The sequence below is a fragment of the Pristiophorus japonicus genome, chromosome 5, assembly GCF_044704955.1.
Source record: "Pristiophorus japonicus isolate sPriJap1 chromosome 5, sPriJap1.hap1, whole genome shotgun sequence".
Classification (NCBI taxonomy): Eukaryota; Metazoa; Chordata; class Chondrichthyes; family Pristiophoridae; genus Pristiophorus; species Pristiophorus japonicus.
In genome coordinates this window covers 187171457-187315635 of record NC_091981.1, presented here as the reverse complement: position 1 = coordinate 187315635, position 144179 = coordinate 187171457, and the positions used below count along the sequence as shown (strand labels likewise).

General features: G+C 47.9%; 1 protein-coding gene, 1 non-coding gene and 1 pseudogene across 2 annotated transcripts; 1 reads left to right on the top strand and 2 right to left on the bottom strand.

The window, feature by feature from the left end:
- Positions 1–31862: 31862 nt before the first annotated feature.
- Positions 31863–41563, top strand: LOC139264126 (stathmin domain-containing protein 1-like; annotated as a pseudogene).
- A 5322-nt stretch (positions 41564–46885) lies between these two features.
- hus1 (HUS1 checkpoint clamp component) lies at positions 46886–111291 on the bottom strand. The gene is made up of 8 exons (XM_070880027.1): positions 111212–111291; positions 105363–105490; positions 88831–89007; positions 83440–83547; positions 71655–71729; positions 56193–56292; positions 50794–50925; positions 46886–47654 (listed from the first exon to the last, which is right to left on the bottom strand). Exons 1-8 carry the CDS (start codon positions 111261–111263, stop codon positions 47572–47574), a joined length of 855 nt encoding a protein of 284 aa, XP_070736128.1. The 5' UTR covers positions 111264–111291; the 3' UTR covers positions 46886–47571.
- trnav-uac (transfer RNA valine (anticodon UAC)) lies at positions 97443–97513 on the bottom strand. Its single transcript has one exon. It is a non-coding gene; the product is annotated as a tRNA-Val (tRNA).
- Positions 111292–144179: the final 32888 nt, after the last annotated feature.

The following is a 144179-nucleotide window of genomic DNA, read 5'->3' as shown; positions in this document are numbered from 1 at the left end:
AAAAAGTGCAACATCCCCACCGACGCCTTGGAATCCCTGTCCCAAGACCGCTCACAGTGGAGGAGAAGCAACTGGGAAGGTGTTGAACACCTCAAGTCTCTTCGCCGGGAGCAAGCGGAAGCCAAGCGCAAAGAGCGGAAGGAGCGCACGACAACCCAAGCACCCCACCCACCCGTCCCTTCAACAACTGTCTGCCCCACTTGCGACAGAGACTGTAGGTCCCGCATTGGACTCATCAGTCACCTGAGAACTCATATTATTGTGGAAGCAAGTCATCCTCGACTCCGAGGGATTGCCTAAGAAGAGAAGAAGAGCATAACAGCAAAGAACTTATGCTAAACCTTTATAAATCACAGGTTAGGCCGCAGTTGGAGTATCATGTCTAACTTTGGGCGCCACACCTTAGGAAGGATGTCAAGGCCTTGGAGAGAGTACAGAGCAGATTTACTAGAATGGTACTGCAGAGTTGATGATTTCAATTACGTGGAGAGATTAGAGAAGCTGGGGTTGTTTCCTCAGAGCAGAGAAGGTTAAGGGGAGATTTAATAGAAATGTTCAAAATCATGAAGGATTTTGATACAGTAAATAAGGAGAAACTGTTTTCAGTGACAGAAAGGTTGGTAACCAGAGGATAGGGGTTTAAGATAATTGGCAAACGAACCAGAGGCAGGATGAGGAGAATTGTTTTACGCAATGAGTTATTATGATCTGGAATGCACTGCCTGAAAACATAGAATGTAGAAACCATAGAAAATAGATGCAGGAGTAGACCCTTCGAGCCTGCACCACCATTCAATAAGATCATGGTTGATCATTCACCTCAGTACCCCTTTCCTGCTTTCTCTCCATACCGCTTTAGCCGTAAGGGCCATACCTAACTCCATCTTAAATATATCCAATGAACTGGCATCAACAACTCTCTGCAATAGGGAATTCCACAGGTTGACAACTCTCTGAGTGAAGAAGTTTCTCCTCATCTCAGTCCTAAATGGCTTACCCTTATCCTTAGACTATGTCCCCTCGTTCTAGACTTCCCCAACATCGGGAACATTCTTCCTGCATCTAACCTGTCCAGTTCCGTCAGAATTTTATATGTTTCTATGAGATCCCCCCTCATCTTTCTAAACTCCAGTGAATACAGGCCCAGTCGATCCAGTCTCTCCTCACATGTCAGTCCTACCATCCCGGGAATCAGTCTGGTGAATCTTCGCTGCACTCCCTCAATAGCAAGAACATCCTTCCTCATATTAGGAGAAAAACACTGAACACAATATTCCAGATGAGGCCTCACTAAGGCCGTGTACAACTGCAGTAAGACCTCCCTGCTCCTATACTCAAATCCCCTAGTTATGAAGGCCAACATACCATTTGCCTTCTTCACCGCCTGCTGAACCTGCATGCCAACTTTCAATGACTGATGTAGCATGACACCCAGGTCTTGCTGCACCTCCCCTTTTCCTAATCTGCCACCATTCAGATAATTTTCTGCCTTCGGGTTTTTGCCCCCAAAGTGGATAACCTCACATTTATCCACATTATACTGCATCTGCCATGTGTTTGCCCACTCACCTAACCTGTTCAAGTCACCCTGCAGCCTTTTAGCATCCGCCACCTAGCTAAGTGTCATCTGCAAACTTGGCGATATTACACTCAATTCCCTCATTCAAATCATTAATGTATATTGTAAATAGCTGGGGTCCCAGCACTGAGCCCTGCGGCACCCCACTATCCACTGCCTGCCATTCTGAAAAGGACCCGTTTATCCCGACTCTCTGCTTCCTGTCTGCCAACTAGTTCTCTATCCACGTCAGTACATTACCCCCAATACAATGTGCTTTAATTTTGCACACCAATCTCTTGTGTGGGACCTTGTCAAAAGCCTTTTGAAAGTCCAAATACACCACATCCATTGGTTCTCCCTTGTCCACTCTGCCAGTTACATCCTCAAAAAATTCTAGAAAATTTGTCAAGCATGATTTCCCTTTCATAAATCCATACTGACTTGGACCGATCCCGTCACTGCTTTCCAAATGTGCTGCTATTTCATCTTTAATAATTGATTCCAACATTTTCCCCACTACTGATGTCAGGCTAACTGGTCTATAATTACCTGTTTTCTCTCTCCCTCCTTTCTTAAAAATTGGTGTTACATTAGCTACCCTCCAGTCCATAGGGATCGATCCAGAGTCGATAGACTATTGGAAAATGATCACCAATGCATACACTATTTCTCGGGCTACTTCCTTAAGTACTCTGGGATGCAGACTATCAGGCCCCGGGGATTTATCGGCCTTCAATCCCATCAATTTCCCGAACACAATTTCCCGCCGAATAAGGATTTCCCTCAGTTCTGCCTTCTCACAAGACCCTCGGTCCCCTAGTATTTCTGGAATGATATTTGTGTCTTCCTTCGTGAAGATAGAACCAAAGTATTTATTTAACTGGTCCACCATTTCTTTGTTCCCCATTATAAATTCACCTGAATCTGACTGCAAGGGACCCACGTTTGTTTTCACTAATCTTTTTCTCTTCACATATCTATAGAAGCTTTTGCAGTCAGTTTTTATGTTCCCAACAAACTTCCTCTCATACTCTATTTTCCCCCTCCTAATTAAACCCTTTGTCCTCCTCTGCTCTATTACAAAATTCTCGCAGACCTCAGATTTGCTGCTTTTTCTGGCCAATTTATACGCCTCTTCCTTGGATTTAACACTATCTTTAATTTCCCTTGTTAGCCACAGTTGAGCCACCTTCCCCGTTTTATTTTTACTCCAGACAGGGATGTACAATTGTTGAAGTTCATCCATGTGATCTTTAAATGTTTGCCATTGCCCATTGCCTATCCACCGTCAACCCTTTAAGTATCACTCGCTAGTCTATTCTAGCCAATTCATACCATCGAAGTTACCTTTCCTTAAGTTCAAGACCCTAGTCTCTGAATTAACTGTGTCACTCTCCATCTTAATAAAGAATTCTACCATATTATGGTCACTCTTCCCCAAAGGGCTTCGCACAACAAGATTGCTAATTAGTCCTTTCTCATTACACATCACCCAGTCTAGGATGGCCAGCCCTCTAGTTGGTTCCTCGACCTATTGGTCTAGAAAACCATCCCTAATACACTCCAGGAAATCCTCCTCCACCGCATTGCTACCTGTTTGGTTAGCCCAGTCAATATGTAGATTAAAGTCACCCATGATAACAGCTGTACCTTTATTGCACGCATCCCTAATTTCTTGTTTGATGCTGTCCCCAACCTCACTACTACAGTTTGTTGGTCTGTACACAATTCCCTTTGGTATTCCGTAGCTCCACCCATACCGATTCCACATCATCCAAGCTAATGTCCTTCCTTACTATTGCATTAATTTCCTCTTTAACCAGCAACGCCACCCCACCTCCTTTTCCTTTCTGTCTATCCTTCCTAAATGTTGAATACCCCTGGATGTTGAGTTCCCAACCTTGGTCACCCTGGAGCCATGTCTCCGTGATGCCAGTTACATCATATCCGAAAGGATGGCAGAAGCAGATTCAATAACAACTTTCAAAAGGGAATTGGATAAATAGGTGAAAAGGAAAAAATTGCAGGGCTATGGGGAAAGGGCTGGGGTGTAGGACTAATTGGAAAGCTCTTTCAAAGAGCCGGCACAGGCACAATGGGCCGAATGGCCTCATTCTGTGCTGCATCATTCTATGATTGTAAAATCTTTCTTTACAACACGTCTGCTATACAAGTTTGACATTGTGTGGAAAAAGTATATCCCAGGATAGTTTCTTTTACTGTGAAGAATTATTATGCATCCTTCTTTGGTATGTAACTCATTTTAATTTTTGCATGATCCTGAAACCAAACACCAATGTGACATTCTCAAATCCTCCTCTGTGTCTTCTCTTTCTTTTGTGTATTCCAATATTTCTTCAGGGATCTGTTTGTTACATGTTCCTTTAACAATGTACTCATTTTTTTGTCAGTTTTCTTTTATAGAGTATGCAGGAAGATGGTGATGAGATTACTGCATGGGAGATGCTGAAATAGCCAACAGTAAGAAAGTAGAGGCTGCAAGTTCAGGCTGGGAGGGGTGGTAGGTACCAGTTGAAGAGAGTGAGGTCTGGAGTGTTAGAGTACACATGGGATGGATTCGGGGAGAGCTTTGACTTGCAATCACTTGAGTAGTGAGGTTGGACCCTCGGAGCTCTGGAAGGATAAGGTCCAGGAAACTCTCAGCAGGATACAAAGGAAAAGGGTCTGGGACCTATGAGCACTTGGGAGAGCTGGAATTTGGGAGCACTGTGGGTCTAATGGAACATTAAGGGAACATTGCAGGAGCTCAGCCCCAGGAGCATTCAAGGCAATATGGAGGCTGGCAGTGCTTGGGTGGCTGGTGTTTGGGAGTCCCTAGGGATCTATAGCTGAGACTAATTTTGGGGGTTGAGAGAACTCAGAGACGTGGATTTGGGAATATTCGAGGTGGGTGATATCGGGTATAGAAAGACTTGTGGGAGAAGGGGTGCAAGGCACACCCAATCCATTGGGAGAAGAGAGAACAGCTAGGACACTAGAAAAAGGGTGTGGGAGCACTTAGCAGTCACACAGGCCATGGCCAACAGGAGCATAGACAGAGTGCATAGCCAAGAGGTCTGCAGACAGAGATGATGGCTACCTGGTGAAAACAGAGCTGTCTGTGACTAGTTAAAAGAGTTTAGAAATCCTGGTGAAGGTATCTATGTATCATGTTATCAGGTCACTGATGCCTTTTTAACCCTTTTTTACAATATTTATATAGCGAGGGAGAAATTGAAGGCTTTAGCACCGGCCGCTACTGCCATGAAATGGTGAAAGGACGGCAGCCGACACTCTTCCGCCAGCTGGTGGCAGATCCATCAGCCATTTTGGAACTGCTGGTAACACTGTCGGTAAACGCTAGCACCAGGGACATTTAAATTAAAGAGATTGTGTCATCAGTGAGTGTGTCACACTCACTTGATGCCCGATCTCCAATATTGTATTCACCCATTGTACTTACTATCAATGCAGAACAACGACAGGGAGAACTGTCATCTACCAGCAGGAAGCAGGCTGTAGCAGCGATATTTAAAGGCACCATCCACAATCAGTTGCATCTAACATGGTTCAGCAGTTTCATTGGCTGTTTGCAATTTCCTGCAACTGAAACTGTTATGTATGTAAACCTGTAATTACCATGTCTAACCACCAGAGGGCTTATCCCCTGGAGTCCCAAGGGATCCCACAATCCCTTGGGAGCACCCGTATATAAGGAGGCCTCACAGGCTGGAGAGGTACTCTGAGATCTGTAATAAAGGACTATGGTCACACTTACTTTGAGCTTGCAGTATCTAGTCTAACTCTTTATCCAATACATAACAACTAGATATGAGATACAGATGACGAACCTCAACGCAACAATGCAGAGAACTGTGGGCATCCTGGAGAAATTTTCAGAGGGAGATGATTGGGAAACCTTTGTGGAGTGACTTGACCAATACTTCGTGGCCAACGAGCTGCAAGGAGAAGGGAACGCTGCCAAACGAAGGGTGATCCTCCTCACCGTTTGCGGGGCATCAATTTATGGCCTCATGAAAAACCTGCTCACTCCAGCAAAACCCACAGACAAGTCGTACAATGAGTTGTGCACACTGGTCCGGAAGCATCTAAACCCGAAGGAAAACACTCTGATGGCAAGGTAGCGGTTCTACACGTACAAGAGGTCTGAAGGCCAGGAAGTGGCGAGCTACGTTGCCGAGCTAAGGCACCTTGCAGGACATTGCAAATTTGAAGGACACCTGGAGCATATGCTCAGGGACTTCTTTGTACTTGTCATTGGCCATGAAGTAATACTTCGTAAACTTTTGACTGTAGAGACCCCAACTTTGAGTAAAGCCATAGCGATAGCCCAGTCACAAAACGAAACAAATTTCCCAGCGCACTAGTGCTGCTGCAAGTACTGTGAACAAAGTAACATTGTTTGTGAATTGAAATGTACATGGCAGGACTTACACACCTGTAGCTGCATGTCCGCAGATGACTCAGAGTCCGCCATCAAGGGTGGTGAATACAAGGCAATTCACATCTTGTTGGCGCTTCGGAGTGATCATCGATTCCATTCATGCCGCTTCAAAGGATACGTTTGCAAGGGCTGTGGAACAATGGGACACCTCCAACGTATGTGTAGGCGAGCTGCAAACCCTGCTAATCCTGCAAACCACCATGTTGCAGAGGAGGACAAGATCCATGGTGGATCATGACGAACCAGAGCCTCAGACTGAGGAGGCAGAGGTATATGGGGTGCACACATTTACCACAAAGTGTCCCTTGATAATGCTGAAGATTGAATTAAATGGACTCCCAGTGTCCATGGAGCTGGACATGGGCGCGAGCCAGTCCATAATGAGTAAAAAGACTTTCGATAAGTTGTGGTTCAACAAGGCTTCAAGGCCAGTCCTGACTTCCATTCGTACCAAATTTAGAATGTACACAAAGGAACTGATTCCCATAATTGGCAGTGCTACCGTAAAGGTCTCCTACGATGGAGCCGTGCATGATTTACCACTCTGGATGGTACCGGGCAATGGCCCCATGCTGTTCGGCAGGAGCTGGCTGGAAAAGATACGCTGGAACTGGGACGACGTCTGAGTGCTTTTATCCGTCGACGACACCTCGTATGCCCAGATCCTAAGCAAGTTCCCCTCGCTGTTCGAGCCAGGCATCGGGAAGTTCCAAGGAGCAAAAGTGCAGATCCATTTTATTCCGGGGGCGCGACCCATCCATCACAAAGCGAGAGCGGTACCTTACATGATGAGATCGAGTTGGACAGGCTGCAACGAGAGGGCATCATTTCGCTGATCGAATTCAATGAGTGGGCCAGTCCTATTGTTCCAGTCCTCAAGGGAGACAGCACCGTCAGAATCTGTGGTGATTACAAAGTAACTAAGAATCGTTTCTCGCTGCAGGATCAATACCCATGACCAAAGGCAGACGATCTATTTGCGACGCTGGCGGGAGGGAAAACGTTCATGAATTTGGACTTGACCTTGGTCTACAAGACGCAGGAGCTGGAGGAATCTTCGAATGGCCTCACCTGCATCAACACGCACAAAGGTCTTTTCGTTTACAACAGATGCCCGTTTGGGATTCGATTGGCTGCGGCGATATTCCAGAGGAACATGGAAAGTTTACTGAAGTCGGTCCCGCACACCGTGGTCTTCCAGGACGACATCTTGGTTACAGGTCGGGACACTGTCGAGCAACTGCAGAACCTGGAGGAAGTTCTTAGTCGGCTTAATCATGTGGGGCTCAGGCTAAAACGCTCGAAGTGCGTTTTCCTGGCGCCTGAAGTGGAGTTCCTGGGGAGAAGAATCGCGGCGGACGGTATCAGGCCCACCGATTCGAAGACGGAGGCAATCAAAAATGCACCAAGACCACAGAACGTGACGGAGCTGCAGTCGTTTCTAGGACTCCTGAACTATTTTGGTAACTTCTTACCAGGTCTTCGCACATTGTTAGAACCCCTGCAATCTTTACTGCGTAAGGGAGATGAATGGGTATGGGGTAAAAGCCAAGAAAATGCCTTTGAGAAAGCTAGGAAGCTGTTATGTTCAAACAAATTGCTTGTGTTGTACGATCCATGTAAACGTTTGGTACTAGCATGTGATGCGTCGTCGTACAGGATCGGGTGCGTATTGCAACAAGCTAATGAATCTGGGAAATTGCAACTGGTTGCTTATGCATCCAGAAGTCTGTCTAAGGGTGAGAGGGCCTACAGTATGATCGAAAAAGAAGCGATAGCGTGTGTTTCTGGGATAAAGAAAATGCATCAATATCTGTTTGGGCTCAAATTTGAATTGGAAACCGACCATAAGCCGCTTATATCCCTCTTTTCTGAAAATAAGTGGATAAATACGAATGCATTGGCCCGCATCCAGAGATGGGCGCTCTCGTTGTTCGCATACAACTATGTCATCCGCCACAGGCCAGGCACAGAAAATTGTGCCGATGCTCTCAGTAGGCTACCATTGCCCACCACCGAGGTGGAGATGGCACAGCCTGCAGATTTAGTTATGGTAATGGAAGCATTCGAGAGTTACTGCCCGACAGATTAGAACCTGGACGAGCCAGAACCCCTTACTGTCATTAAATTGTGTGCTCCACGGGAGTTGGTCGAGTGTCCCATTAGAGATGCAGGAAGAAATAAAGCCGTACCAGCGGCGCAAAGATGAACTGTCTATACAGGCAGATTGCCTTCTATGGGGTGTTTGGGTAGTTGTGCCAAAAAATGGCAGGGACACTTTCATTAGTGATCTCCACAGTACCCAGGCATTGTAATGATGAAAGCGATAGCCAGATCCCACGTGTGGTGACCCGGTATCGATGCAGACTTAGAGTCCTGTGTGCACAAATGTAATACATGTTCCCAGTTAAGAAAAGCATCCAGGGAGGCGCCACTATGTTTATGGTCTTGGCCCTACAAACCGTGGTCTCGGGTTCATGTCGACTATGCAAGCCCATTCTTGGGAAAAATGTTTTTCGTGGTTGTAGATGCATACTCCAAGTGGATTGAAAGTGTGATAATGTCGGCAAGCACATCCGCTGCCACCATTGAAAGCCTACGGGCCATGTTTGCCACGCACGGCCTGCCTGATGTCCTTGTAAGTGACAATGAGCCATGCTTTACCAGTGCCGAATTCAAGGAATTCATGATCCACAATGGGGTCAAACATGTCACGTCTGCCCCGTTTAAGCCAGCGTCCAACGGTCAGGCAGAACGAGCAGTTCAAACAATCAAGCAGAGCTTGAAAAGGGTAACTGAAGGCTCACTGCAGACTCGCTTATCCCATGTCCTGCTTAGTTACTGCACAAGACCCCACTCGCTCACCGGGGTCCCTCCCACTGAACTGCTCATGAAAAGGGCACTTAAGATAAGGCTCTCGTTAGTCCACCCTGATCTACACGAACAGGGAGAGAGCAGGCGGCTTCAACAGAATACATATCATGATCGTGCAAATGTGTCACGCGAAATTGAAGTAAATGATCATGTATTTGTGTTGAACTATGGACAAGGTCCCAAGTGGATTGCTGGCACTGTTTTGGCCAAAGAGAGGAGTAGGATGTTTGTGGTCAAACTCGCAAATTGTAAAGGAAATAAATTCCACACCAAGTCCGAGTATGGTGAAGGAAAACGTCACAGATTATTCGTGCAGAGCGCTCTGGGAGAAGTGGGGAAACTCCGCAGCTTCGCCACACTTTCTCCTCGAGCGGGGTTTTCAGGTCACAATTATACCTCTGGGGGTGGCCCTGCCCCCTTACATCATCATCCAATTATTTAACATTTAGGCATAGTATTAGCCTATATGGTAGTGCTGTGGCAGTCTTACATTGTGGCAAGTCAAAGGTTAACTAGCAGGCGCAGACACGAGTGGGGATGGTTCCCCGCATCAGCAGAAAAACAAGGAACTATCTTCCTGTTATTAGTACAAGCAGTATACATCTGTTTGCCTCTCCAACCGCCCATTGTCTTACTTCCCCTATCTCCATGACTCAGGGTCAACGGACATCGGAGACTACACATGCCTTCTGCTTAAGTATACATTTCTTACTTGACCACTCCCCCTGTCCCATAATTCGTCAGAGAAATACAGGAGAGCTGGCTACACATTATAAAACTTACAAAGGTTATAGGTGACAAAATTTTCTCCCAACACAAATGGACTCACTTGCAGAAAACACTTGGACCAAACCAAACTCAGATTTATGGACTATCCAGAACAACCCACAATAGACTCTACCTTTTTGACCCTCCAACACACACACAAGTGGCAACTGACCCAGCGGTTGACCACGAAGCAGAACTCATCACCCGCAGCAGCCCAACAAGACTCACCACCCCTAGCAGTCCAGCAAGGCCAGCTGCGCAGCAGCCCAGCGAAGGCCCAACAAATGACTCACCAACACCAGCATTTGCACCGAGACAATCAACCAGGGAAAGAAAGGCCCCAGATCGACTCACATTGTAAATAGTTACACTATTGACTTTGGCGGGGGAGTGTTGTTATGCATAAAAACATGTAATTACCATGTCTGACCACCAGAGGGCTTATACCCTGGAGTCCCAAGGGATCCCACAATCCCTTGGGAGCACCTGTATATAAGGAGGCCTCACAGGCTGGAGAGGCACTCTGCGATCTGTAATAAAGGACTACGGTCACACCTTACTTTGAGCATGCAGTATCTAGTCTAACTCTTTATCCAAGGTATGACAGAAACAGCTTTCTTTAGTTATTTCAAGGTTTTTTGGTAACAGGGAGTGTTGATTCAAGTGCAGAAGTCCCTCATTATTTTTTGAAGGCTTCTGCTCACAACACTTGCTCAAAGTCATAGGCAGTCGACCTCGTGCTTCAGGATCTACGGCAGAGGGAGTGGAGGCAGCGAGGAAGACGGGAACCTGTGTGCAGAGTCAGAAGGAGGGCCATGAGGGCTCTCAACAGGAGGCCTTACCTACCGAGGGTCTTCCAACAGCACATCTCCTACTTTCAATTAAGTGAGGAGCAGAGTCTTAGGAGGCTACATATCAGCTAGGAGATGCTCACAGAATTCAGCCACCTCGTGCAACCAGACCTGCAGCCTGAGAGCAGAGCGAACGTGGCTCAAGGTTACCGATGCACCCCACATCCCCATCATACCATCCCTGTGTCACGGAATATCACATCGCTCTCCTGGGCACAAAGCTGAAATGGACACACCACAAAAGATTCCAAACACAATTATTAAATTTATCAATAATAACAAGACACATATTTACAATTGTACTATTAACTAATCATCCTGGTGCAATCGCCTAGTGTCTGTCTTCGTGTGGCTTTTCCTATTCTAATGCTCATATGAAGTGCTCCCCCAGTGGCATTAATGTACCTTCCCTTTAAGCCTGTGGCAATCATGACTGTGAATTAGACCGTCCCCAATATTGATCCACCTGTTCGGTGCAACGCCAATAGGCAGCAGTTTAAGCATTGAAGTCATGACTAAAATCATGTTAATGAAGAGGGAGGGCAAATTTTGCATCTTAACTAGACCATTTCCAGATGGCATAGCTGAACCACATTTAGTTTCAACACTGCCACTTTCTTGGCTATATCCAATTTTTATCCCAGTGCCTCCCTATCTCTGTAATCTCCTCCAGCCCCAAGATGTCTGCGCTCCTCTAATTCTGCTCTCCTGAGCATGCCTGATTATAATCACTCAACCATTGGTGGCTGTGCCTTCTATCACCTCGGCCCCAAACTCTGGAACACCCTGCCTAAACCTCTCTGCCTCTCGACCTCTCTTTCCTCCTTCACGATGCTCCTTAAAATATACCTCTTTGACCAAGCTTTTGATCACCTGTGCTAATTTCTACTTATGCGGCCCGGTGTCAAATCTTTAGCATAATACTCCTGTGAAGTGCCTTGGGATGTTTCACTACGTTAAAGGTGCTCTATAAATATAAGTTGTTGTTGTTGTTGTAAATCATCCCAAGGTGCTTCACAGAAGCGTCATCAAACAAAATTTGACACCGAGCCACATAAGGATATATTAGGACAGGCTTGGTCAAAGAGGTAGGTTTCAATGAGCGTCTTAAAGGAGGAGCGAGAGATAGAGCAGCAGAGAGGGAGGGAATTGTCGAGCTTAGGGCCTCGGCAGCTGAAGGCATGGCCGCCAGTGGTTGAGCGATTAAAATCATGGATGTGCAAGAGGCCAGAATTGGAGGAGCGCAGAGGTCTCGGAGGGTTGTAGGGCTGGAGGATGTTACAAACATGCTTGTATCTGTAACAATTTCAAACTTTCAATTGTATGAGTGATGGGGGAAGTTGATATTTATGCAAAGACAAGAAAAATACAGACATAAATGCCTAATCAATTAAATAGAGCGAACTGTTTCCAAACCATATCAATGAGGCTTCTATTTTATGTGACTTAATAAATCAAATTAAATTTTTAATTACATGAGATTCTGAAATGTTTATACTATTTAGGAGATCAAGTACCACAATTCTGTCTTTCTATATTTAGGTCCATTGGTTTAATGTCAAATTCTGATTTTCTTTCACGTGATTGTAGAATTTTTACTGACAGTTTGGATAAATACTCTGTGGTTCTGTTCATTTTATATGTGGAATCTACAAACTAGTGCAATGATCTATCAATTAGCTTTCACCTGAGCATAAAGTGGCCTCTTAGCCTGCAGGAATCACATCCATATGAAATGTTATACTCTTTAGATAATATCTTAGTAAATTTACAAATATAATTTTACAAGAACTCAAAAATCTCAATTATGTATCAATCATGTACAAATATTGAAGGTGAGAACAATGGTAAACATTTTATTACACACTTGATCTTAATTTTATTTGGAAAATGGAAACATTTTTTCTCTTCTCTAGCTCAGGGAAATATTTCCTATTTTTCAAATAAAATGTTAGTGTCAGTGAAATAATGCAATAACAGTCATTTTGGAGCTATGGTGAACTGAAAAACAGCATATTACCAGCTTGCTATGAGTTTCTTGCTCATCAACTTCAAGTCCAAACCCTAGTCCTTAACAATTTTGGAGTCTTTGATAAATTATGCATTGTGGTCTCATTGAGAAGCTGATCTCTTGTGGTTTATCTGGAGAGTTGTTGAACTAGTTGGACAATTTCTTTATGGGAAGCAAATAATTTTGTTAATGGGCACTTGTGTTATTTTAATACCTGCGAAGGAATTCCTCAGCGAGGTGTTTCGAGGCTCCATTCTGATTCTTGTCTTCAATAACCTGGTGGATCTCATCAAAAGTGCTGATGTTCTTTGTTGATGACACATTCTCTAAGAAGTGATTAACTCCCTTCTGAAAGACAACCTATTAGTGAATTCCTGCAGATAGATAGATATAGAATTAGATAAAAGTGATATTACCCTAGCAGTAGTGATTGGCAGTGATGCTCGCCATTCATCTCTGCTTTATAGAATACCAAACTTTCTTTGTTTAAAACATTCTGCTCCTTGGCTTAGTGCTCTATGATGTGGCATTAAGTGGCATATAAAAGAAAAGTAATGAAGAACTTGCAATTCTACAGCATCTTTCATCACCCCAAAGTCCTTTAGAGCCAATGAAGTACTTTTGAAATGTAGTCACTGTTGTAATGTAGGAAAACATGGCAATCAATTAGCACACAGCAAGGCCCCACAAACAACAATGAAATAAATGACCAGAAAATCTGATTTAGTTACGTTGGTTGAGGCAGAGATATTGGCCAGGACACCAGGGAGATTTCCCCATCTCGTCTTCGAATTGTGCAATTGGAGTAAAACCTCTCAGGATTGGCTTCAGGCACTGACTGAGTTACTGGAAGCAATATTTAAATATCTTACCTTGATGAGTGCAGCTGCAACAACAGTCTAGAAGTTCAACACCATGCAGGACAAAGCAGTCCACTTGATTGCTACCTAATCCATTAGCCTAAACATCCACACCTCCATCCACGGTGTACGGTGACAGTAGTGTGCATTAACTACAGGATGCACTCCAGCAACTTGCCAAGACCTCTTCGGTAGCACCTCCCAAACCTGCAACCACCACCACATAGAAGGACAAGATATGCAGATGTGTGGAAACACCATCACCTCCAACTTCCCCTCCTAATCATAAACCATCCTGACTTAAACATGTGTCACCTTCATTGATGCTGGGTCAAAATCTGTAAAAATACCTGCCTAACAGCATTGTGAGAGCACCTTCACCATATGGACTGCATTAGTTTAAGAATACCCTGGGTCTGAAATTTACGCATTCGCTCTGCGCTCACCATCTACCCCACCTCCACTTGAAACCCACTATGGATCAAAAATCAACTCCTTTTCTTCTAACAATTTGTTTATGTGTCCGATTCAAATTTAAAGGTCCTTTAGCTCGACCTCACCACCACTTCTCTCGACCCCTCTATGGTCTCTAAATTATCAGATTGCTTGTCCGACATCCAGTTCTCGACGAGCAGAGATTTTCTCCAATTAAATATTGGGAAGACTGAAGCCATTATTTTCAGTCACTGCCATAAACTCCGTTCCCGAGTCACTCACTCCATTCATCTCCATAACCTTTGTCTGAGGCTGAACCACACTGTTCGCAACCTTGGTGTCATATTTGATCCTGAAATGAGCTTCTGACCACATATCCACTGCATATGTGCTAATGAGTACAAGAATAGAAGGATAGAGAGGATGAATATGTGGCTGGAGAGTTGGTTTAGGAGGGAGGGTTTTAAATTCTTGAGGTATTGGGACCCCTTCTGGGGGAGATGGGACCTGTACAAACCGGACGGGTTGCACCTGAACAGCGCCAGGACCAATATCCTCGCGGGGAGTTTTGCTGTGCCGTTGGGGAGAGTTTAAACGAGCTTGGCAGGGGGATGGGAACCTGAGAACAAATTCAATAGGGAAAGAAGTAAAGCAGAAATTGGATAGCAAGAATTTAGAAAGCGAACCTGTAAGATAGAGGAAATAAGGGTGAGTAACATAGAAACATAGAAAATAGGTGCAGGAGTAGGCCATTTGGCTCTTCGAGCCTGCATCGCCATTCAATGAGTTCATGGCTGAACATGCAACTTCAGTACCCCATTCCTGCTTTCTCGCCATACCCCTTGATCCCCCTAGTAGTAAGGACCACATCTAACTCCTTTTTGAATATATTTAGTGAATTGATAGGTTAGTCCCACCATCCCGGGAATCAGTCTGGTGAATCTTCGCTGCACTCCCTCAATAGCAAGAATGTCCTTCCTCAAGTTAGGAGACCAAAACTGTACACAATACTCCAGGTGTGGCCTCACCAAGGCCCTATACAACTGTAGCAACACCTCCCTGCCTCTGTACTCAATTTCCCCAACACAATTTCCCAACTAATAAGGATTTCCCTCAGTTCCTCCTCCTTACTGGACCCTCTGACCCCTTTTATATCCGGAAGGTTGTTTGTGTCCTCCTTAGTGAATACCGAACCAAAGTACTTGTTCAATTGGTCTGCCATTTCTTTGTTCCCCGTTATGACTTTCCCTGATTCTGACTACAGGGGACCTACGTTTGTCTTTACTAACCTTTTTCTCTTTACATATCTATAGAAGAATTTGCAGTCCGTCTTAATGTTCCCTGCAAGCTTTCTCTCGTACTCTATTTTCCCTGCCCTAATCAAACCCTTTGTCCTTTTCTGCTGAGTTCTAAATTTCTCCCAGTCCCCGGGTTCGCTGCTATTTCTGGCCAATTTGTATGTCACTTCCTTGGCTTTAATATTATCCCTGATTTCCCTTGATAGCCACAGTTGAGCCACCTTCCTTTTTTTATTTTTACGCCAGACAGGGAGTAGTAAGTAGTAATCAGGGAAGTCTTCGTGTGCTAAATGCAAGGAGTATCGCAAATAAGGCGGATGAGCTAAGAACACAGGTAGATACTTTGGAGTATGACATTATAACCATTATAGAAATATGGCTGAAAGAGGGGCAGATTTGGCAGATCAATATTCTTGGTTACAGGATTTTTCGACAAGACAGAGAGGGGATAAAAATGGGGGGACATTGCAGTACTGATTAAAGAAGCTATTACAGTGGTGAGGAGGGATGATATGTTAGAGGGATCATCAAATGAGGCGATATGGGTCGAATTGAAAAATAAAAAAGGGGTGAGCACACTGCTGGACATGTATTATAGACTTTCAAACAGTGGAAGGAAGATAGAGGAGCAAATATGTAGGTAAATTGCAGTGAAGTCCAAAAACCATCGAGTAGTAATAGTAGGGGATTTTAACTATCCAAATATTGATTAGGACAAATATTGTGTGAAGGGTGTAGAGGGTGCGGAATTCTTAAAATGCATTCAAGAGAACTTTTTTAGTCAGTACGTAGCAAGCCCAACACGAGAGGGGGCGGTTTTGGATTTAGTTTTGGGGAATGAAGCTGGGCAGGTTGAAGGAGTTTAGTGGGGGAGCACTTGGGTGCCAGTGACCATAACTCAGTCCGATTCAAGGTAGTTATCGATAAGGACAAGGATAGGTCTGGAATAAATGTCTCAAATTGGGGAAAAGCTAATTTTGCTAAGTTAAGGAGTGATTTGGCTACAGTGGACTGGAAACAGCTACTTGTGGGTAAATCAGTGTCGGAACAGTGGGAGGCATTCAAGGTGGAGATCTGGAAGGCTCAGGCCAAACATGTGCCCTTAAAGAAAAAGGGCAGGAATAACAATTCTAGAGCGCCCTGGATGTCTAGGGACTTACAGGGGAGGATAAAGAAAAAAAGGGAAGCTTATGTCATGTACCGACCGCTAAATACTATAGAATCCTTGGCGAACTATTGGCAAAATTAAAAAGGATATTAGGAATGCTAAGAGAGAGTATGAAAAATTCTTGGCTCACAAAATTGAGGAAAACTCAAAGATGTTCTATAAATATATTAAGAGTAAGAGGGTAACCAAAGAAAGGGTAGGGCCTATTAGAGACCATGAGGGTAATCTTTGAGTGGAGGCGGAAGATGTTAATAAGGTTCTTAATGAATACTTTTCACCTGTTTTCACAAAGGAAAGGGACAATGCAAATACTGCTATTGAGGAGGAGTGTGATATTCTGGATGAAATAAATATAGTGAGAGAGGAAGTATTAAGGGGTTTAGCAGCTTTGAAAGTAGATAAGTCACCAGGCCCGGATGAAATGCATCCCAGGCTGTTGAGCGAATAAAAGAGGAAATAGCAGAGGCTTTGACCATTATTTTACAGTCCTCTTTGGACCTGGGCATGGTGCCGGAGGATTGGAGGATTGCTAATGTAGTACCCTTGTTTAAGAAGGCAGAAAGGGAGAAGCCGAGTAATTACAGGCCTGTCAGCCTAACCTCAGTGATGGGAAAATTATTGGAAAAAATCCTGAAAGACAGGATAAATCTACATTTGGAGAGGCAAGCATTAATTAGGGACAGTCAACACGGATTTGTTAAGGGAAGATCGTGTTTGACGAACCTGATTGAATTATTTGAGAGGTAACCAAGAGGGTTGATGAGGGTAGTGCATACGATGTAGTGTATATAGACTTTAGCAGAACTTTTGATAAGGTCCCACATGGTAGACTGGTCACGAAGAATAAAGCCCATGGGATCCAGGGCAAAGTGACAAGTTGGAAGCAAAGGGTAATGGTTGATGGATGTTTTTGTGACCGTGCCTTCTGTTGCCTAAGCCCTAAGCTCTGGAATTCCCTCCCTGAACCTGTCGGCCTCTCTTCCTCCCTTTCCTCCTTTAAGACGCTACTCAAAACCTACCTCTTTGACTAAGCTTTTGGTTACCTGCCCTAATTTCTCTTTATGTGGCTCGGTGTCATTTTTTTGTCTCATAATACTCCTGTGAAGCATCTTGGGACGTTTTACTATGTTAAAGGCGCAATATAAATGCAAGTTGTTGTTGTTGTTGCCTCGCCCATCCGCTGTTGAAACCCTCAGCCATGCCTTTGTTACCTCCAGACTTGACTATTCCAATGCACTCCTGGCTGGCCTCCCACGTTCTACCCTACCTAAACTTGAGGTAATCCAAAACTCGGCTGCCCGTGTTCTAACTGACACCATGGGCTAGATTTTACACTTTTGGACAGATTGCCCAAAAATGGGCGTTATTTCCGGCGTGGGCGGTAAAAATGGGTTTTCAGATCACCGGCTTTTCGCCCATTCTTAAAGCTCCTAGTCTCCATTTTTGAAATTGGTCATTATCGCGAGCGATATGAAATGGGCGTTAGCATTAAATCTCTCTGACCTTCTGCCGTAAAGTGTCACCGTCCTTAGCAACGGCATGGCAACGCTCGATTCCCGTGATTCAGGAGGTCAAGAGTCATCATGACATGCGCATAAGAGGAGACAGAGAGAGAGGGAGCTGAAAGGGAGTGAAGGCATGTGTGGGTGCTTTGGGAGGAAGGAGGGAGAGTTTCGAGCTTTATAGCAAATTGGGAAAAAAAAAATTAGCTGTTGCCAGCCAGATATTTCCCCGAATTTGGTGCCTATAATGGAGGGAGAGGAGGAGGCGACACAGCATGCTGTGGAGACTGATGATGGCAAGAGCAGTGAAATGGGAGAGGAGCATATTGGAGGGCGCAAAAGAGAGAGGAGGTTCTTGGATGAGGCAAATGCCTCCCTCCTGCAGGAGATCGATTTACGCTGGGGTGATTTGACACAGGAAGGGCGTGGGAATCCCACCCCAAAGGCCTACCAGAAGATATGGGCCGAGATAGCAGAGGTGGTCTCGTCGGCAACCAACCAATGCCGCAAGCGATGGAACGACCTTGTCAGATCCGCAAGAGTAAGTACTACATTTATTGACATGTACTTATGTATTTATATAATTTGATTTGTAAGAGTCATGAGTGACTATCATCAGATGTAAGGTCTTTTACTTTTACCGGGAATGTTGTACTCAAAGCCTGCGGTCACGGTGTACTTCTTTTGGTAAAGAATGACAATTTTCATAATAACCATGATTACATCTGTCTGTGACAGTACCGAGCAACGATTTCATGCAATGATCTCATGCCATGTCATTCTGTTACCTTTTACAGAAGAAGCTATCGATGATTAGGTCTGCGCAGAGGCGAACGGGTGGGGGGCCACCAGTCACCAGCGACATCACTGACATCGAGGAGCGGGTGCTCACACTCATGGGGAGGCACCCCCGGACGGCCACGCAAACAGCTGCAGACCCTGAAGTGATGCCACATTGCATGATGTAAAGTCAATTGATGCCACACCCACTCATATCCGAATAATAATATATGATAGATGGTTTCTAAAATTGTGCTATAAATAATGCTGTATAATGAAAATCATTGCAATGCACAATGTGTTGATGGGCATGACATCAACATGTCTGTGATGATTTTGATGTCTGTGATGATTTTGATAGCGGTGGTGTTTTTGTTGTGCATATGTTGTGTGTAGCGCTAGACTCACTTTGTGACCCTAGCACCCCCTTCTCCTCCAATAACCTCATTTGTGTTTTGCAGCTTAGCCAGCAGCACGTCCCAAGGCAAGACCACAGAGGTCAGAAGCTGGGGGCGCGGGGCCGAACTCGTCGGACGATCCTACACCTGGTGCTGAGGAGGTCCAATTCTTGACCGTCAATCAGCTGGGTCTGTTCTCCATGGATGAGAGCGCGACTTTGAGGAATTTGCATCGCCAGGCTCCAGAAGGCATTCCACCCCAAGGCCATCTAGTGCTCCTCCGGCCATTCCTGCCTCCACTCTGGAGGTACTGGGCCCAAGCACCTTGCCACAGGGCACCCCATTTGTCCCCAGGACGGCGCCGACCCCACGGAGGTTTTGTGGATGGGGCAGGTCTGGTCCACGAGCGGCAGATGAGAGCGGAGAAATGGTAAAGTTGTCCAGGAGAACTGTAGACGTAGGTGGCCAGATCCTCAATGCATTGGGGGGCATTTCCCAACAGCTGGCCACCATCTCCGGCACCATGACTGAGTATGTAGCGCAGATGGTGGAGGCCCTGGAGGCGATAGCCAGGAACACTGCAGGCACAGGCCTCCCAGTGGTCCCGGAGTGCGGCATTCCACCCCTAGGTTCTGCACCACCACTGCCAACGACAGATGAGAGGCAGGACCAAGATCCTGCTTCTGATCCAAAAATGTTCCCACCTCGGCACCCCCCACTCCCGTACCTGTGTAACCACCGGCTCTGCCTTCAACACCCCCAATGAGACACCGTCCGAGGAGCTCCTCAGCCAGGTGGCATGGAGCAAGGAGGGGAAGGGGTAGAGGTGGTGAGAAGAAGGGGAGGGGGGAAGGAAAGTGAGGTGCATGTCTGCAGGTGATGGCTTTGTTATATCTGTTATACTCATAATAAATGGACAGACCGAGTACTGTGTGTAATGAGCAAGTGTGACCTTAGCTCCTTTATTGTAGTTCCAGAGTGCAGGTACCTCGTGGGCGGCCTGCTTATATACCATGCTCCCAATGGATGCTGGGATCCCTTGGAACTCCAACAGATAGGGCCTCTGGTGGACAGCTGTGATGCAGGTTACAAGGTTACAAGGGGTTGAATACATAACATCACTCCCCCGTGAAGTCAACAATACACTTATTTACAAGGTGAGACGATCTGGGGCTTTGCGCTCCCTTGTCGACCGTCTCGGTTCAAATGTTGGTGTGGTTGGGTTGGTCAGTTCTTCATTGGGCTGTTGGGCAGCTGGCCTTGACGGGCTGCTGGGGATGATGAGTTCTGTTTCATGGTCAACTGTGATGTCAGTTGCCTCTTGTGTGTGTGTTGGAAGGTCAAAGTTGGTGGTGTCCTTTTCAGGTTGTACGTAGCTGTTGGTGAACCGCAGTTTAATTTGGTCCAAGTGTTTTCTGTGCATTTGTCCATTGAAACATCCTGCTCCCCTCTTTGGCTGTGACCATGCCAGTGAGCCATTTGGGACCGTGTCCATAATTGAGCACAAACACAGGATCATTGATCTCAATATCGCATGACAAGTAGACACTCTGTTGATGCCGCTTGTCCTCCACGTGACCATGTAGATCAGGGTGGACCAGAGAGAGCCTTGTTTTAAGCGCCCTTTTCATGAACAGTTCGAATGGAGGAATTCCTGTGAGTGAGTGGGGTCTGGTGCGGTAGCTGAGCAGTACTCGGGACAACCGGGTCTGCAGGGAGCCTTCCGACACGCGCTTCAAGCTTTGCTTGATGGTCTGAACGGCCCGTTTGCCTGGTCATTGGATGTGGGCTTGAACGGCGCAGATGTGACAAATTTGATCCTGTTGCGGGTCATGAACTCTTTGAATTCGGCACTGGTGAAGCACGGCCCATTATCGCTGACTAGGACATCGAGCAAGCCGTGTGTGGCAAACATAGTTCGTAAACTTTCAATGATGGCCGTGGATGTGCTTACACACATTATCGTATATTCAATCCATTTTGAGTAAGTATCCATGACAATCAAAAACATTTTGCCTTGGAATGGGCCTGCATAGTCTACGTGGATCCTCGACCACGGTTTGAATGGCCAGGACCATAAACTTAGCGGTACCTCTCTGGGTGCATTGCTCAACAGAGAGCAAGTGTTGCACTGGCGTACACATGACTCTAAATCTGAGTCAATGCCGGGCCACCACACATGGGATCTGGCTATGGCTTTCATCATCATGATGCCTGGGTGGGTGCTGTGCAGTTCACAAATAAATGTGTCTCTGCCTTTCTTGGGCAAGACCACACAATTGCCCCACAAGAGACAGTCCGCCTGCAGGGACAGCTCATCTTTGCGTCTGTGGAATGGCTTAATCGCTTCCTGCATCTCCACTGGGACACCGGACCAGCTCCCATGGAGGACACAGCTTTTTACCAGGGACAGTAAAGGATCCTGGCTGGTCCAGGTCCTGATCTGGCGGGCCGTAACGGGGGATTTCTCGTTCTCACATGCATCCATGACCATAAGCAAGTCCACTGGCTGTGCCATTTCCACCCCGGTGGTGGGCAATGGTAGCCGACTGAGAGCATCTGCGTAGTTCTCTGTGCCTGGTCTGTGGCGGATTACATAGTTGTATGCAGACAGCATGACCGCCCATCTTTGGATGCGGGCAGAGGCATTGGTGTTAATCCCTTTGCTCGCCGAGAAAAGCGATATGAGCGGCTTGTGGTCAGTTTCAAGCTTGAACTTGAGGCCAAACAAGTACTGGTGCATTTTTTTTACCCTGTAAACGCACGCCAGAGCCTCTTTTTCAACCATGCTGTAGGCCCTTTCGGCCTTGGACAAACTCCTGGATTCATACACAACAGGTTGCAATATTCCTGATTCATTAGCCTGTTGTAACACACACCCGACCCCATATGACGACGCATCGCAAGCTAACACTAGTTGTTTACATGAATTACACAGAACAAGCAGTTTGTTAGAACACAGTAAATTTCTGGCTTTCTTAAAGGCAGCCTCTTGTGAATTCCCCCATACCCAGTCGTCTCCCTTGCGCAGTAGCGCATGCAGGGTTTCTAGCAGGGTGCTTAACCCAGGTAGGAAATTAGCGAAGTAGTTAAGGAGTCCCAGAAACGACCGCAGCTCCATCACGTTCCGTGGTTCTTGATGGCGTCCGTCTTGGCGTCATTGGGTCTGATGCCGTCTGCTGCGATCCTCCTTCCTAAAAATTCAATGTCCTGTGCCAGGAAAAAACACTTCGAGTGTTTCAACCTGAGCCCCACGCGATCCAACCGACTAAGAACCTGTACCAGGTTCTTCAAGTGCTCCATGGTGTCCCGACCTGTAACCAATATGTTGTCCTGGAAGACCACTGTACAAGGAAGTGACTTTAGCAGGCTTTCCATGTTTCGCTGGAAGATCGCTGCAGCCGACCGAATCCCGAACAGGCACCGGTTGCAGATGATCAGACCTTTGTGCGTGTTGGGGCCTTTCAAAGACTCCTCCAGCTCCTGTGTCATGTAGGCTGAGGTCAGGTCCAACTTGGTGAATGTCTTTCCTCCAGCCAGGGTCGCAAATAAGTCGTCTGCCTTGGGTAGCGGGTACTGGTCCTGCAGAGAAAAAAAGTTGATTGTTACTTTCTAGTCACCACAAATTCTAACTGTACCATCCTCCTTGAGTACTGGAACAATCGGACTGGCCCAGTTGTTGAACTCCACCGGCGCAATGATGCCTTCACGTTGCAGCCTGTCCAGTTCGATTTCCACTTTTTCATGCATCATGTATGGTACCGCCCGAGCCTTGTGGTGGATGGGTCGCATACTGGGAACCAAATTGATCTGCACTTTCATCCCTGAGAAACTTCCAATGCCTGGCTCGGATAACGATGGGAACTTGTTTAGAACCTGGGTACATGTCGTCCCAGTTCCAGCGGATTTTCCCCAGTCAGCTTCTGCCAAATAACGTGGGGCCATCCCCTGGCACAATCCACAGCAGGAGTTCGTGTACTGCTCCATCATAGGAGACTTTGACTTCAGCACTGCCAATTACAGGGATTAGTTCCTTTGTGTAAGTCCTTAGTTTGGTGTGAATGGGGCTGAGCTTAGACCTGTGTGCCTTCTTCTCCCTCACCCTGTCGAAGGCCATTACTCATTATGGACTGACTTGCCCCTGTGTCCAGCTCCATCAACATTGGAATACTGTTCAGTTCAACTTTCAACATTATTGGTGGGCATTTCGTCGTAAACGTGTGTACCCCATAAACCTCTGCCTCCTCCGTACGAGATTCCAATTCTGTCTGATCCACTGTGGACCAATCTTCCTCTGCAACGTGGTGGTTTGCAGGGTTTGTAGGGTTTGCAGCTTGCCTGCACATTTGTTGGAGGTGTCCCATTGTTCTGCAGCCATTGCATGCATAGTGCTTAAAGTGGCATTGATGGGGCCGATGATCACCCCAGCAATGCCAACAGGGTGTTAACTGCCTCGCATTAACAGATGATGGCGGGATCTGGGTCAATTGAGGTCGGGCCACAGCAGCCGGTGTGTACATTCTGCCCTGTAGATTTCTGCTCAAAACTGTCGTTACTTTATGCAAAGTACTGGCCGAAACTTCTTTGTTCCGCAAAATCTGCTTGGTGTTGTCACTGATGGACATAAATGCCTGGGCTATTCATTGTGGCTTTACTCAGATTCGGAGTTTCTACAGTTAACAATTTACGAAGGATTGTCTCATGTCCGATGCTCAGTGCAAAAAAGTCTCTGAGCATTTGTTCTAGGAATCCCTCAAACTCACAAAGTCCTGCAAGGTACCTTAGTTCAGCGACGTAGCTCGCCACTTCCTGGCCCTCCGATCGTTGACACATGTAGAACCAATATCTTGCAATCAAAACTCCTTCGTTAGGATTTAAGTGCTCCCGGACCAGCGTACACAGTTCTCTGTAGGATTTCTCTGTTGGTTTAGCCGGGGCCAGGAGATTCTTCATGAGGTAGTGGCCCCACAGACAGTTAGGAGGATCGCCCTTCCTTTGGTCGCGTTCTCGTCCCCTTCCAGCTTGTTGGCTACGAAGTATTGGTCGAGTCTCTCCACGAAGGCCTCCCAATCATCCCCCTCCGAGAACTTCTCCAGAATGTCAACTGTTCTTTGCATTTTCACACGATTCGTTACCTCGTCGCCAATTGTTACACTCATAATAAATGGAGAGACCAAGTATTGTGGCCCAACCGGCTGTTGTGGCCCGACCTCAATTGACCCAGATTCCACCATTATCTGTTAATGCGGGGCAGTTATCACCCTGTTGACGCTGCGGGGGTGATCATCGGCCCCCATCAATGCCGCTTTAAGCACTATGCATACAATGGCTGTAGAGCAATGGGACACCTCCAACGAATGTGCAGGCGAGCTGCAAACCCTGCAAACTCTGCAAACCACCACGTTGCAGAGGAAGATTGGTCCACAGTGGATCAGACAGAATTGAAAACCTGTACGGAGGATGCAGAGGTTTACGGGGTACACACGTTTACGACGAAATGCGTGTAATGAGCAAGTGTCTCCTTAGCTCCTTTATTGTAGTTCCAGAGTGCAGGTACCTCATGGGTGGCCTGCTTATATACTGTGCTCCCAAGGGATCCCAGCATCCCTTGGGACTCGAACAGGTAGGCCTCTGGTGGACAGGTGTGATGCAGGTTATAAGGTTACAAGGGGTTAAACACATCTGGGTGTATGCATTTTGTTGTAATGTAGGAGGGAGGGGGCCACCCTCCTGCTTTGCATTTGTGTTCTATGTTGCTGGACATGTTAACCATTTGATTGATGCCAATGGTCGAAAAGTGGGGTGGAGGTTGGATGTTTTTGCTTGTGATACTTATGATTTCAGACCAATGGTCATATTAAATGTTTTTTATTCAACATAACCTTGTTGCGCATTGTCTCAGATAGCTGGACCGTTACACACTGGTGATTCCTCAACATGAAAGGGTAAAATTAAACTTCACTTGAATCAACTTAAACTTTAACTGGCACCAAGGTGATGCCCACCATTGATGTCTGAGCTGCACACACACAGCAGTATGTCAGCTTTGTCAATTACAGCAACGTTCTTTCAGGCAAATTGCTCATTTATGAGCTCCTGATGTAAGAGTCTTCCAGCTATGTAGCCACCATGGGCCCTTTTCTGCGTTCTGGAGGGGGGGCGTGGGCACGGTTGCATAGTCAGCCTGATTGTCTTGCACGAGCTCAGCGTACAGCCCCTCGTCCTCCTCTTCCTCTCTCTCCTGAGGTGGACCATCAGTCCCTTATGGCAATTCTTATTACCTCCTGATAGCCAGGTTGTGCAGCATGGAGCACATGACCATGAATTGAGCGACTTGCTCAGGGTTGTATTGTAGCTCCCCTCGTGAGTGCTTCAGGCATCTAAAGCGCTGCTTAAGCACACTAATTGTTTTCTGGACCACATTGTGTGTGGCTCTGTGGCTCTCATTGTATCGCTTCTCGGCCTCAGTGTGGGTGTCATGCAGGGGGTCATCAGCCAGGTGGTTAGGCCATATCAGTTGTCACCAAGCATCCAGCATTGTCCTCATGGCTGACTGTTAAACATGTCCGAGACAGCGCACTCACGCAGGATGTGAGCCTCATCGAAGCTGCCCAGACATTTGGCATTCGCTGCCATAATTATCTGGTTGTGGTCGACAACTAGTTGGACCTTCAGGGAGTGAAATCCTTTTCTGTTGCGAAAAAGCTCTGGGTCCTGAGAAGGTGCCCACATGGCGATGTGAGTACACTGTATTGCTCCCTACACCTTGTGAAACTTAGTTATGCGGTTGAATGCTCCAACCCTGTCAGTCTGAGCCTCCGTGGTCATGGGGAAGCTGATAAAGTCCAAACTTTGTGCGTAAAGGGCCTTCATGACAATGCAGCAATGCATAGCATGGTGAGATAGAGGGGAAATGTTGAGCGCAGAGGCCCGAAAGGAACCGAACGCGTAGAATGACAGTGCCGCGGTGACCTTGACCTCGACGGACAGTGATATCCTGAAGGTACTGGCAGGCTGCCGATGTGCCCTGATGAGGTGGCCTATTTCAGTGATCACCACTTTGTGAAAGCGCAGTCTCCGAAGGCATGTGTTCTCGGACATGTCGAGTTAAGATGTCTTCTACCTGTAAGTGCGGGGTATGTATGGTCTGGACCTCCTCCTCATTCTGGCACATCTTAGATTGAGTACATAATGGTGTGCATTAGACGTTGTGCCATTTGCACTCTGCAGCATCTGCGTATTAATTGATGCAGGCAGAGAAATGGTTGGCCCCATTCCAATGAAAGTATAATACCGATTGATCAGAAGCAATAATTTCAACATTAAAAAACGCCTACAGTAAAACCCAATCATCCACACTCTGAAAATATGTCTGTTGAGATGGTCACGTCACCTGAGAAGAACTCCAGAGTCAATCCAAACTCTCCCGAAGATGAAGCAGCCTTTTCAATGAAGCGACTTGCGATTTGAAAAATGCTGTCCACACGGCTGTGATTCATTCAGAACAGTTCCACTTTTTCAGAGCGATGTTTTGGGTGAGCGATATTGTGGGCAAGATGTGTGCAAGGTGGTGAAAGTGATGCTGGGCGATATACTGGCCATTAGTTTTGGCAAATTTGATCTTTACGACCAAAAAAAGTGGGTGGTCGGTATTATTGAATCTCGGCGTTAATTACGTGCCGAAAGTCACGCTGGGCGATATTATGGGCGTTGGTTTCGCCCATTCTGATGATTTCACCCCAAAAAAGTGGGCAGGCGGTATTATTTTTTCCCGGCATTACGTACATGCCGAAAGTAACACTCGGCGATAAGCGTCTGAAAAATGTGCGCCAGTTTCCATTTTATGATTAAATGGGCGATATCTGGACGTTACACCTCATTTCAGTGGTAAAATGGACATTAAGTGGGCGTTATGCATACAAAAATAATGGAAAATCTAGCCTATAGTTCATTCTCGGGTTGGCAATCAGTAACCAGTGGGGTGCCGCAAGGATCAGTGCTGGGACCCCAACTATTTACAATCTATATTAACGACTGGGAGGAAGGTACTGAGTGTAATGTAGCCAAGTTTGCCGATGATACAAAGATGGGAGGAAAAGCAATGTGTGAGGAGAACACAAAAAATCTGCAAAAGGACATAGACAGGCTAAGTGAGTGGGCAAAAATTTAGCAGATGGAGTATAATGTTGGAAAGTGTGAGGCCATGCACTTTGGCAGGAAAAATCAAAGAGCAAGTTATTATTCAAATGGAGAAAGATTGCAAAGTGCTGCAGTACAGCGGGACCTGGGGGTACTTATGCATGAAACACAAAAGGATAACATGCAGGTACAGCAAGTGATCAGGATGGCCAATGGAATCTTGGCCTTTATTGCAAAGAGGATGGAGTATAAAAGCAGGGAATTTTTGCGACAGTTGTACAGGGTATTGGTGAGGCCACACCTAGAATACTGCGTGCAATTTTGGTTTCCATATTTACGAAAGGATATACTTGATGTGGAGGTAGTTCAGAGAAGGTTCACAACGTTGATTCCAGAGATGAGGGGGTTGACTTATGGGGAAAGGTTGAGTAGGTTGGGCCTCTACTCATTGGAGTTCAGAAGAATGAGAGGTGATCTTATCGAAATATTATGAGGGGGCTTGACAAGGTGGATGCAGAGAGGATGTTTCCACTGATAGGGGAGACTAGAACTAGAAGGCACAATCTTAAAACTGAGATGAGGAGAAATTTCTTCTCTCAGAGGGTTGTAGATCTTTGGAATTCGCTGTCCCAGAGAGCTGTGGAAGCTGAGACATTGAATAAATTTAAGACAGAAATAGACAGTTTCTTAAACGATAAGGGAATAAGGGGTTATGGAGAACGGGCAGGGAAGTGAACCTGAGTCCATGATCGGATCAGCCATGATCGTATTAAATGGCGGAGCAGGCTCGAAGGGCCGTATGGCCTACTCCTGCTCCTATTTCTTATGTTCTTGTGTTCTTATAGTCCTGTTCACCCATCATCCCTGTGCTCACTGACCTACATTGGCTCCCGGTCAAGCAACGCCTCAATTTCAAAATTCTCATCCTTGTTTCAAATCCGTCCATGGCCTTGCCCTTTCCTATCTCTGTAATCTCCTCCAGCCCCAAAATCCCATCCTCCATCCCCGAGATATCTGCACTCCTTTAATTCTGCCCTCTTGACCATCCCTCAACCTTTGGTGGTCGTGCCTTCTGTTGCCTAGGCCCTAAGCTTTGAAATTCCCTCCCTAAACCTCTCCGCCTCTCTACCTCTCTTTCCTCCTTTAAGACACCCCTTAAAACCTACCTCTTTGATTAAGCATTGGTCATCTGCCCTAATTTCTCCTTATTTGGTTCGGTGTCAATTTTTTTGTCTTATAATACTCTTGTGAAGAGTCTTGGGATGTTTAACTACGTTAAAGGCGCTATTTAAATAAAAGTTGTTGTTTTTGTTGATGTTCATATGTTCCTTATGTGTTTGTTTTTTATGACCATTTCAGGTTTCTTTTTAAATTGCTTGGTCGCTCGTGTGAGGTCACAACTTTTCTTTTATGTGGCCCAGTAACTAATATAATGTGGCACCCCATAATTCATATTACATTTACTGGTGCAGTACCTTTAGAATCTAGAAACCACTCACCAGTTTTAAAAGGTAATTGTGGGAAATTTTATTCATTAACAACCTTATCCTGGACTGAAATAATTCTATATTTATATGAATCGTCTTCAGGTTCCTGCTTGTACAAGCATTACCTTGCACTCCTTATGGTTCTACTTTCCTTCTGAAGTACAAAAAGCTTGCTGACTGGCAGGTTCACTGTGCTTAATTGTACAATCGCAAGTGAAATGAGGTCAAGAAATTTGCATATGAGGATGTGTCCCAGTGGGTGGCTAAAGGACAACATCAAAAGGGATTGTGGCTGGGCTGAGATGAAAGTGGGAACTTCAGGGTTTCTCACTAGGGAATCTTTTGTATTATGTTAATGTACCTACAATTGCTTCTGCATATCAGTGCCAGGAAAAAATAGTTAAACGTTACTTTACTTGCGGTTAGGAGATTATTTTGTATACCTAAATTACATTTTCACTCACCAAACACTATTACTTCAAATTGACTCAGAGGCAATTAATAAATTGGCACAGATGAGAAGCCAGTTAGTGCAGTAAAGGAAGAGTTCTAATAAGCTACAAAGAATTGGAATAAGAAAATGGAAATGGGAACAACAATGGTGGTGGAGACAGTGGCATAAATATGCACTTTTTGTTTCTTGTAATGCCGTTTTAAACAAAAGTTCTCATTTGGTTTCTGTACTGCTTACAAATCTCAAAAGTTAATCAGCTTACTTTCCCATCAGTTCTTTTCCAAATTTAAAAAAAAATCACTGACAGTCAAAAACTGATGAGCACTCTTGTGCATGTATTTAATTATGCCAGTAACAAACTTGCATTGAACTACATTGCTTTGTGCAGAACACCTCTATGCCTTATTACAGCACTATTGTAGGAATCGGAAAAAAAATGTTCAAATAGGTTTTGTTTACAATATAGCTTGTGTAAATGGAAAAGATTTTTTGGTTGAATTACTTTACACCCTCTAATTTCTGCAGCACATTCTTAATCCCCTGCCTGAAGAACAAGGAAAACCTGTTAGGGTAACATAGAAACATAGAAACATTGAAAATAGGTGCAGGAGTAGGCCATTTGGCCCTTCTAGCCTGCACCGCCATTCAATGAGTTCATGGCTGAACATGCAACTTCAGTACCCCATTCCTGCTTTCTCACCATACCCCTTGATTCCCCTAGTAGTAAGGACTTCATCTAACTCCTTTTTGAATATATTTAGTGAATTGGCCTCAACAACTTTCTGTGGTAGAGAATTCCACAGGTTCACCACTCTCTGGGTGAAGAAATTCCTCCTCATCTCGGTCCTAAATGGCTTCCCCCTTATCCTTAGACTGTGTCCCCTGGTTCTGGACTTCCCCAACATTGGGAACATTCTTCCTGCATCTAACCTGTCTAACCCCAGCTCTTGTGCCCAGTATATATAATTTTGCTCAACACTCCTGAGTGATTGAAGAGGTTTCCCTCTTCGTGCATTGGTTGTACTATTTTGCTGTACAAATTGTATGTGGTGAGATGCAGTGTTAGGGATAATTAAAATCAGTTTGTACACTTTTCTACTGCTAGACTCCTATTTGCGAATGATGATTCCGTTAAAAAACAAACTTCCTCTTGAATTTGAGACCCTCAAAACCTTTATTTTCTTTCCAAAAATCAGTTCACACCCCCAAAGCATTATTTACTAAAAGAAAGATTGTATATGTTCATAGCTTACAAAATTTGTATTTACCCAATATCAGAGTCAAGGTCAAGAACGAACCAAGCGCTTTATGACACCTCAGAGAGAAAACAAAAAGAAAGACAGAAAGAAAAACTTTGATTTATAAAGCTCCTTTCACGACCACCAGATGGCTCAAAGCGCTTTACAACCAATGGAGGGTAGTCACTGTTTTAATGTAGGAAATGCGGCAGCCAATTTGCGCACAAGCAAGCTCCCACAAACAACAATGTGATAATGACCAGATAATTTGTTTTTGTTTTGTTGATTGAGGGATAAATATTGGCCAGCACACCGGGGATAACTCCCCTGCTCTACTTCGAAATAGTGCCTTGGGATCTTTTACGTCCACTTGAGAGAGCAGGCGAGGACTCGGTTTAATGTCTCATCCGAAAGACAGCACCTCCTACAGTGCAGCGCTCCCTCAGCACTGCACTGGAGTGTCAGCCTAGATTTTTATGCTCAAGTCCCTGGAGTGAGACTTGAGCCCACAACCTTCTGACTCAGAGGCGAGAGTGCTACCCACTTTTTAAAAATATATAATTTATTCAACATAAAAAACATTCACAACATCGTGATCATTCCATTGTACTGTATCATACAAATTCTTTCTGCCACTCTGCACAGCCATTCCTCCAACACATATTAACATCAAAACCTGAAGTTTAATTTGTCTCCCATAACAAATATTAATCTATTGCACTTTAAAAATTGATCAGAACCAAACCTTTTGCACTCTTTCTAGTATATCCTCATCCCATAAGGTTTTGTGCAGACACAACAGGTCAGTACCTTTAAAACACTGCAAAAACTGCTGCAATTTCTTCTCCCCGCTCATCCATTCACACTAATCGAAACCAATGTATTCATGGCTCCGAATAAAGGAAGTGTCATATATGTATGCTTGGAGTTACTAGCCACCAGGTGGCGCCACTATTGGAGGTCATTGGGCTGTACGCACATGTGTGTGGCCCAGGTATAAAAGGCAAGCCATCATGTAATGTAATCACTTTGTGCCCTAATAAAGCAGAGCCAGGTTTGTACCTGTGTTAGTTTACAGTATTCAGTTTATTGAGTTATTACATACATAACATTTGGCGACGAGGTAACTTAAGAACCTTCGCATGCAAAAATGAGCACAATTGGAATTCTGGGGAGATTCATGGAGGGAGAGGAATGGGCAGATTTTGTAGCTCACCTGGACCAGTATTTTGTGGCCAACAAAATGGAGGAACCCACTGACGCAGTTAGGCGCAGGGCGGTCTTCCTCACGGTTTGCGGTCCGAAAATCTATGGATTCATAAAGAATATTCTCTCGCCTGCAAGTCCAATGGACAAGGACTATGAAGAATTGTGTGCTCTGATACATGACCATCTCAAACCAGAAGAAGGCATCATCATCTCACGATATCGATTCGACAAGTACGTTCGTTCTGAGGGCCAGGATGTGTTGGAATTCGTTGCCGACCTAAGGCGTCTAGCTGGATCATGTAAGTTTGAAAACGCGTTGGGAGACATGCTGCGGGACTTCTTTGTAATCGACATCAACCACTAGATGATTCTGCGTAAGCCACTGGCGGTGGAGACGCTGGATTTGAGCAAGGCCATCACGATTGCCCAGGCATGCATGACGACGGACAAAAACTTCAAGCAGATATCGAAAAATTGGAACTCGGCAAGTACTGTAAACAAGATTGTATCGTCGTTTGGCAGAGCTGCATATGGCAGGGCCGACTCGACTGCATATGCAAAATCTGTGGCTGCCCAAAGTCTGTCAATAGAGGCATGTGAAAAGGAACGGCAGTAATCATGGGGGATTTTAACCTACATATCGATTGGTCAAATCAAATCGCACGGGGTAGCCTTGAGGAGGAATTTATAGAATGCATACAGGATTGTTTCTTAGAACAGTATGTTACAGAACCTACAAGGGAGCAAGCTGTCTTAGATCTGGTCATGTATAATGAGACAGGAATAATAAACGATCTCCTACTATAAGATCCTCTCGGAATGAGTGATCACAGTATGGTTGAATTTGTAATACAGATTGAGGGTGAGGAAGTAATGTCTCAAATGAGTGTACTATGCTTAAACAAAGGGGACTACAGTGGGATGAGGGCAGAGTTCGCTAAAGTAGACTGGGAACACAGACTAAACGTTGGCACAATTGAGGAACAGTGGAGGATTCTTAAGGTGCTCTTTCATAGTGCTCAACAAAAATATATTCCAGTGAAAAAGAAGGGCAGTAAGTGAAGGGATAACCAGCCGTGGATAACCAAGGAAATAAAGGAGAGTATCAAATTAAAAACCAATGCGTATAAGGTGGCCAAGGCTAGTGGGAAACTAGAAGATTGGGAAAATTTTAAACGACAGCAAAGAATGACTAAGAAAGCAATAAAGAAAGGAAAGATAGATTACGAAAGTAAACTTGCACAAAACATAAAAACGGATAGTAAAAGCTTTTACCGATATATAAAACGGAAGAGAGTGACTAAAGTAAATGTTGGTCCCTTAGAAGATGAGAAGGGGGATTTAATAATGGGAAATGTGAAAATGGCTGAGACCTTAAACAAGTATTTTGCTTCGGTCTTCACAGTGGAAGACATAAAAACCATGCCAAAAATTGCTGGTCACAGGAATGTGGGAAGCGAGGACCTTGAGACAATCACTATCACTAGGGGGGTAGTGCTGGACAGGCTAATGGGACTCAAGGTAGACAAGTCCCCTGGTCCTGGTGAAATACATCCCAGGGTATTAAAAGAGATGGCGGAAGTTATAGCAGATTCATTCGTTATAATCTACCAAAATTCTCTGGACTCTGGGGAGGTGCCATCGGATTGGAAAGCAGCTAATGTAACGCCTCTGTTTAAAAAAGGGGGAAGACAAAAGGCAGGTAACTATAGGCCAGTTAGTTCAGCATCTGTAGTGGGGAAAATGCTTGAAGCTATCATTAAGGAAGAAATAGCGGGACATCTAAATAGGAATAGTGCAATCAAGCAGACGCAACATGGATTCATGAAGGGGAAATCATGTTTAACTAATTTACTGGAATTCTTTGAGGATATAACGAGCATGGTGGATAGAGATGTACCGATGGATGTGGTGTATTTAGATTTCCAAAAGGCATTCGATAAGGTGCCACACAAAAGGTTACTGCAGAAGATAAAGGTATGCGGAGTCAGAGGAAATGTATTAGCATGGATCGAGAATTGGCTGGCGAACAGAAAGCAGAGAGTCGGGATAAATGGGTCTTTTTCGGGTTGGAAATCGATAGTTAGTGGTGTGCCACAGGGATCGGTGCTGGGACCACAACTGTTTGCAATATACATAGATGACCTGGAAGAGGGGACAGAGTGTAGTGTAACAAAATTAGGAGATGACACAAAGATTAGTGGGAAAGCAGGTTGTGTAGAAGACACAGAGAGGCTGTAAAGAGATTTAGATAGGTTAAGCGAATGGGCTAAGATTTGGCAGATGGAATACAATGTCGGAAAATGTGAGGTCATCCACCTTGAGAAAAAAAACAGTAAAAGGGAATATTATTTGAATGGGGAGAAATTACAACATGCTGCGGTGCAGAGGGACCTGGGGGTCCTTGTGCATGAATCCCAAAAAGTTAGTTTGCAGGTGCAGCAGGTAATCAGGAAGGCGAATGGAATGTTGGCCTTCATTGCAAGAAGGATGGAGTACAAAAGCAGGGAGGTCGTGCTGCAACTGTACAGTGTATTGGTGAGGCCGCACCTGGAGTACTGCGTGCAGTTTTGGTCACCTTACTTAAGGAAGGATATACTAGCTTTGGAAGGGGTACAGAGACGATTCACTAGGCTGATTCCGGAGATGAGGGCGTTACCTTATGATGATAGATTGAGTAGACTGGGTCTTTACTCGTTGGAGTTCAGCAGGATGAGGGGTGATCTTGTAGAAACATTTAAAATAATGAAGGGGATAGACAGGATAGAGGCAGAGAGTTTGTTTCCACTGGTTGGGGAGACTAGAACAAGGGGGCACAGCCTCAAAATACGGGGGAGCCAATTTAAAACCGAGTTGAGAAGGAATTTCTTCTCCCAGAGGGTTGTGAATCTGTGGAATTCTCTGCCCAAGGAAGAAGTTGAGGCTAGCTCATTGAATATATTCAAATCACAGATAGATAGATTTTTAACCAATAAGGGAATTAAGGGTTATGGGGAGCGGGCGGGTAAGTGGAGCTGAGTCCACGGCCACATCAGCCGTGATTTTTTGAGTGGCGGAGCAGGCTCGAGGGGCTAGATGGCCTACTCCTGTCCCTAATTCTTATGTTCTTATGTTCTTATTAATGTTGGGGAAGTCCAGAACCAGGGGTCACAGTCTAAGGATAAGGGGTAAGCCATTTAGGACCGAGATGAGGAGAAACTTCTTCACCCAGAGAGTGGTGAACCTGTGGAATTCTCTACCACAGGAAGTTGTTGAGGCCAATTCACTAAATATATTCAAAAAGGAATTAGATGTAGTACTTACTACTAGGGGGATCAAGGGGTATGGCGAGAAAGCAGGAATGGGGTACTGAAGTTGCATATTCAGCCATGAACTCATTGAATGGCGGTGCAGGCTCGAAGGGCCGAATGGCCTACTCCTGCATCTATTTTCTATGTTTCTATGTTTCTATGTATTCGTTCCTAACAAAGAGCCAACAGATAGTGATTAGTGTGAAACTTAACGGTGTGCCGGTACTGATGGAATTGAACACGGGTGCGAGTCAATCAATAATGAGCCAGAGGACATTCGACAAGCTGTGGGATACTAAGGCTGTGAGGCCTAAACTGAGTCCAGTCAATGCCAAGTTGCGTACGTACACTAAAGAACTCATAACGGTGATTGTCAGTGCAGTAGTCAAGGTGTCATATGATGGTGCGGCTCATGATTTACCATTATGGATTGTTCCAGGCAATGGCCCAACGCTGTTCGTCAGGAATTGGCTAGAAAAAATCAAATGGATTTGGAATGATATCAAAGCGTTGTCGTCGGAGGATGATACTCCATATGCTCAAGTGCTGAGCAAGTTCCCCTCGCTGTTTGAACCAGGCATCGGCAATTTCATGGGAGCCAAGGTGCAGAGCCACGTGGACTCGGATGCATCATAAAGCTCGGGCGGTTCCATACATGATGAGGGAGAAGGTCGAAATCTAACTGGACAGACTCCAGTGTGAAGGGGTCATATTACCGGTTGAATTTAACGAATGGGCCAGCCCCATTATTCCTGTGTTGAAGAGTGATGGCACTGTCAGGATTTGTGGAGACTGCAAGGTTACCATCAACCGAGTTTCGAAAAAGGATCAATACCCATTACCGAAAGCTGATGACCTGTTTGCAATGCTAACCGGGGGGGAAGTCGTTCACTAAACTGGATCTGACATCGGTCTACATGACACAGGAGCTGGTCAAGACGTCGAAGAAACTTACGTGCATCAACACTCATAAAAGACTGTTTATCTACAACAGGTATCCTTTTGAAATTCGCTCGGCTGCAGCCATATTTCAGAGGAACATGGAGAGTCTACTGAAGTCCATCCCTAGAACCATCATGTTCCAAGATGACATCCTGGTCATAGGTCGTGACACCACTAAACATCTGAACAACCTGGAAGAGGTTCTACATCATCTGGACAAAGTGGGACTCAGACTGAAACGTTCAAAGTGCGTCTTCATGGCACCCGAGGTCAAATTCCTGGGGAGGAAAATTGCTGCTGACGGCATCAGGTCTACGGACTCGAAAACCAAGGCCATCAAAAATGCACCCAAGCCTCAGAATGTGACAAAGCTGCGTTCATTCCTTGGTCTACTCAACTACTTCAGTAATTTCCTACCTAGATTGAGCACTAGATTAGAGCCATTGCACATGCTGCTAAGAAAAGGGGTCAACTGGGTTTGGGGTGCTTCTCAAGATAGAACTTTTGAAAAAGCTACTAATCTGCTTTGCTGTAACAAACTGCTGGTACATTATGATCCGTGTAAGCGTCTAGTATTGGCCTGTGATGCTTCGTCATATGGAGTTGGTTGCATGCTCCAACAAGCTAATGAGTCGGGTAAACTACAACCTATTGCGTATGCTTCTAAAAGTTTGTCAAAGGCGTAAAAAGCCTACAGCATGGTTGAAAAAGAAGCATTAACCTGTGTGTATGGGGTTAAAAAGATGCATCGGTACCTGTTTGGTCTTCGGTTTGAACTGGAAACAGATCACAGACCACTCATTTCACTGTTTTCGGAAAACAAAGGTATAAATACCAATGCATCGTCCCGCATCCAGAGATGGGCGCTGACATTATCTGCCTATGATTATGTCATTCGCCATCGACCTGGCACCAAGAATTGTGCCGATGCATTGAGCCGTCTGCCGTTGCCCACACTGGAGGTGGAGACGCCACAGCCTGCAGACCAACTGTTAGTTATGGATGCTTTTGAAAGTGAAGGAACCCCTGTCATGGTTCAACAAGTAAAGACCTGCACCAGCCAGGACTCGATATTATCGGTTGTGAAACGTTGTGTCCTTAGTGGTGATTGGTCTGCCATACCCAAGCAAATGGGAGATGAGACCAAACCTTACAACTGTTGCAAAGACGAACTATCCATTCAGTCAGATTGTTTACTGTGGGGTAATCGTGTTGTTATGCGTAAGAAAAGCAGAGAGAAATTTGGACATGATCTACATAGCACTCATCCCGGTATTGTCATGATGAAAGCCATTGCCAGGTCTCATGTATGGAATTGACTCTGATCTGGAATCATGTGTGCCTCAGTGCAACACTTGCATGCAGCTAAGTAAAGCACCAGTGGAATTGCCGCTGAGTCTGTGGTCGTGGCCATCTAAACCATGGTCCAGGACCCACATCGACTTTACAGGTCCCTTCCTGGGAAAGATGTTTTTAGTTGTGGTGGATGCATATTCCAAGTGGATAGAGTGTATAATCATGTCATCCAGTACATCCACAGCTACCATTAAGAGCGTTCGTGTCATGTTTGCCACTCATGGTCTGCCCGACATCGTTGTAAGCAACAACGGACATTGCTTCGCAAGTCTGGAGTTTCTAGAGTTCATGAAACTCAATGGTATCAAACATGTGAGGTCAGCACCATTCAAACCCGCATCTAATGGTCAAGCAGAGCGTGCTGTCCAAACCATCAAGCATAGTATGAAACGTGTAACTCAAGGTTCACTGCAGACTCGCTTGTCACGCATATTGCTTAGTTACAGGAGAAGACCCCACACGCTTACCGGGTCCCCCCTGCTGAACTATTGATGAAGAGAGATCTCAAGACCAAGCTCTCTCTTGTCCACCCTGACTTGAACGATCATGTTGAATACAGATGTCAAAGTCAGCAGTGGTATGATCGCGCTGCTGTGTCATGTGACATTCTGTTAATGATCCTGTATATGTACTAAATTATAGTCAAGGTCCCAAGTGGATCACCGGTATTGTTACGGCCAAGGAAGGTAACAGAGTGTTTATCATCAAGCTCAAGAATGGGCAGACATGCAGGAAACATGTTGATCAGATAAAGCTGCGGCACACGGATGAACCGGAACAGTCTGAGGAAGACACAATCAGTGACCAACCAACCTACCCTCAGTCATCAGAGGACTCTACTGTCATCAATGAATCTAGATTTTCAATCCCTGACATGGTCAATGAATCTAGACTTTCAATCCCTGACGTGGTCATTGCCATTCCCATCAGATCGGCTACCCAGCCCCCAGTCATAACAGACTCAGAACGCTCGCCCAAGGCTGGAGTTGAACTGAGACGATCAACTCGGGAGCGGAAAGCCCCGGACCGTCTCAATTTGTAAAAAGACTGTTACTAATATCTTAAAGGGGGATATTGTCATGTATGTATGCTTGCAGTTACTAGCCACCAGGTGGCGCCATAGTTGGAGGTCAATGAGCTGTACGCACGTGTGTGTGGCCCAGGTATAAAAGGCAAGCCATCCTGTAATGTAATCACTTTGGACCTTAATAAAGCAGAGCCAGGTTTGTACCTGTATTAGTTTACAGTATTCAGTCTATCGAGTTATTACATATGTAACAGGAAGTGTGCCTGATAACCTACACCCCCGCCCCCCAACTTCATTTAACCTCCAGCTCTTCCCTCTTCTCATGCTTTTTCACAACTTTTTGGGCAACTGTTGCTTTCTCCTGCAGCCACCGGCTTTTTCACCTCCTATTTGAACTTTCCCTGCTGTTTCAGCCTCTTCCTTACATTAGGTTTAGGCCAAGGAGCTGCCCCTTCTCCCTCTTTCTGGCCCTCACTAACCTTTCCCTGTCCACATAATGCCACCTGTAAGAATCGGCGGAAACATGGACAGCATCAGCGTAAACATTTTGGACTTTAAGTTTTGGACATTGCGTTTCCATATTTTCTGTTACTGCAGGAGAACAGACAGCGGACTGGGGTAGGTCCAGACATGTTCCACAGGAATACACATCAGGTGGGCAGGGATGGGTCAATGGCTGAAATCGCAATAAGATGGCTGATGGAGGACCCTTTGTCATATAATGGGAACTCATCAGTGAGAGATCAGGTAAACTGGTCGGTGCTCAAGCCATCGAAATGACTGAGAGCCCCGGAGCGCGGGAATCTCAGGACAAAAGAAGCCATTTGACCATGCAGACTCGTTGGAGCCTTTATCCCCAGGAACAGCCCAGTAACAAAGGCACAGGATTCATTCTGTCGGTTGGACTGCCTCAGGCAAAGGACTGGTTTTTGGTGCGAGAATTCAGAAGCATTTTCAGGTATAAGAGAAACGGCAGTTTGCAGCCATCTCTCTCTCTCCTCTTCTATGCTTGCTTGCTTCATTCATCACACACAAGGACCGAGCAATCCATCTGGTACGGAGAGAAGAAACCACCATCTACAAGCAAAGAGAGCCTCGCTCATCGGGAGAAGCAGCGAGTAAGCCAGAGGGGTAACTGGTGAGCATTATCCCAGCCCACACATCCTTACAACCACCACATAGTGTGAAGGGGTGTCGTGTGCCCCGACCAAGCCTTAGGGGTTTAGTGGGGAGGTTTCTGCACAGATCATAGGTGTACGCACAATCTGTTGGACAGATTTGGTGGTGCCCTATTGAGCCAAGTGTTTTAGTCGTGGGTACTTCACGATAGGGGCCTGTTCAGACGGGCCAGTGTTGTGTGCGTGCTATGTTTTTTTGTTTCATACCACCAGGGTGTGTTTTACTGGATACAGGTATGTGCTTAACTTGAATAAAAGCATTGTGATGGTTGAGACCAAAAGATCTGTCTATAACTTCACCACTATAATTTCCGGGTCTAGAACTGTTGTAAGGGGGGGGTGATTCAACACCACCAAGGGCAAAACCACTTACACACCCTACTGCCATGTCTCCATCCCCCTCTGACTCTTCACTCTTGAGTCCTTCTGTAATCTCCAGACCCTGCTCCTTGTCAGATACATAATCTCCCTTAGAGAGTCTTCCTGCTATCATGGTTTCTTCAACAGTGCCGCTCCCTTTGGCCTCATCTCCACCACTGATCCTTGGTCCCCGTTTCTTCTCTCTCTGAGACAATGGTGCGTCTTCACCTATCTTGCTCCCTTTTGGCTTCTGTGTCCCTCTGCTCCCATCCTGCTGCCCCTTTAAGGCTCCTGCCTCTTGCACCCTCTCCTTGTCTTGCCCTCCTCCTGCTCCCCAAGATGGCTCGACTCTGTCCTTGACCCATGCTTGACTCCGCTGTCTTTGTCCTTTTCCACCGTACTTGGTGTGTTTTCCACCATCTCCATCCTGTTCTCTGCTCCTCAACTTTCTGCCTCTTCTTGACCTCTTTTCGCATTCCATTCGCCGGCTGTGTCCTCCTCCTGCTCTGCCGGCCACTCCACTCACAACTCCTGTTCTTTCTCCTCGTCGCTCAAGGGGCTTCCGTCTGCCTCATATTCACAGCGGGTGGGGCCTTTGTGACACACCCACAGCTGTCTGTCTTGCAGCTCTGAGCGATGTGTCCAGATTCGCCGCAGTTACAACACTATAGGTATGGACAGCTTCTTACAAGATGGTCAAATCCAAGACAGTACAGGTTGAACCTGCCTTATCCAGAACTCCCTTATCCGGAACCATCCCTCGTCCAGAACCATTCCCGGCCACCAGGTGGCATATGAGCAGAACTCCGACATGAACAAATTGAAGTCCATCCTCACTGCCAACTCCCGCAATTGCTGGCCTGACCACCGACCCCGCCCCCCCCAGTTCAAGCATAACCAGTGAGGTTATGCTTGAACTATAGACAACACTCGTTAGGCCACAGCTAGAGTACTGCTTACAGTTCTGGTCACGTTACAGGAAAGATGTGATTGCACTAGAGAGGGTACAGAAGAGATTTCAGGGCTGGAGAATTTTAGCTATGAGGAAAGATTAGATCGGCTGGGGTTATTTTCTTTGGAGCAGAGATGGCTGAGGGGAGACTTAATTGAGGTGTATAAAGTTGAGGGGCTTGATGGAGTGAATAGGAAGCACCGGTTTTCCCCAACAGAGGTCAAAATCTAAAGTGTCAGAGGAGGATTTAATAACATTGCCGGGAGCAGCACAACTACCCTTGCCACCTTTAAGGAAACCAAATGGGACGTTAACTACAAAATGGATTTAACGATAATTTAGCACTTACTGCAAGCAGCTTGCTGAAAAAGAATGGACCAATACAAGATATTAAGGAGAGACCAAGATCTGCTGACATTCTGCAAGAACTTTTAGTTCAGGGAATCTTAAACCAAGCCCACAATGAAGAATGGCAAGAGGTTCACAGTCCTCTGTTTGACATGAAATCAACTGAGAGAATCTTAAAGAAGCTTCCATCAAGACTCGATAAGTTAAGGAATGAAACAAAAGAGTGTGACAATAGAAGAGAATGAAAATAAAATGATTGCAACAGAGGAAAGGAGGAAGATGAAAGAAGTCAAGTTAAAGGAAAGACTGAATAAGTTTAATTTCTCGGTGTTGATAATCCAAGATCAACCTGCTAGGAAGCCTCCAGTACCTGACCATGCAAAATTGGAGAGAATTGTTGAGAAAATAATCATCAAACGGAAAGAAATCCAGCAAGAGCAGCAGGAGATGGCAAAGGAGAATGATGAAAGCAATGACCTGGTTAGCAAGACTGGACAAAACCAACAAGAGAGCAAGGTTAATGCTGAGGATTGTTGCGAGGTTGTAGAATTTGATGATGGCCAGTATTTGACAACAAAGACAGCCGAAGAAATAATTGTGAACAAAATTTGAATCAATTCTGAAAATCGTGCATCAATTGCCAAATGACTTGCAAATACTGTCTTGGGGAAGATTTTCCTCTTAACACCCATGTTGCGTGTCTCAACCAAAAATTGCCAAAGTCTACCAAGCCATTGTGAAGAAAATTATATGCATCAATAAAGGTTGCCCATGGTGGAAAAAAAATAACCATGAGCAACAGATTTAAAGTAACTGATATAAGGATTAGAGGGGAGTTGAGGAGAACTGTATTCACCCAGAGGATGGTGGGGGTCTGGAACTCGCTGCCAAAAAGGGTCGTAGAGGCAGAAACTCTCATTGCATTTAAAATGTACTTGGATATGCGCTTGAAGTGCCATAACCTGCCAGGCTACGGACCAAACGCTGGAAAGCTCTTTTCTGCCAGCAGAGACACACTGGGCTAAATGGCCTCCTTCTGTGTCGTAAATTTCTATGATTCTGTGCTTCAAGTTTGGGATAGGCACAGCACAGCAGCCACGCTCCCTTGATTATACAGAAAGGTAGAATGAGTACTCCAGTCTTACACAACTCTTTCAGCAGGAGGCAAATATGAATTCACTGGCTGAGATATTCTCTACCTCTGCAGGTCCATGGCAGGCGATGTCGGGTCCCAGCCTCTTTGCTGGCTCCAGCCCCTTGCGTAGAATGCTTTTTCCCTGATTGGGCTGGTTAATCCTGCCCAGCAAGTTTCCTGCCCAATTGAAGGAACTGGGTCTGATGACGTAATTTGATGATGTGTCATCAGCCAGTTTCCTTAAAGGGACCCTGCACAAATTTATTTTGACGTGTGTTGTCAGTATTCTGTAGCACTGAGGTGCTGCAATACTGACAAGCACTGCACAAAGGTGCACGGCTGCACCCAGGCTCTCCCATGACTCACTCCATATGCTTATGGAGGGAGTCACAGCACGCAGGGAGGTTGTCGTCCCTTCCAAAGGGTGGAAGCGACCTCCCCAGGAGACCAACGCAGCCTGGTTGCACATTGCACGGAAGGGGACAAGCAGAGATGTCGTCAGGAGAACCAGGCTGCAGTGGCGCAAACCTTTCAATGATCTCAGTTGATCATGAAATGTTACTGCAAAGCCACTCAACCTCATCCTGCTGTGCCACTCATCACATCCCCATCACTCTGCTTCCCTACCCTACTCCTGCACATACTTACTCTCACCAATTTACCTTGCACCTCCATCCATCTCTCTCTATTAACATCATCACTAAAGGCGGGAGGGTTTTAGTTTCTGGAGGCATTGGGATGCTTCTAGGGGAAGTGGGACCTGTACAAGCCGGACGGGTTGCACCTCAACAGAACCGGGACCAATATCCTTGCTGGGCGGGAGGTGTTGATAGTGCTGTTGAGGAGGGTTTAAACTAGTTTGGCAGGGGGATGGGAACCTGAAAATAGATTCAGTAGGGAAGGGAGTAAAACTGGAATTAGAAAGCAAAAATAAAGAAAGTGAGTTTGAAGGATAGAGGAAACATGCAGGAAAAAAGGGTAAAAAAACAAATTTAAAGGCACTTTGTCTAAATGCACATAGCATTTGCAACAAAATAGATGAGTTGACGGCACAAATTGAGAAAAATGGGTATGATCTGACAGCCATTACAGAGATGTGGTTGCAAGGTGACCAGGACTGGGAATTAAATATTCAGGGATATTTGACAATCCGGAAGGACAGACAGAAAGGAAAAGGAGGTGGGGTAGCTCTATTGATAAAGGATGGAATCACTGCAATAGTGAGAAATGATATTGGCTCAAATGATCAGGATGTTGAAACAGTTTGGGTGGAGATAAGGAAGAAAAAGGGAAAAAGTCACTGGTGGGTGTAGTCTATAGGCCCCCTAACAGTAGCAACTCTGTTGGTCGGAGCATAAACCAGGAAATAGTGGGGGCTTGTAAAAAGGGAACAGCAATAATCATGGGTAATTTTAATCTCCATATTGATTGGACAAATCAAATTAGTCAGGGTAGCCTTGAGGAAGAGTTCATCGAGTGCGTAAGGGACATTTTCCTTGAGCAGTATATAACGGAACCAACCAGGGGGCAGGCTATCTTAGATCTGGTCCTGTGTAATGAGACAGGATTAATAAACAATCTCCTAGGAAAGGATCCCCTTGCAATGAGTGATCATAGCATGATTGAGTTTCAAATTCAGATGGAGGGTGAGAAAGTTGAATCCCTAACCAGCATACTAAGCTTAAATAAAGGAGACTATGAAGGTTTGAGGGTGGAGTTGGCAAAAATGGACTGGGAAAATAGATCAAAGTGTGGGACGGTTGATGAACAGTGGTGTACATTTAAGGAGATATTTCACAATTCTCAAGAAAAATATATTCCAGTGAGGAGGAAAGGCTGTAAGAGAAAAGATAGCCATCCGTGGCTAACTAAAGAAATAAAGGACGGTATACAATTAAAAACAAGGGCATACAATGTGGCCAAAACTAGTGGAAGGACAGAAGATTGGGAAGTGTTTAAAAGCCAACAAAGAATGACTTAAAAAAAATGATTAAGAAAGGGAAGATAGACTATGAAAGTAAACTAGCACAAAATATAAAAACAGATAGGTATATGAAAAGAAAAAGAGTGGCTAGGGTAAATGTTGTTCCCTTAGAGGACGAGATCGGGGAATTAGTAATGGGGAACATGGAGATGACAGAAACACTGAACAAATATTTTGTATCAGTCCTTACGGGAGAGGACACTAACAATATTTCAACATGGATAGTCAAGGGGCAATAGGTGGATGAACTTAACATAATCACAATCACTAAGCAGATGGTACTCAGTAAGATAATGGGACGAAAGGCAGATAATTCCCCTGGACCTGATGGCTTGCATCTGAGGGTCTTAAGAGAAGTAGCAGCAGAGATTATGGATGCATTGGTTGTAATTTACCAAAATTCCCTGGATTCTGGGGAGATCCCAGCAGATTGGAAAACTGCAAATGTAATGTCCCTATTTAAAAAAGGATGCAGACAAAAAGCAGGAAACTATAGACCAGTTAGCCCAACATCTGTGGTTGGGAAAATGTTGGAGTCCATTATTAAAGAAGCAGTAGCAGGACATTTGGAAAAGCAAAATTTGGTCAGGCAGGGTCACATGGATTTATGAAGGGGAAGTCATGTTTGACAAATTTGCTGGAATTCTTTGAGGATGTAACGAACAGGGTGGATAAAGGGGAACCAGTGGATGTGGTGTATTTGGATTTCCAGAAGGCATTTGGCAAGGTGCCACATAAAAGGTTACTGCACAAGGTAAAAGTTCACAGAGTTGGGGGTAATATACTAGCATGGATAGAGGATTGGCTAACGAACAGAAAACAGAGAGTTGGGATAAATGGTTCATTCTCGGGTAGGCAATCAGTAATCAGTGGGGTGCCGCAGGGATCAGTGCTGGGTCCCCAACTATTTACAATTTATATTAACGACTTGGAAGAAGGGACCGAGTGTAACGTAGCCAAGTTTGCTGACCATATAGAGATGGGAGGAAAAGCAATGTGTGAGGAGGACACCAAAAATCTGCAAAAGGACATAGACAGGCTAAGTGAGTGGGCAAAAATTTGGCAGATGGAGTATAATGTTGCAAAGTGTGTGGTCATGCACTTTGGCAGGAAAAATCAAAGAGAAAGTTATTATTTAAATGGAGAAAGATTGCAAAGTGCTGCAGTACAGCGGGACCTGGGGGTACTTGTGCATGAAACACAAAAGGTTAGTATGCAGGTACAGCAAGTGATCAGGAAGGCCAATGGAATCTTGGCCTTTATTGCAAAGGGGATGGAGTATAAAAGCAGGGAAGTCTTGCTACATTTGTACAGGGTATTGGTGAGGCCATACCTGGAATATTGCATGCAGTTTTGGTTTCCATATTTATGAAAGGATATACTTGCTGTGGAGACAGTTCAGATGTTCACAAGGTTGATTCCGGAGATAAGGGGGTTGACTTATGAGGAAAGGTTGAGTAGGTTGGGCCTCGACTCATTGGAATTCAGAAGAATGAGAGGTGATCTTATCGAAACGTGTAAGATTATGAGGGGGCTTGACAAGGTGGATGCAGAGAGGTTGTTTCCACTGATAGGGGAGACTCGAACTGAAGGGCATAATCTTAGAATAAGGGACCGCCCATTTAAAACTGTACTGAGGAGAAATTTCTTCTCAGAGGGTTGTGGATCTGTGGAATTCGCTGCCTCAGAGAGCTGTGGAAGCTGGGACATTGAATAAATTTAAGACAGAAATAGACAGTTTCTTAAACGATAAGGGAATAAGGGGTTATAGCAAGCGGGCAGGGAAGTGAACCTGAGTCCATGATCGGATCAGCCATGATTGTGTTGAATGGCAGAGCAGGCTCGAGGGGCCGTATATGTATGGCCTTCTCCTGCTCCTATTTCTTATGTTCTTATGTTCCCCATTTCACTAGCCACCCCTCACATTTACCCTTATCCTAGTCCAATCATACCAACTAACAACACACAAGGGTAGACACTCCTCCACTGCTGTGTGTCGGTTCTGCTCAGTGCTGGCAGAGCCGACATTTGGTAAAGGCTGCGGGTTCACAGCAAGGTCCCGATGAACTGTCAAAAAAATGCACTTTTCCACCTGACCCGCCACCGATCGTGCCCAGTAACCCCCTGGAAAATTTGCTTGCAAAGGAATGGCCGGTGCTGCTGCTATTTTTACCCATTTGTATTATAGCAATAACAAATAATGTGTATTTTTGAACAAGTTTTTGGAGAAATAAAAACTAGAAATGTAGAGATCTAAAAATTATTCACTAATTCAATCTAGTCAGTGCTCCTATGAAGTGCTGTTGGTGCAACTAGAAAAGCATTACCCCAACAAGTTTAGTACAGGTTTAACTTCCCTTCTCCAGAACTCCCTTATTCGGAAGCACTCCTTGCCCAGAACCATTCCCGGCCACCGGGTGGCGCATGCGCAGGACTCTGACATGAGCAAATTGAAGTTCTTCCTCGCTGCCGACTCCCACACTCGCTGGCCTTACCACGCAATCCACCGCCCCCCACCCAATGATCTCTCTGCTGCACTCCCAGCCTCAAACCAGCCAACCCAGATATCCACTTGTTCAGTACCTGTACCATCTAATTTAATGTGACCACCCCTCGTCTGGAAAAATCCCTTATCCAGAACACGCCAGGTCCTGAGGGTTCCGGATAAGGGAGGTCCAACCTGTAACTGCAAAAAGAAATGCAGACTTCTACCTCTCCAACTGTAGGCATATTATTTTTCTGTCGTAGTTAACTGAAGCATCAATTAACATTAAATAGGAATTTAAAACTAAATAACTGTAGTAAACGTATAATGTTCTTTTCCAAGTCTTTATTGAAAATCGATAAACAGTAGAGAATAAAAAATAATTCATATGTTTCAACTTTTCTGGCCCGGTAAACTCAATAAATAAATCAACCAAACTGGCAGTAATACAATGCAGGAAGAAAAAACAAACAAGGCCATAACTGCACAATGAGATCTACAGGAAATTGAGCATAAATTACTGGAGCTCTGAAAAATAAAGTACATACAGTAAAGCAATATCGCCACAGAAACTGAACACTCACATCGGAAAAGAGGTCTTGGCAGTTTTTTTTAAAAGATGCAATTGTTCCACTTTGAAACCAGATACAAGAATACATTAAATAGATAGCTTAAAAAAGTAAAGTTTCATCTTCAGTAGCTCTTGAAAGTAGACATTTCTGTAGTGAATCAATCAGGCAAATCTCTCGGGCAAAGTAGAAAAAATATTAAAACATTTTATCTATGTTGTTGAGTCTGAAATTTAATCAGACATCTTTTACCCAGCAACAACTTTTCAAAAATGTTAAACTTAAACGGTTATTGCAGTGACAAGTTCTAAAGTTTGCCCTGTTTCTCAACCAGAGGTCTCATCTTGTCGCAAGGTGGACTGGTCAGTCAGGATGCTCATTTTTCTCAAGCAAGGATGATACTTCTACAGGTGTCCATAATACTATTAAATGTTAATGGTAAGCTTCTCAAGCAAGAGCTGGTATAAAGTACTGAAGAGACACATCCTCGTGGAGCAAAACAAAATGAATAACCTTTTTACTTACAATATCTGTGAAGAAAATGCAAAATGTTGTTAAAGTTCAGTTAATAGTCAAATTTAACAAGTTTTAAACATACCATTATAAAGGAAACATTAACTCATTCATTTTAAATAGGTTACTGTCATTAAGACAATTGGAAAACCTTGGCCATTACATGCAACAAGTATGTTTTCAGTCACGAGACAAGCATGCAATCTGCTTCAGCTTTGCATGTATGATAGACCCTCAGTGGTCCTCACAGAAAGAGTCTCATGACCTGCGCCAAACTGGATGGAGGACTAACTGGATTGGATATGCGAGTAACACCCTGCTTTCCCAACCTTGCCTCATCTGAGATACAAAAAACACTTCATCTGTTAAAGACAGAAGAAAATGAGGTAACCTCGTGGCTACACAATCACTGCATCCGAAAAACAAAAATCTGCCAATTTAAAATACTTTATCTTATGTGCATAAATAATTAGAACACATCCACAACTTGACTAAAGAAACCAAACAACATCAAGAAGAATTTTAATTTAAAAATCTGAAAAGTTTCAAATGCTCCAGTTACAGTTGTGCAATTTATTCCCTGCTTTAGCTGAAGTCTTGAAAAGGTTATGACATGTGCTGACATTCTCCCATTTGTAGCTGAATATGATCAAAGTGCCAACCACAGTTTTGTGAAACTGAGCAATTTGATGAGAACACAAAAAGGGCACATTGACACAATTTTTAAATGTTAGTACATCTTCCATGGAGTTGCTCATTGAGTTAGAGAATAGCTTTGAAGGAAAATGGGTCTGATAAAAATGCTGTTTTAAAAACTGTATAGTGGGGTTTTGAAAAGATGAGCAGTGAAATAAAAAAAGATTAGAGCAAAATATGAGATTTAGTGTGAAAAACACAGAAAATGAAGAGAGACTGTCAGAAAGCAAAGATGAATCAAATTATCATTTAGAGTAAGGTTGGGGAAACAGCAAAAAGTAGAGAGGCCTATTAAATAAAAAGGGGTTATTAAAATAGAGAACAAGATCATTAAAAATCAAAGAGGTATGGCAAACAGAAAATGGAGTATCAAATAAGTCAGAGCAAGAGAAGAATTTGATCATTAAAATGTAAAGGTAAAACTGGGAAAAATAAGCTTGCAAGAGGGCGAGAAAAATAAGCTGTTAAAAATTCAGAAGCAACAGTCTGTATATTATTGCTGTCCCCCAGTGTGTGGCATGTACATTTTTTTAGACAGTTAAAAAATGCGATATATCCACATACTGGGACACAGCAACAACACAGACTGCAGGTCTTGAATTTTTAATACCCCATTTTTTTTCTCTTTGCTGCAAGCTCAATTTCCCAGTTTTGTGTGTACCTACCATGGTGGTACAGTGTGAGCCAGGGTCTGCTGCTTGATCTTTGCTGCCCTGGACTGCTTCTGGTCTTCTCTGCCATCTCCGAAGATGCATGTTTCATCAGTTAACCTTACTGGCAGACTGGTACTTCAGTTTTGAAAGCGCAATTAGCGCTTATAATAACGGGAGAAAAATCAACTGGTGCAATGGCGCAGTTGCTGGGATTTTATATGGTATGGGAGTTAAAGCACATGGGATTGGGGGTAGTGTGCTGATGTGGATTGAGAACTGGTTGGCAGACAGATAGCAAAGAGTAGGAGTAAATGGGTACTTTTCAGAATGGCAGGCACTGACTATTGGGGTACCGCAAGGTTCTGTGCTGGGGCCCCAGCTGTTGACATTGTACATTAATGATTAATGAGGGGATTAAATGTATCTCCAAATTTGCGGATGACACTAAGTTGGGTGGCAGTGTGAGTTGCGAGGAGGATGCTATGAGGCTGCAGAGTGACTTGGATAGGTTTGGTGAGTGGGCAAATGCATGGCAGATGAAGTATAATGTGGATAAATGTGAGGTTATCCACTTTGATGGTAAAAACAGAGAGACAAACTATTATCTGAATGGTGACAGATTAGGAAAAGGGGAGGTGCAACGAGACCTGGGTGTCATGATACATCAGTCTTTGAAGGTTGGCATGCAGGTACAGCAGGCGGTTAAGAAAGCAAATGGCATGTTGGCCTTCATAGCGAGGGGATTTGAATACAGGGGCAGCGAGGTGTTACTACAGTTGTACAGGGCCTTGGTGAGGCCACACCTGGAGTATTGTGTACAGTTTTGGTCTCCTAACTTGAGGAAGGACATTCTTGCTATTGAGGGAGTGCAGCGAAGGTTCACCAGACTGATTCCCGGGATGGCGGGACTGACATATCAAGAAAGACTGGATCAACTGGGCTTGTATTCACTGGAGTTCAGAAGAATGAGAGGGGATCTCATAGAAACGTTTAAAATTCTGACGGGTTTAGACAGGTTAGATGCAGGAAGAATGTTCCCAATGTTGGAGAAATCCAGAACCAGGGGTCACAGTCTAAGGATAAGGGGTAAGCCATTTAGGACCGAGATGAGGAGAAACTTCTTCACCCAGAGAGTGGTGAACCTGTGGAATTCTCTACCACAGAAAGTTGTTGAAGCCAATTCACTAAATATATTCAAAAAGGAATTAGATGTAGTCCTTACTACTCGGGGGATCAAGGGGTATGGCGAGAAAGCAGGAATGGGGTACTGAAGTTGCATGTTCAGCCATGAACTCATTGAATGGCGGTGCAGGCTTGAAGGGCTGAATGGCCTACTCCTGCGCCTATTTTCTATGTTTCGACGTGACTAGGTACAGGGCCACCTCTATGCAATGTCATTATAATTTTATGCACACGCTCAGTGGACTCCAGGACTAAACTAGGAAACATTTCTGCAATATGAATGACAGATAACAAAGCCATTGTCAATTTTATTTAAGAAATTAAGGAGAAATCTTTTTTACTCAGAGTGCTGAGAATGTGGAACTTGTTACCACATGGAGTGGTTGAGGCAAATAGCATAGATGCATTTAAAGAGAAGCTAGACAAATACATGAGGGAGAAAGGAATAAGATATGTTGATCAGGTGAGATGAAGTAAATATAATGAGAGGAGGCTCATGTGGAGCATAAAGACGGACATAAATGAAGATCGAATGGGCTGTGCTGTTTCTATGCTGTAAATTCTATGTAAAATCTAACATTGTTAGTCAAAATACATTAAAATGGAGAAAACTAACGTAACTTACTACATATGGCCTTGCTTGGATTGACCTGCTGCCCAGCAAGAAACTGTAGAAGTCTCTTTATGTCTATCCTTGCTTCAGCCATGTTTGCTGGATCCCTCATTTGTAAGGAACCAGGTTGTGTTCCTTCTTCAACTGTTAGGAATAATATTTAACATATTATCTGTTGGATTATAAACTATCTGCTAAAGCTCAACTAAAATTAGTTTTATCTAAAATAAAACACAAATTAACAGCATATTTTTCAAATTGCAATGGTTAATTCTAATAATGGGGCTAACTTCAATAATTTCGAAGGTCAAAAATTCAATTCACAGCTTCTATTTAGGTCTCGGACTAATGAGGTCATAAACTGATTGGGTACTGTATAGAGGCAGATTGATATGGAATCCAGACAAGAGCAACACAAATTTCGTAATCAAATATCGGCCTTAATTTTAATTCTGTTACTTGTCATAATTTACGAAGTCTGCCGGTGGAAAGTTCGTTTCAGAAAATAAGCTGAAGCAACAAAGTGAAATTTCAAAGACTGTAAAACTCTAATTTAAGGAAATGTAGGCAGAAATAATGGAGCAGTGGCTGAAATTAAGTGTGTATGACATATTTTATATTTAATTTTGTTCGTATAGGTACAACATATGCGCTTTCTGTGCCAAGATTTTTGTCTCGCATTGCAATACTGAAAACTAATGCCTGAAGTCGCCCGTAAAAGTAACTCCATTTATTTTACTTTTAATGGTCACAGTCACGTCTGTTAAAAATTTTGATTATGCTCAGCCAACTGCCTTTCAGTCCTCACATCACTAGTGATGCTGTAAAAACTCAAATCTCCATTCCACCATAGAAACATAGAAAATAGGTGCAGGAGTAGGCCATTCAGCCCTTCGAGCCTGCACTGCCATTCAATAACATAATGGCTGATCATTCCTTCAGTACCCCTTTCCTGCTTTCTCTCAATACCCCTTGATCCCCTTAACCGTAAGGGCCATATCTAACTCCCTCTTGAATATATCCAATGAACTGGCATTAACAACACTCTACGGCAGTGAATTTCACATGTCAACAACTCTCTGAGTGAAGAAGTTTCTCCTCATCTCAGTCCTAAATGGCCTACCCCTTATCCTAAGACGATGTCCCCTGGTTCTGGACTTCCCCAACATCGAGAACATTCTCCCCGCATCTAACCTGTCCAGTCCCGTCAGAATCTTATATGTTTCTATGAGATCCCCTCTCATCCTTCTAAACGCCAGTGAATAAAGGCCCAGTTGATTGAGTCTCGCCTCAACTGACAGCCCAGCCATCCCTGGAATCAGTCTGGTGAACCTTGCTGCACTCCCTCAATAGCAAGAACGTCCTTCCTCAGACGAGGAGACCAAAACTGAACACAATATTCCAGGTGAGGCCTCACTAAGGCCCTGTACAACTGCAGTAAGACCTCACTGCTCCTATATTCAAATCCCCTAGCTATGAAGGCCAGCATACCATTTGCCTTCTTTACCGCCTGCTGTACTGCGTGCCCACTTTCAGCGACTGATGAACCATGACACCCAGGTTTCGTTGCACCTCCCCTTTTTTTAGTCTGCCGCCATTCAGATAATATTCTGCCTTCGTGTTTTTGCCCCCAAAATGGATAACCTCACATTATCCACATTATACTGCATCTGCCATGTATTTTCCCACTCACCTAATCTGTCCAAGTCACCCTGCAGCCTCTTATCGTCCTCTTCACAGCTCACACTGCCACCCAGTTTAGTGTCATCCGCAAACTTGGAGATATTACACTCTATTCCTTCATCCAACTCGTTAATGTATATTGTAAAGAGCTGGGGTCCCAGCACTGAGCCCTGCGGCACCCCACGAGTAACTACCTGCCATTCTGAAAAGGACCCGTTTATCCCGACTCTCTGCTTCCTGTCTGCCAACCAGTTCTCTATCCACGTCAATACATTACCCCCAATACCATGCGCTTTGATTTTGTACACCAATCTCTTGTGCGGGACCTTGTCAAAAGCCTTTTGAAAGTCCAAATACACCACATCCACTGGTTCTCCCTTGTCCACTCTACTAGTTACACCCTCAAAAAATTCCAGAAGATTCGTCAAGCATGATTTCCCTTTCATAAATCCATGCTGACTCGGTCCGATCCTATCACTGCTTTCCAAATGGGCTGCTATTTCATCCTTAATGATTGATTCCAACATTTTCCCCACTACTGATGTCAGGCTAACCGGTCTATAATTACCTGCTTTCTCTCTCCCTCCTTTTTTAAAAAGTGCTGTTACATTAGCTACCCTCCAGTCCATAGGAACTGATCCAGAGTCAATAGATTGTTAGAAAATGATCACCAAAGCATCCACTATTTCTAGGACCACTTCCTTAAGTACTCTGGGATGCAGACTAGCAGGACCCGGGGATTTATCGGACTTTAATCCAATCAATTTCCCTAACACAATTTCCCGCCTAATAAGGATATCTTTCAGTTCCTCATTCTCACTAGACCCACTGTCCCCTAGTACATTCAGAAGGTTATTTGTATCTTGCTTTGTGAAGACAGAACCGAAGTATTGGTTCAGTTGGTCTGCCATTTCTTTGTTCTCCATTATAAATTCACCTGAATCCGACTGCAAGGGACCTACGTTTGTCTTTACTAATCTTCTTCTCTTCACATATTTATAGAAGCTTTTACAGTCAGTTTTTATGTTCCCTGCAAGCTTCCTCTCGTACTCTATTTTCCCCTTCTTAATTAAACTCTTAGTCCTCCTCTGTTGAATTCTAAACTTCTCCCAGTCCTCAGGTTTGTTGCTTTTTCTAGCCAATTTATATGCCTCTTCCTTGGTTTTAACACTATCCTTAATTTCCCTTGTTAGCCATGGTTGAGCCACCTTCCCCGTTTTATTTTTACTCCAGACAGGGATGTACAATTGCTGAAGTTCATCCATGTGATCTTTACATGTTTGCCATTGCTTATCCACCGTCAACCCTTTAAGTATCATTCGCCAGTCTATTCTAGCTAATTCAACGTCTCATACCGTTGAAGTTACCTTTTCTTAAGTTCAGGACCCTAGTTTCCGAATTAGCTTTGTCACTCTCATGCAACTGCTAGATAGAGAACAAGCTCCCTTGTGATGGTGTGCAAGTCATTTTACCTTTTCAATGTTTTAAAAACTGAATCGAACTTTTGGGGCCAGCTACAAACAAATGTGGCTTCAACAGATGAAATTGAAAATCTATTTAATTAATTAATTAAATAAATATGGCCTGTAGACATTAATCTGGACCTCAAGGCAGCGATTTTGTTTAATAACTATAAATGTCACCTCAATTCATGGTCTGTGGCTTCTGAATGTATGGCAGCATGTCCTGCTTAATAGACTCCCTCGTACACCATACTGACAACACGCCATGTAAAAGTAAGACCATATACAAATCAATCACGTGGTTTCCTGGTGCTAGGGCTGAGGACATTCACAGTGTTGATGACTAAATGAAATGAGTGTGTTGGGGAATTGTTAGTATCTTACACGAGATATTAACAATATTAAGAAAAAAAGTCTGTTCTCTTTAAAGAATACTGTCACATCTATTAAGGTGCGAGAGTACTGCAGTATTCTGCACCCCAAATCCCCAATGATGCCGAGGAGGAACTCCAAATATGGGGCTTTCAACTGGGGTGTTCTTTCACCAGTCTGCAAGATGTTTCACCAAGGCATGTTTGGGTGGAAAACAACGGCAAGGAAATGATGAGGATGCAACGAATATAGGAAATTCCTCCATGCAGAATGGATTACACAGAGGATCCTGAGAGGGTTCCATTCAAACTGGGGGACAGGGGAGTTGGGCAGTGGGATTGGATGGAAATGCTCCATACTCAGGTTTGTTCGATGTGCCGAATTGCCGAGTGCAGATTTTAGCTCTTGGATGGCACAGGCCGCAGGACAGACTCACTGCCAGGGTATCCAGGCACTAACTGTCTAATGTGACATCCATCCTGATCTGCCACCATCCAGTATGTCCCTGACTCTGGTTCCCTTCACAGCAAGGGCTTTCTCTGGGCCACCTGCTACCAAAGCTGGGCACATGCAGCTCGGATGGGGTTTCAGAGTAGTAGGCTCAGCGAGATTCACTGTCTTCTCAGAGAGAGTCCCTGTTGGAAGCAACCAAGTTCCAGACTTTTAGTAGTACCCGGTAAAAGACAGGTCGCTTGGACAGAGATATCGCTCACTGGCAGATGTAGAAGAATGCCTGTCGTAGTTCAAGCTGTGCAACTGATGGAAGAAAAACATCACCAGTACTATTTCAGAGGATCCTCAACGTAAAGGTATCTCTGCAAGATCCAAAGGCGGAAAGTCACTGTCTGAGTGCACATGCACAGGAGGGACTGACTGCTCTCCCAAAGTGAGAGATTCAGAACTTCTACACAGAAACTCAGTCTTAACCTTTGTCCCAGAAGAAATAAACAGTTTCTCTGGAACCAGGTGACAAATTCAGGAGAAGGGATCAAACAGAGTAGCCAGTACCAATGCATTATGGTCACCAGTTGGTTTATGACCAACAATCTATCCCTATAAGAAAACAGTATCAACAATCATGTCCAATATCCAAGATGAACAATGCCTTTTGTCCCCAATTTAGTGTAATTAGCCAACCTAGACAGTTATATTTCCGTCTCAGCTCCAAATCAGTGGAGGTCAGTTTTGCTCCTTTAGCCTGGTCGGATAGCAATGTCTGAGGGATATACAAAACTAAAAATTCTTAATTCAGTATTAATATTGAACTTGGGATGCTTGCCTTGTTCCCATTGTTTGTTGCATATTTTAACTTTCGGCAGTGACTTACAAAGCATCTAAATTGCTTCAAGAAATGAAGATGAACAGAACACAAGTCAAGTTATGACAAAACAGAAAACACAACAATTTGAGAATAGCTAATAAATAAAAACAGATTTTTCCATCATGGTCCGAACAACATTTTTATTCAAGAGGATACGCCTCTACAGGTAGGAAGTGCATTTATGTGTGCACACACATAGGTATAGATTTATATACATAGAGGTTCTATATAGAACCATGTATGGAAAATAAAATATAGTAAGCAGAAAAAATGCAGGTTCCAATGAACTAAAATGGGAAAAAAAAGCACAAGGGGAGTCTGAGATAACATCCTTCCAATAGTACATTCATTACACTGTATGCTCATCTTCGTGAATCTTCAGTTTGTTTCCCAATTCAGAAAATCATTATAGATATTGGGTGGTTGACGTCTTCCGCAAGTGTTTTGTAAACTGTTTAAACTTTACTGAGGCATTCAAAAATTTGACAAACCATAATACCAAGTTTTAAACTTTCATATACAGGGTACTTTTATATTTAATTTGCACAAATATTTTTGGTACATTTACTTACCCCAAGGAGGATTCCCAAGTTCTTTAAAATGTGTTGTGACAGACACCAAATCAGTATCAATTTTCAAATTCATTTCTCCATTCTGATTGGCTTCAATTACCTGAAATACACAAATAAGCAAATCATTCACTTAAATTTCTCCTTAGTGGGGGCACTATCCAAGTTAACCGTCACATACTTCTCCTAAATCAAGCAACTGAGATAACACAACAGTTCCAAGAGCTTATGGCTGAGTTAACATTGGCAACAATTAAAAGCAGTGTTCCACCAGTAGTTGCAGATTTTCTGCCTCTCAGTAACAGCATTCTGTCGCCACTGATGAACTTCTGCTATTCCCTTTCATGTCAAAATCCAACATGAATCCAGATCCAACAATGAAGGAGCAGGTCTTTCTAAACCACCAGGCATGCAAAATTTATTTGGCCAAACCAAAAGGTGAAGCATGCCAAATTGAGTCACAAGATATACATGTGCAAATATAAACTGAGTCACCAGAACTTTGTGAACCAACAATCTGTAACTTTGACACCTCAACTTTAATGTTTGTCTCCAAAATGGAGTGTAGACTGAATTACAAGCAAAAAGAATGATGACACCATTGATGTGTGGCATTTTCAAACAAGATGAAAAACTCCCATGCCCCTCTATTAATTAACAAAGATACCTAGTGAACAACTTGAATGAAAATGTGAAAATAATCTCCAAATTTGATAAAAAGGCAGTCCCCTCGAATCGAGGATGATTTGCTTTCACATCAAAAAGTTCACAGGTGTTTCAATGATGGACCTAAAATTCTAGGTCCGAACTTAGCCTGTGCTTAGATTTTTTTTACGTGTGGTGACCGTTTGGCATAGATTGATGCTGATGTCATTTTAGCCCATTATGCTATCTTTCGGTTATGTTAAACCATTTTACCAACACTGACCAAATGACAACAGCACAAGAAGGCGCTAAATAGTTGGGTGGACCCAACTTCCATTAACAAACACAAATCACTATGATATTTTACGTTAATTGATTCTATCTTTTAGGATACCATCAGTTACATTATATTCTAAAACAGTAATTAATTTGAAAAATAAGTGTAAAATTGTTTAATATATTTAGAATTTTGAAGATTTTTTTCCTTTTATTTAGAGCAGCAACGTTCAGAAGAATGAAGGATAAAAATAGACAATATAGCCTTGTGCCAACTCCAATAAATTTAATGTTACAATTAATTTAAAAATATAAAATAGAGAAATACAAATCTACGGTATGGTACACACTTCCTGTGTGCAAAAAATAGTTCTTGTAATGTAAAATATTACATTACAAAAATGGAAACATTTTATGGAAACATTTAGAATGAGATTCTGTATGTAAACATTTTCTAATGCAAAAACTATGGCCTCAAGTTTCAGAGCGCGCCTAGAACGGCTCAGCCCCAACATCCACGCCCGTTTTTCGCGCCCAAAAGCATGTCAAAAACTCACGGAGGAATTCTCGGCCTCCCAGCAGGTTCCTCGCAGCTCGGCGCGGCGTGCAGAGATCAGCGGGAGGGCGGAGCCAAAGCGTCGCGCCGATTTTGAAAGTGCAGGGGGGCGGGGCTAACTCTCATCCGAAGACGTTGTGCCGGCAGCCCTGCGCGTGCGCGTTGGAGCGCGCACACACGTGCAGTAGGTTACAAACTTGGCACTCGGCCATTTTTAAAGATACAGGAGGAAAAATGCTGATTTGTTTTGTGGAGTTGTGGAAAGGCTTGGGATTGAATCTTGGTGATTTTTTGTGCCTAAAGGTGTGCTTTTAGCAGCATTGTTGAAGAAATCACCTGCTGAAATCAGTGAGTGCTGCTTTTTGCTGCTAAACTTCCAGAACAAGTGCTGCATCGGTGTATGCAAAATAAGGACCGAGAGTTTTGAAAAATAAGAGTGTCAATTCAATACAGCACTGGAACAACGTCCACCAAGAACAAAGAATTTCTTGCATGAGGAAGTGGAGATATTAGTTAACGTCATTGAGCAGAAGTGGCAGGAGCTGGATACCAACAACAGAGGTCGCATAAAGGTGCCACCCAAAGAAATGAAGAAACGCTGGAACCAAGTTGCAGAAGATTACTGCGCAGTGGTGCATACCATGAGATCTGGAAGCCAGTGTAAAAAGAAATGGCACGACCGTGGTCAAGTAGTTAGTGTAAATAATATTTTCATTTTTTAATGTAATCGTAATTGTAAGGTGACTATCTGTATGTACCACCCTGCAGAAAGACGCACTCGGTAAAAAGTTATATTTTAATCTTTGCAGAAGAAATTGGCCCACAACAAAAGGGAAAGAACTCGAACAGGAGGAGGCACACCCAATCTGCATCCACTGACACCCTTGGAACAGAGGGTAGCTGCTATGATGAGTCGTACATGGAGAAAAGCAATCAGTACAGCACAAGCTGGGCCCGCACGCGAGGAAGAGGTTAAGTCCTGAAAATGCATCGTGGCCCATCAAATCAACCTGCTGCCTGGCCTGCTATGTGTGAGAGTACTCATGCCACCCATCCTGTCCCCTCCTCTGCTGCTAAACATTTGACTGTTCTGATATATTTTGCAGATGATGATGATGATGCCAACTCTGAAGATCCAGAACAAGAACCAGCAGAACCAGATGCGGACGATCCAGACTGGCTGCAGGCGGCAATGACTGAAATGTCTTCGGGGAGACCTTCCAAATTAATATTTATGAGCCCACATTAAGGGGCATCAGTTTTAACCCCTTGCATAGGTTCTGGTTCCACCTTACATGGTTTTGATTCCGATGTTGCAGGTCCTGGTGGTGCTGCTGGTATAATCCAGCAGTTTACAGCCAGTGCCCCAGCGTCCCAGCCTGTACCTACCACTCGCATAGGTTCAGGTTCCACCTTCCATGGTTTTGATTCCAACGTTGCAGGTCCCAGTGGTGCTGGTGATATAATGGAGCAGTTTACACCCATTGACCCACCATCCCAGCCCACGACTCGCACTCAAGTGATGCTGGATGCAAGATCCGGGACCGCACCATCCCAGCCTGCACTTCCCACTCTAGTGCTGCCGTCTGGAACACCGAGCATCCCACCATCCCAGCTCGCGCCTCCCAGTGTATTGATGCCGTTTGGAACACCAAGCGTCCCACCGTCCCAGCCCACGCCTCCCAGTGTAGTGGTGCCACGAGGCAGACCCAGGCAGAGGAGAAGGAGATTGGAGACACGCTCTCCTGAGATGCAGCGTGTAACAGATGCGGCTCAGGTTGTGGCATTGGGTAGGGAGACCAATGAGCTTACCCGATCACTCATGGGCAGCGTCAGTGCAGTGGGTGAAGAGGTGACAGTACTGACGGGAGAAATAGCAGTTATGACACGGGAAATGAGGGAGGGAATGTCCGAGGGAGTGCAATCGACGACACAGGACCTCAAGGAGGGCATGCAAATGACGGCACATTCACTGAGATGTGGATGAGAGATGGTTGCAGCCTTTCTTTGCTGCTTTTGTTCTTGTTCTTGATGTAACTGTAGTAACGTTTTTCAAATTGAAATTGTTTTGTAAGTTTTGTAACTTTACAACTTATAAGTGATCTCAGGGTTTTTAAGTGATCTTATAGTGTAAATGCTCTCACATTTTGTATCTTATTTAGTTTTGCACCTAAAAAGTGATCTTGAAGTTTAAGTGAAATTGAGTGTAAGATTTTTCACATTGAAATTGTTTTGTAACTTTTGTAACTTTACAAGTTTATAAGTGATCTTAAAGTTTTTAAGTGATCTTCAAGAGTCAATTTAAAAAGTAAAGTTTGATACAACAAATATTTTATTAGTGACGTTAACTTCTCAATAAAATATTTTTTCATTAAAACTGAATCATGTTCCATTAACACAACACAACATAGGAACAACTCGAAAAAATAAACATGTCCATGCGCAACAGTTGTCGCAGAGCCCTCAGGCATCAGTAATTGAAGCGTTCACGGATGAGCTGCTGGCGCAGGGCTCGAACAATGGTTAAAGGCCCTCCTCCGACCTTGTGCTCCGGCATCAGGCACTTGCATGCTTTCCTGATCGTCGTCATCATCCTCATCCTGCTCTTCCAAATTACTATCATCAGGCACTGGCCCCTCATGTGGGTCTTCTGGTTCCACTACCAGCTCCTGCTGCCGCATGATGACTAAGTTATGCAGTATGCAGCACACAACAGTGAAATGACCGACAATCTGAGTATTGCAGTGGCCTCCAGAATGGTCCAGGCATCGGAAACGCTGTTTCAATATGCCAATGGTCCTCTCAATGATGTTACACGTCGCAATGTGCGCCATGTTGTATTGATGGTCAGCTTCCGTCCGTGTCACGCGTAGGGGCGTCATGAGCCAGGTGGCCAGGCCATACCCTTTGTCTCCCAGTAGCCAGCTCTGCCCTTCTGGCTGCTGCTCAAACATGTCAGATAAAACGCTGTCGCATAGGATGAACGCATCATGAGTGCTGCCAGGGTATCTCGCATCGACTGACATGATGCGCTGCTTGTCGTCACACACGAGCTGCACATTGATGGAGTGGAAACCTTTTCTATTCCTGTACTGCTCGGAATCCTCCACAGGTGCTCACAAGGCGATGTGGGTACAATCAATGCAGCCCTGTAGCTTTGGGAAGCCAGCAATCCTGAAGAAGTCCACAGCCCTCTCATGGATCGCTTGTGCGGTCATTGGGAACTCGATGAAGTCATTCCCCCGCTCATACAGTGCAGCCATGACCTGGTAAACACAGGCATGTATTGCACGTTGAGAGATGGCGCACACATCTCCAGTTGTAGCCTGAAATGATCCTGAGGCATAGAAGGCAAGTGCAGCTGTTACCTTCACTTCAACAGACAAGGCAGTTGGCGTTCTGCTTCTGGGCTGCAAATCTGCTCTCAGCATATCACAGATTTCAACGACAACTTCTCTGTAGAAACGCAGCCTTTTGACACAATCAACCTCGCTCATGTCCAGGTACGAGCGCCTGGCTCGATATTGCCGACATGGATAAGGTCTCCTGCCCATCAGCCTACGGGCTATGACGTTCCTGGTGCGGTGAGCTCCAATCAATTCTCTCCTATGCAGTGAATTGCTGGCGAACCATTGCATAATCTGTGGTGTAGATAATGCAGCACCCATACTTGAATTACAAATTCAACTTTTAAACTGGCTGGCTGGCTGGTTGACTGGCTCTCCCTCCCTGTGCTTTGTACGCCTCCCCTGTCCCCTGGCCGAACAGCCTGCAGCCTATAAAAATAACTTCATAGCTGTGGAGGCCGCTGTGTTGCCTGTGTGTGTGGCCCCAACCATGTCCCTCCCCTTTCTCCTGGCCAAATGGCCTCAGCCTCTTCTGCAGCTCGAATGCTGCTTGCTGCCTCTTCGGCTGCCGTCATTCAACTGACGCCGCCCCTATCTCCTGGCCAAATGGCCTCAAGCTCCTCCGCAGCTCGAATGCTGCTTGCTGCCATTGTTGGGCTGCCGTCGGTGGACTGACGCCTACCCCTGTCTCCTGCATGAAAGGCCTGCCTGAAGCACCACAGCTTGAAGGCTGCTTGCTGCCATTGTTGGGCTGCTGTCGGTGGACTGACGCCGCCCCTGTCTCCTACATGAAAGGCCTGAAGCTCCGCAGTTCGAAGGCTGCTGCTGCTTCACACAGGTAGGAAAATTTATAATTTTTTATTCAGGATGGCTCTTTATTTGTATAAGTGAGACTATTGAATGCTTGTAAAATGTAATTACTTTCCTCCCCCACCCCCTCCCCCAAACCCCCCTCGCTCCCTACGCCTGATTTAAGTGCAGGCAAGATTTTTCTGAGCGTACAAAAATCTACACTTACTCCATTCTAAGTTAGTTTGGACTAAGTTTTCGCTGCCTAAACTTGCAAAACAGGCGTAAGTGGCTGGACACGCCGCCTTTTGAAAACAAAAATCTGTTCTAAAATGAAACTGTTCTAACTGACTAGAACTGGAGCAAACTAAATGCCGAGAATTGCGATTTCTAAGATACTCCATTCTAAACTAGTTGCTCCAAAAAAGTAGGAGCAACTCAGGCCGAAACTTGACCCCCATACGTAACCATTTTACTTTTACAGTTTGATTAACCAATTGAATTACAAACGGCTGTTCAAAATATATTTGCCACCATTTTCCCTCTCAGTAATTAGAATGTTTAATGCTCGTAATAAGGTTTTAAACAAATTTAAAAAAATTAAAAAAACACATTTCACAATACATGGTAATTTTTACCCACTCAATTGTGTTTTTTTATACTTTCATTGAATCTTTTTATTGAAAGCTTCAACCTCTCCCAAAAGCATAGGTTTGGACTTGAATTTTTGACTGTCAGCTGATGACAGATCTTGCAGTTTGAGCAGCTGTTATGTGCATAATTTACCATGCACGCGAAGAATTTAAGCCAGGTAAATGATAAAATGTTTCCCTCTCATTCTGAATAAAATCTGGTTATTTTTCAAAATTATTTAAAAAAAAGCTGGAGGGCAAATTCAAAAGCTTTATTCAGGTGCTATTTAAGCATAAGGTGAGAGAGAGAGAAAGTGAGTGCATGTGTGTGAGAAAGAAAACATGACCATCAGTACTGATTGGAACATTAAAGCTGCAATCAGAGTACAGGTACAATGGGCCCAAGTTTCCCCAGGAGTTGCTCCTATTTTTTGGGGGCAACTAGGTTTTTTTGGAGTATCTTAAAAATCGCAATTCTCTCCATTTAGTTTGCTCCGTTGAATTAGCTCAGTTTTATTTTTAGTTCATTTTTTTTCAAAAGGGGGCGTTACCAGCCACTTATGCCTGGTTTGGCCATTTAAGCAAGTTCAGCCAGCGAAAAGTTGCTCCAAACTAACTTAGGCCAGCGTATGTGTCCACTTTTGTATGCTCAGAAAACACCTTGGAGACTTAAGAAATCAGCGCAGGTAGCCAGAGATTTGGGAGGGGGGGGGGGGGGTGAGGGGGAAGGGAAGTTAGAGGATTTTCCAAAGCATTAAACACTTCACTTTTATCACTTTTAACAATGAAGAAGCACAGAAACTATCATAATTAATAAATAATAAGAAATGAAAAATAAATCAAGTAATAAGAAATAAAAAGTCCTACCTTGCCGACTGGAGGACGCACCGGCAAAGCCATTCGGCCAGGGCTCGGGGCGGGATCCACAGAAGCAGCACCGGGAGAGCTGCTTCTGTTCCCATGCCAGATCTTTGCCAGAAGCACGGCGGAAACCCCATGTTGACGCCCGTTAACGGGAGTTTGGCCTCATTCCCGACTGAGTGATGGCAACGTAGCCCGGAGCAGCTCGGTATCGATGTGGAGCACCCAGGCTGCTCAGTCAACCCGACTGTTTGCCTGAATGACTTTGGGTGCATACTCAACATCTCCTCGTCTCCCGCCCCTTCCGACCTTGCTCCCCTTTGTTAACTCATTTTCAGATGCTCCTGTTCTCTTTGCTGCCCTCACATCTCCGAATAATTCCCATATCTTTCGCACCAATTTCAGCCCTGTGCAGTGCATTTAATGATCACTCACACATCTCCTCGATAAATGCTCCTCTGTGAAGCATCGATCCAACTCTCTCCACAAATCTATTGCCTGCTCACAAATCAATCTTAAATCAAATATTCTTTTCTTGCTGTAAAACCCAAATTGTCCTTTACTGAGCTCCATGAATGATACTGTATTGCACTGGTGTCAGCTCAATGAATGCCTAGGGCAGATGCTATCTTTTTAAACTCAGTTTAAAATCATTATTAATGGAATAGCAAATACTTACTTCTCTCTCGGGTACATTTTCCTCTGGTCAGGTTCTCTTGCTTCCGACTTATATCTATTTTCCCTGCTCACATTGGCAAATGGAGCAGAATAAAGGAACGGGACCACAGTGGTTATGTTCCGGGACAAGTAATCCACAGTGCTAGTGAGCCATTGCGCATACGCGCACGCTCCAACGCACATGCCAACGCTGCCGGACTCAGAAACACGCTGGGCCCTAGCCCCGCGCCCCTGCCGGCTGTGTTGACCCAGCATGGCCACAGCTCCGCCCCCCACTGGTTCTGCCAAGGGCCTGCATCGTTCAGACTGCAGGGAGAATAGCAAGGTAACTTTTAGACATGGTTATTGTTCTAAAAAGTCGGCGCACCTCGCCCAATGATACAGCATAAACGTCAGATTGCATTTTAAGTAGAGACACACATAGCGTCTTCCTTGTCCTAATTTAAATTCATTTAGAAAAAACAAATTAATTAAGACTTTGAAAGTGAAGTCTCTAATTATAATTTGTTTTGCTTATAGCTACAAAGTATTAACATTCTAATTACAGAAGGATGGTCGAAGGCACAGTGCAGGTGAATCCACTGCCCTACCTATTACTGCTAGGTAATTAAATAATTAAAGAAATAAAATAAACACGATAAATAATGAATTAATTAATCAACCAAATAATTAAAAAAATAAATTCCATCCATACATACATATACACCACTCATTTACAGTGTACAGTCGTGGAATTTAATCTCCAAACCACCAGTAACAATTCCACAATGCCAGTCAATATAAATTGAATGTGACATTAATTTCCTCTGCACCACTACACAGGATAAACCCATATAAAACAGCAGGTCCTCAGTCTCACCATAAGCAATTCAACAATAAATCCATCGATTCAGAATCAAAATACAAATGCACAGCAGCAGTTCAGAAGGGCAATCCACAAACAATAGCCAAATACTTGATCAGCAGTATATCCCATTCAGTGAAGCCAGTTTTCTAAATAAGAAATATCTGTATCCACCACTCTTCCACAGGGAGTAGAGAATGGCAATCGAGCCAACTCAATAGCACAGCATGCTGGCGTAAAACTGTTCATGACTCGTAGGGGACAAGTTTCGGGCCTCCTTCAGAACGGCGCACCTCCGAGAGGCACGCCCGTTTCCTGGAATAAAAAGTGCACCTAAAGCCTACCTCGGTATTCTGCGCTCCGAATCAGGTTCGTTCCAGCTCGGCGTGGCATACCAGCATCTGCGGGGGGGTGGGGCCAGAGCGTGGTGCCGAAGATCTGCCGGCAGGGGACTGGGGCTACCTCACAGCAGCAGATTCCGTGCCGGGAGCTCTGCACATGCGCGCTGGAGCGTGCACTCGGCCATTTTTCGCAGCTCGCAGGCTGCTGCTGCCGTCGCTGTGGGTGGCCTGACGCCGCCCCTGTCCCCTGGCCGAACGGCCTAAATCTTCGCAGCTTGGAGGCTGCTGATGCTGCTTCAGACAGGTAGGAAGATTAAATGTATTTTTTTATTTGCTTTATCATTTATTATTCAGGATGGCTCTTTATTTGTGGAAGTGAAAGTCTTAAACACTTGAAAAATTCCATAACTTCCCTTCTCCCCGCCCCGCCCCCATATCTCGTTCCCTGCACCTAATTTCTAAAGTGTCGGCATCGTTTTTCTGAGCGTACAAAAATCTACACTTACTCTATTCTAAGTTAGTTTGGAGTAAGTTTTCGCTGCCTTAACTTGCAAAACAGGCGTAAGAGGCTGGACATGCCTCCTTTTGAAAAAAAAAATCTGTTCTAAAATGAAACTATTCTAATTCACTAGAACTGGAGCAAACTAAATGCCGAGAATTGCAATTTCTAAGATGCTCCATTCTAAACTAGTTGCTCGAAAAAAATAGGAGCAACTGAGGCCGAAACTTGAGCCCGTATTAACAGATTGAGTTGGCAATAAAGATATACAATATAGGCACTGGAACATGAATTTGATCACAAAATCAAGGGCTCAATTTTCCCAATTATCTGTGCCGTTGTTTTGCCGTGCGCCGCTTTTTTTGGCGTAAATTAAAATATCCAAGTTTCACCAAAGTTTCTGTGCCAGCATAACTCAATTAGTTACGATTTTTTTGCATCATAGTAACCTGATGTCTGTGCCAGTTTTTCACATTTAAGCAAGTTTGGCCAAGTGGCCAACTTACATTTTTCCGAGGATGGTGTATGTGACCACTCCCAAAAAACCTTCTGGACACTTAAGAAAAACCAGTGCATATTAAAAAATCAGCGCACAAAGACGCCATTGTTTTTATGCGAAGTTTTGGAGGGAGTCAAGAAGACAAGGAATATGTATCATGAACTCAAAAGGGAGAAAATGTAAGTCGAATGCAATTCTTTAATTTTGGATTTTTTTTCAAAGTGCCACGCCACCACCGAACATCTCCTCACCGGGGGCTCGAGGGTCGCAGCGTCGGCCGGCAGAATTGCTCCCTCACCCAGACGCCCCAGGGTGGGGGTGGGGGTGGTGGAAGCCGAGCTGAAGAGATGAGAAGCCTTGGGGGGGGGGGGGGGGGGGGGGTTGTGTGGAAGCCGAGCTGAAGGGATGAGAAGCCTTACACTGTACAGCAGCTTCAAAAGAAGCCGGGGGTGTGGGGGGGGGCGGAGGTTGGACTGCGAGCCTGTGTCTGGGCGAGGTAGCGATTCTGTCGGCCGACCCTCGAGCCCGGTGAGATGTTCAATTGGTGATGGGGTGGTACGTTGAAAAAAAATCTAAAATTAAAGAATTGCGTTAGACTTTGTTGCTCCAAATATCATCATTGAATGCCCAGCTTCACGTTCTAAGCAAGCCTACTGCGCATGCGCAGACCAGAATGTGGTCCATACTAGAGCTTCAACCTTGGGGAGAGAGAGAGGAGAGAAGCTTTAAGTCCATGTCCTGCTGTTTTGAGCTTCTTGCAAAGCTACAATTTAATTGTGGGGGCAATATTGATAATGCCATACCTCATGCAAGCCTTCTGCATGATGGTGCTGTGGGGGAGACAACTGAATCAACGTCATCGCATGAGGAACTATGGAGCACATAGGATAGTGGGTAGGAGGCCTTACCCACATTGGGTATATCAAGACAGACGTTCATACCTGCACTGGAGAGATGCAGATTGTGTGAGAAGACTGCATTTCCTCAAATAATTTGTTATCGAGATCTGTGAGTTAGTAAAAGCAGGCCTGCAACCAAGAAGCATCAGGAGGACTGCTTTGTCAGTTGAAGTGAAGATTACAGCTGCACTTTCATTTTATGCATCTGGATCATTCCCGGCCACAACTGGGGATGTGTGCACCATTTCTCAACATGCAAGACATATCTGCATTCGGTCGGTGACTTCTGCACTATATGCCCAGAGGAATGACTACATAAAGTTCCCCATGACCACCCAGGCAATGCGTGACAGGGCTGTGGGCTTCCCCAGGATTGCTGGCTTCCCAAAGGTACAGGGCTGCATTAATTGTACCCACATCGCCTTGCGAGCATCTTTGGAAGATTCCGAGATGTACAGGAACAAAAAAGGCTTCCACTCCGTGGATGTGCAGCTTGTATGTGACAACATGCATCGCATCATGTCAGTTGATGCGAGATACCCTGGGAGCACCCATGATGCGTTCAGCCTACGCGAGAGCATTACATTTACCATGTTTCAGCAGCAGCGAGAAGGGCAGAGCTGATGCTAGGAGACAAAGGGTACGGCCTCACCACCTGGCTCATGACACCCACTACTAGTAACCCGGACACAAGCTGACCGGGAATACAACATGTTGCACACTGCGACACGCAGCATAATAGAGAGGACCATTGGCATCTTGAAACAGCGTTTCCGATGCCTGGACCATTCCGGAGGCTACTTACAATACTCCCCTGAGATTGTCGGTCAGTTCATTGTTATATGCTGCATAACTTAGCCATCATGAGGCAGCAGCAGCTGGTAGTAGAAGATCCACCTGAGGTGAGAGTGGCTGATGATGAGGAGGAAGATGCAGATGATGAGGAGGAGGAGGACGACGAGGAAGCCATGCAACGACAGCGGAGGAGGGCTGGCTGTGGTGTCCCTTTAACGATTGCTCGAGCCTTGTGCCAGAAGCTCATCCGTGAACACTTTGCTGCCTGAAGGCAGCGGCAACTATTCCAAATGGACCATGTTTACTGTTTGGACCTGTTCCATAATATTGTGTTGTGTTAATGGAACAAATAATAGAAATGATTCTTCCTTAGTTCAAATAGTTGTGCTAATAATGGAACAAATAATTGAAATGATTGTTCAACTTGTAAACTTGTAAATTTACATAACTTCCCCAAAACTTTTAATTTGAGAACAGTTATAATAACAATAACAACAACAACAGCAAACAAAGGCTGCACCCATCTCTCCTCCACCTTATTCGAAGACCACCCGCTGCGCTTGGTCTTGTTGACTCCATCCCTGCCCACAGGAGGTGGCGCAGCGTTTCTTGGGTTGGTACCAAGCTTATACTTTCAAGCATCTTGGGTAATGCGCACTCCTTGATGGGGGTGTGGGCAGGCGGTAATGTGGAAGGCCCGGCTTGGGCCTCTTCAGAGGCTGGTCTGGGGATTGGAGTGGGAGTGGCAGTTGATTCTGTCAATGGCCGTGGGGTCCGGGTATGTTCCCTTATTCCAGCAGCAAACTCGGACATTCCTACCCTCATGTACCCCGACAGTGTCTCAACTACCTGCAACATTCCCTCCCTCATGTTCGCCAACAGTGTATCAGCTACCTGCGAGATTCTCTCCCTCATGTTCACCAACATTGTATCAGCTGTCTGCGACATTCCCTCCCTCCAGTGTTCCCATTTCCTATGAGAGTGTTGTTACTTCTCCCGACAGTCCCGATACCTCATCACCCACCCCACTGATGGTGTCCAGGAATGATCGTGTAAGATGAATGCTCTCCGCACTCATTGCCATCACCTGAACCACATCTGTTTGATCCTGCAGCTCAGGAGAGCGCTGTCGAGCTCTCCTTCCTCTCCTCACCCTGGGTGTGGCTTGCTGCATCCCACTGGGACCCGTAGCCTCGGACAATGAGTCCCTGGGTGTGCCTCGCTATACCCCACTGGAATCCCCAGCCTTGGACTGTAAGAAACCATGGAATGTCCCAACACTCGTACCACTCGGGAGAGGGCCGGGCACCTCAATGGGCAACACCTGCACCTCCTCCAGAGTGAGTACAACAGTGAAGGTTTCATCCATCCCCTACCCCTTCCCTCCATGCTCTTGGTCTGAAAGATGGGATTGGAAGATGTTCTCCTCTTTTGGCTCATCCACGTCCGAATCTTCCTCTGAATCGACTTCAGCCTAGTCAGGGTTGGCCTCAAGTTCTGCAAAATATAACAGAACAGAGATGGTTAGCAGCAGAGGAGGGGGCAGGATGGCATGAGTAGGCTCATACAGCGCAGGCAGCAGGCTTATTTGAAGGACCACGATGAATGATAGCTCATTGCATCAACCGAAGCGTAGCCGACGGAAGCATCCCCATGATCCGAAGCAGAGCTAGCCTGTTGTAAGAATAAAAGTGTTTATTAATTGATTCTGTGTATGTATAAATGTTAAAAGTGTCGATTATACGGAAAGGCCTGTTTGTGTAGGGATAAAATGGAAGCCCACAGATTGCCAGCATGGGCTAAGTTTTGTAAGAAACAAAATGAAAGCCCCCAGAGCTGCTGCATGACTTTCTTGTATTGGAAAGCCATTTAAACTAATCAGTGATGGCTGAGTCAGACCAGACAGCCACATGTGTGAGGAGAGCCAATAAGAAGCTGCCATGGAACCAAAGTCCAAACGGGAGGCTTTCTGGGGACAATGGCCTTATGGACTATAAAAAACGCAAGCCAAGAACTTTTCTCCCCTCTCTTCTCTCCCTGCTGGACACACAGCAAAAGACCTCCGGTTGAAGACCAGCCAAATCAGCATGCCGTGTGTCCAAACCAGCCAGCAAAAGGGATGTAACGTATATCACTCGTTAATATAACCTCATTGTAGCTCTGTTATAACATAATTGACAACTGTTGGTAATGTGCATGTGTGTCTCTTTTTAAGATAACTGATCGCTGCTAATGTGCATGTGTGTATGTTTTTAATAACCCTTCAATTGTTTTGAACGAATCGTCTCACTGTCAAATATAAGCCCAGAGAGATTCAGAAATCCTGCACCGCGCAGTACTTGACATTTAGTAAAGCCAGGCTGTGGAATTTGCAGGAATTACGCTCACCCTCGAGTGTGGGCCCAGCTTTGTGTAGTGCTGGTTGCTTTTCTCCAGGCAGGACTCATCAAAGCAGTGACCCTCTCTTCCAAGGGTGTCAGTGGGTGTAGATTTGCTGGGCCTCCTCCTGTTCGAGTTCTTTCCCCTTTGTTGTGTGCCACCTTCCTCTGCAAAGATAAAAATATAACTTTTTGGAGAGGGTGTCTTTCTGTTGGGTGGGACATATACAGATGGTCACATTTACAATTGCAATTCCAGTGAATAAATGAAAATATTACTTACACTAACCACTTGACCAAGATCCTGCCACTTCTTTTTGCACTGGCCTCCAGACCTCGGGGTGGTCACCATTGCGCAGTAACGTTCTGCAAGTTGGTTCCAGCATTTCCTCATTTCTTATGCTGAAACCTTCATGTGAGCTCTGCTGATGTCCAGCTCGTGCCATTTGGCCTCAATTACAGTAACTAGTGCCTCCACTTCATCCTGTGAGAAATTCTTGATCCTTGAGCCACGTTGCATATTATATTGCAGCTCCGATTTTTCCACTGAGAATTAAAGTTCTCACAAACAACTGGCTCTTCAAAAATGGCTGAATGCAGACCAGGCGCTGTAGTGGGCTTGCACGCCCATAGCAGCCACCAAAAAACTTCCTTTTTTTCCGGCGCAGACATCAGGCTCCACCGCACCCCGCCACCACCCCGAAGTTAAAGGACAGACTGCGCGGTGCCAATTTCAAAAAATAGAACGGGGAAACTTGCAAGTTTTTTTTTGAGTAGTCAGGGCCAAAAAAAATGGGCGTGACTCTTGCAATACGCCAAAAAACTGTCTAAACATTTATGTAACTCAAACTATTTTATTGACATCTTTCGTCAACAATTCTATACAAGACAAATGTGACACAATAATTGCCATGTTTTACATATGAACAGCTTCATAAGAACATAAGTAGGAGCAGGAGTAGGCCATTCAGCCCATCAAGCCTGCTCCGGCATTCAATATGATCATAGCTGAACTTCTATATCAAGTGCACTTTTCCACCCGATCCTGTGATTCCCTTAGTGCCCAAAAATCTATCTATTGTGTTCCTAACACAGATGAGGCTGCACACAGGGAGGTTAAAGTAACAGTGACCTCAGTCTTTAATAAGACACTCCAAAGTGAGGAACAGGACTGAGGGGCCGGCTTAGATACAGTGCTCCCAAGAGATGCTGGGAGCCCTTGGGACTTCAGGGGATGAGCTCCCTGATGGCGGAATATGGGAGTGCATGCTTTACATTAATTGTGTGTATTTATAAGAAAATAGAAGACTTCAATAATTTTATGCTGTCCTCCATAAATAAATTGTCAGCAATTAAGGCATTGAATTCAAAAAATAGAAACAAAAAAGTAAACTTAACTAATGTAGTATTTAAGATACAAACTTACAACATGGTTAGAAAGATTCTTCATTCTTTCCACAACACTCTTCATGATCTTCAGTACTGGTAAATAAATACTGACCTTTAAAATCAAGAGAAGTAGGTTTATAAATGTAGAAAACATAAACGGTAGTTTGAATTATGTTAAATAACTTTCTATTCAGATACAATAAGTACGAAAAACTTGAAAACTATGAAGCAGATTACATCACTTTTGGAAACAAATGTGACGAGTCAATATGGTGCACTGTTTTGATGCTGCAAAAAAAAATCAGCTGCTAAAATAAGCTTGGTTTCTAGTTAGCTTTGAATTCTATATTCTGAAAGCACTCACGCATGAAGAACTATCAGTTCAAAATACTACTGGAAAAATAACAGAAGTATTTTGCTATTTGTTGGTTGTGCAGCACAATGGAGGGGCTGCAGGGGTTTTCCAGCATGTGTGGGGGATGTTCTGATCAGACATCACGATGGATGGGGACCTGGGATTTAGCAGAACTATGGACAAGGAATGTGAGGTTTGGCAGAACTGGGAAGGGAATGGAAAACAGGATCTGGCTCACTGGTGGATTCCTGGAGTCTCTCATGATAGAGGGGGAAGGTTATGGATCCAACAGCACAGGAGCAGGGCAGAGATAGGGGTCTGCCAAAACTTTCCAAGTGATCTCTTCAAACATTTCCTTCTTCGCCACCATGTGAGTAAATGCTTCCCCCTTCTCAGCTACAATGGCGAAACCATCTCAAAAAACAAATTCTTGACCACTCTGTTCTTCCAAAATACCATCCCATTTTCAATCACGCCTTTTCCTCCTCAGTCCTTGAACTGGTTCTCACCTCCCAAATTCGAGCCCATCTTTCCTTGATCTCTTGCATTTAATCTTCTATCTATGGCCCCTCATCGTAGACCCCATAACTATTGGAAACAATCTATTTCTATCTACCCTGTCCCATCCTTTCATAACTTTAAAGACTTCTATCATATTGCACTGAAATATGCAGTGCTCTAACCATAACATTTAATTTTTCAAATCTTTGTATAGGTGCAGTGTTGAGAATCTGGAAACCTTCGGACCGAGGCCATTCCGGATTCCGGACTTTCGATCATCTATCTGACGCCACAAATCCGGAAATTTGCGAGTCCAGGTTCAGGGATTTCCGGATTTTGGAACATCAGAAAGGGGGGGTGCTGAAGAGAGGGGGGGAGGGGGTCGGGGCCCTGCCGAGGACGTGTTCGGCTGGGCCCCGCCTAGTGGAGGTGTTGTTCGGGCGGGCGCCACCCAGTGAAGGTGTTGTTCGGGTGGGCCCCGCTCAGTAAAGGTGCTGTTCGGGCGGGCTCTGCCATGGAGGTGCTGTTTGGGCGGGCCCCGCCCAGTGAAGGTGCTGTTCAGGCGGGCTCTGCCATGGAGGTGCTGTTTGGGCGGGCCCCGCCCAGTGAGGATGCTATTCGGGCGGGCTCTGCCATGGAGGTGCTGTTTGGGCGGGCCCCGCCCAGTGAAGGTGCTGTTCGGGTGGGCCCCGCCCAGTGAGGATGCTGTTCGGGCGGGCCCTGCCATGGAGGTGCTGTTCGGGCGGGCCCCGCCCAGTGAAACATAGAGGTGCAGGAGTAGGCCATTCGGCCCTTCGAGCCTGCACCACCATTCAATATGATCATGGCTGATCATTCACCTCAGTACCCCTTTCCTGCTTTCTCTCCATATCCCTTGATCCATTTAGTCGTAAGGGCCATATCGAACGCCCTCTTGAATATATCGAATGAACTGGCACCAACAACTCTCTGCCGTAGAGAATTCCACAGGTTAACAACTCTGAGTAAATAAGTTTCTCCTTATCTCAGTCCTAAATGACTTACCCCTTATCCTTAGACTGTGTCCCCTGGTTCTGGACTTCCCCAACATCGGGAACATTCTTCCTGCATCTAACCTGTCCAGTCCTGTCAGAATTTTATATGTTTCTATCTGACACAACTCTCTCTTAACAAATCCATGCTGACTGTCCTTGATTAATCCATGCCTTTCTAAATGACGATTAATACCGTTCCTCAGAATTTTTTTCCAATAATTTGCCCACCACTCAGGTTAGGTTGACTGTTCTGTAATTCCTCAGTCTATCCCTTTCTCCCTTTTTAAACAAATGTACAATGTTATGGGAGTATCCCATTTTTGGGACCTCTATTCGAAATGATTCGATATTGACCTGTATTGGGAACCGTGATTTAAAACTTTATTCAGCACAAGCAAGGATCAATACAATTACTGTAACTTAAGCAGCAGTTTACAAGGTATAATGAATAGTTATACTACCCATTATACCTTGGGTCGAAGAAGGAGTTGTCTGCACCCTCTGGCTCATGCCCTCTCGGTCTGTCTCCACCTCTGAGTGCCTCCCCGAATTCAGCGAACTCGACACAAATCTTCTACCCTGAAGCACAGCTGGGGTCCCCTTCTTATACCGTTAGTTTCAATTCAAACCTATGGTCTTAACTGTCTGAGATATATTTCATCCGGGCCAGGCGATTTATCTACTTTCAAAGATGCTAACCTCTTAATATTTCCTCTCTCACGCTGTTTATCTCATCTAATATTTCACACTCCTCCTCCTTAACTATGTTTACATTGACCCTCTCTTTTGTGAAGACAGACACAAAGTATTCATTAAGAACCATACACACATCTTCTGTCTCCACACACAGAATAGGCCCTATTCTTTCTTTAGTTATCCTCTTTCTCTTTATGTATTTATAAAACATCGTTGGGTTTCCTTGATTTTTTTCATGCCCTCTTTTTGCTTTCCTAATTTCCTTTTTAATTTTACCCCTGCACTTTCTATACTCCTCTAGGCTTTCTGTAGTATTTAGCTCTCTGTATCTACATAAGCTTCCCTTTTTTTCCTTATCCTACCCTGTATACCCCTTGACATCCAGGGATCTCAAGATTTGGGAGTCCCACTCTTTCTCTTTGTGGAAACATATTTGCTCTGAACCCTCACTCTCCTCCTCGAATGCCTCCCACTGCCCTGACACTGGTTTACCTTCAAGTAGCTGTTTCTAGTCCAGCTTTACTAAATACATCTCCGCTTAGTAAAATTGGCCTTTCCCCAATTGAGAACTTTTACTCCCGGTCTATCTTTGTCCTTTTCCACAACTACGCTAAATCTAACTGAATTATGATCGCTACCACCAAAATGTACTCCCACTGATATCCCTTCCACCTGCCCAACTTAATTCTCTCAAACTAAGTCCAGAATTGCCCCCCTCTTATTGGGCTTGCTATTTACTGGCTAAAAAAGTTCTCCTGAATGCATTTTAAGAATTCTGTGGCCTCTATACCTTTTACACTGATTCTATCTTGTCGAACTGTTTGATACTCATCAGGGACTGGCTGGCCCCTGTGTCTAGCTCCATTGATACTGGGATGCCATTGAGGAGCACTTTCATCATTATCGGTGGCGTCCTGGTGTATGAACTGTATATGTGCTCCACATGAACTCGCTGAACTTCAGCTTCCAGCGAGTTCCCCCAGTGTCCGTTTGGCCTCGTAGGGCTTACATCGTCCCCGTCCTCCTCGTATATCAACCTGGCCGCAGGCTTCCTGCACATACGTGCCAAGTGACCGCTGACGTTGCAGTTTCTGCAGGTATATTGCTGATACCTGCAAGCTCTGGCTGTGTGTTTGTCTCCACACCTCCAATATGAGCCATTGTTTGAAACAAAAGGTCCATTACCAGTTGATCGTCTCTGAATGTGTGTAACAGATTAGGAAAAGGGGAGGTGCAATGAGACCTGGATGTCATGCTACATCAGTCATTGAAGGTTGGCATGCAGGTACAGCAGGCGGTTAAGAAAGCAAATGGCATGTTGGCCTTCATAGCGAGGGGATTTGAGTACAGGGGCAGGGAGGTGTTACTACAGTTGTACAGGGCCTTGGTGAGGCCACACCTGGAGTATTGTGTACAGTTTTGGTCTCTTAACTTGAGGAATGACATTCTTGCTATTGAGGGAGTGCAGCGAAGGTTCACCAGACTGATTCCCGGGATAGCGGGACTGACATATCAAGAAAGACTTGATCAACTGGGCTTGTACTCACTGGAGTTCAGAAGAATGAGAGGGGATCTCATAGAAACGTTTAAAATTCTGACAGGTTTAGACAGTTTAGATGCAGGAAGAATGTTCCCAATGTTGGGGAAGTCCAGAACCAGGGGTCACAGTCTAAGGATAAGGGGTAAGCCATTTAGGACCGAGATGAGGAGAAACTTCTTCACGCAGAGAGTGGTGAACCTGTGGAATTCTCTACCACAGAAAGTTGTTGAGGTCAATTCACTAAATATATTCAAAAAGGAGTTAGATATAGTCCTTACTACTAGGGGGATCAAGGGGTATGGTGAGAAAGCAGGAATGGGGTACTGAAGTTGCATGTTCAGCCATGAACTCATTGAATGGCGGTGCAGGCTCGAAGGGCCGAATGGCCTACTCCTGCACCTATTTTCTATGTTTCTATCCCCTCTCATCCTTCTAAACCCCAGTGAATACAGGCCCAGTCAATCCAGTCTCTCCTCATATGTCAGTCCTGCCATCCCGGGAATCAGTCTGGTGAACTTTCGCTGCACTCCCTCAATAGCAAGAACGTCCTTCCTCAGATTAGGAGACCAAAACTAAACACAATATTCCAGGTAAGGCCTCACCAAGGACCTGTACAAATGCAGTAAGACCTCCCTGCTCCTATACTCAAATCCCCTAGCTATGAAGGCCAACATACCATTTGCCTTCTTCACCGCCTGCTGTATCTGCATGCCAACTTTCAATGACTGATGTACCATGACACGTAGGTCTCGGTTGCACCTCCCCTTTTCCTAATCTGCCGCCATTCAGATAATATTCTGTCTTTGTGTTTTTGCCACCAGTGGATAACCTCACATTTATCCACATTATACTGCATCTGCCATGCATTTGCTCACTCACCTAACCTGTCCAAGTCACCCTGCAGCCTCTTAGCATTCTCCTCACAGCTCACACCACCACCCAGCTTAGTGTCATCTGCAAACTTGGAGATATTACACTCAATTCTTTCATCCAATCATTGATGCATATAGTAAATAGCTGGGGTCCTAGCACTGAGCCCTGCGGCACCCCACTAGTCACTGCCTGCCAGTCTGAAAAGGACCCGTTCATCCCGACTCTTTGCTTCCTGTCTGCCAACCAGTTCTCTATCCACGTACGTACAATGCCCCCAATACCATGTGCTTTAATTTTGCACACCAATCTCTTGTGTGGGACCTTGTCAAAAGCCTTTTGAAAGTCCAAATACACCACATCCATTGGTTCTCCCTTGTCCACTCTACTAGTTACATCCTCAAAAAATTCCAAAAAAATGTTCAAGCATGATTTCCCTTTCATAAATCCATGCTGACTTGGACCAATCCTGTCACTGCTTTTGAAATGCGCTGCTATTTCATCTTTAATAATTGATTCCAACATTATCCCCACTACTGATGTCAGGCGAACCGGTCTATAATTACCCGTTTTCTCTCTCCCTTCTTTTTTAAAAAGTGGTGTTACATTAGCTACCCTCCAGTCCATAGGGATCGATCCAGAGTCGATAGACTGTTGGAAAACGATCACCAATCCATCCACTATTTCTAGGGGCAATTCCTTAAGACCTCTGGGATGCAGACTATCAGGCCTCGGGGATTTATCGGCCTTCAATCCCATCAATTTCCCCAACATAATTTCCCGCCTAATAAGGATTTCCTTCAGTTCCTCCTTCTCACTAGACCCTCGGTCTTCTAGTATTTTCAGAAGGTTATTTGTGTCTTCCTTCGTGAACCAAAGTATTTGTTCAAGTGGTCTGCCATTTCTTTGTTCCCCATTATAAATTCACCTTAATCTGACTGCAAAGGACCTACGTTTGTCTTCACTAATCTTTTTCTCTTCACATATGTATAGAAGCTTTTGCAGTCAGTTTTTATGTTCCCAGCAAGCTTCCTCTCATACTCTATTTTCCCCCTCCCAATTAAACACTTTGTCCTCCTCTGCTGGATTCTAAATTTCTCCCAGTTCTCAGGTTTGTTGCTTTTTCTGGCCAATTTATATGCCTCTTCCTTAGATTTAACACTATCCTTAATTTCCCTTGTTAGCCTCGGTTGAGCCACCTTCCCAGTTTTATTTTTACTCCAGACAGGGCTGTACAATTGTTGAAGTTCATCCATGTGATCTTTAAATGTTTGCCATTGCCTATCCACCGTCAACCCTTTAAGTATCATTTGCCAGTTTATTCTAGCCAATTCATGTCTCATACCATAAAAGTTACCTTTCCTCAAGTTAAGGACCCTAATCTCTGAATTAACTGTGTCACTCTCCATCTTAATAAAGAATTCTACCATATTATGGTCACTCTTCCCCAAGGGGCCCCGCACAACAAGATTGCGAATTAGTCCTTTCTCATTACACATCACCCAGTCTAGGATGGCCAGCCCTCTAGTTGGTTCCTCGACTTATTGGTCTAGAAAACCATCCCTAATACACTCCAGGAAATCCTCCTCTACCTTATTGCTATCAGTTTGGTTAGTCCAATCTATATATAGATTAAAGTCGCCCATGATAACTGCTGTACCTTTATTGCACGCATCCCTAATTTCTTGTTTGATGCTGTCCCCAACCTCACTACTACTGTTTGGTGGTCTGTAGACAACTCCCACGAGCGTTTTCTGCCCTTTGGTATTCCGTAGCTCCACCCATACAGATTCCACATCATCCAAGCTAATGTCCTTCCTTACTATTGTGTTAATTTCCTCTTTAACCAGCAATACTACCCCACCTCCTTTTCCTTTCCGTCTATCCTTCCTGAATGTTGAATACCCCTGGATGTTGAGTTCCCAGCCTTGGTCACCCTGGATCCATGTCTCCGTGATGCCAATTATATCATATTCATTCATTGCTGCCTGCGCAGTTAATTTGTCCACCTTATTATGTATACTCCTCGCATTGAGGCACAGAGCCTTCAGGCTTGTCTTTTTACGCAAACTTTGCCCCTTTAGAATTCTGCTGTAATGTGGTCCTTTTTGTTTTTTGCCTTGGGTTTCTGTCCTCCACTTTTACTTTTCTTCTTTCTATCTTTTGCTTCTGCCCCCATTCTACTTCCCTCTGTCGCCCTGCATAGGTTCCCATCCCCTGCCATATTAGTGTCGGATGGGCCCCGCCATGGAGGTGCTGTTCGGGCGGGCCCCGCCCAGTGAAGATGCTGTTCGGGCAGGCCCCGCCATGGAGGAGCTGTTCGGGTCGGCTGACCCTGTAGTGAAGGTGGTGTTCGGGCAGGCCAGTAGTAAGGCCCCGAGGTAAAGGCAGCAGCGGCGAGCGGGGCGCGGCAAGTGGAGTCGAGGCCCAAGGTCAGGTAGCATCGGGGCCCTGAGATCGGCGGGTCCGGATTCCAGAACATTTTACGGATACCGAATGATCCTGCCACCGATCGGTCTGGAGTCCAGAACATTCCAGATTCTAGAATATTCTGGATTTTCAATGCTGCACCTGTATTAGTATTTCCTCATACCAGGCACCATCTTAGTGAATCTGTGTTGTAACTTCTCAAACCTCAATATCCTCTCATGTGAAGCCCAAAACTGCACACAGTACACCATCTGAGGTCTATTAAGGTTTTATGTAAGTACTTATGAAGTACATATGAAATACATCTGCCATTTTTTATCTATCATCTATAAGTTGACAAGACTCTCCTCTCACGGGTCCCACTATGCTTTTAACAATTCCCTTTTTACTGATCTATTTGGAAAATACTTCAGGATTCCTTTTGATGCATTTAGTATTGTTTTCCTCGTCTTATCTTAACTTTCCTTATCCTGCTCTTAACCTCGTCTTATTTTCTCATATTCTCGTTGAGTCTTTTCATTATTATTCTTATAGTCCTTAGAGACCCTCTTATTCAATATTAATTTTTTCCTAACCATTTAAAAAAAATCCACAACAGTCTAAAATTACTCGTAATATCCTTTTTTAATGGAATATACTAGAGCCTAGAAATTCTGCTCGGGGGTGGTGCAAAATGGATCGGTCGCCCATTATATGCAGTGCCTGGCCGCCCAAGACCAATTTCTCGGCCTTAGTGTCTTGCTCTCTCACAATTCTAAAAAAAAATGCAAAGTAAATTTTATCTGAATAAAGCTTTTGAAGTTCACCCTCTCGTGTTCCTTAAAATTTTATGGAAAACAATCAAATTGATTTTGTTCCTGACTAAGAAGCATACCATCATAATTCTAAAAGGACAAAGGGTGTTAAAAAAACAAGCCTAAAGGCTTTGTGTCTTAATGCAAGGAGTATCTGTAATAAGGGGGATGAATTAACTGTGCAAATAGATGTTAACAAATATGATGTGATTGGAATTACAGAGACGCGGCTCCAGGATGATCAGGGCTGGGAACTCAACATCCATGGGTATTCAACATTCAGGAAGGATAGAATAAAAGGAAAAGGAGGTGGGGTAGCATTGCTGGTTAAAGAGGAGATTAATGCAATAGTTAGGAAGGACATGAGCTTGGATGATGTGGAATCTGTATGGGTAGAGCTACAGAACACCAAAGGGCAAAAAATGTTCGTGGGAGTTGTGTACAGACCTCCAAACAGTAGTAGTGATGTTGGGGAGGGCATCAAACAGGAAATTAGGGGAGCATGCAATAAAGGTGCAGCAGTTATCATGGGTGACTTTAATATGCATATAGATAACCAAACTGGAAGCAATACGGTGGAGGAGGATTTCCTGGAGTGCATAAGGGATGGTTTTCGAGACCAATATGTCGAGGAACCAACTAAGGGGGAGGCCATCTTAGACTGGGTGTCGTGTAATGAGAGAGGATTAATTAGCAATCTCGTTGTGCGAGGCCCCTTGGCGAAGAGTGACCATAATATGGTGGAATTCTACATTAGGATGGAGAATGAAACAGTTAATTCAGAGACCATGGTCCAGGACTTAAAGAAGGGTAACTTTGAAGGTATGAGGCGTGAATTGGCTAGGATAGATTGGCGAATGATACTTAAGGGGCTGACAGTGGATGGGCAATGGCAAACATTTAGAGACCGCATATATGAACTACAACAATTGTACATCCCTGTCTGGCGTAAAAATAAAAAAGGGAAGGTGGCTCAACCGTGGCTATGAAGGGAGATCAGGGATAGTATTAAAGCCAAGGAAGCGGCATACGAATTGGCCAGAAATAGCAGCGAACCCGGGGACTGGGAGCAATTTAGAACTCAGCAGAGGAGGACAAAGGGTTTAATTAGGGCAGGGAAAATAGAGTACGAGAGGAAGCTTGCAGGGAATATTAAGACGGACTGCAAAAGCTTCTATAGATATGTAAAGAGAAAAAGGTTAGTAAAGACAAACGTAGGTCCCCTGCAGTCAGAATCAGAGGAAGTCATAATGGGGAACAAAGAAATGGCAGACCAATTGAACAAGTACTTTGGTTCGGTATTCACTAAGGAGGACACAAACAACCTTCCGGATATAAAAGGGGTCAGAGGGTCTAGTAAGAAGGAGGAACTGAGGGAAATCCTGATTAGTCGGGAAATTGTGTTGGGGAAATTGATGGGATTGAAGGCAGATAAATCCCCAAGGCCTGATGGTCTGCATCCCAGAGTACTTAAGGAGGTGGCCTTGGAAATAGCGGATGCATTGACAGTCATTTTCCAACATTCCATAGACTCTGGATCAGTTCCTATCGAGTGGAGGGTAGCCAATGTAACCCCACTTTTAAAAAAATGAGGGAGAGAGAAAACAGGGAATTATAGACCGGTCAGCCTGACATCGGTAGTGGGTAAAATGATGGAATCAATTATTAAGGATGTCATAGCAGCGCATTTGGAAAGAGGTGACATGATAGGTCCAAGTCAGCATGGATTTGTGAAAGGGAAATCATGCTTGACAAATCTTCTGGAATTTTTTGAGGATGTTTCCAGTAGAGTGGACAAGGGAGAACCAGTTGATGTGGTGTATTTGGACTTTCAGAAGGCTTTCGACAAGGTCTCACACAAGAGATTAATGTGCAAAGTTAAAGCACGTGGGATTGGGGGTAGTGTGCTGACGTGGATTGAGAACTGGTTGGCAGACAGGAAGCAAGGAGTAGGAGTAAATGGGTACTTTTCAGAATGGCAGACAGCAGTGACTAGTGGGGTACCGCAAGGTTCTGTGCTGGGGCCCCAGCTGTTTACATTGTACATTAATGATTTAGACGAGGGGATTAAATGTAGCATCTCTAAATTTGCGGATGACACTAAGTTGGGTGGCAGTGTGAGCTGCGAGGAGGATGCTATGAGGCTGCAGATTTGACTTGGATAGGTTAGGTGAGTGGGCAAATGCATGGCAGATGAACTATAATGTGGATAAATGTGAAATTATCCACTTTGGTGGTAAAAACAGAGAGACAATTGTCTGAATGGTGACAGATTAGGAAAAGGGGAGGTGCAACGAGACCTGGGTGTCATGGTACATCAGTCATTGAAGGTTGGCATGCAGGTACAGCAGGCGGTTAAGAAAGCAAATGGCATGTTGGCCTTCATAGCGAGGGGATTTGAGTACAGGGGCAGGGAGGGTTACTACAGTTGTACAGGGCCTTGGTGAGGCCACACCTGGAGTATTGTGTACAGTTTTGGTCTCCTAACTTGAGGAAGGACATTCTTGCTATTGAGGGAGTGCAGCGAAGGTTCACCAGGCTGATTCCCGGGATGGCGGGACTGATATATCAAGAAAGACTGGATCAACTGGGCTTGTATTCACTGGAGTTCAGAAGAATAAGAGGGGATCTCACAGAAGCGTTTAAAATTCTGACGGGTTTAGACAGGTTAGATGCAGGAAGAATGTTCCCAATGGTGGAGAAGTCCAGAACCAGGGGTCACAGTCTAAGCCATTGAGGACCGAGATGAGGAGAAACTTCTTCATCCAGAGAGTGGTGAATCTGTGGAATTCTCGACCACAGAAAGTTGTTGAGGCCAATTCACTAAATATATTCAAAAAGGAGTTAGATCCTTACTACTAGGGGGATGGCGAGAAAGCAGTAATGGGGTACTGAAGTTGCATGTTCAGCCATGAACTCATTGAATGGTGGTGCAGGCTCGAAGGGCTGAATAGCCTACTCCTGCACCTATTTTCTATGTTTCTATTATTCGGTTAGCTTAAATACTGCTGATGCAGCCTGGGAAACAGTTCACACTCAACATGCTCGAACTGCAAGATCTGCCTTCAGCTCAGAATCACTGCACTGGGCAAATATATCAAGTCCAAGCTTCTTGAGACTTTCAAGTAAAAGCATATGGAGCAAAGGCAGGTAAATGGGGTTGAGGTACAGATCAGCCATGACCTAATTGAATGGTGAAACAGGCTTGAGGGACTGAATGGTCTACTCCTGTTCCTATGATCTTAAAATATTCAGCGAAGTACAATATCATACAACATACCTCCTCAAATATAATTTGTACTGATGAGTACTCTGCTATTTCAAGGATGTCTGGTATAATATGAATAACCACTGGAACAGACATGGTATGTGTACTTTTTGGGGGAAAATGGAGTAAATCATCAAATTAGGAAGTATGCGATGAAAACCTCTAGATATATGTGCAAATAATCCCCGCCATGGGAACTTATAGCTAAACCAAAGCCAAACCCAGTACTGAAGTCCCTTCTAGCACTAGTACAAGTGTGATTTATTATGTAGATTAAATAAATTTAGGAGAAATTTAAGTATATTTCCATTACATGAACAAAACCAACACAAAGTGAAACTCACTGAAAACTTACATCAAAATCAGGAACACTGGGTTCTTCAAAATCATTCCAAAGCTTTCTGGGGATGATGCTGACAGGAATGTCATGTGTAACAATGCGACTGTGGCTGGAGAGGGACGGCTGCAAGAACAGGAAGCAAGATATGTCTAACTTTTCCAACAAATTGTAGGACCAGCACTTCTGTATAATTGTGAAACCGCCGATAGTTTGTGTCTGCAATTCTACAATTGAAAATTTTTAAGTTTTATTTTTATTCACTATTTTATGAAACAATGCACACTTCGATTGCAGTGCTAGTGGGAGGAGTGCACTGACAAATCGGACTTGACTTAATTCCAAGATTATAATGCTTATTTAAAATACCATTGTTCATCTCTCAGTGCGTCTCTCTTTTTGTGACTGTTTCTTTTCTTTGATCCCATTCTGTAATCCCAGGTCTTCCTTTCTAGCTTCATTGCTTTCCAATCTGTCTCCCCTTTTCTTTATCTTAATGTCCTTAATAAACACACTTATTAGAACATAACATAAGAATTAGGAGCAGGAGTAGGCCATTCGGCCCCTCGAGCCTGCTCCACCATTCAATGGGCCTGAAATCCCGGTTCTGGGCTTCCCATGGGCGCTGACCTGAAAATAAGGAAAAAGATCTGCACCTACCTTTTGCTCCTGCTCCCTCCAGCGATCCCGGTCGGAGGCCTCCTCTTCCTGCGCATCGGAGCATGTTCACGTCTTGGAGATGCGGAGGGAGAAGTTGGAGTCACGGGGCACTGGACAGCCAATAAAAGGTACAGTATTCTCATTCATAATAATGGGAACTCCGTCAGTAGGAGTTCTCATTATGAATGAGAACCCCCACCCAACACAAATAAAATATTAAAAAACACCTCACATATTTATATTAATTTAAATTAAAGTTAATTAAATATGTTAGAAAAAAATAATTTTTTTTTTAAGTGTTGTAATTAGGGTTTAAAATAAACTTACCTTAGTGGGCAGGGTTTTTAAACATAAAAATGTGTTGTTAAATGTTATTTTTATATGTTTTTTATGTTTTAAAACTCTTATGCTGGTAAAAGTAGGCTATGCACCTGCTTTTACCAGGCGCAAGCGATTGAAGGACATTCGCTGGGCAAGATATGGACAAATAGTGCAATCTTGCCCATGTGAATGTGCTTCTCCCGAAGATGCGGAGGATCTGTCAAGCCTGAACTTGACAGATCGGAAAACCAGCTTTTGAGATGAATCCCCGTACACACTCCATACAGACCCAGTGAGGCCGCAATTTCAGACCCATTGAGATCATGGCTGATCTTCTACCTCAACTCGACTGTCCTGCACTGTCCCCATATCCCTTGATTCCTTTAATATCCAAAAATCTATTGATCTCTGTCTTGAACATACTCAAAGACTGAACTTCCATAAGCCTCTGGGGTTATTACCCCCAATTCCATGAGCCCTAATTTTGTTCACTAACTTCTCGAATGCCTTCTGAAAATCCAAATACACCACATCCAGTGGTCCCATCTTACCTATTCTGCTAGTTACAACCTCAAAAAACTCTAGATTTGTCAAACGTGGTTTCCCTTTCATAAATCCATGTTGACTCTGCCCAATTCAATTATTATTTTCTAAGTGCCCTGTTATCACTTCCTGAATAATAGATTCTAGCATTTTCCCTACTACTGATGTCAGGCTAACTGGTCTGTAGTTCCCAGTTTTCTCTCTTCCTCCTTTCATAAATAACGGGGTTACATTAGTATCTTCTAATCTGTGGGAAGCGCTGTAGAATCTATGGAATTTTGGAAGATGACAACCAATGCATCCATTATTTCTATAGGCACCTCTTTCAGAACCCCAGCATGTAGGCCATCAGGTCCAAGGGATTTATCGGCTTTTAGTCCCATTAATTTCTCCAGTACTATTTTTTTACTAATACTAATTTCTTTCAGTTCCTCATTCTCGCTGGACCCTTCTTTTATTTTATCTGCATCTCTGGTCTCTACACTTCTAATCTCATTCTTCCTTTGAACCAAACCTTCCCTCTGGCCCATCTCTTCTGCATGCAATGTACTTGCTCTTTCTAGGTCCTTCTCTCTTCCGTCACTATCTATTTTATATTTTCTCTCTGTATGTTTCTGTTCCTCTTTGTTCTCTCTGCTTTCTTTCCTCTCATGTCCAGCAGAAATGTTACAGTACATAATGCACTGATTCAGCAGGCCACGTTCTATTAATGTCTGACAGAAACTACACGCTAAGATTTTATTCTGTCCAATGCACTGATACTCAACATTTCTGCTCGCAAACACGGAGATCCTTAAAAAGGAAATAAAATTAAATTATGCTGCCCAAAGTGTAAATTGAACATAATCAAATCTTCAGTATTGTGTGTTATTTAATGCAGCATTTACTCGTTAAATATACAGGTGCAGCGTCCCGAATCCGGAACCCTCGGGACCGAGGCCATTGGAGACTTTCCGTGTTGCCGGATTTTGGAACGTCTTTCTGACATCATGAATCCGGAAACACCCGAGCCCAGGTTTGGGTATTTCCGGATTTCGGAATGTCAGAAGGGATGGAGTTGTGGGGGGGGGGAAAGAGAGAGGGTGTGCTCGTCGATGAGCTGTTCAGGTCGCCGGGTGGGGCCTCGCCGCCGTGGAGTTGTTCGGGCGGGGCCCCGCTGCCGAGATGTTCGGGTGGGGCCCCGCCGCCGTGGAGTTGTTCGGGCAGGGCCCCGCCGCCATGGAGTTCTTCGGGCAGGGCCCCGCTGCCGAGATGTTCGGTCAGGGCCCCGCTGCCGAGATGTTCGGGCGGGGCCCCGCTGCCGAGATGTTCGGGCGGGGCCCCGCTGCCGAGATGTTCGGGCGGGGCCCCGCCGCCGTGGAGTTGTTCGGGCAGGGCCCCGCTGCCGAAATGTCCGGGCAGGGCCCCGCTGCCGAGATGTTCGGGCGGGGCCCCGCCGCCATGGAGTTGTTCGGGCAGGGCCCCGCTGCCGAGATGTTCGGGCAGGGCCCCGCTGCCGAGATGTTCGGGCGGGGCCCCGCTGCCGTGGAGTTGTTCGGGCAGGGCCCCGCTACCGAGATGTTCGGGCGGGGCCCCGCTGCCGAGATGTTCGGGCGGGGCCCCGCTGCCGAGATGTTCGGGCGGGGCCCCGCCGCCGTGGAGTTGTTAGGGCAGGGCCCCGCTGCCGAGATGTCCGGGCAGGGCCCCGCTGCCGAGATGTTCGGGCGGGGCCCCGCTGCCGAGATGTTCGGGCGGGGCCCCGCCGCCGTGGAGTTGTTCGGGCAGGGCCCCGCTGCCGTGATGTTCGGGCGGGGCCCCGCCGCCGTGGAGTTGTTCGGGCAGGGCCCCGCTGCCGAGATGTCCGGGCGGGGCCCCGCTGCCGAGATGTTCGGGCGGGGCCCCGCTGCCGAGATGTTCGGGCGGGGCCCCGCCGCCATGGAGTTCTTCGGGCAGGGCCCCGCCGCCATGGAGTTCTTCGGGCAGGGCCCCGCTGCCGAGATGTTCGGGCAGGGCCCCGCTGCCGAGATGTTCGGGCGGGGCCCCGCTGCCGAGATGTTCGGGCGGGGCCCCGCTGCCGAGATGTTCGGGCGGGGCCCCGCTGCCGAGATGTTCGGGCGGGGCCCCGCTGCCGAGATGTTCGGGCGGGGCCCCGCTGCCGAGATGTTCGGGCGGGGCCCCGCTGCCGAGATGTTCGGGCGGGGCCCCGCCGCCGTGGAGTTGTTCGGGCAGGGCCCCGCTGCCGAGATGTTCGGGCAGGGCCCCGCTGCCGAGATGTTCGGGCGGGGCCCCGCTGCCGAGGACCTGAGCGGGCAGGGCCCCGCTGCCGAGATGTTCGGGCAGGGCCCCGCTGCCGAGATGTTCGGGCGGGGCCCCGCTGCCGTGGAGTTGTTCGGGCAGGGCCCCGCTACCGAGATGTTCGGGCGGGGCCCCGCTGCCGAGATGTTCGGGCGGGGCCCCGCTGCCGAGATGTTCGGGCGGGGCCCCGCCGCCGTGGAGTTGTTAGGGCAGGGCCCCGCTGCCGAGATGTCCGGGCAGGGCCCCGCTGCCGAGATGTTCGGGCGGGGCCCCGCTGCCGAGATGTTCGGGCGGGGCCCCGCCGCCGTGGAGTTGTTCGGGCAGGGCCCCGCTGCCGTGATGTTCGGGCGGGGCCCCGCCGCCGTGGAGTTGTTCGGGCAGGGCCCCGCTGCCGAGATGTCCGGGCGGGGCCCCGCTGCCGAGATGTTCGGGCGGGGCCCCGCTGCCGAGATGTTCGGGCGGGGCCCCGCCGCCATGGAGTTCTTCGGGCAGGGCCCCGCCGCCATGGAGTTCTTCGGGCAGGGCCCCGCTGCCGAGATGTTCGGGCAGGGCCCCGCTGCCGAGATGTTCGGGCGGGGCCCCGCTGCCGAGATGTTCGGGCGGGGCCCCGCTGCCGAGATGTTCGGGCGGGGCCCCGCTGCCGAGATGTTCGGGCGGGGCCCCGCTGCCGAGATGTTCGGGCGGGGCCCCGCTGCCGAGATGTTCGGGCGGGGCCCCGCTGCCGAGATGTTCGGGCGGGGCCCCGCCGCCGTGGAGTTGTTCGGGCAGGGCCCCGCTGCCGAGATGTTCGGGCAGGGCCCCGCTGCCGAGATGTTCGGGCGGGGCCCCGCTGCCGAGGACCTGAGCGGGCAGGGCCCCGCTGCCGAGATGTTCGGGCGGGGCCCCGCTGCCGAGAACCTGAGCGGGCGGGACCCGCTGCTGAGGAAGTGTTCGGGCGGGGCCCCGCCGCCATGGAGGAGTTCCTTGTCTGGCCCGAGGTAGGTGGGGTTGGGCAGCTGAGGTAAAGGGGAGGGAGGGGAGCCAGGGCGAAGTCGGGCCGGGGGCCTGGTCGGGCCCCGCAAATTCGGAGCGGTCGGAAGTCGGGGCAGGAGGAAGTTGGTTCGCCGAGGCGGGGGGAGTCCGGATATCGGAACATTTTCCGGTTTTCGGACGACCCCGCCACGGATCGGCCCGGTGTCCGGATTCTGTAACATTCTGGATTCCGGATTTTGGAGGTCGAACCTGTAGTAGTGTTGTTTCCGAGGCCCAATGAGCCCGAATGATGAGATATTAGTGATTCCGCGACTAGTCACTGAGGATATGGTAGTTCCGGGAATTTCGTGTAGCCCCAATCCATGCATGCATGGCACCAAGCTACTCACATAAAACATTAACAAAGGTCACAAGAAGAGCTTCACTGAGAATAACACACAAAGCTGTAAGAATCATCAAAGAACTTGAAAAGTAAACTAAATCCAGATTTAGTAAAGTAAGAGGATTCATCTTAGTAATCCATTAGGAATGCAGGATGGAACAATGTTCTTACTTATAGCATAGCAATTTATTCAATAAATGACACAACAGTGTCACCTGATGAAATCTGCCAGCACTACAAAATGTTGATGTACTTACCAGTTCTACAGCAATGGTGAGACATGGACAATGCTTCATAGTCAGTTTTATTTTCACAGCTTTGGCATTATGAGCTGTTTTCAAGGATCTTGAGAGATTTTCAGGTGTTAGTTCCAGATAAATTTCGTTATACTCTGCTGATACTCCTTCAATCTGGAACTCATCAAAAAAATTACCCTGTAGGAGTGAACAGAATCCCATATTAAATTTCCTTATATACACCATTTAAAACAAATATTAGACGAATTTGCTTTGCAGGGTTCGTTTTGCAAGACTCACTCCCAGCACGGAGCCTCACTAGCAGTTGCGGACAACACTACAGCTGTAAGTTTCCAACCTGTTCTCATCAAAAGCTAGGGAGATGAATTTAGATGGTGCAGGCTGAGCATATACTAAATTTACCACGCTGCACCGTCACTGAGATGGGACGAGAGATAAGAGTTTTTCCATACCTCGGGAGCCTACTATCAGCAAGGGCTAACATCAATGATGAGGTCCAACACCGCCTCCAGTGTGCCAGTGCAGCCTTCGATCGCCTAAGAGAGTGTTTGAAGACCAGGACCTCAAAACTGGCACCAAGCTTACAGTCTACAGGGCAGTAGTGATATCCACCCTCCTATGTGGCTCAGAGACATGGACCATAAAAAGCAGACATCTTATCGCGCTGGAGAAGTACCACTAGTGATGCCTCTGCAAGATCCTGCAAATCCACTGGGAGGATAGATGCAGCAACGTCAGTGTTCTCACCCAGGCCAACATCCCCAGCATCGAAGCATTGACCACACTCGACCAGCTCCGTTGGGTGGACTACATCGTCTGCATGCCCGACATGAGACTCCTTAAGTAAGCACTTTACTTGGAACACCTACACGGCAAGCAAGCCCCAGGTGGGCAGAGGAAACGTTTCAAGGACACCCTTAAAGCCTCCTTCATAAACATAGAGACATAGAAAATAGGTGCAGGAGTAGGCCATTCAGCCCTTCGAGCCTGCACCACCATTCAATAAGATCATGGCTGATCATTCACCTCAGTACCCCTTTCCTGCTTTCTCTCCATACCCCTTGATCCCTTTAGCCGTAAGGGCCATATCTAACTCCCTCTTAAATATATCCAATGAACTGGCATCAACAACTCTCTGCGGTAAGGAATTCCACAGGTTAACAACTCTCTGAGCACAATCATCAATAAATAAAAAATAAAACTCAAGTCCTACCTCGGCCCAGGAAGTCAGCGGGCCGGTCAGCCGGTGCGGGAAGCCACTCGGCCGGGGATAGAGGCTGCGAGCATTGGGTCCTGCTCACAGCCCGCAGAACATGCTAGGAGGGCGAGGAGCATACGCGCAGACGCCACTGCACATTCGTGCAGCTGCCGGCAGTGTTTTCTGCGCTGAGCTGTTGCTCCGCCTCCCATGTCACTATCTATGCCAGGCTGGGACACCGGAGACTCGGCAGAATGGGGCCACTTTTTTTCGGCGCTGTTTCCAGCGCGCAAAGTCGGCACATTTAGGATAAGTGCGCCGAAAAAAGGGGTTGGGGAAAAGTGGGCCCATTATGAGGACAGGTTGCATAAACTTGGCTCGTATCTCCTTGAGTTTAGAAGGTTAAGGGGTGATCTAATTGAGGTATTTAAAATGACAGAGATTTGATAGGGTAGACGCAGAAAACTATCTTCTCCAGTGAGGGAATCCAGAACAAGAGAGCATAAATTGGAGCCGTTTAAAAGTGAATTCAGGAAGCACTTTTTCACACAAAGGAGAATGGAAATCTGGAACTCACTCCCCCAAAAAGCTGTGAATGCTGGATCAATTGAAATTTTCACGGCTGAGATCGACAGATTTTTGTTAGCTAAGGATGTCAAGTGATATGAACAGAGACAAGTAAATGGAGTTGAGGTAGAGATCGTCCATGATCTAATTGAATGGTGGAGGAGGTTCGAAGGGCTGAATGACCTACTCCTGTTCCAATGCTCCTAAGTAATTGCTGACACTCAAATGCAGTTCTCGGAGAAGTTTGAACACACTCTAGCAATTTTATGTTATGCTACATGAACACATTCTTACACACAGAATCATTCCCTTTATATACTTACAACATAAAGAACCTCAGCTACAATAACACTTTGAGAGCCTCTCAGGGCTGTTCGAATCCCATGTAAAAGATAAGGCCTCAAGTTTTCTATATAATTGCAAGTGCACATCAAAAAAGAATTGTGCTCAACTATAAATGTTTGCAAAGTGGGTATACTGTCCCCATGGCCATATGCACAGTACATTGTCATTTAAATATTTAAATTTGTTTTGGGGTACAATATACAATGGGGCCGGAATTGGTCTCCTGTGCATTTGCCGTAAATGTTTTTTCAACCGAGCGCGGCATGAAACATAGAAAATAGGTGCTAGAGTAGGCCATTCGGCCCTTCGAGCCTGCACCACCATTTAATAGGATCATGGCTGATCATTCACCTCAGTACCCCTTTCCTGCTTTCTCTCCATACCCCATGATCCCTTGAGCCGTAAGGGCCATATCTAACTCCCTCTTGAATATATCCAATGAACTGGCATCAACAATTCTCTGCAGTAGGGAATTCCAAGGGTTAACAACTCTCTGAGCGAAGAAGTTTCTCTTCATCTTAGTCCTAAATGGCTCACCCATTATCCTTAGACTGTGTCCCCTGGTTCTGGACTTCCCCAACATCGGGAATATTCTTCCAGCATTTAATCTGTCCCGTCCAATCAGAATTTTATATGTTTCTATGAGATCCCCTCTCATCCTTCTAAACTCCAGTGAATAAAGGCCCAGTCGATCCAGTCTTTCCTCATATATCAGTCTTGCCATCCCGGGAATCAGTCTGGTGAACCTTCGCTGCACTCCCTCAATAGCAAGAACGTCCTTCCTCAGACTAGGAGACCAAAATTGAACATAATATTCCAGGTGAGGCCTCACTAAGGCCCTGTACAACTGCAGTAAGACCTCCCTGCTCCTATATTCAATTCCCCAGCTATGAAGGCCAACATACCATTTGCCTTCTTCACCACCTGTTGTACCTGCATGCCAACCTTCAATGACTGATGTACCATGACACCCAGGTCTCGTTGCACCTCCCCTTTTCCTCATCTGCCGCCATTCAGATAATATTCTGCCTTCGTGTTTTTGCCCCTAAAGTGGATAACCTCCCATTTATCCACATTATACTGCATCTGCCACTCGTTTGCCCACTCACCTAACCTGTCCAAGTCACCCTGCAGCCTTTTATTGTCCTCCTCACAGCTCACACCGCCACTCAGCTTAGTGTCATCTGCAAACTTGGAGTTATTACACTCAATTCCCTCATCCAAATCATTAATGTATATTGTAAATAGCTGGGGTCCCAGCACTGAGCCCTGCGGCATCCCACTAGTCACTGCCTGCCATTCTGAAAAGGACCCATTTATCCCGACTCTCTGCTTCCTGCCTGCATACCAGTTCTCTATCCATGTCATTACATTACCCCCAATACCATGTGCTTTAATTTTGCACACCAATCTCTTGTGTGGGACCTTGTCAAAAGCCTTTTGAAAGTCCAAATACACCACATCCACTGGTTCTCCCTTGTCCACTCTACCAGTTACATCCTCAAAAAATTCTAGAAGATTTGTCAAGCATGATTTTCCTTTCATAAATCCATGCTGACTTGGACCAATCCTGTCACTGCTTTCCAAATGTGCTGTTATTTCATCTTTAATAATTGATTCCAACATTTTCCCCACTACTGATGTCATGCTAACCGGTCTATAATTATCCATTTAAAATTCTGACGGGTTTAGACAGGTTAGATGCAGGAAGAATGTTCCCGATGTTGGGGAAGTCCAGAACCAGGGGTCACAGTCTAAGGATAAGGGATAAGCCATTTAGAACCGAGATGAGGAGAAACTTCTTCACCCAGAGAGTGGTGAACCTGTGGAATTCTCTACCACAGAAAGTTGTTGAGGCCAATTCACTAAATATATTCAAAAGGGAGTTAGATGTAGTCCTTACTACTAGGGGGATCAAGGGGTATGGTGAGAAAGCAGGAATGGGGTACTAAAGTTGCATGTTCAGCCATGAACTCATTGAATGGCGGTGCAGGCTAGAAGGGCTGAATTGCCTACTCCTGCACCTATTTTTCCATGTTTCTATGTTTCTACCCGTTTTCTCTCTCCCTCCTTTCTTAAAAAGTGGCGTTACATTAGCTACCCTCCAGTCCATAGGAACCAATACAGGGTCGATAGACTGTTGGAAAATGATCACCAATGCATTTCTAGGGCTACTTCCTTAAGTACTCTGGGATGCAGACTATCAGGCCCCAGGGATTTATCGGCTTTCAATCCTATCAATTTCCCTAACACAATTTCCCGCCCAATAAGGATTTCCTTCGGTTCCTCCTTCTCACTAGACCCTCGGTCCCTTAGTATTTCCGTAAGGTCATTTATGTCTTCCTTCGTGAAGACAGAACCAAAGTATTTGTTTAACTGGTCCGCCATTTTTTTGTTCCCCATTATAAATTCACCTGAATTTGACTGCAAGGGACCTACGTTTGTTTTTACTAATCTTTTTCTCTCTTCTTACAATTCCCTCTTCTTACAGTTTAACAATATAGTAACTTTATTCAAAATACTGTGCAAAATTACAATGAAAAAAGAACAAAAAATTTACTGAAGAAATAAGTGTCTTTGATTTAATTTTTCCCGTTAATGTCCTATATTTATAAAATCACTTACCATTGGAACCATTTATATGAAAACATTGCTGCCAAGTTAGTTACTTCAAAATAACTGGAATAAATAGATGATATACAATAGGGCATTGTTTTGATAGATGGCACAATTTTTGTTGTTATCTTGCTTATGCTGCTCATCATGCAATATTGAGGCCTATTTAAAATGTTTTAAGTACATTTTTATTTTGAGGGGGGGAGGGGGAAGTGGGGCTGGTTCCCAAATACATGATTAAAAACATGAGTCGTGGTGGGTGTCTGAAATAGCTGCAGATAGTCAGTGACAGAGATCAAGGGAGATACATGGTCAGACAAAGCAGCAGGAAACAAGCACCTCATGGGGAATGATGCTGCACAAAAGAGCATGGCACAGTGCCATGGAGAGAACTAAGGAAGCAATCTTAGGGAATGTATCACTCGTTTCAGAAATAATAAACCATAAATGAGCCAGTGCATTGATTCCTCATGTGAGGCACAATCTTAATTATTAAACTAACCTGTTTATTTACAATCTTTATATTGTCAAATAATCTTGAACAATATTCTCATTTCAAAACAGTCTGAATCAAGAGACTGATGAGAGTCATATGCACAAATAAGCTGACATCACCAGATCAAACAAGGTCAGCCAATTTGCATAATTTATTGGTTCTCCAAGCGCAGTTCAATGAAGAGCTGGGAGTGTCAGGACTCCATTATCTTATACCAGCAACCAGTGAAGGTTGGTTGTCTTTGTGTGGTGCACTTTCCCTGCTTGACAGAAAGGGCACGAGGCATTGCGGAGTTGGGAAATGGGTTTGGGGGACAGCAGGCAAGAGGATCATGAGTAGGGTAAGGATAAGGAACCCAAATTAATTTATTTAACAAATGGAATGGTGCCCCGTTCCCTCAGCACCTGTTCCAAAAGCTCAGGTGCTCCGGCTGCATTATGGGGCATCCACTAGACTTACACTCTGTCATGTATGTACTTTTAGGATCACTCGCCACTAGATGGTGTCACTGTTGGAGGCCATTGGGCTGCACGCACGTGTGTGCAGCCCAAGTATAAAAGGCCAGCCATTTTGTATATTAAGTGCAACATCACCACCGACACCTGGGAATCCCTGGCCAAAGGCCACCCAAAGTGGAGGAAGAGCATCCTGGAAGGTGCTGAGCACCTCGAGTCTCATCGCCGAGAGCATGCAGAAACCAAGCACACACAGCGGAAGGAGCGTGCGGCAAACCAGACTTCCCACCCACCCTTTCCTTCAAACACTGTCTGACCCACCTGTTAAAGAGACTGTAATTCCCGCATTGGACTGTACAGCCACCTGAGAACTCACTTTTCGAGTGGAAGTCTTCTTTGATTTCAAGGGACTGCCAATGATGATGAGGCGGCGGGAGGTGGGGGAAGAGCGGGAGGCGGGGGGGAGGCGAGGAAACGGGGGAACGGGAGGGGCGCGGGAACGGGAGGGCGCGGGAATGGGAGGCGGGGGGGCGCGCGGGAACGGGAGGCGGGGGAGGCGCGGGAACGGGAGGCGGGTGGGGGCGCGGGAACGGGAGGCGGGTGGGGGCGCGGGAACGGGAGGCGGGTGGGGGCGCGGGAACAGAAGGCGTGGGAACGGGGGGCGCGGGAAGGGGGGGCGTGAGAAAGGTAGAAAGCTGGAGGTGTTTAAGCATAAATCTTTGGAGGTGGCAGGATCGGTTAACAAAGCAGTTAATAAACTGCTTTGTGAACCTATCTTGGGCTTTATAAATAGAGACAGAGTAAAAAAATTCAGGAAGTTATGCTAAACCTATATACAACAGTCAGCTGGAGTACAATTCTGGCCACCGCTCTTTTGGAAGAATGTGAAGGCTTTGGAGAGCCGAGTGAATATATTTACTAGAATGCTTCCAGGGGTGAGGTATTACAGTTACGTGGATAGACTGCGGAGGCTGGGTTTGTTTTCCTTCGAACAGAGAAAGCTAAAAGGACATATGATAGAGCTGTTTAAAATCATGAAGGGTTTAGATAGAGTAAATAAAAGAAACTATTTCCAATGGCTGAAGGTTGATAACCAGAGGAAACAGATTTAAGGTGATTGGCAAAAGAACAAGGTCGACGTAAGGAAATCTTTTTTTTACCTGAGTGGTTACGATTTGGAATGCACTGCCAGATAGGGTTGTGAATAAAGATTCAATCATGGCTTTCCAATGACAACGGGATAAATATTAAAGCGGAAAAAATTGTAAGGATATGGGGAAAGATTGAGGGAGTGGGACTGACGGGATTGCTCTTTGAAAGACATGGAGCAGACTCGATGGGCTAAATGACATCCTTCTGTGCTGTATGATTCGAATCAAGGCGAGGCGGGGCGGGGGAGGGCAAGGAGGGGCGGGCATGGGGGCGAGGCGGGGCGGGGGGTGATGGCGGGTCGGAAGAGAGATGGCGAGAGACAGGGGGACGGGGAAGAGAGACAGGAAGGGGGTGGAGAGAGACGGGAACGGGAGTGGAGAGATACGGGAACGGGGGGGGGAGAGAGATAGGAAGGGGAGGGGAGAGAGATGGGAAGGGGGGGGAGAGAGACGGGAAGGGGGGGGGAAGAGAGACGGGAAGGGGGGGGGAAGAGAGAGGTGGGGGGGGGAAGAGAGAGGTGGGGGGGGGAGAGGGAGACGGGAAGGAGGGGAGAGAGAGACGGGAAGGAGGGGAGAGAGAGACGGGAAGGTGGGGAGGGGGAAGAGAGACGGGAAGGGGGGGAGAGAGAGAGGAAGGGGGAGAGAGAGAGGAAGGGGGGGGAGAGGGAGACGGGAAGGGGGAGAGGGAGACGGGAAGGGGGGGAGAGAGAGACAGGAAGGAGGGGAGAGAGACAGGAAGGGGGGCAGAGGGAGACGGGAAGGGGGGGGGAAGAGAGAGACGGGAAGGGGGAGAGGGAGACGGGAAGGGGGGGCGGAAGAGAGACGGGAAGCGGTAAGGGGGGGGGGAGAAACGGGAACGGGGGGGGGTGTGGAGAGAGACGGGAAGGGGGGGTGGAGAGAGAGAGACGTGAAGGGGGGGGAGAGGGAGACGGGATGGGGGGGAGAGAGAGACGGGTAGGGGGGGTAGAGAGAGACGGCAAGGGGGGCGGGGGAGAGGGAGACGGGAAGGGAGGGGGGTGAGGGGGAAGGGAGGGGGGGGAAGGGAGACATAGCGGGACATCTAGCTAGGAATAATGCAATCAAGCAGACGCAGCATGGATTCTTGAAAGGTAAATCATGTTTAACTAACTTACTGGAATTCTTTGAGGATATAACGAGCATGGTGGATAGAGGTGTACCGATGGATGTGGTGTATTTAGATTTCCAAAAGGCATTCGATAAGGTGCCACACAAAAGGTTACTGCAGAAGATAAAGGTACGCGGAGTCAGAGGAAATGTATTAGCATGGATAGAGAATTGGCTGGCGAACAGAAAGCAGAGTCGGGATAAATGGGTCCTTTTCCGGTTGAAAATCAGTGGTTAGTGGTGTGCCACAGGGATCAGTGCTGAGACCACAACTGTTTACAATATACATAGATGACCTAGAAGAGGGGACAGAGTGTAGTGCAACAAAATTTGCAGATGACACTAAGATTAGTGGGAAAGCGGGTTGTGTAGAGGACTCAGAGAGCCTGCAAGGAGATTTGGATAGGTTAAGCGAATGGGCTAAGGTTTGGCAGATGGAATACAATGTCGGAAAGTGTGAGGTCATCCACCTTGGGAAAAAAAACAGTAAAAGGGAATATTATTTGAATGGGGAGAAATTACAACATGCTGTGGTGCAGAGGGACCTGAGGGTCCTTGTGCATGAAACTCTTTTGGAGCAGCTTTCACCAAGATTTGAACACGGATCATTGAATTCAAAGTCCAGAGTGCTCACCATTACACCATTGAACCAGACATAATGTTTCTGCCTGGGATTGAACCAGGGACCTTTCGCGTGTAAAGCAAACGTGATAACCACTACACTAGAGTCCAAAAGGTTAGTTTGCAGGTGCAGCAGGTAATCAGGAAGGCGAATGGAATGTTGGCCTTCATTGCGAGAGGGATGGAGTACAAAAGCAGGGAGGTCTTGCTGCAACTGTATAAGGTATTGGTAAGGCCGCACCTGGAGTACTGCGTGCAGTTTTGGTCACCTTACTTAAAGAAGGACATACTAGCTTTGGAAGGGGTACAGAGACGATTCACTCGGCTGATTCCAGAAATGAGGGGGTTACCTTATGATGATAGATTGAGTAGACTGGGTCTTTACTCGTTGGAGTTCAGCAGGATGAGGGGTGATCTTATAGAAACATTTAAAATCATGAAAGAGATAGACAAGGTAGAGGCAGAGAGGTTGTTTCCATTGGTAGGGGAGACTAGAACTAGGGGGCACAGCCTCAAAATACAGAGGAGCCAATTTAAAACTGAGTTGAGAAAGAATTTCTTCTCCCAGAGGGTTGTGTATCTGTGGAATTCTCTGCCCAAGGAAGCAGTTGAGGCTAGCTCATTGAATGTTTTCAAGTCAAAAATAGATAGATTTTTAACCAATAAGGGAATTAAGGGTTACGGGGAGAGGGCGGGTAAGTGGAGCTGAGTCCACGACCAGATCAGCCATGATCTTATTGAATGGTGGAGCAGGCTCGAGGGGCTAGATGGCCGACTCCTGTTCCTAATTCTTATGTTCTTATGAGACGGGAAGGGGTGGGGGAAGAGAGACGGCAAGGGGTGGGGGAAGAGAGACGGGATGGGGTGGGGAAGAGACAGGAAGGGGGGGGACGGGAAGGGGGAGATGGGAAGGAGATGGGGGGGAGAGACGGGAAGGGGGGGGGGGAAGAGACGGGAAGGGGGGGCAAGACGGGAAGGGGTAGCCAGACGGGAAGGGGGGGGGAGGGAGAGAGACGGGAAGCGGGAAGCTGGGCGGGGGAGAGAGACGGGTCGCGGGAATGGGGGGAGAGAGACAGGAAGGGGGTGGGAGGGGGGGGAAGGAGAGACGGGAAGGTGGGGGGGAGGAGAGACGGGAAGATGGGGAAAGAGAGAGAGACGGGAAGGGGGGCGGGGGGGAGAGAGATGGGAAGCGAGGGGGGGGAAGACAGGGAGCGGGGGGGTGCGGGGTGGGGGGAGGGGAGACGGGAAGGGGTGGAGAGAGGGACGGGAAGGGGTGGAGAGAGGGACGGGAAGGGGTGGAGAGAGGGACGGGAAGGGGTGGAGAGAGAGACGGGAAGGGGTGGAGAGAGAGACGGGAAGGGGTGGAGAGAGAGACGGGAAGGGGTGGAGAGAGAGACAGGAAGGGGGGGGGGGGGGTGGAGAGAGAGACGGGAAGGGGGGGGGAAGAGAGACAGGAAGGCGGGGGAGAGAAAGACGGGAGGGGGGGGGGGAAGAGAGACGGGAAGGCGGGAGGGGTGGGGGGAGAGAGAGAGACTGGAAGGGGGGGGGGGGAGAGAGAGAGACGGGAAGAGGGGGGCAGGGGGGGAGAGACGGGAAGGGTGGGGGGGGTAAGAGACGGGAAGATGGGGGGAGAGGGGGAAGGGAGGGGGGAAGGGAGACGGGAAGGGGTGGGGCAAGGGAGACGGGAAGGGGTGGGGGAAGAGAGACGGGATGGGGTGGGGGAGAGATGGGGGGCGGGGAAAGAGACAGGAAGGGGGGGACGGGAAGGGGGAGAGATGGGAAGGAGGTGGGGGGGGAGACGGGAAGGGGGGGGGTAAGAGACGGGAAGGGGGGGGAGAGAGAGAGACGGGAAGGGGTGAAGAGAGAGAGACGGAAAGGGGGGGGAGAGAGAGAGAGACGGGAAGGGGGGAGAGAGAGAGAGACGGGAAGTGGGGGGGGGAGAGAGAGACGGAAAGGAGGGGGGGGGGGGAAGAGAGAGAGATGGGAAGGGGGGTGGAAAGAGAGAGAGACGGGAAGGGGGGGAAGAGAGAGAGACGGGAAGGGGGGGGAAGAGAGAGAGACGGGAAGGGGGGGGAAGAGAGAGAGACGGGAAGGGGGGGGGAAGAGAGAGAGACGGGAAGGGGAGGAAGAGAGAGACGGGAAGGGGGGAGAGAGAGACGGGAAGGGGGGAGAGAGAGACGGGAAGGGGGGAGAGAGAGACGGGAAGGGGGGAGAGAGAGACGGGAAGGGGGGAGAGAGAGACGGGAAGGGGGGTGGAGAGAGAGAGACGTGAAGGGGGGGGGGGGAGAGGGAGACGGGAAGGGGGGGAGAGAGAGACGGGTAGCGGGGTAGAGAGAGACGGGAAGGGGGGGGAGGGAGAGGGAGACGGGAAGGGAGGGTGGGGGAGGGAGACGGGAAGGGAGGGGGGCGAGGGGGAAGGGAGGGGGGGGGAAGGGAGGCGGGAAAGGGGGGGGAGAGAGAGAGACGGGAACGGGGGAAGAGAGAGACGGGAACGGGGGGAGAGAGAGACAGGAACGGGGGAGAGAGAGACGGGGAACAGGGGGAGAGAGAGAAGGGAAGGGGGGGAGAGAGAGACAGGAAGTTGCGGAGAGAGACAGGAAGTTGCGGAGAGAGACGGGAAGGGGTGAGAGGGTGATGGGAAGGGGTGAGAGGGAGACGGGAAACGGGGAGAGAGAGACGGGAAGGGGGAGAGAGAGACGGGAAGGGGGGGCAGAGAGAGACGGGAAGGGGGGGCAGAGAGAGACGGGAAGGGGGGGCAGAGAGAGACGGGAAGGGGGGGGAGAGAGAGACGGGAAGGGGGGGAGGAGAGAGACGGGAAGGGGGGGAGAGAGAGAGAGAGACGGGAAGGGAAGGGGGGGGAGAGAGAGACGGGAAGGGAAGGGGGGGGGAGAGAGAGACGGGAAGGGGGGGAAGAGAGAGACGGGAAGGGGGGGAGAGAGAGACGGGAAGGGGTGGAGAGAGAGACGGGAAGGGGGGAGAGAGAGACGGGAAGGGGGGGGAGAGAGAGACGGGAAGGGGGGGAGAGAGAGACGGGAAGGGGGGAGAGAGAGACGGGAAGGGGGGGAGAGAGAGATGGGAAGGGGGGGAGAGAGAGACGGGAAGAGGGGGGCGAGAGACGGGAAAGGGGGGAAGAGAGACGGGAAAGGGGTGGAAGAGAGACGGGAAGGGGGTGGAAGAGAGACGGGAGGGGCGTGGAAGAGAGACGGGAGGGGCGTGGAAGAGAGACGGGAGGGGCGTGGAAGAGAGACGGGAGGGGGGGGGGAAGAGAGACGGGAGGGGGGGGGGGAAGAGATACGGGAAGGGGGGGGGGGAAGAGAGACGGGAAGGGGGGGAAGAGAGACGGGAAGGGGTGGGGAAGAGAGACGGGGGGGGGGGGGAAAGAGACACGGAAAGGGGTTGGAAGAGAGACGGGAAGGGGGGGACGAGAGACGGGAAGGGGGGGGAAGAGAGACGGGAGGCGGGGGGGGGGAAGAGAGACGGGAGGCGGGGGGGGAAGAGAGACGGGGGGGGGGGAAAGAGAGACGAGAAGGGGGGGAAAGAGAGACGGGAAGGGGGGGGAAAGAGAGACGGGAAGAGGGGGGGGGAGTGATGGGAAAGGGGGGGGCGGAAGAGAGACGGGGGGGAAGAGAGATGGGAAGGGGGGGGAAGAGAGACGGGAAGGGGGGGGAAGAGAGACGGGAAGGGGGGGGGAAGAGAGACGGGAAGGGGGGGGAAGAGAGACGGGAAGGGGGGGGAAGAGAGACGGGAAGGGGGGAGGAAGAGAGACGGGAAGGGGGGAGGAAGAGAGACGGGGGGGAGAGAGACGGGAAGGGGGGGAAGAGAGACGAGAAGGGGGGGGGAAGGGAGACGGGAAAGCGGGGGGGGGCGGAAGAGAGATGGGGGGGGGGGTGGGGAAGAGAGATGGGAATGGGGTTGGGAAGAGAGACGGGAAGGGGGGGGGAAGAGAGACGGGAAGGGGGGGAAGAGAGACGGGAAGGGGGAGGAGAGAGACGGGAAGGGGGGGGAGTGAGACGGGAAGGGGGGAGAGAGACGGGCAGGGGGTGGCAGGGGGGGAATAGACAGGAAGGGAGGGGAGGGGGAGAGAGAGACGGGAGGGGGGGAGGGAGTGATGGGAAGCGGGGGCGAGGGAGAGACGGGAAGGGGGAGGAAAGAGAGAGAGATGGGAAAGGCAGGAGAGAGTGACGGGGGGGGCAGACAGTGACGGGAAGGGGGGGGGCGGGCGAGAGTGATGGGAAGAGGGGGGGGAGCGAGAGTGACGGGAAGGGGGATGGGAAAGAGATATGAAACAGAAAATAGGTGCAGGAGTAGGCCATTCTGCCCTTCGAGCCTGCACCACCATTCAATATGATCATGGCTGATCATGCAACTTTAGTACCCCATTCCTGCTTTCTCTCCAAACCCCTTGATCCCTTTAGCTGTAAGGCCATATCTAACTCCCTTTTGAATATACCTAACGAACCGGCCTGAACAACTTTCTGTGGTGGAGAATTGCACATGCTCACAACTCTGAGTGAAAAAGTTTCTCCTCATCTCGATCCTAAATGGCTTACCCCTAATCCTTAGACTGTGACCCCTTGTTCTGGATTTCCCCAACATCGGGAACATTCTTCCTGCATCTAACCTGTCCGATCCCGTCAGAATTTTTTTGTTTCTATGAGATCCCCTCTCATTCTTCTAAAGTCCATTGATATAAACCTAGTCGATCCAGTCTTTCTTCATATGTCAGTCCGTCTTAAAGGGAATCAGTCTGGTGAACCTTCGCTGCATTCCCTCAATAGCAAGAAAGTCCTTCCTCAGATTAGGAGACCAAAACTGTGCACAATATTCAAGGTGTGGCCTCACCAAGGCTCTGTACAACTGTAGTAAGATCTCCCTGCTCCTCTACTCAAATCCTCTCGCTATGAAGGCCAGCATGCCATTTGCCTTCTTCACCGCCTGCTGTACCTGTATACCAACTTTCAATGACTGACGTACCATGACACCCAGGTCTCGTTGCACCTCCTCTTTTACTAATCTGTCACCATTCAGATAATAAAATGCCTTCTTGTTTTTACCACCAAAGTGGATAATCTCACATTTATTTGCATTATACCGCATCTGCCATGTATTTGCCCACTCCCCTAACCTGTCCAAGTCACCCTGCAGCCTCTAGCATCCTCCTCACAGCTCACACTGCCACCCAGCTTATTGTCATCTGCAAACTTGGGAGATATTACATTCAATTCCTTCGTCTAAATCATTGATGTATATTGTAAGTAGCTGGGGTCCCAGCACTGAACCTTGCTGTACCCCACTCGTCACTGCCTGCCATTCTGAAAAGGACCCATTTATTCCTACTCTTTGCTTCCTGTCTGCCAACCAGTTCTCTATCCACGTCAGTACATTACCCCCAATACCATGTGCTTTAATTCTGCACACTAATCTCTTGTGTAGGACCTAGTCAAAAGTCTTTTGAAATCTAAATACACCACATCCACTGGCTCCCCCTTGTCCACTCTATTAGTTACATCCTCAAAAAATTCTAGAAGATTTGTCAAGCATGATTTCCCTTTCATCAATCCATGCTGACTTGGACCGATCATGTCATGCTTTCCAAATGCACTGCTATTACATCTTTAATAATTAATTCCAATATTTTCCCCACCACCGATGTCAGGCTAACCAGTCTATAATTCTGTTTTCTCTCTCCCTCCTTTTTTAAAAAGTGGGGTTACATTAGCTACCCTCCAGTCCATAGGAACTGATGCAGAGTCGATAGAATGTTGAAAAATTACCACCAATGCATCCACTATTTCTAGGGCCACTTCTTTAAGTAATCTGGGGGTGGGGGGAGGAGACAGTAAGGTGGGGCTTGGGGGGAGAGGGGGGAAAAGAGAAAGAAAGACGGGGCGGGGGAAGAGAGATGGGGTGGAGAGAGCGTTCCTTACAATTTTTTTTTAATTTAGTGGTGAAACCAACTGATTATCTCTCTGGGGTCTTATTGACAATTAGAATGTGCGTGTAAGTGGGACACAAACACAGTGAGACAGCAAATCTTCATTTAACGTTACTTCACATCGCAAAAAATAACACTTTGCAGCCAAATAATGATCTCCACCTGTGTTTTGCTTATCGTTAGAAAAGGTCAATGGTTATCTCTTCTATCTGTGAGGCATAATTTCAGACAGCTCTGAGACAGTGGGAGTGGCTGAGGTGGACTGAGGGTTAAAAGTCAAATTCATTAAGTTCAGGGAAGGTCGTGTCTGACTAACTTGACTGAATTTTTTTGAGGACCCAACAACAACTTGTATTTATATAGTGCCTTTAACATAGTGAAAGGTTCCAAGATGCTTCACAGTAGTTAGAGACCGTGGAGGGGTCGAGAGAAGTGGTTGTGAGATAGAGCTGGGTGTCTTCAGTGCTTTTGTGGAAACTATTGCTTCATTTTCGGATGATGTTGCCAAGGGGCAACATGTAGATGAGAAATACGAGGGGGCCAAGGATAGATCCTTGTTGGACAGCAGATGTAACAAGGAGGGTCGATGAGGGGAGCATGTTTGATGTAGTGTATATGGACTTTAACAAGGTTTTTGATAAGGTCCCACATGGCAGACTGGTCATGAAAGTCAAAGCCCATGGGATCCAAGGCAAAGTGCCAAGTTGAATCCAAAATTAGCTCAGAGATAGGAATTAAAGGGTAATGGTCAAAGGGTGTTTGTGTGACTGGAAAGCTGTTTCCAGTGGGGTTCCGCAGGGCTCAGTAGTCGGTCCCTTGTTTTTTGTGCTATATATCAATGATTTAGACTTGAATGTTGGGGGCATGATTGTAAAGTTTGCAGATGATACAAAAATTGGCTGTGTGATTGATAATGAAGAAAAAAACTGCAGAGAATACACAATAAATGGTGGGACACTGAGAAGTGTAGAGGAACAGAGGGACATTAGAGTGCATGTTCACAGATCCCTGAAGGTAGCAAGTCAGGTAGACAAGGTGGTTAAGAATACATACAGGATACTTGCCTTTATTAGCCAAGGCATAGATTATAAGAGCAGGGAGATAGGGCTTGAACTGTATAAAACACTCGTTAGGCCACAGCTAGAGTACAGCGTGCAGTTCTGGTCACCACATTACAGGAAAGATGTGATTGCACCAGAGAGGGTACAGAGGAGATTTACGAGGATGTTGCCTGGACTGGAGAATTTTAGCTGTGAGGAAAGATTGGATAAGCTGGGGTTGTTTTCTTTAGAACAGAGGAGGCTGAGGGGAGACCTGATTGAGGTGTATAAAATTATGAGGGGCCTAGATAGAGTAGATAGGAAAGACCTACTTCCTTTAGCAGAGGGGTCAACAACTAGGGGGCAGGGGGCATAGATTTAAAGTAATTGGTAGGAGGTTTAGATGGGATTTGAGGGGAAATATTTCCACCCAGAGGGTGGTGGGGGTCTTGAACTCACTGCCTGAAAGGGTGGCAGAGGAAGAAACCCTCACCACATTTTAAAAGTACTCGGATATGCACTTGAAGTGCCGTAACGTACAAGGCTACGGACCAAGAGCTAGAAAGTGGGATTAGGCTGGATAGCTCTTTGTTGGCCGGCACGGGCACGATGGGCTGAAATAGCCTCCTTCTGTGCTGAAAATTTCTATGATTCGAAAATGATATAAGAAATGGGAGTAGGAATAGGCCTTACAGCCCATTGAGCCTGCTCCGCCATTCAATAAGATTATGGCTGAACTTCTACAGCAACTCACTTTTCCACCCAACACCGCGCACTTGAAAGGAAAGAAGAATAAAGACAGAGAGAAGCAGAAGGCAACAGAGAAGCAAAAAGATAACAGTAACAGGAAGACAGCAGAGACAGCTAAGAGAGTTATTAGACAGAAAGATATGTATGCGTGTATATAAATAAAAGTATGATATCTCACATATGACACACAAGTTGGGACCATAAAGAACCATTTATGTTAAATTGTCGTTTACCTGAAATAGCTGACACCACATAGCAACACCTCCACTGGCCACTTTGTCAGAAAGGATAAAGTAGAGCTTATCAGTGGTAAGTCTTAGAATACATGACTTTGTGAGCTTGGAGATAGTGTTTACAATACCTGAAAATATAAAGCAATCCAAATGATTAAAAACACACATCCACTATAGTCTAATCATGATAATTCCAAGTCAATTTTCACGCTGAAAAATGTTTATTTTTCCAAGAAACTAATAACTCATTGCTCCAAAAATTTGAATCATCAGATATTTCTGCTCTTGGACAGGCAGTGTGACAAATCATCAGCAGTGAAAAAATCGAGAGGTGGTGGAGAGGTGGAGCTGGGTGTCGTCAGCGTACATGTGGAATCTGATTGTTTTTGGATGACGTTGCCAAAGGACCGATGAGAAATAGGAGGGGGCTAAGGATCGAATCTTGGGGCACTATCAGAGGTAACGGTGTGGGAACGGGAAGAGAAGCTATTGCAGTGATTCTCTGGCTACTACTGGATAGATAAGAATGGAACCAGGCGAGGGCAATCCCACTCAGCTGGACAACGAAGGAGAGGCATTGGAGAAGGATGGTGTGGTCAACCCTGTCAAAGGCTCCAGAGAGGTCAAGAGGGATGAGGGGGGATAGTGCACCATGGTCATAGTTATATCAGATGTCATTTGTGACTTTGAAAAGGGCAGTTTTAGTGCTGCGGTCAGGGCGGAAACCTGATTGGAGGTTCAAACGTGGAATTGTGGGAAAGATGGGCATGGATTTGGGAGGCGGCACCATGTTCAAGGACTTTGGAAAGGAAAGGTAGGTTGGAGATGGGGTGGTAGTTTGCAAGGGCATAAAGGTCAAGGGTGGATTTTTTTGAGGAGGGAGGTGGTGACTGCAGATTTGAAAGGCAGGGGATAGTACCAAAGTAGACTCCTCAAAATACCTACGCTCAACCCCTCTATTCTCTCCAATTACCACTTCACCACCAATCTTCCCTTTCTTTCTAAAGTCATGGAACATGTTGCATCACAACTATTCTCCCACATCTCACCCAACTGTCACCAAACAGGCTACATCAAAACTTTGTTACCTTGGTAGAGTGGCACTACTCTCACCTCTGGCTCAGTAAGTCATGGGTTCAAGCCCCACTCCAGAAACTCAAGCACAGAATCTAGGGTGACACTTCAGTGTAATACCGAGGGAGTGTTGGACGATTGGAGAGGCATCTTTTGGATGAGACTTTAAAACAAAGCCATCTGTCTTCTCAGGTGGATTTAGAGCAAATGAGTTCTCCTGGTGATCCTGCCCAATGTTTATCTCTTAACTAACATCACTAAAAGAGATTATCTGGTCATTTATTTCATTGCTATTTTGGGGATCTTGCTGCACAAATGAGCAGGTGTTTTTCACGATATTATAACATTGGAACATAGCAGTAGGCCATTCAGCCCCTCATCACAGATGATCTCTATCTTAACTCCGCTTACCCACCTTGGTTACATAACTCTTAATACTGAGGGAGAGAGAGAGAAAAAACGCAGAACTACAGACCAGTTAGCCTGACATCAGAGGTAGGGAAAATTATAGAACCTATCATTAAGGACGTGGTAACAAGGCACTTAGAAAATAATAATAGGATTGGGCAGAGTCAACACAGATTTATGAAAGAGAAATCATGTTTGACAAATCAATAATAGATAAGGGGGAACCAGTGGATGCGGTGTATGTGTACTTTGCGGAGCTCCTTCATGGTAAACGAGCCAAAGGTGGGCAGCAGAAATGTTACAAGGACACCTTCAAAGCCACCCTGATAAAATGCGACATCACCACTGCCACCTAGGAATCCCTAGCCAAAGACTGCCCTAAGTGGAGAAAGTGCATCCGGGAGAGTGTTGAGCACTTCGAGTCTCAACGTCGAAAGCGTGAAGAGGTCAAGCGCAGGCAGCGGAAGGAGTGTGCGGCAAACCAGTCCCATCCACCCCTTCCCTCGGCGACTGTCTGCCCCACCTGTGACAGAGTCTGTGGCTCTTGTATTGGACAGTTCAGCCACCAAAGAACTCACTTCAGGAGTCAAAACAAGTCTTTCTCGATTCCGAGGGACTGCCTATGATGATGAACAGGGCACTTAGAAAATAATAACAGTATTGGGCAGAGTCAACACAGATTTATGAAAGAGAAATCATGTTTGACAAATCAATAATAGATAAGGGGGAACCAGTGGATGTGGTGTATTTGTACTTTCAGAAGGCATTCGATAAGGTGCCACACAAGAGATTATTGAACACAATTAGGGCTCATGGGATTGGGGGTAATATACGAGCCTGGATTGAGCAGTGGTTAAAACAGAGTAGGAATAAAAGGGTCATTTTTGGGTTGGCGGGCTGTAACTAGTAGACTACTGCAAGGATCAGTGCTTGGGCCTCAGCTATTCACAATATATATCAATGATTTGGATGAGGGGACCAAATGTAATATATCCAAGTTTGCTGATGATACAGAGCTAGGTAGGAATGTATGTTGTGAGGAGAATGCAATGAGATTTCAAGGGGACATCGACAGGCTAGGTGAGTTGGCAAGAACAAGGCAAATAGAATGGAATATGGAGAAGTTAACCACTTTGGTAGGAACAACAGAAAAGCAGAGTATTTTTTAAATGGTGAGAGATTGGGAAATGTTGGTGTTCAGGGGGATCTGGGTGTCGTTGTGCATGAACCACTGAAAGTTAACATGCAGGTACAGCAAGCAATTAGGAAAACAAAAGGTTGGCCTTTATTACAAGAAGGTTTGAGTACAAGAGTAAAGATGTCTTACCGCAATGATATAGGGCCCTGATGAGACCACACCTGGAGTAGTGTGTCCAGTTTTGGTCTCCTTACCCAAAGAAGTATATACTTGCTGCAAAGGGAGCGCAACGAAAGATCACCAGACTGATTCCTGGGATGGGGGAATGGGGATTGTCCTATGAGGTAAGATTGAGTGGACAAGGCCTATTGGAGTGTATTAGGGATGGTTTTCGAGACCAATATGTCGAGGAACCATCCAGGGAGCTGGCCATCCTAGACTGGGTGATGTGGAATGAGAAAGGACTAATTATCAATCTTGTTGTGCGAGACTCCTTGGGGAAGAGTGACCAGAACATAGTAGAATTCCTTATTAGGATGGAGAGTGACACAGTTAATTCAGAAACGAGGGTCCTGAACTTAAGGAAAGGTAACTTTGATGGTTTGAAGCGTGAATTGGCTAGAATAGACTGGCAAATGATACTTAAAGGGTTGCCAGTGGATAGGCAATGGCAAACATTTAAAGATCACATGGATGAACTTCAGCAATTGTACATCCCTGTCTGGAGTAAAAATAAAATGGGGTAGGTGGCTCAACCGTGGCTAACAAGGGAAATTAAGGATAGTGTTAAATCCAAGGAAGAGGCATATAAATTGGCCAGAAAAAGCAGCAAACCTGAGGACTGGCAGAAATTTAGAATTCAGCAGAGGAGGACAAAGGGTTAAATTAAGAGGGGGAAAATAGAGTACGAGAAGAAGCTTGCCGGGAACATAAAAACTGACTACAAAAGCTTCTATAGATATGTGAAGAGAAAAAGATTAGTGAAGACAAACGTAGGTCCCTTGCAGTCGGATTCAGATGAATTTATAATGGGGAATAAAGAAATGACAGACCAATTGAACAAATACTTTGGTTCTGTCTTCACGAAGGAAGACACAAATAACCTCCGAAAGTACAAGGGGAACGAGGGTCTAGCGAGAAGGAGCAAATGAAGGATTTCCTTATTAGGCGGGAAATTGTATTCGGGAAATTGATGGGATTGAAGGCCGATAAATCCCCGGGGCCTGATAGTCTGCATCCCAGAGTACTTAAGGAAGTGGCCCTAGAAATAGTGGATGCATTGGTGATCATTTTCCAACAGTCAATCTACTTTGGATCAGTTCCTATGGACTGGAGGGTAGCGAATGTAACACCACTTTTTAAAAAGGGAGGGAGAGAGAAAGCGGGTAATTATAGACTGGTTAGCCTGACATCAGTGGTGGGGAAAATGTTGGAATCAATTATTAAGGATGAAATAGCAGCGCATTTGGAAAGCAGTGAAAGGATTGGTCCAAGTCAGCATGGATTTATGAAGGGGAAATCATGCTCGACAAATCTGGAATTTTTTGAGGATGTAGCTAGTAGAGTGGACAAGGGAGAATCAGTGGATGTAGTGTATTTGGACTTTCAAAAGGCTTTTGACAAGGTCCCACACAAGAGATTGGTGTGCAAAATCTAAGCACATGGTATTGGAAGTAATATACTGACGTTGATAGAAAACTGGTTGGCAGACAGGAAGCAGAGAGTCGGGATAAACGGGTCGTTTTCAGAATGGCAGGCAGTGACTAGTGGAGTACTGCAGGGCTCAGTGCTGGTACCCCAGCTCTTTACAATGTACATCAATGATTTGGATGAAGGAATTGAGTGTAATATCTCCAAGTTTGCAGATGACACTAAACTGGGTAGCGGTGTGAGCTGTGGGGGGGGACGCCAAGAGGCTGCAGGGTGACTTGGACAGGTTAGGTGAGTGGGCAAATGCATGGCAGATGCAGTATAATGTGGATAAATGTGAGGTTATCCACTTTGGGGGCAAAAACACGAACCCAGAATATTGTCTGAATGGTGGCAGATTAGGAAAAGGGGAGGTGCAACGAGACCTGGGTGTCATAGTTCATCAGTCATTGAAAGCTGGCATACAGGTGCAGCAGGTGGTAAAGAAAGCAAATGGTAAGCTGGCCTTCATTGCTAGCGGATTTGAGTATAGGAGCTGGGAGGTCTTACTGCGGTTGTACAGGGCCTTGGTGAGACCTCACCTGGAATATTGTGTTCAATTTTGGTCTCCTAATCTGAGGAAGGACGTTCTTGCTATTGAGGGAGTGCAGCGAAGTTTCACCAGACTGATTCCAGGGATGGCCGGACTGACATATGAGGAGAGACTGGATCAACTGGGCCTTTATACATTGGAGTTTAGAAGGATGAGAGGGGATCTCATAGAAACATACAAGATTCTGACGGGACGGGACAGGTTTGATGCGGGTAGATTCTTCCCGATGTTGGGGAAGTCCAGAACCAGGCGACACAGTCTTACGATAAGGGGTAGGCCATTTCGGACTGAGATGAGGAGAAACTTCTTCACTCAGAGTTGTTAACCTGTGGAATTCCCTACCGCAGAGAGTTGTTGATGCCAGTTCATTGGCTATATTGAAGAGGGAGTTAGATATGGCCCTTACGGCTAAGGGGATCAAGGGATATGGAGAGAAAGCAGGAAATGGAGACTGAGCGAATGATCAGCCATGATCTTATTGAATGGTAGTGCAGGGATGTATGGGAGGCAGTTAAGAATATGGATTTTATCATGATTTACTCGTGAATGGGAAGCCAGTGCTGGCGAGAGGCGTTGCGGGTGATGGGCAAGCAGGGCTCAGTGAGGGGCATGGGGCAGGGGGTGGGTTTTGGATGATTCAGTTACTGGAAGATGCAAGGATGGGTGCGGGAGAAATCAAGCTGAGATATTAAGTGCGGAGAAAGGCTTCAAGTAGCAGTGGCAGTAACGGTGGGGGATGGAGGTCAGCAGTGGCGTGGCGATGGAAATTGTCTCGTTAGCAGACAGCGCTTGAAACTGTGCAATGGGTGAAGCAGGAGAGAGACTGTTCGCAATGTGTTTGAGGCAGAGAAGAACATGGGGTGAAGGGGCAAGCGACTACTGTCCAATTGCCGCTAATCGTGGCGCGAGGAGGTGACGCTGGGTCCGGACTGTCAGCCCACCGACTCACGGGACCGCGATGCTCAGGCCTCGCCACTCATCACTCACGGGTGAAATGATTCAAACAACCGACATCCACGATCTTGGCTCGGAACTTCATTGCCGCACGCACCGGAAATAGTGCGATCCTCACACCCGACCCCGCCGCTAGCGTCACTTCCGCCTTACACGGCCGGCACGTCGCTCAATTAACATGGCAACGCCGAGCCAATCCAGTCCAGGGCAACGGCGGAGCAACCCGGGCCAGGCAACGCCGAGCCAACCCGATCCAGGGCAACGCCGAGCCAACCCGGTCCAGGGCAACGGCGGGCCAACCCGAGCCAGGGCAAACACCGAGCCAACCCGGGCCAAGGCAAACACCGAGCCAGGGCAAATGCCGGGCCAGGCAACGCCGAGCCAACCCGAGCCAGGGCAAACACCGAGCCAACCCGGGCCAGGGCAAACACCAAGCCAGGGCAAACACCAAGCCGATCCGGCACCAGGGACGGGGATGAAGTCAACACTTCCAGGCTAGAACGAAGCATTGGGCTAATACAGCACCTGGAACAAGAATAATCAGTTGTGTTAGGCAATTCCCCCTCCCCTTTTATAGGGGGCACTTGTAAATTATGGTTTTAGAGCCCCAAAAAAAACACACAAAAAAACTACAAAAAAAAACAAAAAAAAAGGGGATTGGAAATTGTTTGGAGTGTCCCCCAGATAGGGGGGCATGATTTAAATGTTTATTTGTTTACTCCAAAAGAGTTGTTAGGCAATTCTGGAGATCATCATCATAGGCAGTCCCTCGAAACGAGGATGACTTGCTTCCACGCCAAAAAAGAAAGGTTGAATTCACAGGTGTTTCGAATGAAGAACCCGAACTACATCCTCAAAGGTGGAAGATGCCTATGCGTGGATTTTTTTAACGTGTGGTAGCTGTTGCACACCAGCCATCACATGGGCTTGACAGAGCTAGGTCTTAGTCAGGTGGCAAGGAATACCCAAGACACATGCTCTGCTGTAGGGACCTAGTGCGCACACATATCGCACTGTGGGCTGGCTCGTGCTGTCCCTGGGCCCCTGGCCCCGAACTTGCGCCTCCCCTAGGCCCCAATCACATCCCTCCACAGTCTCTCACAGCTCCTTCGCCCCGATCTTGCTGCTCCTGTTGCATCTGCCCACGCTCCAATCACCGACCTGGACCTTGCTGACGTCACTCTTCGTTGCTGTTGCTCTCCTGCACCAGTTCACACTGTATCTTGTGGTGGCATACCTCCACGCTGCTCATGGCCGCTGCTCGCCACTCCTTTTATGGCCCTGACCTGCCGCTGATGGTTTCTCGCGGGACAGGGCCTCCATGCTGCTCATGGCTGCCTCTTGCCGCTCCTTTTATGGCCCCGACCTGCAAGCTGATGGTTTCTCGCAGGTCGGGGCCTCCATGCGAGATGGAGCACACAGTGTCCACCGGTATGCTCGCGGCCTTCCGTGAGAGGTGGGCATCGGAGGGACTGGAGTGCATCATCACCCCCGGCAATCAAATTCTAATTTGATTAAAGGTTTTTGTTACAGTTTTAAATTGTTAATTTGTAGGTTCTAGTGCCAAAAGGGGCACTTGATTTAAACTTTTCTACTAAAATAGTTGTTAGGCAATTAAGGCATCAGGTGCAAACCCAGGTAAAAGGGATTGAGGAACAGGTGGCAATTGTCATGATCGAATGAAATGATGGGACAGTCTCGAGGGGCGGAATGGTGGACTCCAGTTCCTTCCGATGACCAGCATGGGGCTAACAGAGCATCAGGGCAAAAGCAGAGTGTCAACATGACACCAAGAGAAGTACCAGTGGAGCACCAGCAATAAAGATTTAGATGGCACTATAACAATTTAATATCAGTCTGACAGCATAATGAAACAGATAAACTGTACATTTGGAAGCTGACACCTTCAAGGGATAGCAGGTTTAAACTTTGCAGGGAATTGTGACGTTGAGGGTGAAACTGAGGGTCACAAAAGGTCAGGAATGCATTGGAAACAAATGTTATCAGTATATTTGAAGTTGAGTGAGTAAATTACTATTCAAAAGCAATGGAGGAAGGCTGAGAGTGACTTGGTTGGATGAAATCATGGCTCCTTATTACATGTGAATGCTTGCAGTTGATTTGGGAGGTAAATATTACATAGGATTACAGAGGATATATGCCACAAAAAACAGGCCATTCGGCCCAACCAGTCCATGCCAGCATTTATGCTCCACTCGAACCTCCTCCTGTCATTCCTCATCTAAATCTCTCCGCATAATCCTCTATTCCCTTCTCCCACATTATGCTTATTTAGCCTCCGCTTAAATACATCTATACTGTTCGCTTCAACCACTCCCTGTGGTAGCGAGTTCCACATTCTCGCCACTCCTTGGGTAAAGAAGTTTCTTCTGAATTCCCGATTGGATTTCTTGGTGACTATCTTATATTAATGGCCTATAGTTATGCACTTCCCCACAAGTGGAAACATTCTCTCTGTATTCACTCGATCAAAACCTTTTATAATTTTAAAGACCTCTATTAGGTCGTCCCTCAGCCTTCTTTTTTCAGAGCTGTAATAGTGGGGGATTTCAACTACCCGAATATTAACTGGGAAAAAAGCAATGTGAATGGTACAATGTGTGTAGAATTCCTAATATGCATTCAGGAAAACTTCTTTAGCCAGTATGTAACAAGCCCGACAAGGGAGGGGGCGGTTCTGCACTTGGTTTTGGGGAATGAAGAGGGGCAGGTGGAAGGGGTATCAGTGGGAGAACATTTTGGTGCTAATGATCATAATGCAGTAAGATTTAGGGTAGTTATGGAAAAGTACAAAAGTGGACCAGGAAAAAAAGTTCTCAATAATGGTAAAGCCAGTTTTGCTGAGCTGAGATGGGATTTGGCCAAGGTGGACTGGAAACGGCTACTTGATGGTAAATCAATGTCAGAGCAGTGGGAGGCATTCAAGGAGGAGATCCTGAGGGTACAGAGCAAGTATGTTCTCTTTAAAAAAAAGGATGGGGCTAACAAATCTAGAGCCCCCTGGATGTCATGGGACATACAGGGTAAGATAAAGGAAGAAAAGGGAGCTTATGACAGATTCCGATAACTCAATACTGCAGAGACTCTAGAGGAGTATAAGAAGTGCAGGGGTGCAATTAAAAAAGATATCAGGAAAGCAAAGAGAGCACAAAAGAATGTTGGCAAGTAAAATCAGGGAAAACCCAAAGATGTTTTATAAAAACATTAAGAGAAAGAGTGGGGCCAATTGGAGACCACAAAGGAAATCTGTTGTGTGGAGGCAGAAGATATGGATATGATTCTTAATGAATACATTGCATCTGTTTTCACAAAAGAGAGGGGCGATGAGGAAGGAGGAGTGTGAAATATTCGATGAGATAAACATAGTGAGAGAGGAAGTATTAAGGGGTTTAGCAGCTTTGAAATTGGATAAATCCCCAGGCCTGGATGAAATGTATCCCAGGCTATTATGAGAAGCAAAAGAGGAAATAGCAGAGGCTCTGACCATCATTTTCCAATCCTCTCTAGCTACAGGTATGGTGCCAGAGGACTGCGAATGTTGTACCTTTGTTTAAAAAGGGAGAAATGGATAAACCGAGTAATTACAGACCAGTCAGCCTAACCTCAGAGGTGCGAAAATTATTGGGAAAAATCCTGAGGAATAGGATAAATCTTCATTTGGAAAGATGGATTAATCAAGGACAGTCAGCATGGCTTTGTTAAGGGAAGGTCATGTCTGACTAACTTGATTAAATATTTTGAGGAGTTAACCAGGAGGGTCGATGAGGGCAGTGCGTATGATGTGTATATGGATTTTAGCAAAGCTTTTGATAAGGTCCCACATGGCAGGCTGGTAATGAAAGTAAAAGCCCATGGGATCCAGGGCAAAGTGACAAGTTGGATCTAAAATTGGCTCAGAGGCAGGAAGCAAAGGGCAATCGTTGAAGGGTGTTTTTGTGAGTGGAAGGCTGTTTCCAGTGGGGTTCCGCAGGGCTCAGTGCTGGGCCCCTTGCTTTTTGTGGTATATATCAATGACTTGGACTTGAATGTTGGGGGTATGATTAAGAAGTTTGCAGATGACACTAAAATAGGCTGTGTGGTTGGTAATGAAGAAGAAAGCTGCGGACTGCAGGAAGATATCAATGAACTGGTCAGGTGGGCAGAACAGTGGCAAATTGAATTCAATCCAGATAAGTGTGAGGTAATGCATTTGGGGAGGTCTAACAATGCAAGGGAATACACATTAAATGTTACAATACTGAAAAGTGTAGAGGAGCAAAGGGATCTTGGAGTTTAAATCTGCAGATCCCTAAAGGTAGCAGGCCAGGTAGATCAGGTGGTTAAGAAGGCATGAGGAAAGATTGGAGATGCTAGGTCTGTTTTCTTTAGAACAGAGGAGACTGAGGGAAGACCTGTTTGAAGTGTATAAAATTATGAGGGGCCTGTATAGAGTGGATAGGAAGGATCGTTTTCCCTTGGCAGAGGGGTCAACAACCAGAGGACATAGATTTAAAATAATTGGGGGAGATTTAGAGGAGATATGAGGGGAAATTTATTCACCAGAGGGTGGTGGAGGTCTGGAGCTCACTACCTGAGAGGGTGATAGAGGCAGAAACCCTCACCACATTTAAAAAATACTTGGATGTGCACTTTATTGTGTATGTAGGCACCTTTGGTAATGACTCCATGAGGCAGGGTATGGTACTTCAACTGTGTAGACTGTAGTCCTTCATTTGCAGCTCTTCAAGTGAGGACACCAAGCTGTGAGCTCCCTTTAAAACTGGGTTACCTGCAGTGTACAGGTAACCCTTAGGTCTCCAGCAGCAGCACCATCTGATGTACAGGTAAGATGTGTACAGTGTAAGGTACATTCACTGTTACAGACATCATATAACAATACAAGTATGCATACATAACAACACTCCCCCCTAAGCATTTTTCAAGTCCTTATTGTAATGACCTGGCAAGGTGATCATTAATGGACTATGGGAGGTTGTGGTGAGGGTTGTGTGGGTGCCAGGTGTGAACCCTGAACTTGAGGCTGGCCTCATATATTTCCCCCACTTCACACACAGACCATGTGGGTGCCACTGTTGTGGGATCCCTCAGTGCGGTAGCCATTGCAGCAGTGGGTAGGGTGCATACTCTGTGATGTGGGTAATTGTGCGTTGGTGGGCAGGGCCACAGGACTGTGTGGGCTCCTTGTCCTCCAATTGGGATGAGAGTCTGGTCATCCCAGGGTTTGCCAGGAAAGCTGGAGGGTATTGGCCTCTCGCTCCATAAGAACATAAGAATTAGGAACAGGAGTAGGCCATCTAGCCCCTCGAGCCTGCTCCGCCATTCAACAGGATCATGGCTGATCTGGCCGTGGACTCAGCTCCACTTACCCACCCGCTCCCCGTAACCCTTAATTTCCTTATTGATTAAAAATCGATCTATCTGTGATTTGAATACATTCAATGAGCTAGCCTCAACTACTTCCTTGGACAGAGAATTCCACAGATTCACAACCCTCTGGGAGAAGAAATTCCTTCTCAACTCGGTTTTAAATTGGCTCCCCCGTATTTTGAGGCTGTGCCCCCTAGTTCTAGTCTCCCCGACCAGTGGAAACAACCTCTCTGCCTCTATCTTGTCTATCCCTTTCATTATTTTAAATGTTTCTATAAGATCACCCCTCATCCTTCTGAACTCCAACGAGTAAAGACCCAATCTACTCAATCTATCATCATAAGGTAACCCTCTCATTTCCGGAATCAGCCGAGTGAATCATCCCTGTACCCCCTCCAAAGCTAGTATATCCTTCCTTAAGTAAGGTGACCAAAACTGCACACAGTACTCCAGGTGCGGCCTCACCAATACCTTATACAGTTGCAGCAGGACCTCCCTGCTTTTGTACTCCATCCCTCTCGCAATGAAGGCCAACATTCCATTCGCCTTCCTGATTACCTGCTGCATCTGCAAACTAACTTTGGGATTCATGCACAAGAGGCCTTCCGCGAAAGGTGGGCACCGGAGGGACTGGAGTGCATCATCACGCCCGGCAACCAAATTTTAATTTGATTTTATGTTTTTAAGTTAATTTGTTTTAATTGCCGGTGCTTTTAGTGTCCCCCTCCCCTTTTATAGGGGGCACTTGGAGAAAAGATATGTTTTTTGTGCCCCAAAAAAAAAACTAAAAAAAAAACCACAAAAAAAAAGGGCATTGTAAATGTTGGTGTTTCCCCCAGATCGGGGGGCACGGTTTAATGTTTTTTGTTTACTCCTAAAAGAGTTTCATGCACAAGGGCCAATGGTAGAGCTTTGGAGGCGTGGCCTAAATAGTTGGAGCCTGGGGCAGTGAGGGAAGGAGCTACCTGCTGAAGCTCCTGTCTGGGAGGCCTTTGAGAGCCCTGAGACCAGCTCAGGAAGAGCAGGAAGGAAGGGGCTTCATTACAATCCATCTAGAGTGAGAGGAGGAGAACAGAGGACTGCAACAACTTGATTATTCCTACAAAGAGTTGGAGAGAGGGAAAAAAAAAGAACAACTACTTACCAGTGTGGAAGGAGGGAAAGATTTCTTCAGCCAAAGGTGGGTGTGTTTTGGTGCATTCCCCAAAAAGACTTTGTTGTATCGGTGGGGGGAGGAAAGAAGACCAATCGAGGGCCGGAACATCGCGGGGGGTGTGTGTGTGTGGGGGTCTTGCCTACAGCTAGGCCCACACACCACCGAAGCACCCCTCCCCCACTGCCTAGCCTGGGCTAGCTGGAGCTACCAGGCTGAAGAAACTCAATTACCCTAATTAACATCATTGGGAGTGTGTACCTGTGTGGCTCCAGCTGCCCCAGGTGAAGACATCTTCTCCCCCCACCCGAAGACCACCCCAAAGACTGTTTTGTTTGCCATCTGGGGAGTGCACCCATCCATTGCTGTGAGGGGAGACCTGCGCTCGCAGTTTCCCTCTTTCACACCTCCCCCCCTCTCTCTATCTCTCTGTCTCTCTCCTCTCTCTCTGAGAGCCCTTCCTCCCAATTGATTGAAAAAAGAAACAAAAAACAAACAATTAAGACAACTGAGCAGAGGGAGCAAGGCCCCTCCCCAATTGCCAACTAGGGGAGAGGAGTGCCTCTTTCAGAGCTCCCTCTGTTAAATACTTAAACGAGGCCACTTAAGACCATTAAGGCCTGTGACTTTGGGGTGGGTGTAGCCCTTAAAGGGACCCCGTGATGGCGACCCCATCTACGCCGGTGGCAGGGCCAGCTAGGACATATGCGCAGGCGGCGTCCACATCCACGGCGCCTCCTGCGCCTCCTGCTGCCCTGCCACCACTCAGACTGATAACTAAAAAACACGGGGTCAAGAGCTACACTCACCCCACAATGAGCATTGAGGAGTGCGTGCGGGCGATGGCTGGGGTAGTCGGCCCTCGGCCATTGTCGCAGCCTCCAAGATGTCTGTGAAGGCCGTGTTCCTCCTGGGGTCGGAGCGGGCGGTGTCCCTGGCCCTCAAAAAGGGGCTCACGGTGGGCGGGACGTTCCTGCCGGTGGACCCTCTCGAGGCCACCGCTCAGAGGATCATCATTTCAAACGTCCCGCCCTTTGTTCCCGCTGAGCTCCTCCTCCCTCACCTACACCAACTGGGGGAGGTAAGGTCGGGGATCAACCCCATACCGCTTGGCCTCAGGGAGAGCAGCCTGCGCCATGTGTTCTTCTGCCGCCGCCAGCTCTTTGTCCGGCTGGCGCGGGAGGAGACGACGGAGGGCTATTTTAATGTGGTGCATGAGGGGACTGCCTACCGCGTCTTCTGGACGTCGGACGGCGTGAGGTGCCATGCCTGTAGGGAGGTGGGGCACGTTTGTAAGAACTGCCCCGCCTCCAAGGCCGCCAAACCAGCGAGGGCGGCCAAGGCTGGTGCCGCCGCCACCCCTCCCCCTAGTTGCGTCCGCGTGCCGGGAGCCGTAGGTGCGCGGGCATCGTCGGAGGCCTTTGTTTTCACGGCCTCCGGCGGGGGGGAGGGAGAGCGTCCGACCGGAAAGAAGGCGCGGAAGAAGGCGAAACGTCTAGAGGCGGGTCCCCTCGGTGCGCCAAACAACTTGTTTACCACGCTCGGACCAACCCCGTCACCAGCGAGCGCGGGGTGCCCTGAGCCCGTGCCCGAGCCCTTGACTAATACCGCAGAGGGGTTCGGGCGCGGGCAAGACAAGAAAAAGGGGGGAGTGGAGTGGGAGGCCTCGGCAGACAAGGGGGTCTCCCTGCCTCCGCTCATCCCCAGGAACAAAAGGAGGCGCCGCTCCAATGAGGCGGAGGGGAAACAACATCCCTCCGCGGAGGAGTCGGTGCCCGCCGCGTGTCCCGCGTCCCCCACCAGCGCCCCCAAATTGCACTGTAGGCGCGAGGAATCTGTCCCCGGGGAGGGTGAGGCAGTCGAGGCTGCCCAGCCTCTGCCTCCCGGGGATGGCGTGAAAGATCTGCCTGTCGTGGGGGGCGTGGGGCCAGCGGAGGAATGCATTGCCGCCGGGCCGAGCGTCCCGGGGACTGAGGCGGGCGGGGCCGAAAATGCCGCACCTGAGCCCGCCCAGCCAATAACCGACTTCCCCTGGGACTTGCTCGACCCGGCAGAAAATGAAAATAGGATTAATTTTAACAATACTGTACACGCTGGGCCAGCGGGTGGCGGCGGGGAGGGGGAAGAACAACAACCCTCGCCCCCTACTTTGGAGCTGGGGTACTTGGTGGACCTGGAACATTACTTTGACCAGGTCTCTCCGTGTTCCCCGGTTCCTGGGGCGGGTGGAGGAACCCCTTCCGCTGTCGCTTACCGACCCAGCACCAATTTTAAAAGAGCCCAGTGGGGACTCCTCTGCCGACGATCCTGGGGGTGGGATCGGGGCGGAGCCAGGGCCGGATGTAGCGGCCGGGCCGTTTGCCGTACCTCGTGCGGTCGACGGGCCGGCTGCTGGTGGCGACCTCCCGGGGGAGGACGAGGACTCAGTGGAGGACGCGGGAGAAGATCTAGAGTCCATCGCCAGTGAGGCGGTGGATCTGCTCGCGTCCGCCGCTGAGACCCTCCTCATTCCTGCAAAGGAACTCCGGGACTTTTTGGTCCAGTGCCGGGGTCGCCGCGACCAAGCCCGTCTGGCCCTGGAAAGATGGTCTGAGCCGGTGTTGCTCATCGCTTCCGTCCGCGCCGCCGCTAAAACCATGGCCGCGGGCGGGCCCTTATCAAGGGCGCAAGGCCTTGAGCTGCGCCGGCTCAAAAAGTTCCTCGCTGGGCTGCTGAAGGAGTGGATGTCAACAAACGACTCCACTCCCCCCCCCACAATAGGTTAGGTAGAGGTTGCACTATGCTTTTGTCATGAAGATAACCATAGCCAGCCTCAACATCAACGGCGGCAGAGGGGCACGCCGTAGATTTGACAATTTTTCGCTCCTGCGGGAGGGGAAATATGCGGTGTGCTTCCTGCAAGAAACCCACACCGTTCCGGGAGACGAAGCCACGTGGCTCTTGGAATGGCAAGGAGAGGTCCGCATGAGCCACCTCACCGCCACTTCTAGTGGGGTGGCCATCTTGCTGGCCCCGCATTTTCAGCCGGAGATCTTGGGGGTTGAGGAGCTCCTGCCAGGCCGCTTGCTGCACGTAACGGTTTGCCTGGGGGACGTGCCGCTCCATCTCGTGAACGTGTACGCCCCTCAGCCCGGCCCGCAGCAAACGTGCTTCTTCGAAGAGGTGTCCGCTCTTCTTGGCTCCGTCGACGTCGGCGACTGCATTGTCCTCGGGGGGGATTTTAACTGCACCCTCGAGGCGAGGGACCGCTCTGGTGCCCCGCAGAGCATGACGGTGATGGAGAAGTTGAGGGACCTGGTCGGGTCCTTCGACTTGGTGGACATCTGGCGAAATCTCCACCCCGACTCCAGCGCCTTTACTTGGGTGAGGCCTGGAGTAGGATGGTCCAGAGTCGACCGCCTTTATGTGTCTCGGGCGTACGTTTCCTGCGTCCCGGCGGCCTCCATGCGGCCGGTGCCGTGTTCGGACCACCACCTGGTATGGGCGGAGCTCGCTTCGCTCCGCGCGAGGACGGGGTCCGCGTACTGGCACTTTAACAACCGGCTGCTGGAGGACGTGCGGTTCCAGGACTCGTTCCGTCGTTTCTGGGCCGACTGGAGAAGGAAGCAGGGGGGCTTCCCCTCCTTGAGGCTATGGTGGGACGTGGGCAAGGCTCACGTCCGCGTCTTCTGTCAAAAGTACGCGAGGGGGTCGACCAAGAGGCGGGCGGCCAGGGTCGGGCGCCTAGAAAAAGAGGTGCTCGACCTGGAGTCCCGTCTCGGTCAAGTCGTCGGGGACCTAGCCCTGCGGACGGTGTACGAAGCGAAGAAGGCCGCGCTGAAGGACCTGCAGCTCGTTGGGTCCCAAGGCGCGTTCGTGAGGTCGCGGATCCGGTTCCTGTGGGATCTGGACCGCGGGATCTGGACCGCGGCTCCCCCTTCTTCTACTCGCTGGAAAAAAGACAGGGTGTCCGTAAGCAGCTCTTGACACTGCTGGCCGACGACGGTTCTCTCGTCTCGGATCCGGAGGGCGTCAACAACAGGGCCCGTGAATATTACGGGGCCCTGTTCTCTCCGGAGCCGTCCAGCGAGGAAGCGCGTAGAGTTTTGTGGGAGGACCTGCCGAAGGTCAGCCCGGAGGGCGGCGAAAATCTGGAAGCTCCGCTACGCCTGGCGGAGCTGACCGGTGCCCTCGACCGGCTCTCGAGGGGAAAATCCCCGGGGCTGGACGGGCTGACCGTGGAGTTCCACAGGGCGTTCTGGGACGTCCTGGGGGGCGACTACGCGCAGGTCCTGGGGGAAAGTCTGGCGACTGGGGAGATGCCCCTCTCTTGGCGCAGGGCAGTCATCGTCCTGCTGCCTAAGAAGGGCGATCTCCTCCTCCTTAAGAACTGGCGCCCGGTCTCCCTCCTCAGCACGGACTACAAAATCTTCGCCAGGGCGATGTCTGCTCGCCTTGGCGCCGTGCTGGACCACATGATCCACCCCGACCAGTCCTACACGGCCCCGGGCCGGACAATCCACGATAACATCCATCTGGTCCGGGATCTCATCCATTACTCCCAGGAGGCTGGTCTGTCGGTCGCCTTCCTATCCCTCGACCAAGAGAAGGCGTTCGACATGGTGGATCACGACTATCTGCTCGGAACTCTGCGCGCTTTCGGGTTCGGGACGCATTTCGTCGCCCGGATCCGACTTTTGTACGCCGCCGCGGAGTGTCTGATTAAGGTTAACGGGTCCTTGACGGCGCCCCTTCGCTTTGGGAGAGGAGTGCGCCAGGGATGCCCCATGTCCGACCAGTTATATGCCGTCTGCGTGGAGCCTTTCCTGCGCCTCCTGCGGACGAGGTTGACGGGACTGGCTCTGCAAGGGCCAGGCGTGGAGGTCGTCCTCTCGGCTTACGCCGATGACGTGCTCCTCGCGGTAGAGGATCCCGCTGACCTGTGGAGGATGCGTGAGTGCCAGGAGATTTACTCGGCCGCATCCTCCACCAGAATCAACTGGGAGAAATGTTCCGGACTCCTGGTGGGTCAGTGGCGGATGGACTCCCTGCCGGAGTAGCTCAGACCTTTTGCCTGGAGCACGACCCATCTCCTCTATCTGGGAGTCTACCTTAGCCCCGACGAGGAATCCTGGCCGGCGAACTGGCAGGAGCTGGAGGCCAAGGTCGCCGCTCGCCTAGGGCGCTGGACAGGACTGCTCCGAGTGCTGTCCGACAGGGGTCGAGCGCTAGTCATAAACCAGCTGGTGGCCGCCATGTTGTGGTACCGGCTGGTCACTTTGACCCCTCCCCCTGCGTTTGTCGCCAAGATACAGAAGAAGCTGGTGGACTTCTTCTGGAACAACAGGAAGCACTGGGTCTCTGCGGCGGTCTTGAGGCTCCCGCTTGGGGAGGGCGGTCAGTCGTTGGTGTGCGTCAGCACCCAGCTCGCGACTTTCCGTCTTCAGACCCTGCAGAGATACCTTTACGTCGAGCCCCCTCCTAGGTGGCGTGCTCTAGCGACGTATTTCTTCCGCCAGCAGCACGGCCTCAACTACGACACGCAGCTCCTGTTTGTGAGTGTGGGGGTCGTCAGGACCGCCCTCCGGGAGTTGCCTGTCTTTTACAAGAAACTCATCAGGGTCTGGAACAAAGTCTCCACCAAGCGCAGCTCTCCACCGGCTGGAGTGGCGGCCGTCCTGCAGGAGCCGCTGCTCGGGAATCCGTACCTCCACGACCAAGGTTTTAGGTGGCGGTCGGACGAGAGGGCTGTGGATGGTGAGGTGACCAGGGTCAGGGACCTGCTCGATGGCGGAGGAGCGGGCTGGATGGCGCCAGACATGCTGACGCGGCGCCTAAATTCTGCCAATGTCCGCCACGTGGCCGATGCCATCGAGTCGCTAAAAAGAGCTCTGGGCCCCGACTCTGTTAGGTGCATCGAGGAGGCTCAAGCACGTGGGGAGATCCCGTCCGAACTGACCCCCGTCCGGACGGAATTCCTCATCGGCGCCAAACCCCGGAACCTCCCTCGGGGGTCGGCGCCTCACAACTTGAGCCGCCTCGGGGAAATCCCCTCCGTGCCTTTCAGTTCCGCGCGGAGGGGTTTCCTGTACGGGCTGCTCCTGCACACTCTCAACTTTGCCATCCTCGCCTGCCATCCGGACACGCCATGGCGTACCATCTTGCCGTCCGGAGGAGGCGGGGGTCCCCGCTGGAGGGCACTCTACGCAGGGGTCCTCCCACTATTTGTCGGGGACATGGCCTGGAGGGTGGTGCACGGAACAGTGCCGTGCAATAAATTTTTAAGCCGGTTCACGGGCTCCCAGGCCGCCTGCAATTTCTGCGGTCTGGAAGAGTCCGTGTTCCATGTTTTTATTGAGTGCACGAGGTTGCAGCCCCTGTTCTGTTATTTAAAGGGGCTGCTCCTGAAATTCTGGCTGCACTTCAGTCCCACACTCCTGATCTTCGAGCACCCTGTGCGGAGGGGAGCGGGTAGGTCCGAGGGCCTCCTCGTAGGACTGCTCCTGGGCACGGCCAAGGGGGCCATCAGCCGGTCCAGGCAGCGGGCGGTCGAGGGGGTCGTTCAGCCAGACTGCCTGCCTCTCTTCCGCGCATACATCCGGTCCAGGGTGTCCTTGGAGATGGAGAACGCGGTGTCCACCGGTACGCTCGCGGCCTTCCGCGAGAGGTGGGCACCGGAGGGACTGGAGTGCATCATCATGCCCGGCAACCAAATTTTAATTTGATTTTATGTTTTTAAGTTAATTTGTTTTAATTGCCAGTGCTTTTAGTGTCCCCCTCCCCTTTTCTTGGGGGCACTTGGAAAAAAAATGTGATTCTGTGCCCAAAAAAAAGACCAAAAAAACATAAAAAGGACCTTAGAAATGTTGGAGTTTCCCCCAGATCGGGGGGCACGGTTTAATGTTTTTTGTTTACTCCTAAAAGAGTTTCATGCACAAGGGCCAATGGTAGAGCTTTGGAGGCGTGGCCTAAACAGTTGGAGCCTGGGGCAGTGAGGGAAGGAGCTACCTGCTGAAGCTCCTGTCTGGGAGGCCTTTGAGAGCCCTGAGACCAGCCCAGGAAGAGGAGGAAGGAAGGGGCTACAATCCTAATCCATCTGGAGTGAGAGGAGGAGAGCAGAAGACTGCAACAACTTGATTATTCCTACAAAGAGTTGGAGAGAGGGGAAAAAAAGAACAACTACTTACCAGTGTGGAAGGAGGGAAAGATTTCTTAAACCAGAGGTGGGTGTGTTTTGGTGCATTCCCCAAAAAGACTTTGTTGTATCGGTGGGGGGAGGAAAGAAGACCAATTGAGGGCCGGAACATCGCGGGGGGTGTGTGTGTGTGGAAGTGTGTGTGGGGGTCTTGCCTACAGCTAGGCTCCACACACCAATGAAGCACCCCTCCCCCACTGCCTAGCCTGGGATAGCTGGAGCTACTAGGCTGAAGAAACTCAATTACCCTAATTAACATCGTTGGGAGTGTGTACCTGTGTGGCTCCAGCTGCCCCAGGCGAAGACATCTTCTCCCCCCACCCGAAGACCACCCAAAGACTGTTTTGTTTGCCATCTGGGGAGTGCACCCATCCATTGCTGTGAGGGGAGACCTGCCCTCGCAGTTTCCCTCTTTCACACCTCCCCCCCTCTCTCTATCTCGCTTTCTCCGTCTCTCCCCTCTCTCTCTGAGAGCCCTTCCTCCCAAGTGAAAAAAAAAACAAGAACAATTAAGACAACTGAGCAGAAGGAGCAAGGCCCCTCCCCAATTGCCAACTAGGGGAGAGGAGTGCCTCTTTCAGAGCTCCCTCTGTTAAATACTTAAACGAGGCCACTTAAGACCATTAAGGCCTGTGACTTTGGGGTGGGTGTAGCCCTTAAAGGGACCCCGTGATGGCGACCCCATCTACGCCGGTGGCAGGGCCAGCTAGGACATATGCGCAGGCGGCGTCCACATCCACGGCGCCTCCTGCGCCTCCTGCTGCCCTGCCACCATTCAGACTGATAACTAAAAAACACGGGGTCAAGATCTACACTCACCCCACAATGAGCATTGAGGAGTGCGTGCGGGCGATGGCTGGGGTAGTCGGCCCCTCGGCCATTGTCGCGGCCTCCAAGATGTCTGGGAAGGCTGTGTTCTTCCTGGGGTCGGAGCGGGCGATGTCCCTGGTCCTCGAAAAGGGGCTCACGGTGGGCGGGACGTTCCTGCCGGTGGACCCTCTCGAGGGCACCGCGCAGAGGGTCATCAATTCAAACGTCCCGCCCTTTGTTCCCGCTGAGCTTCTCCTCCCTCACCTACACCAACTGGGGGAGGTAAGGTCGGGGATCAACCCCATACCGCTTGGCCTCAGGGAGAACAGCCTGCGCCATGTGTTCTCCTTCCGCCGCCAGCTCTTTGTCCGGCTGGCGCGGGAGGAGACGACGGAGGGCTATTTTAATGTGGTGCATGAGGGGACTGCCTACCGCGTCTTCTGGACGTCGGACGGCGTGCGGTGCCATGCCTGTAGGGAGGTGGGGCACGTTCGTAAGAACTGCCCCGCCTCCAAGGCCGCCAAACCACCGAGCGCGGGGTGCCCTGAGCCCGTGCCCGAGCCCTTGACTAATACCGCAGAGGGGTTCGGGCAAGACAAGAAAAAGGGGGGAGTGGAGCGGGGGGCCTCGGCAGACACGGGGGTCTCCCTGCCTCCGCGCACCCCCAGGAACAAAAGAAGGCGCCGCTCCAATGAGGCGGAGGGGGAACAACATCCCTCCGCGGAGGAGTCGGTGCCCACCGCGTGTCCCGCGTCCCCCACCGGCGCCCCCAAACTGCGCCATAGGCGCGAGGAATCTTTCCCCGGGGAGGGTGAGGCAGTCGAGGCTGCCCAGCCTCTGCCTCCCGGGGATGGCGTGGAAGATCTGTCTGTCGTGGGGGGCGTGGGGCCAGCGGAGGAATGCGTAGCCGCCGGGTCGAGTGTCCCGGGGACTGAGGCGGGCGGGGCCGAAAAGGCCGCACCTGAACCCGCCCAGCCAATAACCGACTTCCCCCGGGACTTGCTCGACTCGGCAGAAAATGAAACTGCAGACAATTTTAACATACATCCACACGCTGGGCCGGGGTGTGGCGGCGGGGAGGGGGAAGAACAACAACCCTCGCCCCCTACTTTGGAGCTGGGGTACTTGGTGGACCTGGAACATTACTTTGACCAGGTCTCTCCGTGTTCCCCGGTTCCTGGGGCGGGTGGAGGAACCCCTTCCGCTGTCGCTTCCCGACCCAGCACCAATTTTAAAAGAGCCCGGTGGGGACTCCTCTGCCGACGATCCTGGGGGTGGGATCGGGGCGGAGCCAGGGCCAGATGGAGCGGCCGGGCCGTTTGCCGTACCTCGTGCGGTCGACGAGCCGGCTGCTAGCGGCGGCCTCCCGGAGGAGGACGGGGACTCGGTGGAGGATGCGGGTGAAGATCTCGAGTCCATCGCCAGTGAGGCGGTGGATCTCCTCGTGCCCGCCGCTGAATCCCCCCTCATTCCCGTGGAGGACCTACGGGACTTTTTGATCCAGAGCCAGGGTCGCCGCAACCGAACCCATCTGGCCCGGGAAAGATGGTCCGAGCCGGGGCTGCTCATCGCTTCCGTCCGCGTCGCCGCTAAAACCATGGCCGCGGGCGGGCCCTTATCAAAGGTGCAAGGCCTTGAGCTGCGCCGGCTCAAAAAGTTCCTCGCTGGGCTGCTGAAGAAGTGGATGTCAACAAACGACTCCACTCCCCCCCCCACAATAGGTTAGGTAGAGGTTGCACTATGCTTTTGTCATGAAGATAACCATAGCCAGCCTCAACATCAACGGCAGCAGAGAGGCACACCGTAGATTTAACAATTTTTCGCTCCTGCGGGAGGGGAAATATGCGATGTGCTTCCTGCAAGAAACCCACACTGTTCCGGGAGACGAAGCCACGTGGCTCCTGGAATGGCAAGGAGAGGTCCGCATGAGCCACCTCACCGCCACATCTTGCTGGCCCCGCATTTTCAGCCGGAGATCTTGGGGGTCGAGGAGCCCGTGCCAGGCCACTTGCTGCACGTAACGGTTTGCCTGGGGGACGTGCCGCTCCATCTCGTGAACGTGTACGCCCCTCAGCCCGGCCCACAGCAAACGTGCTTCTTCGAAGAGGTGTCCGCTCTTCTTGGCTCCGTCGACGTCGGCGACTGCATTGTCCTCGGGGGGGATTTTAACTGCACCCTCGAGGTGAGGAACCGCTCCGGTGCCCCGCAGAGCATGACGGCGATGGAGAAGTTGAGGGACCTGGTCGGGTCCTTCGACTTCATGGACGTCTGGCGAAATCTCCATCCCGACTCCAACGCCTTTACTTGGGTGAGGCCTGGAGTAGGATGGTGCAGAGTCGACGACTTTTACGTGTCTCGGGCGTACGTTTCCTGCGTCCCGGTGGCCTCCATGCGGCCGGTGCCGTGTTCAGACCAGCACCTGGTGTGGGCGGAGCTCGCTTCGCTCCGCGCGAGGACGGGGTCCGCGTACTGGCATTTTAACAACCAGCTGCTGGAGGACGTGCGGTTCCAGGACTCGTTCCGTCGTTTCTGGGCCGACTGGAGAAGGAAGCAGGGGGGCTTCCCCTCCTTGAGGCTATGGTGGGACGTGGGCAAGGCTCACGTCCGCGTCTTCTGTCAAGAGTACGCGAGGGGGTCGATCAAGAGGCGGGCGGCCAGGGTCGGGCGCCTAGAAAAAGAGGTGCTCGACCTGGAGTCCCGTCTCGGTCAAGTTGTCGGGGACCCGGTCCTGCGGATGGTGTACGAAGCGAAGAAGACCGCGCTGAAGGACCTGCAGCTCGTCGGGTCCCGAGGCGCGTTCGTGAGGTTCCTGCGGGATCTGGACCGCGGCTCCCCCTTCTTCTACTCGCTGGAAAAAAGACAGGGTGTCCGTAAGCAGCTCTTGACGCTGCTGGCCGACAACGGCTCTCTCGTCTCGGATCCGGAGGGCGTCAACAACAGGGCCCATGAATATTACGGGGCCCTGTTCTCTCCGGAGCCGTCCAGCGAGGAAGCGCGTAGAGTTTTGTGGGAGGACCTGCCGAAAATCTGGAAGCTCCGCTAAGCCTGGCGGAGCTGACTGGCGCCCTCGACCGGCTCTCGAGGGGAAAAGCCCCGGGGCTGGACGGGCTGACCGTGGAGTTCCACAGGGCGTTCTGGGACGTCCTGGGGGGCGACTATGCGCGGGTCCTGGGGGAAAGTCTGGCGACCGGGGAGATGCCCCTCTCTTGGCGCAGGGCAGTCATCGTCCTGCTGCCTAAGAAGGACGATCTCCGCCTCCTTAAGAACTGGCGCCCGGTCTCCCTCCTCAGCACGGACTACAAAATCTTCGCCAGGGCGATGTCTGCTCGCTTTGGTGCCGTGCTGGACCACATGATCCACCCCGACCAGTCATACACGGTCCCGGGCCGGACAATCCACGATAACATCCATCTGGTCCGGGACCTCATCCATTATTCCCAGGAGGCTGGTCTGTCGGTCGCCTTCCTATCCCTTGACCAAGAGAAGGCATTCGACAGGGTGGATCACGACTATCTGCTCGGAACTCTGCGCGGTTTCGGGTTCGGGACGCATTTCGTCGCCCGGATCCGACTATTGTACGCCGCCGCAGAGTGTCTGATTAAGGTTAACGGATCCTTGACGGCGCCCCTTCGCTTTGGGAGAGGGGTGCGCCAGGGATGCCCCATGTCTGGCCAGTTATATGCCGTCTGCGTGGAGCCTTTCCTGCGCCTCCTGCGGACGAGGTTGACGGGACTGGCTCTGCAAGGGCCGGGAGTGGAGGTCGTCCTCTCGGCTTACGCCGATGACGTGCTCCTCGCGGTAGAGGATCCCGGTGACCTGCGGAGAATGCGTGAGTGCCAGGAGATTTACTCGGCCGCATCCTCCGCCAGAATCAACTGAGAAAAATGTTCCGGACTCCTGGTGGGTCAGTGGCGGGTGGACTCCCTGCCGGAGGAGCTCAGGCCTTTTGCCTGGAGCACGACCCATCTCCTCTATCTGGGAGTCTACCTTAGCCCCGACGAGGAAGCCTGGCCGGCGAACTGGCAGGAGCTGGAGGCCAAGGTCACCGCTCGTCTAGATCGCTGGATAGGACTGCTCCGAGTGCTGTCCTACAGGGGTCGAGCGCTAGTCATAAACCAGCTGGTGGCCGCCATGTTGTGGTACCGGCTGGTCACTTTGACCCCTCCCCCTGCGTTTGTCGCCAAGATACAGAAGAAGCTGGTGGACTTCTTCTGGAACAACAGGAAGCACTGGGTCTCTGCGGCGGTCTTGAGGCTCCCGCTTGGGGAGGGTGGTCAGTCGTTGGTGTGCGTCAGCACCCAGCTCGCGAATTTCCGTCTTCAGACCCTGCAGAGATACCTTTACGTCGAGCCCCCTCCTAGGTGGTGTGCTCTGGCGATGTATTTCTTCCGCCAATAGCACGGCCTCAACTACGACACGCAGCTCCTGTTTGTGAGTGTGGGGGACATCAGGACCGCCCTCCAGGAGCTGCCTGTCTTTTACAAGGAGCTCATCAGGGTCTGGAACAAAGTCTCCACCAAGTGCAGCTCTCCACCGGCTGGAGTGGCGGCTGTCCTGCAGGAGCCGCTGCTCGGGAATCCGTACCTCCACGACCGAGGTTTCAGGTGGCGGTCGGACAAGAGGACTGTGGCTGGTGATGTGACCAGGGTCAGGGACCTGCTCGGTGGCGGAGGAGCGGTCTGGATGGCGCCAGACACGCTGGCGCGGCGTCTAAATTCTGCCAACGTCCGCCGTGCGGCCGATGCCATCGAGTTGCTAAAAACAGCTCTGGGCTCTGACTCTGTTAGGTGCATCGAGGAGGCTCAAGCACGTGGGGAGATCCCGTCCGAACTGACCCCATCCGGACGGGATTCCTCATCGGCGCCAAACCCTGGAACCTCCCTCGGGGGCCGGCGCCTCACAACTTGAGCCGCCTCGGGGAAATCCCCTCCGTGCCTTTAAGTTCTGCGCGGAGGGGTTTCCTGTACGGGCTGCTCCTGCACACTCTCAACTTTGCCATCCTCGCCTGCCATCCGGACACGCCATGGCGTACCATCTTGCCGTCCGGAGGAGGCGGGGGTCCCCGATGGAGGGTACTCTACGCAGGGGTCCTCCCACTATTTATCAGGGACTTGGCCTGGAGGGTGGTGCACGGAGCAGTGCCGTGCAATAAATTTTTAAGCCGGTTCACGGGCTCCCAGGCCGCCTGCAATTTCTGCGGTCTGGAAGAGTCCGTGTTCCATGTTTTTATTGAGTGCACGAGGTTGCAGCCCCTGTTCTGTTATTTAAAGGGGCTGCTCCTGAAATTCTGGCTGCACTTCAGTCCCACACTCCTGATCTTCGGGCACCCTGTGCGGAGGGGAGCGAGTAGGTCCGAGGGCCTCCTCGTAGGACTGCTCTTGGGCACGGCCAAGGGGGCCATCAGCCGGTCCAGGCAGCGGGTGGTCGAGGGGGTCGTTCAGCCAGACTGCCTGCCTCTCTTCCGCGCATACATCCAGTCCAGGGTGTCCCTGGAGATGGAGCACGCGGTGTCCACCGGTACGCTCGCGGCCTTCCGCGAGAGGTGGGCACCGGAGGGACTGGAGTGCATCATCACGCCCGGCAACCAAATTTTAATTTGATTTTATGTTTTTAAGTTAATTTGTTTTAATTGCCAGTGCTTTTAGTGTCCCCCTCCCCTTTTATAGGGGGCACTTGGAGAAAAAATATGTTTTTGGTGCCCAAAAAAAAAACCCCAAAAAATACCACAAAAAAATAAAAGGGCCTGTAAATGTTTGGTGTTTCCCCCAGATCGGGGGGGGCACGGTTTAATGTTTTTTGTTTACTCCCAAAAAGAGTTTCATGCACAAGGACCCCCAGGTCCCTCTGCACCGCAGCATGTTGTAATTTCTCCCCATTCAAATAATATTCCCTTTTACTGTTTTTTTTCCCAAGGTGGATGACCTCACACTTTCCGACATTGTATTCCATCTGCCAAACCTTAGCTCATTCACTTCATCTATCTAAATCTCTTTGCAGCCTCTCTGTGTCCTCTACACAACCTGCTTTCCCACTAATCTTTGTGTCATCTGCAAATTTTGTTACCCTACACTCTGTCCCCTCTTCCAGGTCATCTATGTATATTGTAAACAGTTGTGGTCCCAGCACCGATCCCTGTGGCACACCACTCACCACCAATTTCCAACCCGAAAAGGACCCATTTATCCCGACTCTCTGCTTTCTGTTAGCCAGCCAATTCTCGATCCATGCTAATACATTTCCTCTGACTCCGCGTACCTTTATCTTCTGCAGTAACCTTTTGTGTGGCTTTTGGAAATCTAAATACACCACATCCATCGGTACACCTCTATCCACCATGCTCGTTATATCCTCAAAGAATTCCAGTAAATTAGTTAAAAATGATTTCCCCTTCATGAATCCATGTTGCGTCTGCTTGATTGCACTATTCCTATCTAGATGTCCCGCTATTTCTTCCTTAATGATAGCTTCAAGCCTTTTCCCCACTACAGATGTTACACTAACCGGCCTATAGTTACCTGCCTTTTGTCTGACCCCTTTTTTAAACAGAGGCGATACATTAGCTGCTTTCCAATCCGCTGGTACCTCCCCAGAGTCCAGAGAATTTTGGTAGATTATAACGAATGCATCTGCTGTAATTTCCGCCATCTCTTTTAATACCCTGGGATGCATTTCATCAGGACCAGGGGACTTGTCTACCTTGAGTCCCATTCGCCTGTCCAGCACTACCCCCCTAGTGATAGTGATTATCTCAAGGTCCTCCCTTCCCACATTCTCATGACCAACAATTTTTGGCATGGTTTTTGTGTCTTCCACTGTGAAGACCGAAGCAAAATAATTGTTTAAGATCTCAACCATTTCCACATTTCCCATTATTAAATCCCCCTTCTCATCTTCTAAGGGATCAACATTTATTTTAGTCACTCTTTTCTGTTTTATATATCGGTAAAAGCTTTTACTATCTGTTTTTATGTTTTGCGCAAGTTTACTTTCGTAATCTATCTTTCCTTTCTTTATTGCTTTCTTAGTCATTCTTTGCTGTCGTTTAAAATGTTCCCAATCTTCTAGTTTCCCACTAACCTTGGCCACCTTATACGCATTGGTTTTTAATTTGATACTCTCCTTTATTTCCTTGGTTATCCACAGCTGGTTATCCCTTCTCTTACCGCCCTTCTTTTTCACTGGAATATATTTTTGTTGAGCACTATGAAAGAGCTCCTTAAAAGTCCTCCATTGTTCCTCAATTGTGCCACCGTTTAGTTTGTGTTTCCAGTCTACTTTAGCCAACTCTGCCCTCATCCCACTGTAGTCCCCTTTCTTTAAGCATAGTACGCTCATTTGAGACACTACTTCCTCACCCTCAATCTGTATTACAAATTCAATCATACTGTGATCACTCATTCCGAGAGGATCTTTTACTGGGAGATCGTTTATTATTCCTGTCTCATTACACAGGACAAGATCTAAGATAGCTTACTCCCTTGTAGGTTCTGTAACATACTGTTCTGAGAAACAATCCTGTATGCATTCTATGAATTCCTCCTCAAGGCTACCCCAATCGATATGTAGGTTAAAATCCCCCATGATTACTGCCATTCCTTTTTCACATGCCTCCATTATTCCCTTGATTATTGCCCGCCCCACCATGAAGTTATTATTTGGGGGCCTATAAACTACGCCCACCAGTAACTTTTTCCCCTTACTATCTCTAATCTCCACCCACAATGATTCAACATTTTGTTCATTAGAGCCAATATCGTCTCTCACAACTGCCCTGATATCATCCTTTATTAACAGAGCTACCCCACCTCCTTTCCCTCCTAGTGTTGTCCCTCGTGTCCAAGGGATGTAATGCTGGTCTGGGGCAGATTGCCAGTGGTGGTGGCTGTGCAGTCCATTGACCACTGTCCCTGTAATGGGTCTGCTCCCACTGGGTATGTGTGTGTCCTTTCTCGGGCATCACACTAGTTCCAAAGGTCCAGGCTACATGGTCTGGTAGCCAGCTGGACCTGGGGGTCTCCCACAGGGGGAGTCCCTGTAGAACCCAGTGTCTTTTAACAGTGTTCTACCTGTATACATGAAACCACGGCTCTGGTCATACATAGTCGAGTCTACATTATTGACTGCCTTTACATTGTTAATAACAGCATTTGCATCACTTTTTGGTATCATGGTCTTACCAGACATGGTTACATTAGGCATTTCAAACTCTCTGTCATAATCATCACACATAACAAGTTTGTTCTTAACCTTACTTACACAAGCATTCATTTCATTTTTCCAATTAGTTACACCAGCATCACAATTCATGGTTACATGATTATACTTGCACCCTTTTACTGCATTTTTAGCTTTAAAGTCCCTGTCATCTTTAAGTTGAAACTGTCCCTTTAAATTTTTTTGGTTACCGATTTCCTTTAAGGGAGCCTTCCAATCCGATTGGCCACTCGATGTCACATGTCAATGCTCCTCCAATGCTGCCCTCGTGGTCTGGTCGCAGTCATTTTGATTGCAGGTTCTTCTCCTCGTGGTGCAGCCGCCATCTTCTGGTTCTCCCACAGGTAGGTTGTGGTGGTCTTTTCTTCCTCAGGTTCGGCCATGGATATCGGGAGTCCACCTTTCTCAATTGTTTTCGCCTCTTGGAGTCCTGCCCCAGAAGGAGAAGTTTGGATTTTCGGTCCTGGAGATTTTGCAGCGGTGTGGTCCTGGAGATTTCGCTGCGCAGTCGAGCTGGACAGTGGGATCTCTAGATGCAGCGATGGATCCATGTTCAGGGCTGCATGGGATGTCGATTGCTGGAGCCCGGAGGCCGTCGCCACTTCGACTGATTTGGACCGGGTTCATCCAGTTCCTTTCCAGCAGCGTGGGACCATCGCTGGCAACGATCCACAGGGGAAGTTTGTTCATCACGCCGTCCTGGGAGACCTGGACGTCCATGCTGCCAACGACTGGGATTTTACCTTTGGTGTAGGTGAGCAGCTTCGCCCGGACAGGAGACAGTTTTGGTCGATTGGAGGGATTAATTCAAATTTTTTCAAAGGTCGTTTGGCTCATCACAGACTGGCTCACCCTTGTGTCGATCTCCATGGAAACTGGGACCCCATCGATGTCTACTTCCATCGTCCACAGAGAACTTTCAGTGGAGCAGGTATAAATTCCATACTCTTCTTCCAGGGGTTAAGCAGTTTCATCTTCAACTGTGTCGGAGCCCTGGTGATCAGCCAACTCTTCAGTGACGCGGTGAGTAAAGCTTTTTCTGCACATTCTCTGAAGGTGCCCTTTTTCTTTGCAGCCTTTGCATGTCTGGTCTTTGTCGCGGCACTGGTGGGCCATGTAGTTTCCTCCACAGTGCCAGCACGGGGCCATCCGGTTTTCCACATGTGGCGGACTCAGGGTTGTGGGACTCGGGACAGCATTTCTGCCTTTAGAAGTAGCCATGCGATGCACTGCGTTCGCCGGCTTAGAGTCCTGGGTCAGTATTCGCCTGGAATCGCCGGCTGAAACAATGTAAGCCTAGCTCACTTGAATTGCTTTCTGCAGGGTGACTGTGATGTCCGCAGAGAGCAATTTGTGTAGGAGGCCTTTGTGTCTGATTCCGATGACAAATTTGTCCCTTAGTGCTTCATTAAGGTGGTCTCCAAAATCACACGGTGCAGCATGCTTCGTAATTTCTTGGCCTTTGGTCGCCGGTAAGTGTAGAACCGGTGCCTGGCTGTGAGGATGCTTTCTTTTTGTTTTAGTTGCTCCTGTATTAGTGTTACAAGTTCCTCATAGCTCTTGGTGGTTGTCTTCTCCGGGGCTAACAAGTCCCTGACGAGACAATGGATGGTGGGCCCACAACTGCGAAGCAGGATGGCCCTACGCTTGTTCGGTCGTGTAGCCAGTGTCTCCCCATCCAGGTCGTTGGCTATGAAGAAATGTTCCAATATTTCTAGAAAAGCGTCCCAATCTTCCCCATCGGTAAATTGCTGAAAGTTGCTAAGATTCGACATGCTGAGCATGTAGTTCGTGACCTCGGCGCCAGTTATTGTATATGTAGGTACCTTTGGTAATGACTCCACGAGGCAGGATATGGTACTTTAACTGTGTAGATTGTAGTCCTTTAGTTGCAGCTCCTCGAGTGAGGACACCAAGCTGTGAGCTCCCTTTTATACTGGGTTACCTGCAGTGTACAGGTAATCCTTACGTCTCCAGCAGCAGCACCCTTGAGTGTACAATAAGGTGTGTACAGTGTAAGGTACATTCAGTGTTACAGACATCAAATAACAATATAAGCATGCATACATAACACACTTAAAGTGCCGTAACCTACAGGGCTATGGACCAAGAGCTGGATAGCACTTGGTTGGCCGGCGCGGGCACAATGGGCCGAAATGGCTTCCTTCTGTGCTGTAAATTTTTATGATTCTATGATAAGAGTAAAAAGACCCATCCTGCTCATCCTTTCGTGATACGTATACTCTCACATTTCTGGTATCATCCTTGTAAATCCTCTCTGCACCTCTGCAGTCCCTCTATATCTTTTTTATAATATGGCGATCAGAACTGTGCACAGTATTCTAAGTGTGATCTAACCAAGGTTTACTACAGGTTTAGCATAACTTCATGACTTTTTAATTCTATACCTCTAGAAATAAAGCCTAGTGCTTGGTTTGCTTTTTTTTTGCCTTGCTAACCTGTGTCGTAACTGTCATGTATCTTACATGGCTACTGTTGGTACTATCTTAAGGTGTGCCACCAGAGGGCACAGCAGTGGGAGACTCGTAGGTTACCTGTACAGGTGTACCCGGCCTAGTATAAAAGGCAGGCCACCAGGTGTGATCCTCACTCTGGAGTTCACTAATAAAGGACTAAGGTCACTACAGTTCAAGTACGGCACACTGCCTCATGGAGTCATTGTTAGAGCATCTAAGGACACAACAGTAACGTTTAGTGATTTGTGTATTGGTACTCAGAAATCCCTTTGTTCCTCTACCCCACCTTGACTCGCACCCTCCAAGTAATAGGTGACCTCTCTATTCTTCCTACCTCAATGTAATACCTCACATTTAACTGTGTTGAACTTTATTTGCCAATTATATGCCCATTCTGCAAGTTTATTAATGTCCTCATGTAATTTGTTGCAGTCCTCCTCAGCATTGACTATCCCCCCAATTTGGTGTCATCCACAAATTTAGAAAATTGTGTTATTGATTCCAAAGTCTAAATTGTGAATGTAACTTGTGAACAACAGTGGTCCCAGCACTGATCCTTGTGGAACACCACTTCCCACCTTATGCCACTGTGAATAGCTACCTTTTACCCCTACTCTCTGCTTTCTGCCTTGAAGCCAGCTAGCTATTCATTTTGCTACTTGTCCCCTGACTCCACATTCTCTGACCTTGTTGATCAGGCTATTATGGGGTACCTTATTGAAGCCATTTTGAAAATCTAGATTAATTACATCTACTGCATTACCATTATCTACTCTCTCTGTTATCTCTTCAAAAAATTCAATGAGTATGTTCAAGGAAGACTTTGACTTTTGAAATCCATGCAGACTATTCATTATTATATTTTTGGTTTCTAGATCTTCTATTTTCTCCTTTCGTAGGGATTCCATTATTTATCCTACCACCGATGTTAAGCTGACTGTTCTATAATTCCCTGGACATGTTCTAACCCCCTTCTTAAATATAGGAAGTGCGTTAGCTATCCGATAGTCCTCTGGCACTGCCATTGTTTCGAACGAGTTCTTAAATATGTGTAGTAATGCCTCTGCTATCACGTTCCTAGATTCTTTTAAAATGCGTGGATGCAATCCATTCGATCCGGGGGTTTTATCCTATTTGAGTTTGATTAGATTATTTAACATATGCCCTCTTTATATGGGTGTTTTATAAGAACATAATTGTGTTCTTGGAATAAAAATGACCTGATTGAAAAAGGCAAACAACTGTAAATAAGAACATAAGAAATAGCAACAGGTGTCGGCCATACGGCCTCTCGAGCCTGCTCTGCCATTTTTTACGATCTTGGCTGATCCGATCATGGACTCAGGTCTACTTCCCTGCCCGCTCCCCATAACCCCTTATTCCCTTATTGGTTAAGGGAATTTTGCAGGCTAAGGGCAGTGTTGGCACACCCGTTCAATTGCTCACATGCGCAGATTCACTGTGTTTCAACAGATTTTGCCAATGTATTTGCAGTCGACTGACAAAATCGCTTTCAATCACTAAGGGCCTAAGTTTCCACATGATAAAAAAACGGGCGCCCCTCCGAGCTGGGCGCCGTTTTTCGCGCCTAAAACGGCGCCGGAAAAAAACCTCGCGATTCTGGAGAGCTCTGCAGCTCCGAAGGAATGGAGGAAGGCTGAGAGTGACTTTTGGTCGGATGAAATGATGGCTCCGAGTCATTTATAAATAAATGTCTGCAGTTAATTTGAGAGTTCAAGATAACCTGAAGTGAAAGAGAAATGTGGCACCTGTGGATAGTGTGAAATGAAGTGAAATATTAGTTTGAAGCAGCTGAGCAGAGTGGCGCAGTGGTAGCGTGCTGGACCCATAACCCAGAGATCAATGGATTGAAACCATTCTCCGCTAGCATTTGGATGACGTCAACTTTTTAACAAGATCAACTTTTTCAGAACTCATTCAATTGCCGTCCACAACCAATGCAACGAGGCTGAGAGACACTTCGTCAAGTGTCAAATAATGGCAATAAGTAGTATGGGGAATTCCTGCAGTCCATTTGCAAAGCAAAAACAGTCTCAGAAGGGAAAGCTGGCCAAGAGGGATGTTTGCAAGCTAGGGGGCAGTGTTGGCACACAAGTTCAATTGCTCACAAGCGCAGCATCACTGCGATTCAAAACATTTTGCCAATGTATTTGCAGTCGACTGAAAAAACTGCTCTCAACCACTAAAACTGAAGGGTGGAAATGGACTTGTGGCACAATAATATAATGACAACTGATAGTATGTGCAATGGCTGCACCAATTCACAAAGGAAAGATTACTTGACGTGATGGCTTCAAATTGGAAGGTGGAGCAGTGAGCACTGCACAAAGCAGGTGGAGGGTTTAAGATGACAATGCTGCCAAGCAGAGTGGTGCAGAAGCAGTAACCCATTGCACAGCAGTGAACAAATTGAAAGTATTCTCTGCCAGTTGTTAGGTGAGCATTTTCAAAACATTGGTTTGTGTAATTGCGAAAAGTGGTGTGTAAAGCAAAAGAAATGAGCTGCTTGCAAACGGAAGAAATTTGTGTCTGCTTTGCAGGGCATTGTGAGGCTGAGGGTGAAAATGTGTGTCACAAAGTATGATCAGGAGTGCATTTGAAGTAAAATGTTAGCAGTATATTTGAAGTTGAGTGGGTAAATTGCTGTTCAGAATCAATGGAGGAAGGCTGAGAGTGACTTTTGGTAGGATGAAATGATGACTCCTGGTCATATGTGAATGCCTGCAGTCAATTAGGGAGGGAAAGATGACCTGAAGTGAAAGAGAAATGTAGCGCCTATGGATAGTGTGAAATCCAGTGAAAGATTGGTTTAAAGCACCTGAGCAGAGTGGCGCAGCGGAAGCGTGTGTAAATGGTTTTGCCCCTGCTGGTTTCGAATCACCCCTCTTACAATAGTTCTCGACACTGGAATTATAGTCGTGAATAGGAATTGTAAAGTCCTGTCCCCTCAGTACAGATTCACACGAGGCATGTAGTGAAGTCAAGGTCACTCTGGACCTGCACCATATTTCACCGCTCTGGAATGCTGCACTTGCCTGAGACCTGTCCTTATATACCTGTCTCTTGCAAATGCACCCCTGGTGGTAAGGTATGCTGGTGGTTACAGGTCATATCTTATTACAGTCATGTATAGCATGTTAGGATACAGTTATATATAATAATATAAGATACATGACATCTCCCTCCCCCAAGGTCTTATTGTCTTTATAGGTTCAGTCTCTCAGGTGGTCTACGCTCTCGCGTGGAGCGTCTGAGTTGTGGTTCAGTTGTTTGCCTTGGTGTCTGGTTGCTGGTATCTCGCCTGGGCTGTCTGTTTCTATTGATGTGATTGTTGTTGACTCGCCTGGGCTGTCTGTTGGGATTGCCCTTTCCTCAGGTTGTTCCCTCTGTCTGTCCACCAGGTGTGGTGCGAGTTCCACATTGTAGTCTGCCTCTGGTTCCGCAGTGTTGTTGGTAAATCTGCTTTTGACTTGGTCTACATGCCTCTGTGTGCATGAAACTCTTTTTGAGTTTACCTGAAAAAAAAACATAAACATTAAACCGTGCCACCCGCCCTGGATGACACAGCAGACATTTACAAGGCCCTTTTTTTCTTTTTTTTGTGTTTTTTTTGTGTTTTTCTTTTTTTTTGGTTTTTTTTTGGGCGCTAAAATCAAATTTTTCCAAGTGCCCCCTATAAAAGGGGAGGGGTCACTAAAAGCACCGGCAATTAAAACAAATTAAACTTTAAAACGTAAAATCAAATTAAAATTTGGTTGCCGGGCGTGATGATGCACTCCAGTCCCTCCGGTGCCCACCTCTCGCGGAAGGCCGCGAGCGTACCGGTGGACACCGCGTGCTCCATCTCCAAGGACACCCTGGACCGGATGTAAGAGCGGAAGAGAGGCAGGCAGTCAGGTTGAACGACCCCCTCGACCGCCCGCTGCCTGGACCGGCTGATGGCACCCTTGGCCGTGCCTAGGAGCAGTCCTACGAGGAGGCCTTCGGACCTACCCGCTCCCCTCCGCACAGGGTGCCCAAAGATCAGGAGAGTGGGACTGAAGTGCAGCCAGAATTTCAGGAGCAGCCCCTTCAAATAATAAAACAGGGGCTGCAACCTTGTGCATTCCATAAAAACATGGAGCACGGCCTGGGAGTCCGTGAACCGGCTTAAAAATTTGTTGCACGGCACTGCTCCGTGCACCACCCTCCAGGCCAAGTCCCCGATGAATAGTGGGAGGACCCCTGCGTAGAGTGCCCTCCATCAGGGACCCCCACCTCCTCCAGACGGCAAGATGGTACGCCATGGCGTGTCCGGACGGCCGGCGAGGATGGCAAAGTTGAGAGTGTGCAGGAGCAGCCCATACAGGAAACCCCTCTGCGCGGAACTGAAAGGCACGGAGAGGATTTCCCCGAGGCGGCTCAAGTTGTGAGGCGCCGGCCCCCGAGGGAGGTTCCGGGGTTTGGCGCCGATGAGGAATTCCGTCCGGACGGGGGTCAGTTCGGACGGGATCTCCCCACGTGCTTGAGCCTCCTCGATGCACCTAACGGAGTCAGGGCCCAAAACTGTTTTTAGCGACTCGATGGCTTCGGCCGCGCGGCGGACATCGGCTGAATTTAGGCGCCGCGCCAGCGTGCCTGGCGCCATCCAGCACGCTCCTCCGCCATCGATCAGGTCCCTGACCCTGGTCACCTCACCAGCCACAGCCCTCTCTTCCGACCGCCACATAAAACCTCGGTCGTGGAGGTACAGATTCCCGAGCAGCGGCTCCTGCAGGACAGCCGCCACTCCAGCCGGCGGAGAGCTGCGCTTGGTGGAGACTTTGTTCCAGACCCTGATGAGGTCTCTGTAAAAGACAGGCAGCACCCGGAGGGTGGTCCTGACACCCCCCAAGTTCACAAACAGGAGCTGCGTGTCGTAGTTGAGGTCGCGCTGCTGGCGGAAGAAATACGTCGCCAGAGCGCACCACCTAGGAGGGGGCTCGACGTAAAGGTATCTCTGCAGGGTCTGAAGACGGAAAGTCGCGAGCTGGGCGCTGACGCACATTAACGACTGACTGCCCTCCTCAAGTGGGAGACTCAAGACCGCGGCAGAGACCCAGTGCTTCCTGTTGTTCCAGAAGAAGTCCACCAGCTTCTTCTGTATCTTGGCAACAAACGCAGGGGGAGGGGTCAAAGTGACCAGCTGGTACCACAACATTGCGGCCACCAGCTGGTTTATGACTAGCGCTCGACCCCTGTAGGACAGCACTCGGAGCAGTCCTGTCCAGCGCCCTAGGCGAGCGGCGACCTTGGCCTCCAGCTTCTGCCAGTTCGCCAGCCAGGCTCCCTTGTCGGGGCTAAGGTAGACTCCCAGATGGAGGAGATGGGTCGTGCTCCAGGCAAAAGGCCTGAGCTCCTCCGGCAGGGAGTCCACCTGCCACTGACCCACCAGGAGTCCGGAACATTTCTCCCAGTTGATTCTGGCGGAGGATGCGGCCGAGTAAATCTCTTAGCACTCACGCATCCTCCGCAGGTCAGCGGGATCCTCTACCGCGAGGAGCACGTCATCGGCGTAAGCCGAGAGGACGACCTCCACGCCCGGCCCTTGCAGAGCCAGTCCCGTCAACCTCGTCCGCAAGAGGCGCAGGAAAGGCTCCACGCAGATGGCATATAACTGGCCGGACATGGGGCATCCCTGGCGCACCCCTCTCCTAAAGCGAAGGGGCGCCGTCAAGGACCCGTTAACCTTAATCAGACACTCCGCGGCGGCGTACAAAAGTCGGATCCGGGCGACGAAATGCGTCCCGAACCCGAAAGCGCGCAGAGTTCCGAGCAGATAGTCGTGATCCACCCTGTCGAACGCCTTCTCTTGGTCGAGAGATAAGAAGGCGACCGACAGACCAGCCTCCTGGGAATGATGGATGAGGTCCCGGACCAGATGGATGTTGTCGTGGATTGTCCGGCCCGGGACCGTGTAGGACTGGTCGGGGTGGATCATGTGGTCCAGCACGGCACCAAGGCGAGCAGACATCGCCCTGGTGAAGATTTTGTAGTCCGTGCTGAGGAGGGAGACCGGGCGCCAGTTCTTAAGGAGGCGGAGATCGCCCTTCTTAGGCAGCAGGACGATGACTGCCCTGCGCCAAGAGAGGGGCATCTCCCCGGTCGCCAGACTTTCCCCCAGGACCTGCGCGTAGTTGCCCCCCAGGACGTCCCAGAACGCCCTGTGGAACTCCACGGTCAGCCCGTCCAGCCCCGGGGATTTTCCCCTCGAGAGCCGGTCGAGGGCACCGGTCAGCTCCGCCACGCTTAGCGGAGCTTCCAAATTTTCGGTGCCCTCTGGGCTGACCTTCAGCAGGTCCTCCCACAAAACTCTACGCGCTTCCTCGCTGGACGGATCCGGAGAGAACAGAGCCCCGTAATATTCACGGGCCCTGTTGTTGACACCCTCCGGATCCGAGACGAGAGAGCCGTCGTCGGCCAGCAGCGTCAAGAGCTGCTTACGGACACTCTGCCTTTTTTCCAACGAGTAGAAGAAGGGGGAGCCGCGGTCCAGATCCCGCAGGAACCGGATCCGCGACCTCACGAACGCGCCTCGGGACCCGACGAGCTGCAGGTCCTTCAGCGCGGCCTTCTTCGCTTCGTACACCGTCCGCAGGGCCGGGTCCCGGACGACTTGACCGAGACGGGATTCCAGGTCGAGCACCTCTTTTTCTAGGCGCCCGACCCTGGCCGCTCGCCTCTTGGTCGACCCCCTCGCATACTCTTGACAGAAGACGCGGACGTGAGCCTTGCCCACGTCCCACCATAGCCTCAAGGAGGGGAAGCCCCCCTGCTTCCTTCTCCAGTCGGACCAGAATCGACGGAACGAGTCCTGGAACCGCACGTCCTCCAGCAGCCGGTTGTTAAAGTGCCAGTACGCGGACCACGTCCTCGCGCGGAGCGAAGCGAGCTCCGCCCACACCAGGTGGTGGTCCGAACACGGCACCGGCCGCATGGAGGCCGCCGGGACACAGGAAACGTACGCCCGAGTCACGTAAAGGCGGTCGACTCTGGACCATCCTACTCCAGGCCTCACCCAAGTAAAGGCGCTGGAGTCGGGGTGGAGATTTCGCCAGACGTCCACCAAATCGAAGGACCCGAACAGGTCCCTCAACTTCTCCATCGCCGTCATGCACTGCGGGGCACCAGAGCGGTCCCTCGCCTCGAGGGTGCAGTTAAAATCCCCCCCGAGGACAATGCAGTCGCCGACGTCGACGGAGCCAAGAAGAGCGGACACCTCTTCAAAGAAGCGCGTTTGCTGCGGGCCGGGCTGAGGGGCGTACACGTTCACGAGATGGAGTGGCACGTCCCCCAGGCGAACCGTTACGTGCAGCAAGCGGCCTGGCACGGGCTCCTCGACCCCCAAGATCTCTGGCTGAAAATGCGGGCCCAGCAAGATGGCCACCCCACTAGAAATGGCGGTGAGGTGGCTCATGCGGACCTCTCCTTGCCATTCCAGGGGCCACGTGGATTCGTCTCCCGGAATGGTGTGGGTTTCTTGCAGGAAGCACACCGCATATTTCCCCTCCCGCAGGAGCGCAAAATTGTCAAATCTACGGCGTGCCCCTCTGCCGCCGTTGATGCTGAGGCTGGCTATGGTTATCTTCATGGCAAAAGCATAGTGCAACCTCACCTTAACCTATTGTGGGGGAGGGAGCGGAGTCTTTTGTTGAACTCCACTCCCTCCGCAGCCCAGCGAGGAGTCCCTCGAGCTTGCGCAGCTCAAGGTGTTGCGCCTTTGTCAAGGGCCCGCCCGCGGCCAAG

Bases quoted from the DNA above. Each gene is read 5' to 3' on its own strand.
- hus1 (XM_070880027.1), bottom strand. From the start codon at position 111,263: ATGAAGTTCCGAGCCAAGATCGTGGATGTCGGTTGTTTGAATCATTTC. The intron at 71,730-83,439 runs GTAAGTTTTCAG...TTGATTTTAAAG, and splicing joins CCAGTGTTCCTGATTTTGAT to GTCAGTATTTATTTACCAGT. The intron at 47,655-50,793 runs GTAAGTTACGTT...TTTTCTTCACAG, and splicing joins TCCAAGCAAGGCCATATGTA to ATATTGTAAGTAAAAAGGTT.